General features: G+C 43.1%; 14 protein-coding genes across 28 annotated transcripts in view; 9 read left to right on the forward strand and 5 right to left on the reverse strand.

The window, feature by feature from the left end:
* The window catches only part of LOC118112073 (catenin delta-1), an 18,494-nt gene extending 10,106 nt beyond the window's left edge, over positions 1-8,388 (forward strand). For 6 of the 9 annotated variants that reach the window (XM_035161063.2, XM_035161062.2, XM_035161069.2 and 3 more), the window contains 17 exons: positions 1-45; positions 679-978; positions 1,087-1,327; positions 1,414-1,636; positions 2,062-2,254; positions 2,361-2,478; positions 2,577-2,730; positions 3,001-3,018; positions 3,356-3,424; positions 3,976-4,103; positions 4,318-4,468; positions 4,604-4,796; positions 4,938-5,134; positions 5,264-5,305; positions 5,407-5,474; positions 5,674-5,728; positions 6,716-8,388. The exon at positions 1-45 is cut by the window's left edge and continues 347 nt beyond it. In XM_035161063.2, coding sequence (XP_035016954.1) covers positions 1-45; positions 679-978; positions 1,087-1,327; positions 1,414-1,636; positions 2,062-2,254; positions 2,361-2,478; positions 2,577-2,730; positions 3,001-3,018; positions 3,356-3,424; positions 3,976-4,103; positions 4,318-4,468; positions 4,604-4,796; positions 4,938-5,134; positions 5,264-5,305; positions 5,407-5,474; positions 5,674-5,728; positions 6,716-6,774 — 2,254 coding nt within the window. In that variant the 3' untranslated portion in view covers positions 6,775-8,388. Of the gene's footprint in view, positions 46-678; positions 979-1,086; positions 1,328-1,413; positions 1,637-2,061; positions 2,255-2,360; positions 2,479-2,576; positions 2,731-3,000; positions 3,019-3,355; positions 3,425-3,975; positions 4,104-4,317; positions 4,469-4,603; positions 4,797-4,937; positions 5,135-5,263; positions 5,306-5,406; positions 5,475-5,673; positions 5,778-6,715 lie in introns of all 9 variants that reach the window. The other 3 variants (XM_035161066.2, XM_035161068.2, XM_035161065.2) reach the window with 3 other exon arrangements.
* Positions 8,389-13,501: 5,113 nt separating this feature from the next.
* LOC118112072 lies at positions 13,502-21,051 on the forward strand. 2 transcript variants are annotated; one of them, XM_035161060.2, is made up of 6 exons: positions 13,502-13,839; positions 15,318-15,478; positions 15,598-16,886; positions 17,454-18,494; positions 18,638-18,769; positions 19,368-21,051. In XM_035161060.2, exons 1-6 carry the CDS (start codon positions 13,811-13,813, stop codon positions 20,241-20,243), a joined length of 3,528 nt encoding a protein of 1,175 aa, XP_035016951.2. In that variant the 5' UTR covers positions 13,502-13,810; the 3' UTR covers positions 20,244-21,051. The 2 variants fall into 2 exon arrangements, with proteins under 2 accessions (XP_035016951.2, XP_035016952.2); XM_035161061.2 differs by lacking the exon at positions 18,638-18,769.
* A 1,427-nt stretch (positions 21,052-22,478) lies between these two features.
* On the reverse strand, positions 22,479-24,126 carry cryba1l1 (crystallin, beta A1, like 1). Its single transcript, XM_035161084.2, has 5 exons — positions 24,049-24,126; positions 23,786-23,904; positions 23,283-23,424; positions 23,053-23,195; positions 22,479-22,677 (listed from the first exon to the last, which is right to left on the reverse strand). The coding sequence occupies exons 1-5, from the start codon at positions 24,121-24,123 to the stop codon at positions 22,530-22,532; spliced, it is 627 nt and encodes a 208-aa protein (XP_035016975.1). The 5' UTR covers positions 24,124-24,126; the 3' UTR covers positions 22,479-22,529.
* Positions 24,127-26,019: 1,893 nt separating this feature from the next.
* crybb1l1 (crystallin, beta B1, like 1) lies at positions 26,020-27,818 on the forward strand. Its single transcript, XM_035161083.2, has 6 exons — positions 26,020-26,137; positions 26,339-26,436; positions 26,527-26,645; positions 26,723-26,855; positions 26,941-27,083; positions 27,175-27,818. Exons 2-6 carry the CDS (start codon positions 26,344-26,346, stop codon positions 27,344-27,346), a joined length of 660 nt encoding a protein of 219 aa, XP_035016974.1. The 5' UTR covers positions 26,020-26,137; positions 26,339-26,343; the 3' UTR covers positions 27,347-27,818.
* A 777-nt stretch (positions 27,819-28,595) lies between these two features.
* Positions 28,596-41,523, reverse strand: cabp2b (calcium binding protein 2b). 3 transcript variants are annotated; one of them, XM_035161080.2, is made up of 7 exons: positions 41,412-41,523; positions 40,323-40,601; positions 30,399-30,429; positions 30,177-30,311; positions 29,721-29,830; positions 29,060-29,207; positions 28,596-28,972 (listed from the first exon to the last, which is right to left on the reverse strand). In XM_035161080.2, the coding sequence occupies exons 1-7, from the start codon at positions 41,493-41,495 to the stop codon at positions 28,947-28,949; spliced, it is 813 nt and encodes a 270-aa protein (XP_035016971.1). In that variant the 5' UTR covers positions 41,496-41,523; the 3' UTR covers positions 28,596-28,946. The 3 variants fall into 3 exon arrangements, with proteins under 3 accessions (XP_035016971.1, XP_035016972.1, XP_035016973.1); XM_035161081.2 differs by lacking the exons at positions 40,323-40,601; positions 41,412-41,523 and adding exons at positions 32,194-32,400; positions 33,541-33,977; XM_035161082.2 differs by lacking the exons at positions 40,323-40,601; positions 41,412-41,523 and adding an exon at positions 33,541-33,977.
* Positions 41,524-44,643: 3,120 nt separating this feature from the next.
* LOC118112076 (nuclear factor 7, brain) lies at positions 44,644-52,462 on the reverse strand. The gene is made up of 6 exons (XM_035161074.2): positions 51,711-52,462; positions 50,920-51,015; positions 48,659-48,892; positions 48,471-48,493; positions 47,354-47,469; positions 44,644-46,539 (listed from the first exon to the last, which is right to left on the reverse strand). The coding sequence occupies exons 1-6, from the start codon at positions 52,227-52,229 to the stop codon at positions 45,974-45,976; spliced, it is 1,554 nt and encodes a 517-aa protein (XP_035016965.1). The 5' UTR covers positions 52,230-52,462; the 3' UTR covers positions 44,644-45,973.
* A 3,823-nt stretch (positions 52,463-56,285) lies between these two features.
* Positions 56,286-58,341, forward strand: LOC118112079 (endonuclease domain-containing 1 protein). The gene is made up of 2 exons (XM_035161078.2): positions 56,286-56,749; positions 57,715-58,341. The coding sequence occupies exons 1-2, from the start codon at positions 56,444-56,446 to the stop codon at positions 58,318-58,320; spliced, it is 912 nt and encodes a 303-aa protein (XP_035016969.2). The 5' UTR covers positions 56,286-56,443; the 3' UTR covers positions 58,321-58,341.
* A 1,986-nt stretch (positions 58,342-60,327) lies between these two features.
* LOC118112080 (endonuclease domain-containing 1 protein) lies at positions 60,328-62,762 on the forward strand. The gene is made up of 2 exons (XM_035161079.2): positions 60,328-60,730; positions 61,691-62,762. The coding sequence occupies exons 1-2, from the start codon at positions 60,425-60,427 to the stop codon at positions 62,294-62,296; spliced, it is 912 nt and encodes a 303-aa protein (XP_035016970.2). The 5' UTR covers positions 60,328-60,424; the 3' UTR covers positions 62,297-62,762.
* A 5-nt stretch (positions 62,763-62,767) lies between these two features.
* si:dkeyp-121d2.7 (zinc finger protein 696) lies at positions 62,768-68,440 on the reverse strand. The gene is made up of 5 exons (XM_035161072.2): positions 68,099-68,440; positions 67,415-67,758; positions 65,945-66,252; positions 64,443-64,554; positions 62,768-64,273 (listed from the first exon to the last, which is right to left on the reverse strand). Exons 2-5 carry the CDS (start codon positions 67,722-67,724, stop codon positions 63,228-63,230), a joined length of 1,776 nt encoding a protein of 591 aa, XP_035016963.1. The 5' UTR covers positions 67,725-67,758; positions 68,099-68,440; the 3' UTR covers positions 62,768-63,227.
* A 474-nt stretch (positions 68,441-68,914) lies between these two features.
* mif (macrophage migration inhibitory factor) lies at positions 68,915-70,666 on the forward strand. Its single transcript, XM_035161085.1, has 3 exons — positions 68,915-69,131; positions 70,105-70,277; positions 70,401-70,666. The coding sequence occupies exons 1-3, from the start codon at positions 69,024-69,026 to the stop codon at positions 70,465-70,467; spliced, it is 348 nt and encodes a 115-aa protein (XP_035016976.1). The 5' UTR covers positions 68,915-69,023; the 3' UTR covers positions 70,468-70,666.
* A 1,308-nt stretch (positions 70,667-71,974) lies between these two features.
* LOC118112077 (zinc finger protein 271) lies at positions 71,975-77,536 on the forward strand. Its single transcript, XM_035161075.2, has 5 exons — positions 71,975-72,204; positions 73,117-73,511; positions 73,968-74,092; positions 74,695-74,755; positions 75,417-77,536. The coding sequence occupies exons 2-5, from the start codon at positions 73,178-73,180 to the stop codon at positions 76,229-76,231; spliced, it is 1,335 nt and encodes a 444-aa protein (XP_035016966.1). The 5' UTR covers positions 71,975-72,204; positions 73,117-73,177; the 3' UTR covers positions 76,232-77,536.
* Positions 77,537-77,701: 165 nt separating this feature from the next.
* On the forward strand, positions 77,702-82,209 carry LOC118112075 (zinc finger protein 205). The gene is made up of 4 exons (XM_035161073.2): positions 77,702-78,693; positions 79,111-79,229; positions 79,366-79,483; positions 79,633-82,209. Exons 1-4 carry the CDS (start codon positions 78,279-78,281, stop codon positions 80,625-80,627), a joined length of 1,647 nt encoding a protein of 548 aa, XP_035016964.2. The 5' UTR covers positions 77,702-78,278; the 3' UTR covers positions 80,628-82,209.
* Positions 82,210-89,078: 6,869 nt separating this feature from the next.
* LOC118112119 (serine/threonine-protein phosphatase 2A 55 kDa regulatory subunit B gamma isoform) lies at positions 89,079-109,287 on the forward strand. Of its 4 annotated transcripts, none has more exons than XM_035161159.2 (11): positions 89,079-89,409; positions 89,796-90,138; positions 93,163-93,319; positions 99,165-99,262; positions 99,568-99,733; positions 100,489-100,601; positions 101,307-101,484; positions 102,489-102,653; positions 103,319-103,488; positions 106,434-106,525; positions 107,277-109,287. In XM_035161159.2, the coding sequence occupies exons 3-11, from the start codon at positions 93,238-93,240 to the stop codon at positions 107,569-107,571; spliced, it is 1,359 nt and encodes a 452-aa protein (XP_035017050.1). In that variant the 5' UTR covers positions 89,079-89,409; positions 89,796-90,138; positions 93,163-93,237; the 3' UTR covers positions 107,572-109,287. The 4 variants fall into 4 exon arrangements, with proteins under 4 accessions (XP_035017050.1, XP_035017052.1, XP_035017053.1 ...); XM_035161161.2 differs by having other exon boundaries at positions 89,079-89,405; XM_035161160.2 differs by lacking the exon at positions 89,079-89,409 and adding an exon at positions 92,359-92,452 and having other exon boundaries at positions 90,091-90,138.
* An 852-nt stretch (positions 109,288-110,139) lies between these two features.
* wfs1b (Wolfram syndrome 1b (wolframin)) lies at positions 110,140-119,058 on the reverse strand. The gene is made up of 10 exons (XM_035161154.2): positions 118,849-119,058; positions 117,116-117,502; positions 115,293-115,369; positions 114,971-115,115; positions 114,202-114,375; positions 113,969-114,049; positions 113,601-113,758; positions 113,172-113,408; positions 112,948-113,066; positions 110,140-112,564 (listed from the first exon to the last, which is right to left on the reverse strand). Exons 2-10 carry the CDS (start codon positions 117,498-117,500, stop codon positions 111,016-111,018), a joined length of 2,925 nt encoding a protein of 974 aa, XP_035017045.2. The 5' UTR covers positions 117,501-117,502; positions 118,849-119,058; the 3' UTR covers positions 110,140-111,015.
* Between the last annotated feature and the right edge of the window lie 2,838 nt (positions 119,059-121,896).

Genomic DNA, 121,896 nt, shown 5'->3' on the forward strand with positions numbered 1-121,896 from the left:
ATACACTAGCTTGAGCAGGGGCTCACACATGGACGATCGTTACAGGTACAAGACCCTCCTATAATGGCACTGTTGTTTCATGATTTATTTCTGGATGTAGTAATGTGTGATTTTAGTTTTTTTTTTTTTTTTATAAGTGTACATAAAAACGCCATCCTTGCACTCAAACCAGAATGTCAACTGTTGAAGCAGGTCTGGTTCTCCATCTGTAGTTACTCACAAACCACTGACGTCAGATTAAGCAACATATTTTTGCGAAAATTACATTTTTTTCTCAAGTTCTTCAAAAGTGGTCACTACAAAATACACTCGGAAGACAGACAACAGACATTGTGGTCCAAGTGGTTTAACTGTTATTTTTTCCATATATACTCTGAACTTTATAGAAATATAATGGAGGAGATTGACAAGAGCAGAATTTACATTACAGTTATACCATAATAATCAGACAGTAATTTATAGTTCATGATGAAATACATGTTAACCATTTGAGAACATCAAGGCATATCAAAACTACTTTTAACTCTGGTTAGAATCAGGTTTATAACAAGTGATGCAAGATTTAGATTTGACTTAGATTTATCCCACATCACTGTGTCCGTAAGAAGGGGAAATCACTGAGGATGGGCTGTATCAATGAAACAAGTGATTACTTCTGTTCTTCTCTTCCCTCCACAGGCCTGTTGATGGCTACAGGACTCTGGATTCTGGCTACCGGGCTCCAAGCCGTCAGCAGCTTGACCCTTACGCAGCACAGCCCCAGGTGAGCCGGGGAATGAGGGCCTTGGGCTCAGCATTGGAGATGCGTTATGGCCAAGGCCACTATGGTCTGGAGGATGACCAGCGCAGTGTGGGATATGATGACTATGGTATGGGGCCTCCACCCATGCACCCTGGAGGCTACGGGACCATGCCGCGTCTGGGGCCGGGGCCGGGGCCGGGCCTGGGGCCTGGGGGTGTGGACCGACGAAGACTCAGGTAAAACATTGTTATTGTATCTCGCACCTGTTTTTTTGGTTTAATCTGAAAATATGACTTGAGACTGATCTCATTATTCTGTTCATTATCTCCTTCGACGATATGCAGGAGCTGCGAGGACACTTTGGATGGTGACATGGGAGGAGGTGACCCTTATGCCTGGGGTGTTCCCATGACAATGGACAGAGGCAGCATGGCTTCACTGGACAGCACATTGAGGAAGGGTCCTCCCACCTCATGGAGACAGCCTGAGCTGCCCGAGGTCATCGCCATGTTGAACTACCGGCTGGACCCTGTCAAGACCAACGCTGCTGCCTTCCTCCAGCATCTCACATTCAAAAATGACAAGGTGGAACAAATGCAGAAGATAATTATGTTTCTGTGTGGTGGTTATATGAGTGATATGAGCTTGCTAATATTGCGTTTTGTCTTTAGGTTAAGTCAGATGTGCGTCGCATGAAAGGTATCCCATCCTTGGTAACAATGCTGGACCACCCCAGCAAGGACGTCCACCACTCGGCCTGTGGAGCACTGAAGAACATTTCATACGGGCGAGACCAAGAAAACAAGATCGCCATTAAGAACTGTGATGGAGTGCCCGCTCTGGTCAGGTTACTGAGGAAAACCCGTGACCAGGATCTCACTGACACTATCACAGGTAACGCTGATCATATAAAGCTAAAATGTATCATTTGTATTGTATTTAGTTTTTTTTTAAATATGTACTTAATTGTTATGCATCATAGCCTCTCATTTATTACTTGAGTGTTCAAACACGTACATCAATTTGGTCAATAGAATCAAGATAACACATGCTTGTGAACAAAAAATAAGAAACTCGCTCAATGCGGCATGGTTGAGTCTTAATATAAAATAAAAAAAAAAAAAACTAACTGTTAATGACGTATAACGCTTGTGTTATGATGTGACGGATGAGAGAAACCAAAGATCAAATCTGCAACATGATTCAATCATTATTTAAACTTTATCACTTTGATAGCAAAATAGTCAAATTATTTAAAGTGGTAGTAATAGTATTTTTATTTATTTACTTATTTACTTTGTTTTTTTATGTCGTCCCAGGCACCTTGTGGAACCTCTCATCCCACGACTCTGTGAAGATGGAGATTGTAGACCACGCCCTGCACGCCCTAGCTGATGAGGTGGTCGTTCCACACTCGGGCTGGGAGCGAGCAAGCAATGGTGCAGAGGAGAGCTGCAAACCACGCCATCTGGAGTGGGAAACCGCCTTGACCAACACTGCTGGCTGCCTTAGGTACGCAAGGGATCAAGGAATGGAAAGAAGGGAATGAGAGCGGAGGAGACTTATTTTGAGAAGAAAACATGCAATTATGTGCTCAAGTTATCCCTCTCTCCAACAGGAATGTGAGTTCAGAGCGCAGCGAGGCCCGACGAAAACTCAGAGAGTGCACGGGATTGGTGGATTCACTCATGTACGTTGTCCAATCACAGATCAACCGCAAAGATGTGGATAATAAGGTACTTGTACTCTTAAGACCATCACCGATTTTTACACTTTTATCTTTGGTCCTTCCACTCATGACACCTTGTTCCTGTTTCATCCCCTCCTCCTGTAGTTGGTGGAGAACAGCGTTTGCCTCCTGAGGAATCTGTCCTATCATGTTCACCGTGAAGTCCCCGGCTTTGAACGTTACGCAGAGTCCGCGCCCCTCAATCAGGGACCGACCACCACTAACAAAGGTGGCTGCTTTGGCTCTCGAAAGGGCAAAGGTCAGTGTCCGACAGCGACTACAGGTTCCACTTAATGTGTCTGAGAGACTTGCTGTTGAAAGATGGATAGCTGCTGTTGCTGCTGCTGCATCTGCTGCTGCTGCTGCTGCTGGTGGCTTTGAGCTTGTTGGTGGCGGAAGCGCCTGTCGCTGTTTTTCTCACTCTACCACTGTTTCCCTCCTTTTCTTCCTCTCTTTCCTCCTCTTACCTTTCTCTGGTCTTTCTTCCCATCCTCCTTCACTCCCTCCTCTCTCTCTCTGCTCTATTTAGATGAATGGTTTTCTAAAGGTAAGATTCCCCTCTTGGTGTTGTCGTACTACGTTTTTTGAAACTATTGACCGCTCTGTCATCACTCATGTTACTAATGCATCGTAACAGTTCACTACACAAATGTGAATGTTGACATCACTTGCAGTACATTGGTATGATCACTCGATGTCAAACACCACTGCATGTTCAAAGTGCTTGTTCCACTGGTTGCATGGTTGGGTTTTACGTAACGCTGTCATAAAGCCGAGGACTGAGGATAACCTGAATGCTCATCTCAGCTGGCTTCACTTGATCTGCTTCTTTTCTTCAGCTCTAACTTTCATGTTTTGTCTGCTGGGGTTTTTTCTCGCTGCAGGAAAGAAGGATGGAGATGATGGAAGTGGAGATCAGGTGGATATTCCAAAGAGGACAACACCTGCCAAAGGTATGCATGTTTTTCTCTTCACATCATGAGTTCATCAGTCTGTGACGAAGCTCTTCTATATGACCAGATAAACTTATACTTGCATCCCATTTATCCCTATGCAAATCTCAGGATTTATTCTTGACCCATAAACGTAAACAGATTTCCTGTAAAACAGCAACAATCTCATTCTGGAGTAAAGATGTTTTTCACTATGATGCAAGTGTTGTGAAATGCTTAGTCAGTTGTTTTATTTCAGGTTTCTCCTTTTTATTTAAAATCCTGCAAATTATTTACAGGTTCTTAATTTTTTGGACAAAAAACAATATGTAATAATTAGGTTTATGTTTTAAGATCATGTCTTCATCACATTCTGTATCTATTAGGCTTTTATGAGTCTTCGTTAGTCTTAGAGATGAAGATGTCTTGTTTTGAGTCTGAAGCGTCTCCCAACACCAGGCTCAGATGGCAGATGTCCGTTTTAGTTGAGACTTAACCTGCACCTTGTCCAAGATGCTGAAATGCGATAGACTCTAATCTAATCTACTTTGTTCCCTCTCTGTTGACCTCAGGTTACGAGCTGTTGTTCCAACCAGAGGTGGTTCGTGTTTACACGTCGCTGCTCAGAGAGAGCAAGAATCCCTCGGTGCTGGAGGCTGCTGCCGGTGCCATCCAGAACCTGTGTGCTGGAAGATGGACTGTTAGTACCATTTCAACACATACTTATAAAAACATATAATTAGTAAATAAAGATTATTATTAATGTTATGAACATTTTGAGTATGTAAAGGGAAGTTTACCTCTGACTAGTCGGCTGTGGAAAAAGTACTCAATACTATTGTCGGAAGTTAGTGGAGTGACACTGCTGTTGGTGTAAAACGACTCATTACTGCTTGCGTCTGCTCGTTCTTCAGTACGGTCGATACATCCGGGCCACTGTGCGTCTGGAGAAGGGTCTTCCCATGATGGCAGAACTGCTGGCTCACGGGAATGACCGTGTGGTCAGGGCGATGTCCGGAGCCTTGAGGAACCTCGCTATCGACAACCGCAACTGTGAACTACTCGGTAAGGACATCAGCTTGTTGAAAATTCTGAGATTTTATCATGGTTACGTTTATTTTGTTCAGAGTATTTGTTCTTCGTTATGCATGTGAAAGTTTTCTTGAAAGCTGAACTATATTGTGTGTTTTTCCTCTGCAGGTTTGCATGCAGTGCCTCACCTTGTGGCCAACCTGCCTGGAGGCCAAGGTCAATCTGGACGTGTTCTATCAGAGGAAACTGTGGTTTCTGTACTGAGCACGCTCGCCGAGGTGCTAGGCAACAGTCTGGAGGCTTCAAAGACTCTCCGAGCCTCGCAGGGTATTGAGAGGCTGGTTCTTATTAACAAGGATGGGTAAGTGTGTTCTGTAGAGTGAGATGTGGGAGGAAAATGGTGCTTTTAATTTATTTGTGAACACAAGCACAGATTTTATAGCCCCACTGGGAGAACAGGACATAAGGTCTGAGCCTGAACATGTCTGCCTCTGTCCCACAGCAAGCGTTCCGACCGCGAGGTGCGAGGGGCGGGCCAGGTGCTGCAGCTGGTCTGGGCCCACAAGGAGCTGCGTCGGCCTCTGGAGAAAGATGGCTGGAAGAAGACGGACTTCATGGTCAACACCAGCATCACCAATGGCCCGAGCACCCGAGCTAACGGCGCCTATGAAGACAGCACCACGCCGCTGCTGGACAGAGGTCAGAGTCAGAAGTTTTGTGTGGATTAAATTATTTAACAGTTTTTAAATCCTACGTTTCGTGAAATACTTAAAGATGGTGCATTTTCTTGTTATGTTTGACTTGTAATCATGTGTTGCTTCATTTTAGGGGAAAAGAGGGACATGATTCCACTAAACGACCTTGGCCCTGGTTAGTACATTTATCATCACTTCATTTGAAGGAGACACATTTCTAGAAAATGTTTTTTTCTCACTTTGACAACTGAGGTAATTTTTCTCTGCACATTTTAGAGGCCTACTCTACACTGGACCAGAGGGAGAGGAGACACACTCTGGATGACACCACAGACACTTTACCGGTACTTAAAAATCGTGCTTACGCACATTCACGTGCTGGATTGCTCACTTAACTTCACTAACCGCTACTCACCCGTTCCACTATGACTAATTCCACGGTTTGACCTTTTTCGTTGACGGCCTTTTTAAAACCTCACAGTTACTGACAATTTCTTTTTCTCACACTCACTTCCTCTCTCTCTTTCTCTCGTTGTCTCTCAGCGAGGGGTGTATGGGGGCAGAAAGGGCTCCCTGCCTCTGTTGGACTCCTACGATGGTTAGCCCTCCCCCCCTCCCCTCTACTCCCCTCTGCATGTAACAGCATGGTATGTCCAGCTGACCTCTTGTCCTGCATGGACTTTGAGCTCTTTTCCTTTTGTCTTATATAACTTCAAACCCTCAGTGAATCCTGGTCTCTGTCGTTAACTGTGAACTCAAACACTGGTTGAGGTGTATTGTACTGATGTGTACTTGCTGGTATAGTATGCTGCAAGGTGGTCCACACTGTCAGTGTAGAGATGACAAAGATTAAAGTCCTCAGAACAATAAAGGCTGTTTTTGCAGTAGTGATGTCACAATATCAGTACTTTAATACCAATGCTAATTTTAATATAAACTTATGTTGTAAAACACAATTAAAGAACAGAGGTAATGCAGTGTCACAAACGGTTTCACATTTTTACTTTTGTTTCCAAACTTCTCTTTAACTTTTGAGGAAGGGGTTTTACAGTTTGACCTCTATTGTCTCGAAATAGGTTGGTGTATCTCAGAGGAAGAACTGCTGGAGTGGATTTACAGTCACTTTAGGAACGTAGTGCAGTGTTTGATAACATCTCCATGTTGGGGCATATTTGTCTCCATGTCCTCAGTTGCAGCTTTTTCTTTTGATGCCTTTTGTCAGTGGTTTGCGATTTGTTTCGCAAAGTGCACTCTCTTGTGGCTCTACAGGGTATTACAACTCATGTGGTCAATTAATATCAATAGATTTATTGCATCTATCTTATGTTAATAATTCAAATGTACTATTAAATTTAGTGAATTTTTATACATAGTCACAGGGAAAACTAATGTGATTACTGTAGTATTGAACATCTGGATATTGTGACCGCACGCCTTTGCAGCTTTGTCATACTTATACCAGAGTGAGTCTTTGTTTCTCCTCCATGTTTAGTGCGTAAATTAACCAAATATATAAATTCATTATATGATATATTTTGATCTGTTTATTATTCTAATGTGTATTTTTTTGGCTCTGCTCCTCCAGAAAAACTGATCGTGTGCATCACTCAGACTGGGCCGTCCCTGCCCTACCACTGCTACTGAGGAGAGAAGATCCAAATGCACAGACTCTCTCCCTCTCCCCACCCCCTCCTCTCTTGATCTCTCTCTTTATCTCTCTCTGTCTCTCTATCACCCCGCAGATGGGATCAGGAGTTGAGGGTTGGCTTCCAAAGAAAGCGGTTTGTGTTGCAGACATGCAAGTTCGGCGCAGCACAGATACAAACCAACTTTTTACAAATTCATTCAAGTTGTAGCAACAAAACTATATTCTGTTTTTGAATTATAGTTCTTCTGTAAAGGCAATCACCTTAGTTGACAATCATTTAATTCTGGTGTTGTCATCCTGCTTTTTTTATGTTTTTTCTGTTGTCGACATGTTGCTGCCAACACCCATATCCTGATGATGAATTTGTACGTAGACTTCTATGTAGGGTATATACTGTATATAAAAAGAAAAATGGGATTGACTGCATTAGTTTTAGCTCATTAATTTAAATCATCCCTGTACTGGGATTGTTGGGAGGGTGGGACGCGGCGGCAGACCGACGACGTCCCTGTAGATTGAGAATGTTTATATAGGAGTTATTTTCCTGTCTAGAGTTATTTTCTCTCGGTTGGGACGAGCTCAGGCGTAGACAAGAGAAGGCAGGTGTGTGTATATTTGTCATACAGTAAACCTGTGGCTGTGCGTGTGTGGGGAAAAAATTAATATGGACCTTTTTGAATGAAAGTGTGTGTGTGCATGGACCTGACCCAAACGACCACGTGTTGATTGTTTCATCAGCTCGTCGTCTCTTTTTATCGTGTGCTCCTACTCCTGTGACAATGCTTTTTTCTTTTTTTTATGTACCAACTGCCTCCTTTTGTGTTTGATACTTAAATTTCCATATTTTCTTTAGCTCCCCCTGTGGAAGAATGACAGTTTCAGCTGATGTGTTTTGACTTTAAGCAGAAAAACACATCAAACCTGTTAATGAAATGCGAAGCGCGGAACATGCACCACTAAACCTCTAGAACTTTGCGACATCCTGCTTCAGAAACCATTCCATGCTATTTTATTTAAGGTTAACACTATGGACACAACATGAGTCTTCAGAAGGGTCTCTTGACTAATATTTATCTCTGACTTGTCCTCATACTGATAAAATTACTACTTGCTCTTTCTTTGCAATTTGTAGTCATTGAGACGTGCACATTTTCATTCCTGTCGTGCCGTATTTACATTTACACTTGGGAGGCTTCTTCACTCAGAGGAGACTCGAGTTTTTAACAGACTGATTTGGACTTGGATGTTTCCTTTAAAGTTGGACAAAAGCACATTTTTGTCTTGGTTCTCTTTTTTTGTACTTTTATTCTGTCTGGTTTGTATTTGATTTCGGGGTTTGTACGTGAGGGAGCGGTGGATGCAAGAATTATGCAATTAGTTCCACTTTTTAGTCCCAGTTTTACTGCTGACTTGTTTTAAAGGCAAAAGAGACCAATCATCTTTGTTTTTTTTACTCTCCACTCATATAGTATATTTGTACTGTTGCCTATCCATGTAAAACTATGATGTACCATTCATACCTGCCTTGGCTCTGAGAAGTTGCTTTTTTCAGTAAAGTATGTAACTGGTAATACTGTTGTTTTTATAAATAAAGATCTTTTCTTAGACAAGATTTGGCAACGTGTCCTTGATGTGGCGGTGTCATGTATTGTATATAAACACGTCTAATTAAAGAGAGGCAGTCTGTCTGTCGGAGTAATTTCATCCCCTCGCTCTTGTTGAGGCCAATGGCAAACACACAGACTTGACACTATGTCCCTAACATCAGTGTGCTGAGTTGGATGTTCTGATCCACTAATTATCAAGGCTTATGGTCGATGAAGTCAATGGAGTAAACAGACTTCCTTAAAACTCTCCACAACCACGTTTATCTCCCAAATTCAGACCCTGAGCTCAGGTCTTTACTTCTTTCCCTCGTGAAGCTTTTTAACTTTAAACACACGATGTGCGCATTGCACAGTTAAAGATTCTAAAGTGTTGACATTCTCAGCTTTGCTGACGACTCCGGTTACACACCGAGCCACATGCTGACAGGGAATAGCTGTCCTGTGTGTGTGTTTTTGTGTCAGGCCCCAAACATGAGTACACATGAGGGTTGTACGAGGACGTAAAAGTGTCGCTGCTTCTCCAGTATGTTACACATCTGAAATGCATGTCCAACTGTTTGAGGAGCAGCTGCTGGATCACACAGGCCTGAAGTGTGTGTCAGAGTGTGAATGTCTGATATAAGTCAGGTCATGATGTGTGTGTGTCAGACTGTGACCCCAAACTACTGGAACAAATAGAATTCAATGTAGATGTTAATAGAAATTTAGAAACGTTTCCAAGTATTGAATGAATCATTTCCCTCTCCCCTGACTATTAAGATAACAGTGTACAACACAGGTCTGTAGAGAACATTAAGGAGGTTGTATCCTGTGTAGTTTTAATTTAAACAATTAAAAATACCCTGAGTTTATAAACTGTATACATAGTTACTACTATTAAACCTACATAAACTAAACTATGGCTGGTTATGTATAGCAGTCGTATAAATGTGGTTAGTCTTTTTTCAATAAACCTATATGTAAAACATTTCTTTTAAACTCCTGATTTACATGAGAGCATTTCTAATGAAAACAAAATTAGAAATCAAAACTAAAAGTCAATGTTTTAAGATCAGAAAATGACCAATTGACGTTGAGCAACTTACATGTTCTGTTTGACTTTGTGGACCCTTTAATAGAATTTAAACGGCACCGCTTAAAAATGCATATTTGAGATATTAAAGACAAGACCGGGTAGTTTAGTTTTGTTGAACAAAAATATTTAAAGTTTTGAGTTGCTTCTTAAATTAGCTGTTTCTTCCATATACTCAATACTTTTCACATTTAAGTTTAATTTCAGTGTCTAACACACAGGAAGTTGGTTATGGTTTTGCTGAAAGATTTCCATTCAAGTGACCAAGTCTGACTCTTTGAACCTGATAACCAGCTCCAGTATTTCTCCACCAGAATTATTCTAATTATTACTATTTGAAGCAGCTATTAGACCTTAATTGAACAGTTGAAGTATTTGTAGTCACTAATATATATAAGTACTTAAATAAAAAGCTCTAACGCCACTTAGATTAATTAAAGTTGTGTCCTGAAAGTGGAACATGTTGGACAAGTCATCTGGCTGTTTCAAGTGAATGTCTAACTGACACGTGTGTGTGTGTGTGTGTCTGTCTGTGTTCGTAACTGAGTGTGTGTAATGTTTGTAACCCGTGAAGCTGGCACTCCCACACATGCACACTCACTCACTCACTCACACACACACACACTCACTCACACACGCACGCACGTACCCACCCTTAAACCTGAGACGACTGAACGCAGCAGATTCTCCCTGCCTCCCTCCCTGTGTCCTATCCTTGGGTGTCATATCTATTTAAGGCTCTGACGCTGCTCTTCATTTCCTCTCTGTCTCTTCCTAAAGCTCAACTTGAAGCAGCCAGGTTTAAACTTCAGCATACGAGAAAGCTGTCTGGAGGATAAGAACACGTGTTCAGAGGGGAATGGCTGTTGTGAGGAGTTGAAGCCGTCCACCTCTGGGACACCAGCAGGTCTGTTGCCATGCATGATAAGGTAGGGAAACCACACAACTGGGAGATCGTGTGAGGCCTGTTTCCTTCCTTATGATCCCTGTAGCTGATTGGTGGAGAAAAGTGAGTACAACCAGATCTGCTTCAGAGGGAAAAACCTGCTTTGTTTTGACTTATATCTCATGGATTCACTCGGTAGTCCATCCTCCTCCAACTCAGACGACGAGTCCCCTGATCGAACCCCAGCCCCGGATTCTTCTCGCCACACCTCCCACACAGGGAAGCAGAGTGGCCTCGGAGGCCTCGGCTACGGGCTCTGGGTTGCCTGGCACCAACTGAGGCCCTTCATCCCCTTCTTCCTCATCAGCTTCATGGTGGTGGCTCTCGTCTACCTGATGCAGGTGATCATCTACGGGGGTCCCTTCAAGGACCCAAGCTTCTTTGTCAAGTTCAACGAGCGCTGGCCCCGGCCCGCTCCACACCAACAGGACTCTCCAGCACCTACCAAGGTCTTCAGTCCGGTCCCCTCCTCGTCCCCCCAGCAAGTCCTCCTCGAGCTGTACGGAGACAACGAGACGATGCGAGATGTTTGATCATGAAAGAACTGGAGGGACCTACTTTTTTCTGTGTGGACATGAGCAACATGGACTCCTGTTGGATTACACTGAAAAGCGATTTGAATTTGTTTCTTGCCTGTCTGTGTTTAGGGCCAATTGTTTGTCCTGGTTGCAACATACAAGACAGGGCCCACCGTATATGAGAACATTTTCCATATGGCTTCAATCTATTTGTCTCTACGGTGCTTTTCTCAAGGACACAGGATTTTGTTTTTGTCTATTTGTAAGTCAATTACATCTTAAGTGGTAAAACAGATAAATCAGTTCTGTTTTAATTAGAAAATGTATCTGTCTGACATTCATAGTAAAGCACTATGGGTCTCATGTGTTTGCCTGTATTTGTGTCTGTAGCAATTGATGTCGAACCTTGATCGAAGACTTAATGATGTTTGTTTGTGTAGGGATGAGTATATAGCAACACCGCATACCATGAGGTGTATACCCTGAGCTAAGCTAATTTGCCATTCCAGTTCCTGTCTGGGTCTTGAAAACACACATGACTCAACAAGAAGAGACCTACAACAGCACAACACAAAAACTGGGTCAAGACCACGAACAATACACCGACAGCTATCGAATGAAACGCCCATAGAACTTAAAAACAAGCAGCCAGACATTCATGGCTATGTGAGTGTTGCCTCTTTAAAAGCTGTTTAATAGTAGAGATGCATGAGTCAAACCTTCTCCCTCCTGACACTGATGCCTCAGCCGTGGGCGTCTGCTGATACCAAGTAGTGATCTCATTTTCCCAGATATTAAACCTGCAAACCTCACTGCAGAGACATTTCTGGAATGATTTCATAAGGAGGCAGAGGCCGAGACTGAAAACTAAGTCATGGGCTGCTGTGACTGAATGAATGTAAATGAAAGATTGTTTAAAATAATGACAAAGATGAAGAAACTGTACATTGTACTTGTTGCTTTTCACACAGGGGGGAATACCAGATGCAGTTTAGAGGCTCATGCATTTGTTCATCACATCAGGAGTGGTCTTATCACACAACAGACTGAAAATCAAAAAACCATCAGACAGTGGATTCAACAGATCATAAAGGATCAATTTCATCATAATTCCTGGAACAGATGAACTGAGTCAACATACAGTTAATTTCAGGAACCTGTAGAAACCTGACTTGATCTCCTACTAAAACAGACTCAGATCACAAAACTGGATCTATGTCTGCAGCGCTGGATCTTATTTCCACTGCTGCTTTCACTTTGGGTTTTCCCCGACCGCAGAGTCTTGCACAAGTTTGTAGAGATATTTCGATATCGGCACTCGCATCACTACCATCATATCTGAGTGACAGACAATGTAGAGGTGGATACTAATACAAACAAACAACTTTAAGAGGCAGTGTGTCTATGTTCAGTCATGTGAATGTTTCATCTAAAATAAGACCTTAACAGCGATATATATGTCTGAGTGTGGAGAGGGACTTCTGCTGTTTGTGGTGTTTTACCTCATTCCACCAAAGATACAAATATGACTCACATAATGAAAAAGGACAATTTTATAATTGATTTATTTCTAGCACCTCACTGTTTCACAGAACTGTGCAAGATTGATAAAAAAAGAGAAACATTTTCCTAAATTGTTCCAAAGTTATTAAGTGAACAGTAAAACACATTTTGACTGAGTTTATATATTTGACTTCAGCTGAACAGCAACAAAGTGACGACAGTGGGATAATGACAACTGTTGAAATGTGTTGTAACTGCAGCACGAGAAGGCAACAGACCAGTTACACTTAATTATAAACCTATGTTTCACATCAGACTCTTTAAGTAACTGGTCCTACAGCAACAACTCTGTGTCACCTTACTCATCTAAGCAAGTGTCTTTTTTATTGCATCTAAATCAAACTTTTCATTTCTAAAATGTTTTATTTTGCCCAACAGAAGTTACACAAAGTCGGACTTTGAGTGCACCTGGCTACACAAACCTATTTATATTAAGGTTATAATGTTCAGTTCCATATCAAATGAACTTAAAGAGGTTACAGATTAACTTTAGGGTCTTTAGGAGACTCTAGTTTGTGGCGCTGTTAAATTATATTGTGTAACAGTGAGTTGTATTTGTAATATGTTGTTTAAACGCCTGTGTAATATAAGACATCTCACAAACTACAACCTCTAAAAAGATCATAAAGTTGAATCTGAAATCACAAAACATCTTTAACTGGGGAAAGTGTTTTCTACAATCCAGAACTAATGCTTTAATTTGAAAAATAACGTTCTGTACAGGGTCAGGAATTATTGTCCACTGCTTGTTAAACAACATTTGAATAAAATAGTGTCTTTTTTAACCCAAGTTATTAATGTGTCACAAATACACATATGAGGTGTATTGTCGAATACTGTTTCTGTGCCTTACTCTATAACATGATTAACAAACTTGTACTGCAGCTCGTTTTATTTCATCACCACTGCAACATGTAAATACATGTGTTTATGTATGTTCACGTGTATATAAATGTAATGTTACTCTCATTCACATCTAGTTCATGTATTTTAAATCAATCCATTACTTCCCCCTTTTGAATAATTAACATTAGTGACACTTGTTGATATAAATAAAGAAACAATAACTTTATTGATAAAGTTTGAATGGAGACTTTTGTTTTGGGCTCTGTCAGCCTGCGGTGTGCCGACACCGCTGCCCCCTGGTGGCGACAGGAGGAACAGCAGAGTAACGTCGCCGCTGCAGACCACGCTGACCCGTGGATGACCTCAGGGGAATGGACAGAAAAACCGCGTAAAAACAAAACGAGCCTCGGTCCCGTCCGCTTGGAAGAGAAGGGACATGTTCTCATAACCTGTTAGAGGGGCCTGTGCGCGCTGGGGCGGATGGATCCAGGAGTTTGGGAGGAGCAGAGGTGAGTGAGATCCACCTGTTTGTCGGAGTCGGACGCAGAAACATGTCCGGACTCTCTCACATGTGCAGGGGGAGAGGTTCACATGACGCTCGCATGTTACCTCACATGTTCACAGTCATGCCGCAGCCGCAGCCGCGCCCGCTGCGCTGTTAGCTGGCTGCTAGTAATCAGCAGGGATGCTAACGCACAGGTGTGCTCTGCCCCGCGGCCACAGGCTTTCATGTGTCCCACCGACATGAGGCGCTCATGGGCCCCACGTGCACAGGTCTGTTCACCAGATAGAAGCTACGGTGGCCGAGAGGGATCCACACATGCAAATAGAAAAGACACGTGTGAATCAAGAAAACAACTTCAACACGATCAAAAGTCAGAAAACCTCGGTTTGAGGACACGTGCACTGCAAAAAGTCTCAACACGTGCAAATACTACAGAGCCCCCCCTAGGGTCAGGTGGGAGGAAGAAGTCAACTGTGCACTGGGAAACACAATTATAGTTTAGTTATAGTCTCTCATTTGATATATATTTTTCTTCATGATGTCTCTGACTAAGGGAAAGTCTTCAAAAATGGCCTAATATATTCTTAATATAATCATATATATGTGCATATAGATACATGGACTTTTCCTTTATTTTCTCGTTATTGTGCAGTAAAGATAAATGATATTTGATGTGAGCATAGTCAGAGACATCATGAAGAGGAATCCTCTGGAAATTATTCATGACCTCTCATGAAATAGTTTTAACGAGTATCCAAATATGCTTACATCATGAATATGTTGGGCTATTTTCACAGACTTTCCCTTTAATTTTCTCTGTCAAACTACCAACCCAGGGTATAAAAGAGGGAAACTTCAACACATCTAATTTGCAGTGGTGGCAGAATAGCTGAGGTGAAAGTAGTTACATCACAGTGTAGAAACACCAGTATAAAACCTGTAAATCTTTTAAACGTTTAGTTGTGATCAAAATATTCCTAAAGTAGTCATTATGCATTTAAGCATAAATGTGCAAAAATAATATCACTAATTGTTCTGTTTATCAGTTTTTATGAATACATTTATCAATTAATAACAAATATGTATGATCGTGTATTTTTACGGGGTGCACTATGAGGTAACTACCCCAAACACGAGTTTTATTCTTTCAGGAAAAAATACATCTCACATCCATCTGTGAATGGAGCACTGCTGGTTATTCCCACATCACAGCTGGTAACTAAGGGTGACCAAGAAGAGTTTACCTACTGAGATCAGACCAGCAACATCCTTAGGGTCTTAAAATCTCTTCTTAAAATGGGTTTGAATCAGAAAGCTTTTGTGTGTTGTGTTTTATTTTCATGTGTAACTTCATATGATTCGCCTCTGTTCTGTTATTATATGTAACTGATTCTCTTTTTATTGTTTTGATTGCTGTTTGTTTCAATTCCATTTTTTCTTTCTGTGAAGCTTGTAACCATCGATATCTTTGTGCCCTGGTAGATTCCAGCAGCCTTTTGTCTCTCCTCCTCTCTGCTCCTCCTCTGAAGTGGATGAAGAAATGTGGTGCTACCAGAAACCAGGGTTTGAAGCTCTCCTCCTCGCTGAGCTGCAGAGACAGCAGCAGCGCAGCCAGTTCTGTGACACTCTGCTCAAGGCAGAAGGTGTGAATACATATTTCACTGATGACTTTAAATCGTGTTGTTTTGCTGTTGAACATGTCAATTTGACATATCTCAGACTAGTTGTGTGAAGACATTTTAACATCTGTCCCCTCCTCCAGGTGTTTCGGTGCCAGCACACAGTTGCGTTCTCTCAGCGATCAGTCCCCTTGTGTCCTCCTCCACGCCAGTGCCGCCTGCAGGACAGAGTCATCTCCTGGAGTTTCAGACTCTTGATGCCTGCACGCTGCTCCGCATGGTCAGACTGCTGTATTCCGGAGAGATGGCAGGGGAGGGGGAGAAGGAGAAGCAAGAGGCTATTTCCGCTGCAGCCAATCTGGGCATCCACGGGCTGGTGGAGGTCACGAGAAGAGATCATAAAAGCAGAGACGAGGAAGGAGGAGGCCGACATGTGGAGGTGGGCGTTCAGACAGAGCCGATGATGGTGGAGGATAACAAGAGGAAGCGGGTCAAGTGGAGGAGAGAGGTGAGGGATGGGTGCACTTTGCTGTGGAAGGAGACACAGTCATATAGTGAGAAAGACATGTGGACACAGACAGAGGAGGTGCAGGGAAGCACAGCTCCTTCTACTCACTCTGCAACCTCCATTGAAACCGTTGACATGGCTGCTCTCCAGAATGCAGAACAGACAGACTCCCAAATTCTCCCCTCTCAAATTCCCCACATTCCCATATCCCTCCTCTACCTGCCAGAAAACCAACCTTCCTCTGCATCTGCGTCCATGCAAGACTCCACAGCAGCTGAACCCACATCTGGTGCTGTTGCGGTGCCGCCGTACAGCTCCGTCCCCCTGTCTCTCCAGCCTTTCTCCACCCTGTGTGCCACTGATCTTAAGAGATGGTGCACTGCCACTCAAGTAGCAGCCAGAGATGCCACAGAGGGCGAGGAGTGGCAGGACGAGCAGTTAAAGCGTTTCCAAGGCAACATCCCAGGATTCATAAACTCCTTCCTCAACCCAGACAAAGAGGAGGGCTCCCGCAGGGGGCGAGCGGGGCGGAGGCGTGGGGCAGGGGTGGGGAGGCCAAGGAGAGCCAGGGCAGCTGAGAGACGAGCGGGGAGACCACGAGGCAGCACAGGAGGGAGATGGAGGGGACGGTTAACGCAGACAGTGGACGTGCAGCGGGTCGGGGTGAGCAAGGTGCAGAAGCTGTTCCTGCAGAGGTGGGGGAGGAGGTCAACGAGGACGGGTCAGGGTGGAGGAGCTGCAGGCAGGAAGTTGTACCTGAAGACAAGAGCGTTTCTGAGGTCGGCCGAGAGCTATCGCAGAAGTAGAAGTCGCGGCAAAGTGTTGGAGTTCAGTCAGAGTGAAGAGATGCTGCCACACAGTCAGGCAGGAGGAGGAGTTTCCACACAGCTTGGACAGAGGACCCCAATGCAAAAGTTTAAACAGGTGAGGGTCTGTTCTGCCTGTGGTTTCAGCAAAACACTGAGGGAGGTTGTCGTTGTGGTGGGGGGGTTTCTTTTCCTTTATAATTATTTTACTGTCTTATTTCATGTTTTCTATATATATCTTTTTTTAATTATTGCTTTTTTTAATTATCACTACTTGCACACCTTTGTGGATATGTGTGGATATATTCGTCCACAAGGAACAGGAAAACAGGATATTAGGTGAGTCACAATCCAGCGATGTCATAGTTAAATGTTCAAAATGTCAAAAAAAACACTTATAATAATGTACACAAATAATTATTACAACTATATATTTGAATCGTGGATTTGTGGTAGTAAAATGACAGTCTGGACTTTAACTTTGAGAACTCGGATCCTCTGTAACTGATCCACTGATTAGAAAATGTATTGTCCCCCTTGTGTGTTTGGTTGAATCAGTTTTACCTGTAGTTTTCTGACCAATCATCTCTGCTCAGTAATTTTACTGTATAATCATTACATCATAACGACACACATTTTCATTTGTTGAACATTCTGCATTTTGTTTTGTAATGCCTGGTTACAGGACGGGCTGCCTGGCAGCGGGACTCGGAGCTCGAGGGCCAAGTCAACAACATCTTTTACTCCCGTTCACTTCTGCAACATTGACACCTTATCCAGCCCCCACCTCCAGCCTTCTCCGTTTCCTGTCCTGCAGTCTCCTGCAGCCTCCTACATGCCTCCAGCTTCATCCCTCCTCCACACCACCTGCCTCCCTGCTCCGGAGCCGCCACCCCACGAAGAGCAGCCGGAGCAAATCAATTGTCTCCTGGAGGAAGTGATGATGGGACTCGACATTTTACCAAAGAGCAGCAGTGTTCGTGGTTCACGGCGTCCTCGACCAACCAGGGGCAGCAGCTGTACCTACGTCTCCTCTGGGAATAGTTTGGCCCAAAACAAACAACAGGTCTGCACCACTGGCCTCCTGGAAGCTTTTCATGGGTCTGCGCAAGTTGCCGCTGTGACAAGTGAAGCCAGCCCTTCCTCTTCTGCACAAGGTGAGGTACCTGTTCTGCAGCAGCAGGGAGAGGGAGAGATGAACGATATGCTGGAACACTTCCTTCATTCGTTTGAGGAACACGTTGAAAACTGTCGTGCCAGGGAAGAGGAAGAGACAAATGGTGAAATCTCCACTGAGCCGAGCAAGTCTTCCCCAGTCCTGAACAATCACAGAAAAACTAAGACCAAGACACAAAATCCCGTCATACGCCCTCAAACTGAATCCCATCAGGGTGAGGAAGCTGAAACACCTCCTAGTCGTTCACAGCCACACAAGGCCTCAGCTCATAGTCCCGCTCCCCTAGAAAGTGCTGAGGAAACTTCAGGGAACCACAGAACACAGAGAAAACAAGGATACAAGAAAAAACAAAAGCAATATCTCTTGTCATTAGAGAAAAGGAGGGTGAGGAGGAAGCCGGTGCCGATGAGTGATGCAGAGATTAAGATCCTTCACGACCTCAGAGACAGACAGCTCCAGCAGATTCCTGTGGTGAAACTGGAGTGGAGAGGACCGATACCAGTGAGAGTAATGCTGCAGGAAAACAGCTGTCAACGTCTGGAAGTCAAGGTGACAAAGTTTTCTAACTGCTCTCCAGTAATAGATCTGCAGATATCATATAACTGAGGTTAATGTGAGGGGGAAATTGCTTTATCGCAGCGACATAATGGGAAAGAAAATGTGTTTTTTGTCCGTGCTTATATATTTTTCAGAGTCCAGCAAAAAGAAAAATCAGTTCATCATCAGAAAAACACCTTCATGACTCATCTAAGAAGAATAAATCAGAGTTGCAGAGCAGAAAGACTTATCCCATCAGGAGTAGGTTTAGGAAAGCAGATATCATGGTGAGCATTTACCCTTTTGTACAAGATGTGTTTTGCAAACTGAAATTCACCTCATCGACTGTAGGATTAGTTATCAGGAAATTCTATTCAGACATTCATGGACTTCAGATGATGTACCTCAGGCCCTGTTCAGACCTGGTTTTAACCCCGGTCCTGAGAGATGTGATCAGAGGTGGTCAGCTCTAGGTTTGTCTGTTCACACCTGGTATCAACATGTGTCCTGAATGTGTCTCCTGTGACCACTGGTGATCCGATCCCACTTCCCAGCACTATATGTAAATATACACGTAACGTATTGTCGCTAAAGATATGAATGATTCATAATGAAACTGTAGTGGATCAGAGATGTTAAAGGAGGAGGCGGTCCTTCATATGTGACCCATGACACATTTGTGGCCGCAGGATGCATTTGGTTGATAAGACCACTATTAGGAAAGAAATCCACTTTGTCCAGTATTTTGTTTCATGGCCGTACACCTGCAAAACTAATGACTTTCCCATCAGCCTCAACTGGGAATGTACTCTTATAGTCTGTTCCGTTTCTGTCGTTGTTTTGTATTTGTCCGAACGATTTAATACAGTTCATTTGTTTTTACAGGATAGTGTGCCCTTGCTCTACAAGCCACTTGTAGACAAACCAACCTCAGCAGGTTCCAGTCGAGGCAGGTCCAAGGAAAACGGACAACATGTAAGTTTACCTCATGATGGGATTTCAAAACCTGTGGAGCCCTTTGCCACGAATGAACAACTGGAGGAAAACCAAGAGAGACATGAGGTAGAGTTGACTGTCAAGCCACAGGAAGGGGAAGAGGAACCTACAAGGAGGGGGAGGAAGAGGAGAGCTGAGCCAGGGGGGGAAACCCGCGTTGACGCCACTGTTGCCAAAAGGATTTGCTTTGAGCCAATGACACAGCCGACCTCTGAAACATGCATACACAGCTCTGGATCTGCCAACCTACACTCTGAACAAACAAACACAGGGGCAGAGGAAGTGATTGATGTGGAGAGTGTTTCGCTGACTAGTGTAGGAGGCTTTTTGGATAGGGAAGAAAAAGGAGAAATCAAAGTCAGTGAAACAGAGGAAGGTTCGATGTACGAAGTGGCAGAGAGCAGCGCTGATGAGATCATCGATGTGGATGGAGACACTGACGGTGGAACCAACCTGGAGAACGATACAGGCGGCTGCAGAGAAGAGGCGGGAATAGGCAGAACATTACCATTTCTGTCGCACTGTGTTTCACCTCCTTCACCTTCGGCACAGGAGGGCAGCACAGGGTTAACAGGAAGCCGGGAAGAGGAGGACATCGATGTGATTGGGGATTCCAGCCCCTTACCTGAGCCGGTGATCATCAGCTGGACGGAGTCTTCAGACAAGGAGGATGGAGACGAGGACATTGACGTTGTTGGAGAAAAGACAGACTACGCCTCATCAGTGGTCTTCGCTATTGTGAATAAAGGTGAGCTTGTAAGTTAGAAAACACAGTGAGGTACCCTCCCATTAGAATCTGTGACGTCCAGCCCTGTGCAAATAGACAGAGGTGTCGTTTTATTTTCTTATCGTCTGCTTCTGTTTGTTATTTCTTACATTTCTCAGAAAATATTTCTGAATTGTTTTTATGTAGCTGTGAGTAAAGAGAGTGAATAGTGATAGAGATTAAGACGAACATGGTTTCATCATAAATATTTTATTTGTAACGTCTTAAGCTTTTTCTGTTCTTCATCTGACAATCACACGAGGGATTTTTGTTTTCATAAGGAAAACTGTGAGCGACTTGTTCGTGGTTTGTTCGGATTGAAAACCAGATAAGTTTGGTAAAGACGTAAAGAGAAAGAGTTGCATCATTGTGCATACAAATGCTGAACTGATCAACCAAACCAGGACTTTATCGTTTGTGTGCAGAGATTTAGTGCGTGCTTGGATTGTTCTTTCTTTGTACTTTAGCTGTTGTTTTTATATAACAAGTTTCAAGCTTGTTGCTTCTAGGTTTGATAATTTGTTGCTGTTAAACAAATATGTTCAGAAAAGTTTGTTTTAACTGTCGAGTGTTGAAAACAACACAAACCAAACGTGTTTTATTCGTTGTAAATATAACTGTGACTGTATTCTGTTGTAAATATGATTGATAATGTTCACCTGTGTTCTGCTACAGTTTGTAAATGTTCCAGGAAAACTCTTGTCTTCCTTGTTTTACTGTTAAGTCATGTTTGACCTCGACCTTTTCAACGATTTGACCTCGAGTCTCGGACTCTGATTTCTAAAATAAAGATTTATCTTTTTTTCACTTCGTCGTATCAGGTCTATAAACATCAGTGAAAATAACGGTTCCTCGCCAGTTTGTATATTTTTAACTTCAGTTGCTCACATCATGTTTGGGAATAAAGCAGAGGACTCACCATACTTACCATATATCAATAAGCATGTTATAGCTTGATATTTTTGAATACCAACATAGGATGTATACATTTATATTTCCAATAATATAGGATTCTCACAGTTACAAAATAAAATGCAAATTTTTAATAAATATTTCAACATTTTATTATTATTTGGTGCAGCGTGATTTAATTTAAGGGGAATTTGTGGCATCGGTGGAGGTGTTGTATCAGAGTGAAGATATTTTCTTTAGTGTTTTATCTTTTCTTCTGTGTCTTCTTTGGTTGCAGTGTCGACCATCAGACTCAAGAGATTTGGTAAAGAAACTTCCTGCTTTGAGATGAATTATTGATGATGTTCCTCCCGGTTCATCTCCTAACCTGACCCAATTTTATAATCAGTTTTTAACGTCCTCTACACTGTGCTGTCTAATTTAGCACCTTAAATTAGTTTATAAAACACATACCCATCCGCTACAGGCTCGAGGAAATTAAGTTTTTAAATACCACTTAGTTTGTAGTTTCCTGCCTCACACAGATCACTGGGCGGTTTGACTTCATGTCAGTTGCAATGCAATCTAAAACTGACTGGGTTTAATTTGGGGATAAAGCATCAAAACATGAGTAGAAACTTAATTAAGCTTTTTTCCGCAAGAGACATTTTGATTATTTTAAACTTGTGGCTGTTAAAACACGTGGCAGCGGACATGAGCTCCTGCAAAACTCAACTACTCATCTCTGTGAAAAGCAAAACTCAAAACTTTACAGCCAAACTTTGTAAGGCAGGAAAGAGGACACCCCAATGTATTTATGTATTAGTGTTTTTCTAGTTTCTAGTTTAAAACTAGTGTAAAACATGCACATAATCTGATCAATAATGAAAACAACAGGACATGAGGTGAAAATGAGTTTATTAGTCATCAACCTGTGGATCAACCTCCTACACAAAACAACACAACACATCTGAGCTGCACCACAGCGCAGTCTCTGGTTCCAGCGTGCTGAGGAAACGCTCTACTGATCGCCGGGCTCAGGTGAGAGTACAGCGCAGGTGTGTGTTTGTGTGCGTGAGTGTGTAGGGACGTCTAAACCAAGTAAAAAGACACTGTCACTGAGTGTCAGTTAAGCCAGCGTGTGTGTTTGTGTATGTGTGTGCTTCCCTGTGCTTTAGCAGTGCGATATTGTCTCTTATCACACTGGCAGCGGCTGTTAATCAGTGGTGGTGTTGACTTAGGTTTGGGGCGGATGTTGTGGCTCAAGTCGAGAAGGAAGGAAAAAGGGGGTTTGAAGAGTGACAGAAAGAAAAGAGAGGAGGGGGTTATGGGTAAGCGGGGGGTCAAGGGGATGTGCTGTCCGTGAGCCGGGGTCTCAGCCTGTATTTCTCCTCTCAGTGCTGGATGCGCCTGATGGACTGGATCTGGGGGGTCTGACAGTGGGAGCCCCAGTTCCTCCAGTGCTGGTAGTCTCCACTATGTCTCTCACACTCCATGATGTACTGCTGGCCCCTGTAGCCTGGGTACTGGTAGCACACAAAGCTGCAGGAGGGACAGAGAAGGCCGCCAGGGTTAGCGGGGACTATTTTAGGAGCCACAGTGACAAGTGTGACAGAGTGGGGATTTAGTTAATGCTCAGAGCTTTGGGCTGGTATGTCTGTTACATACAACACAAGCTGATGATGGATCATGGCAATAAACAGATGTATTAACATGGGGAAAAGTTTGCGGATAGAAGTAAGTGATGCTAGATGGTCTACGTTGGGATTTTAAGTCGTTAAAGCAACAGGAACTAAAACAAGGAACATACACAAAACTTAATGTAAGAAAATCTGAGACATTTGTTCAGGTTTTTGCAGATAAGCATCCCACTGGTCACACCCCGAAATGTACACAGAGAAATTCATAAAGACTCACGCGCCGCACTGCACATGCATGGAGCCAACTTCGGGCATCATCCAGCCCATGCCCTGCAGAGAGGGGTAGTCGTCACAGATCTCAACACTGCGGCCCATGAAGTTCTCCTTCTCAAAGATGATCATGCGGCTGCTCTGGTGGGACTGCAACGGAGACAGAGACGGTTTAATTGGATTCCTGAAGCGGTCAGGGCGGCTGGACATTTAGGAGTCAGGATGTTGGGTACTCACAGCGCAGTAAATGGGGCGCAGAGACATGAGGCGCTCCACGTGGTAGGAGAGGGAACCACTGTAAGCGTCCCAGTGGGGGTACTCTCCTCTCTCCAGGATGAACTGCTGGCCCTGGAAGTCATGGTGCTCGAAACCGACCCAGCTACAGAGAGACAGAGAAAAAGAGAGGGCCCTTTTTCACACAATGACCTGCAGACATTTGTTTGTTTCTGTGATCTACCTTAAAAATGAACACTTGTATTTTCAGCCTGGATGAAGAAATTCAGCACAAAAAAATGCAGTTAAACCAACTGTGGAAAGACAAGACTGAGCCTGAGGTGCAGCTCCCTTTATATGATCCACATCTCAACTGTCTCAGGGCTTAAAGCATCCAACATCTGTGTTTGGGATGATGCATTAAAGTAAAAGAAATAAGAATAAACGTTTCCCTTGATTCAGCCCATCCGTGTGTTTCACTTCTCATATTCCTCTAGTCACCACAGATCAAGTTTCGAGAGACTTACGCTCCGCTCTCCACCCTGATGGAGCGGATGTTGTCCAGCCCGCACTCCTGGATGTTGCAGCACTCGGAGGTGAACTCCAAGCACTTGCCCTGGAAATGCTCCTGCTCGAACACGGTCACCTGAGGAGACAGAGAGAGACAGAGAGGGGGGTGCAGGGATGTTAATCAGCAACAAGGTGCAAACTTAACCTCTTTGGGATTGCTCTTTTCATTCATACATGCTTCCATCGCCATCTGGTCCAGTTTTCAATCCTAAGTGTTTACCTTGAAGAAAGGTGCCATGCCCATTCCTGAGTTGACCAGCGGCTGCATCATTGGGGACCTTGTAGTTCTGTACATCTTTACTCTTGAGGGGGCAGATGAAGACAGAGAGAAGGAGGTGAAGACAACCAGAGACATGGATCTCTTTTAAAACATCAGTCATCCACTAACACTGGTTTAAATCTGCTTTACGCACGATGGTGCCACTTGCAATTAAAACACTTGTAATGTTTTGACATAATTCATTAAGTGGGGTGTGGGCGAAAATATATACTTTTACTTAACCAGGAATATAAATAATCAAATAGAAGTAGAATGTGTTAAAAGTTAAATAACAAGTTTGATCAGTGCTGTGCAGGAGTTTCAGTAAGTGCTTCTGGTTTTCAGGTGGTGTGTGCAGCAGCTGTCAGTGAGCAGAGATGCAGCCTTACCTAGATTGGCACTTTATTAGAAGAGCTTTGGAGTGGTACGCGCCCGCCTGCCTCGCGTAGAGCTTTGGGAGAACCTGGCGCTTCAGTTTTATACCGACGGTCGGGGAGCGCGCCTGTGGGTGCGCGTCCACGCCTCTTGGTCACGCACAGGCCTTTACGCAGTCCAGTTGGGCAAAGCGGGTTGGAGAGGCGCGCTCCCGGTGCGTCTGCCTGCCCCTTCTGGCTGCTGTTGTCCCGCTGCAGCGACCAGCTCAGCAGATCCCATAGTGGCCGCTGGTTGTTCTGAGACAAAGGGCGCTCCGGTATGTTCCGACACCGGTCAGCAGTCCAGCGTGTGGCCTGGCACAAAGGGCCGGGATCGGTGTGGAGAATGTGGGGGATTAACATCGGAGCGCAGGGGCACACACAGGGTGGGGACTGGGTCGGTCTGGATGGATGGATGGATGGATGGATGGATGGAGGCAGTTAGGGACAGTAAGGTTTCTCCTCCTGGTCACAGAACACAATCTTAGTGGCACCAAACACTTTAAGCACCATCAAGGATCCACACATGGACATGTGTGTGCACACTGGTGTAGACTGTGATTTAACATGAACATTGGTTTTCATGAAGAAGTCTAGTGACCACAAGTCTTTTTCACTCCACAGACTCATTAGTAAAGTTTCCCAACGGTCACATTCCAGTTGCCCAATTCTACACTGCATAATAATAATAATAATAATCATAATAATAATAATAATATATCATTCAGGAATTTCCAATCTATCTAGTTTTGTTAAAACAATGCGGCCCTGTCATCTCATGTGTGTCCACACGAGGGCCTGCCACACTGAAAAAATACAATTGTTTAACAACAAAAATACATAAATATGTAACACATTTGAATAAAGTAAATTTTTTTTCATTTTAAAGTTATTGTGTTAATATAACATGTTGAACAAACTCAATTAATTTCTGTGGTACCAATTGAAGTAAACTCTTTAGAGTTGGTCCAACATTTATGTCTGTTTTCAGTGCAGGTGACAATCACAGAAACCTCCAAACTTAAGTAGTGAAACAATTTATTCAGGTTTGTGTACCAGACATGAATGATTCTCTGGGACATCTATCAAATAACAACTCTCAACAAATAAGACCCACAGAGGTTAAACCTGAAAACTCAGAGTTAGAACTGAGGAAGCCTCTTGGTCGAGAGTTGAAACGTCCTCAAGAAACACAAGCAAGTCCGGTTGCGTATTGAACACTCCTGAAGTTACTCTGTATGTGACTGGAAACACATTGTCACATGAAACATTCCTTTTAAATGACATAAACTGTCGCCACTTTATCTGAAACCCAACATTTGAAGCCACATTCCTAAAGCAACAATCACATCACTGTGAAATTACAGGAAAATAATCTGAAATATAACATTTTGGACAACTTTTCAAAGTTCCACTTGGTCTGTTAGTCACAGGACCGTCCTCCCCTGCCCACCCTTTCTGTCCGTCCCTCTCTGATGATGTGGGGTTTCTTTTGTCTCCCCTCTCTGACCTCAGCAGGTTTGTTTCTCTGCCCATAATCCCTCTCCTGTGGGCGCCAGCGTATAAAAGGGAGGGGCGCACTCTGAGCCGCACACACTCTGAGTGAGTCTCGTCACAGGCATCGAACAAACAGACCGGTAAGGTACACACACATGCACTGTAAACCTGCCGGTGTGTGGGGATACAGAGCAGGAGGGTTGGACTGGAAATACAGATTACTAATTATCTATCGCAGTTTTGCATCCATCCTGTATCATTCCCTTCTGTTGCATCCTTCTATTTCCATTTGCCACATTATTGTACTGTCTCTCATCATTTCTGTGTCTCTTTCCACCCAGTAAACATGTCCAGCGGAGATAAATCCAAGACTTCTTCCCAGACTGATGGGAAGGCTGCTCAGAGCAAGAAGTCTGAGATGGGAATGATGTCCTACAAGGTGAGAGGCTCTCACAAAGGCTCATATACATTCACGAAGAAATATTTAGTTTGTCACACTGACTCATCTGTGCACATCTGTCTCCCCCAGATGTACGTGTTCGACCAGGAGAACTTCCAGGGTCGCATGATCGAGATCAGCAACGAGTGCATGAATGTGTGTGAGTTGGGCATGGACCGCGTGCGCTCCCTGCGCGTTGAGTGTGGACCGTAAGTATCTCAAAGATGAAGTTTCTGTTTACTGTAGCTTTGCACGGAAACCTCATAACATGTCGTTTCATCCGCAGCTTCGTGGGCTTTGAGCAGATGAACTTCTGTGGTGAGATGTACATCCTGGAGAAGGGAGAGTATCCTCGCTGGGACTCCTGGAGCAACAGCCAGAAGAACGACTACCTGCTGTCCTTCAGGCCCGTCAGAATGGTAAAACAAAAAGTCACTCCTTCGTGTTTGTTTATTTGTCTTTTGCTTCAAGCGCTTCTCTCACCTCAGTGTTTTTCTCTTCCAGGACCCTGAGAAGCACAAGATCTGCCTGCACGAGGTGGGAGAGTTCAAGGGCCGCAAGATGGAGATCATGGACGATGACGTTCCCAGCCTGTTCTCCTATGGCTTCACCGACAGAGTTGGCAGCATCATTGTCAGCTGTGGAACGTGAGTCTCTGGTGCTGTTGAATAAATAAGGTGGTTTGCTAGAGCCCAATGACATCAAATACATCCTTAAATCGTTCCTCTTTTCCTCCAGCTGGGTGGGATACCAGTTCCCTGGATACCGTGGCAGCCAGTACCTGCTGGAGAAGGGCGACTTCAAGCACTTCAACGAGTACGGTGCCCGCAATCCTCAGTTCCAGTCCGTGAGGCGTATCCGCGACATGCAGTGGCACCAACAGGGCTGCTACACCATGGCCAGCAAGTGAGGCTCAGGGAAGGAGAGAAAGAGAAAGAGCGGAGGTGAGGGAGAGGGGCGGAGGAAGAGGGAAAGGGGGAGAGATGTCTGAGGCCTTTACCTCGGTACGATCTGACACAGTGAGGGGAAGGGTGAGGATCTAGATCTGCCCCATATCAGAGACAACACCTCAGTGGAAGGACCAGCTGGAGCATGTAACCATCCTCCTTTCCTCTCTGTCTCTACTTTTCTCTTTCTCCCCTATGGGCTGAGCTCTACTTTCCCCCCTTTTCTCCCTTTTTTTAGTCCCTCACCCCATTCCCCTCCACTGTCCTCTGAGACACCAAAGAGGGAAACCCAGCGCCTCTTGCTGTTTTACACACACATGATTCTCAGCTCAGGGTACGATGCACCATGGGAAACTGAGTCCCTTGAGCCCCCCCCCTCCTCTTCTTGCCCTTCTGCATTGCACACCCTCTCTGCTGTACAGAATCCTGGCCAAGTTTTCAATAAAAAGGAAAATCTTGATTTCAAACAAGTCGTCCTTGTTCTTTATTCATGATGAAATCACCTGAATACAAATGTTGATGAACAAAACAGGTAAATGAAAATGTGTGTAATCATTAATCAGTCACGACTATTCTGACGCTCAGCATTTTGGAGGATAATCAAACAACAAATATCATTTCATGCTCGACTTCAACCTTTTGATATTATTATTATTATTAGGATATTATAAGTAATATTTAATTCAAGTTACAGTAAAAATCTGTAACTGCAACCTATTTGAGAGTGTGGTTGATTTTACTGTTTGTGGCCTCAAACTGGGAATGTGCCTGAATATAAGAGTGTGAGTTCAGAGTACATAATAACAGTTTGTATGTAGACATATATATATTCACATACTTTTTAAGTGTGGTATCCATTCTCTGCAATAACAGAGAGATAACCACTCTTCTATTTTAAAGTAATTATTCATTGCAAACTTATTGGTTGTGTATTTATTCCATTTTAAACTTGTTTTTCAGAAGTAACACCTCTTTTTCTTTGTTCTGCTCTCTCAATGGCAATTTAACTATTGTATTCTCTTCTCTACTATTCTCTATTCTCTTTATTTACTCTCTTTACAGTGTCAATGCTTTCGCTTCATAGGCCACAAAGCTCCTCTCTTGCCTTGTGACTCCATGTTTGCTGTTATACACTCTGTATATATGGAGCCTCATCATGTGATTGTATCTTTCACAAGTTCACCTGGTTGAAATGATCTTCACAGTCATTTAATGTTCGTACTTTTCTTTAATTAGAAAAATCTTTACACTTTTACAAACAAGATTTTAACACTTTAAGGGCATAAACAGATGAGTAAAAAATACATCTAAAAGCACAAAGTCATGAACGTTGTCTATGAAGCTTCTGATATGTGTCACAGCTGCTATAATGCTTCATGTTTGTGTTGCACCTCAGACGTGGAGAGTTTTTTTTTTGTTTTTACTTTATTCCATATAAAAATATAGTTTTAGATGCAAGACTCTTAAGAGCAGATGAAGAATGTGCACTCGTCGTGTGTGTTCTCTCCTCCAGCAGTTGCATAATGTTTGTCTCTCTGTCGGACATGTGAGCAGCTGAGCCGGTCAGCGGGACATCATTCGCACAAACTCTGAAAACACAAGAAACAGGGAGGAAGATGAGGACGCAGGTTTGCATTTAATGAGGTCTCATAAAAGCAAAGAGATTTTCCTCTTACCCTCAAAGTCCACCAGACCGTCTCCGTTGAGGTCGACATCTTGGAGGATCTCGTTGATCTCTCTGTTGGTCACCTGTTCTCCCATCAGCTTCTTCATGGCCTCACGCAGCTCCATTAAACTGATCTGGCCGTCACCGTTAGAGTCGAACTGGAGACAAAGAGAAGCAGGAAACAGGATTGTACAAAATGTACTGAACTATTTTTGGGAAACGCGGTGGAGGGGTGGGGTCCAAGGAAGAACTCATTCAACTTTAGAGCGGATTCACATTTTTGGAACGTTGTGAGAAAGGACCATTTTCCAAATTTTTGTGAATTTCTCCAGAAATAATGCAGAGATCAGACGTACTTAAGGAGCTGATGAGTGTGTGCAATTGTGTGTGTGCTGTATTGCGTGCCATTCTAGTATGTTTATACTATCAAACTAAATACACCAGGGAAATGTATCTGTTTGCTTTCAGTGCTTTCAGTTGTTTCTCCTGGCATGACCTTTTGTAAAGCTGAAAAAGGTTCGCAGCCTCGCATGCAATCTTGTTTCCTCGACGTTCTCATACGAGTCAGATTCGTTACATATGTTTTGTCATAGAAGAAAAACCAGAGGAGTTGCTCCAAAGGCCTCGATGCACCGAGAGACAGTTTTATTTAACAGTATGTAAATCCTGACCTCTCTGAATGCATCTCGCAGTTCTTTGACTCCAATCATGTCTGCTGTCTCTGCCAGCATCTTAGGTCCCATCAGCTCCACAAAGTCTTCAAAGTCCACTTTACCCCCACCTACAGGACACACACACAAACACACACTAAGTAAAAACTAAGAACATTATAAACTGTACTGAAGTGCTTTAGCAGTAAATACAAGTGAGTGAATTCTGTCATAAAAATCATGCATGTAGTTTTTAATAAGTTCCATGAGTTTAATCGTTCTTGTTCTGTTTTGTTTTCCTCTCTTCTATTATTTTCTGTTCTTGCTCTGTCGTGTCTTCCACTGTTACACTCTTATCGTCTGTTTCTGATCTGCTGTCTTCTTCTCGGTTTCTGTTTCTGCTCTTTTCTCTTCTATTTTGTTCTGATTTGTTCTCGTTCCTGTTGTGTTGAGGTTTCAGGCTGCTCTTCCACTCACAGATCTGCTGGCTCAGCTCGATGAGCTCCATCTCTGTGGGCATGTATCCCATGGCCCTCATGCACTCGCCCAGGTCTTTATGACTGATGTAGCCATCTTTGTTCTTGTCAAACTCCACAAATGCCTCACGCAGCTCTGGATAGAAAAACACACAGTGATCTGTTTAGACGTGATCTGTCCCATTGAGCCACAGTGTGATGTGCTGCAGATAAATGATCTCACCATCAATCTCCTCTGGTCTCAGCTCTCGGTCCTGTCAGAGGGAGAACATCCACACATTAACCTCTCACTGTAAAAGACTCACAAACTGAAAATATTTGATTCTGCACAGAGAAGTAAACACTGTTGGATTAAACTCATCAGTGCAGCAACACTGAGCAACACAACCATCTACACACACATTCACCACGACACAAGAGCACATTGAACCGGGAAGAAATGAAACACAAACACAAGTATCAAGTGATCAAAACAACACCAGGAAATATGAAAAAATATAATTAAATTATTTAATTATCATTTATTTTCATTATTCAAGAAATATGAATAATGATTGAGAAATATTATTAAAAATATGTTTTCAGTTACGTGTGACAGAAGTCATGAAGTCAGACCCGTGTTTGGATCATGAGTTGAGAATGTATGAGATGTGATTGTTTATTATTATTCCAGTCAGGGTTTTACAATTCAATATCATTTGACATGATGAGGAGACGAGATGGTGATTTAGTGCAGTGTTATATTAAAGGTGTCCACTAAGCTGCATCAGACAAACCTGAAATAAAAAACTGTTTAAATCTAAATCTATGTGGATTAGATTGTAAAACACAATATGATATATATGGAAATTCATGTAGTATAAATCACCAGTGGTAAACAGATTATTTGAGGGTGGTTGCCAGGCAACCAACATTTAGAGATTAGGAGATCTAGGTGGTTTAGTTAAAGATACCCTCGGACACATGTCCGCTGTGCAGACACACATTTACTGTATCTCCACAGATGCACATGGCACTCGAGCTTTGCACGCAAGCCTGCCCATACACACTCACACAATGGACGTTGTGATTCAGTACAAAATTAAGATAAAAGCTTTACAGAATATATAACATATATGGGACAAATCCTCTGAGATCATTTCATTTACTGTGGTTGCTCTGATGAAAATAACCTTTTTTTCAAATGACAAACTAAAAACACCTCAAGGTCAAAGTGATTTATAAGAGGATTTTCTTATGTACATTGAAAAGAGGTGTGATTTACGAAACTGGTCAAACAAATCCCATCATGCTTATGGCGTTGCATAGATTATGTAATGTTATTATCTTCCGGATACGGATGCTGCCATCCTGCCTTTAAGGCGCGCTGCAAAGGGCCGGGTTGGAACCGAACCCGTAGCCACTACAGGAAGACTCATGCCTCCATATGTGGGATATGCATTAGTCCTCCTTCAAAGATGGAAACCATCTTCATGAAAAATTATTTAATTTAAAACCATAACATAAATGATGTCCTATCTGCTAACATGGAGGAGGCGGGATTTATGACCTGTATTGCAGCAAGCCATCGGGGGGCATCCCTTTTGGGGATCTGTCAGACTCTGTATACATCTTTATAATCAGTCTATGCTTTTCACATATTACATAGTGCAACTACAGCACACTAACTGTCAAGCAGTGAACCAAGAGGCGTCAGGGCCCCTCTGTCCCCCTGAGGGGCCACCTAATGGGTTGTAAATGCAGCCCCGTCCTCCACATCACCTTGTGCAACACGTTTTAGAGCACGACTCCACAAAGCCAGTCAATAGTTTTCCATGGAACTGATCGATCGACCTCTTTGAGCATGTGTGGTGACAAGAGATTTAATCTTCTGAGCCTGAGGGAGGGATGACACAGTTTAGGGAGGCTCAACCACGATGTGGGGATGAAAATGAATCAAAATGACCGGGGAAAGAAAAGTTGCACTGGGGTTGTGTGAGTTTCACAGTGTGCACACTTTGTGTTTTTCTTTTACATACGAGCATCCGAGAAAAGCCCTGTTTGAGGAAGATGCAGGCCGGGCCCACAATGTTGTGCAGCATGTTGCAGTTCTTCACCAGAGCACCGAAAGGATCCTTGAACGGCTTATCCTCCACGTCCTGATCCACCTCCTCCTCTCCCTCTGGCTGCAGACCCTGCTGGCCCACTGCCCCCACTTTATCCTGCTGGGACCCCTCCATTACCCCCTTCAGAGACAGACCAGGTTGTTAACCACTCTCGCTGTCAGACACACGCTGCCTCTGTGACTGTTGTCTTCACACATAAAAAAAAAACCAATCCTATCTTTTAAGGAACACGGTTAAGACCCTCTGTTTTCCCGTCGTGCAAACATTAGATAGAATGTGGCCGTAAGCCTGCGTTACATAAGCTGCTTATTATTTCAAGGCAATCCACTCACATCAGATATTATCCTCGCTGCGAAAAACCATCTTGATCTCAGCGTTCTCCTTCTTTGTCCATCCTGCTGTGGTCTCACAACAGCGACATCACTGAGTTCATTCTGCTAAGTGTCATCATACTATCACAGTAAGACGCTACACACAGGGTGTCCTTCATTACAGACTTCTGAGTGGGTGAACTTTAGTGCAACTACGAAGGAGACGATTTATACGAGAAAGTTCAAAACAAACAATTCTACCACATATGTTTGCACACAAATATATAAGATATATAACAATAATAATAATAATAATAATATCTTATCTTATAAAACAATTATTAGATAAAAGCAAGGTGACCAGTGAGATTGGGTAATTTTTCTAAATAAACAGTTTCAAAAGGTCAAGAATGAACTTTCATGCTCAAAGTTGCACAGTCTTTTAGTCAAGCACAGTAAATTATTATATTTTATATAATCTATAGGGTATATTTCTGGAGGGTATCTTGATTTAATAAGAATATGAGCAGGCATATACAGGCATTTTCTTTCTGCATGAACGTTTTCAGTAAAGTAAAGACTGTTTGTTTATAGACATTGAGTCTATATCGTGTATACTTATTTTAAAATGTATGACGATGACTGATTGATAAAAAAATCTATAAATTAAATCAAATGTTCAAATGATTTCTTTAAACATAAATTATTGATCCATAGACATATATTAGCATTTGCTTCAGTCACTACATACTGTAAAGACTGTTTAGACTTTGTTTACACTGTTGTACAATGTGTGATGATGACTTAACAAAAAACAATCAAATCAAAACTCAAAATTATTTCCCTAAATGTAAATGATCAATCCATCTATGTCTACAATGAGACACCTGAAATAGAAGCATGAAGCTCCAGTCACTCTAACACCAATGAGAAGAAGAAGAGTTCTTACCTTCTTCATTTTATCTTTCATGGATGGTTTGGTGCAGTTGCCCATCACCAACCTTCACTTAAAATCTCACCCTTGTCCTTCCTCTGTCTCTCTATCACACACTTTGTCCTCTTCTTATTTGTCACTTTTTATTTCCTCCTCCTCCTTTTTTCATCTGCTTTGTCTCTTTTGGTTTCAGAGGTCCAGCTCCGGCTCAAGCTGAGAAGTTTTTATTCGACATATCTGGGAGTTCCCATGATGCTGCTCGTCACATCTGCCGCCACAGAGAGGAAAACCAGCTCTAATCCACGCACCAGAGATCCTGACTGACTCCTCTCATCACTACAGATGATCCAACGTCAGGAGAAACGAAGGCAGCACGAGACCAAACCACCTGAAGAAGCTCCACTGAAACCAGGTCAGTCTTCACTGCTGCAGCATCACTGTCTCTTCTCCCCTCACACTGACCAACACTTATAATCCCCACCCTCTCTCTCCTCCCTCTAAAGCCCCCCCTCTCTCTCTCGCCTCTCCTCCTCTCTATCACTCACATGTTGCAGCTGGGTTCAAATGACTTCATCTACAGTGCAAAGAGTTTTAGGGAGGGAGAGTTAAGAGGACATCAACACACAGGGATTAATCCCTGCCATTTTAGATTAAAGAGGAAGATAGGGTGATAAAAAAGAAAAGCAGGAAAGGGATATAATGAGGGGCTGGAGGAGAAGAATCAAAAAGGAGGAGAGAGTGTGCTGTGGCCTGCAATTGTGTAACTGTGTTGGCTGCCAGAAAAGTCACCTCCTTTCACAACAGAAGACACAAACAGTGGGACACAGATAGAAATCTGCAAACTATTGATCTATATTCAACTTAGTGCCACCAACTACCTGTATCACATGTCATATTTTATTTCTCATATCTAGTTGTGGTGGGGAAGAATCCTCACTGTGGGAGAACATAGTGTGCGTCAGTGCTGAACGCAGCCCCAGCCTCCTCTAATCAGCCAGGCTATATAAGGCACCTGAAAGCCTCTCTCTTTCTCTCTGCTGGTTGCTGGTTATACAGGTATGTTGCTGAAATGACTCACTACCCTGCCAGGCTCCTTTACTGTGGCTTGCACACTAAATTCACTGCCTCCAGCCTGCATGTGCCCTGTTGTCCTGCCTGTGAGAGACACATGCCAATACTGGAGGTGGTGAGTAGTGGTGGCCCCCATTTTGAATGGGTTTATATACAGCATGGTCAACCTAAAAATTGTGTTTTCTTTGTCTTAGGTTCACCTGATGCTGTTTTGTTTGGTTCTGTCTTGGTAAATATTGGTTTTATTCCTTTTTGGCAGCATTTACTTTATTTAGTTTGTTTGAAGTGTTTTCTTTGTTTGAGCAATTGGGTTATACCATTATTGGTTATATTGTTTACAGATGTAATGTTTATGGTTATATTCCCGAATTTCTATATTTCCCTAGCTTGGAGGCTAGGCTCTCCGGGTGAGGTCCCCACGTAACGCATGTGAGTGAGACAACTGGGAGAAGAGCGTTGTGTGCACCTTTTGTTGCTGTGAGGCACCCAAGGTGAGTAACTGGTGGCACATCTGGGCACTCCTCTGGTTAGACTGCCTCTCCACATTTGGCCTCTGGTCACATCTTCCATTCTTTCCTTTGTTTTTTTTATAGTTTTAAGAGATTTGTTACGAAGATTTTAGAGTAACGTAGTAAACTTAAAATGTGATTCTGTTTGCAGCAAATAATAATTTTGCTTATTTGATTCTCCCTTTCAGTTCCAGATAATGTTAAGTTGTCAATAAAATATTCATTGTGATAAAGATGCACGTCTCTGCCTCTTATCAGTAAGAACCTGTGTAATTGATTGGTGTCCAGAGAATTGTCATCACAATTGTGTATGTTTCACAACAACTTGGGGGGCTCAAACAATAGTAGACATTTCATCCAAGTTTAGTGTGAAGTGAGCGGTGTTTAAAGTAGAAACAAGTCTTTGTGTCCAGATTCCTTAGTTTCTCAGATAAACGGTGTTTGCGTTTTTTTTTCCACGAAATGTTTTCACTGTTTAGATTCTTTTAAAACCTCAAATTAATGAAAAAAGAAAGGACTCATCACAGAAAGAGACGTTACGCAAGACGCTCAGACAGACTTTCTGCCACTGGTGTCAGAGTCGTCTCGGGTCACGCTCAGCAGGAGTCCGAGGTGGTCTAAGTCCTCGCCGGATAGATGAATGATAAAAAAGGAGACCATTCAAATCACACGTCGAGGTTAGGAGTGCAGTGATAAGTGATCGGCTGAGCTTGTACAAGGCATCTGTCAACAAATCCCTCCAAAAGCAGATCTGTTATTTTGCTTCCTAAAGTACACCCATATGGAGAGTACAGCTTGTGTGTATCCAATGTCCAACTGGCACACGCACTCTTGTAAGTACTGTTGGATATGAAGGTCTATAATATGATTTACAATAGAGATACACTGACAATATAAATAATAATTTCTGGGAGGGAATTTTTACTTTAAAGTGGCACGGTGGAGCAGTGGTGAACACTGTTCCCTCAGGGACAGGATGTTTGGTTGGAATCCTGGTTCATCCTGGGCCTTTCTGTGTGGAAGTTTGCATGTTCTCCCTGTTTTCGGATGGGTTCTCTCCGGGTACTCTGGCTTCTTCCCACAGTCCCAAGACTTGCAGATTGGAGTTCGGGTGGTGCAGATGATGGATTATTGGTTTACTGTGTCAGCATGAATTAATCATGTGTGAAGTGTGTGTTGTTGAAATGCTTTGTGAAGAAACGTTTGACTTCAAGTGCCAACTGCTGAAATGTATGAAACATGACTTTACATATTCTATATTAAAAATATTGTTCCTCACTTCAGACAACTGTGTGAAGTAATGCAATTGGTTTGTTTTTAATTCACTGGGGAAACATTGACTCTATCACAGTTGGAGCATAAACCTGCAGTAACTTATTTTTTTGGCCTCTTGGGGGCAGCAGAAACAAGTTGAAGACACCAAAGTGACCTATCGGCTTTTAAGTTGATACATGACCTGGGCTCTCCCTCTTTACACACACACACTATTCCATTCTTCAGAGGACATTACATTGACTTATATTGATTTCAAACAGACTTTACTAACCCCTAACCTGACCATAAAATGTCCACATACTTTAAGAGATGCAACAGAACTAAAAGAAGGGTGATAAAGATGTCAAGCAAAATTACGACCACACAGACCTGACAAAAGGTTGAATCAGAAAAGTAAAAGGAGTGTGCAGGACCTAAAGAACAATGTGATGATTTGCTAACATGACAATAAAACCCACAGCATTCTCCATAATACTGAGTAGGTCGGGACCCCTTTTGGATCCTACTGTCAAAGAATAAAGATAAAAGTGGCTTTTCTTTCAGCCTGGTGAGTCTCTTGTAATGTGCCGCAGTCACCACCAGAGGCCACTTTAGGACAGGTCTAATAACTGGGGTTTTATTCGACAGCTGCCACAGTGAGGACCTCAGACAGTAACGATTCAACCTCTATTTTTAGCAGAACTTCTGCACAGATTGAGCCTTCAGTGCCTGGCCTGCAGCTTAAGAGCAACCACTGTAAATGAAATGTTACCGGGAAAAAGTTCTTAAGTAGAAACCGGCTGTTTGAGATGAGAAACTCTTAATTGTGAGTGATCTCGCTGTAGCCTGCAGACAAGTATGAGCTCAGTCTCTTTTAAATCATCTAATCCTCAAGCAAAATATTAAGATGTCTATTACTCCCAGATTACTACCATATTCTGTTTTTTGACACCCACTATCTACTTTGTCAGTTTTCTGCTCCACAGGACAGTTCAATTCAATAATCTTGAAAATAATGTCATACTTATATAAACAAATGTACTTTTAGAAGAAATTATTTTGTATTTTGCTATTGTTTACCACAATGCTCTCTGAAACTCTTCCAGAAAACTCTAATTTTCACATCTGAATAAAGACTTTTTAATGAATTAAAATATTACATCTGAAATATGATAGGCCAGAAAAGGATTACGTCAGTGAACTTGTGTGTTTGTATTTATATAAGCACCTTTCTTCTCTTTCTAATCGACCACTCAAAGCACAAGTCCCATTCTCCCATCGCTTCTATGTGCGCTGCCTTTTCTGTCACACCTCATTCACACTTTATCAGCACAAACGTTAAGGGCAATTTAGGGTTCAGTATCATGCCCAAGGGCAGTCTGGAGGAGCTGGGGATCAAACCACCAACCCTCTGCTCAGTGGACGACCCACTTAACCTCCTGAGCTGCATAAAAAGCTCATATTTGCCTGACTTTCATTGTTAATGCTCACTGTCCTTGTGGAGTTCCTTTGTACAATGAACTGCACAGTCGAATAAAATACCCTTCTACCTTTATGATGGCTGTGTTGTTCAAAGTGTTGTTTTATGACACTTTCATGGATGTTTGAATTTAATTTAATGTTTCAGCATCAAGCTTATACTTAGCAGTAGTGCTGTATTGGATTATATGGAGATGTGTTTCTTGTATTCTACCATTCATGTATCTAGTCCACTACATACCAACTTTAAGAACTCACTAATGCATATGAATTTAGATCCTTCTGACATGGTCTACAAAATGGAACATTACAAACTTTAAGTTAAAGTAGATTTTATGGTGAAGCTTTTTAGTAGAATTGCACTAGATTGTGTTTGTGTTCCAGATGTATAGCGAAGAATTATCAGCTCCATACAAAACAACATCAACCAGATGAGCTCCACATCATCAACTTCATGTTTTCAACAAAACTGACACCAGCAATACATGAATAACTCATGACGCAACTGATACCATTAAGCCTGATTCATTACCTGCTTGATTCGGTCTTGATGTGTGTCTATGCACACAGACACACACACACACACTCACATACACGCACACACACACTGAGGCTTACGTTACTGGGTTACGGTTTTGATTGTCTCCAGGTATCAGCATTGAATGACAGTGATTGTGTGTGCATGTGTGTGTGTATGTGTGTGTATGCTTGTGCTTGTGCGTGTGTGTTTGTGTGTGTGTGTGTGTGTGTGTGTGTGTGTGTGTGTGTGCTGATCTGGTGTCACATATACATTAGGTGTGTCCAGTAACAAGAGCTGTCAATCAGAGAAAGATTAGAACAGGTCAGATAGATGGAGCATGGAAAGAAGGACGGAGAGAAGGAAGGAAGGAAGGAAAGAAGAAATTAGAGCTAATAGTATTTAAACCTTTTACTTCCTTAGTAGTACTAGTATTTCTTAATTTCCTAAATATAATGGGATTTGATTGGAGGCTCATTTCTAATGAATCACCACCAGTTCATGTAACTGAGCGTGAAGAGCGTGTGCAGAGCAGATGATGTGAGGTGGATATGCAAAACGTGAAATGTGCCCCCAGACAACACACACACACTGTAAAGCTTAACGATTAAAGTTTAAAGATTCATATTGGCCACTTTCAGAAGTTTATGTTATTAGAAACCTGTATATGATATGCCTATTTTATATATTATTAATATATATTATTTTAATCAATACAAAATATAACTATAAATCAATGACATCAAGTGATTAAAAATAATGTTTATTTGTGTTTTTTTTTTAATGAAATAATTCATGAGTCTTTAAGCCCTGTTTCAGTTTCTCTTGTGCTCGGTGTGGAGGCCGAGGGTTTGTGTTTATACCACATGTTCACAGTCTATGACTCGTCTGTTACACACAAGCTTCACACAACAACAGACCCTGAAAGACCCTCCAGTGAAACAAGACTAATCTTCTCTTCTGCCTCGTCTCTGTCGACTCCTCTCTCCCACTCACTCACTCTTATTTTGGATCACTTACATCACAGCTGACATCACGTTTATTTTCTCTTTACATTGATTTCCTGTTTCTAACTTCGCTCATCGTCGTCATCATCATCATCATCACCCCCTCCAGAGTTTGCTGACGGGATCAGGTGGATGGGAGTCTGTGTGTGTGGGTGTGGGTGGTGTGTGTGTGTGTGTGTGTGTGTGTGTGTGCGTGCGTGCGTGCGTGCGTGCGTGCGTGCGTGCGTGCGTGCGTGCGCAGTGCGTGGGTGTGTGGGCGTGTGTGTGTGTGTGTGTGTGTGGGGCGTGTGATTGTGTGAGGTTTTTACTTCTGTGTAATCTCTTTTGCTTTCATTTTCATACACACAAACACACACACCACTTTGTCACACCACATGTCTGACCCCGAGGGTGACAGATGCTGTAACAGTGTTGCCTTACCGTGCCGTATCGTGTGTCACTGCTTAACATGTGAGTTATGGGATGTGATTCGATACCGAGCTGATACAATAGCTGCACAGATAGGGTGCTGGCCGACGATGGCCGTATCTGTTACGGATTACACTTAATGTTTCCAAAAGTAAAGGAGCTTAAAACCCGCTCAAACACACGCTATCTCCATCCTTATAGCTTTATCCCTGAAGGGGTGCAGCTCCCGCCATTTCCGGTAGGAGGAGGTGGGGTTAAGGCAGAATGATTAATGTGTGTTTAGCTTTATGACAATGTGACGTGTCAGATGACACACGTCAGGGGTGAGCTGCAGCACAGCCAGGCATTTCAACAGGAGGTCTAGGGTTTCAGCTGTGGCGAGACATTCAATCAGCTGGAGAACTTGATGCAGAACACACACACACACACACACACACACACACACACACACACACACACACACACACACACACACACACACTCACATGCACTATCCAGAGATGCCCACAGACGAACCCATGAGTCCCTCACACTGCAGCAGGTGGCTCCTACCTGTCCAAACACAGAGTCCACTATGGGCAGCAGGTCGAGGGGCTCCGCCACCTCCTCTTTCTCCTTCTCTCCCCTCTGTCGACCCTCCATCATCTCCTCCAGCCTCTCCTCCAGCGACGCTCTGTCCTCTGTCGTCGTGGCGAACTGAGGGACCTGATTGGATTTCTGACGGCGGGCAGGCTGAGGAGGAGCAGCGTGATCTCCTCCACCGCCTCCTCCTCCCTGCTCGTTGGTCCGCTTCCTCTGCTTCTGCATCTTCTTCTTGATGGCGGCCTGCACCTGAGGGGGGGTCGGAGGGGTAGAGTGTGTTCAGTCTCGCATACGTCATGATACGTCCTGTTCAGCTCCGCTCCGAGTCGACCACACACACCAATTCTGGGGCTGCACCATGAACTCGCTCACGTTTAACTCATTTAACACAATTTTATATTTCATGTTATTTACTGATTTTTTACTTTTAACTTATCTCATATTTTCTTATCTTACCTTATTACATCTTATCTTATAACATCTTATCTTATGTTATGTCATCTCATCTTATAACATCACTAATGGACATACCATTTCTGTACATATGTGCACAAAGATGCAAAATGAGGTGTTGAGTGGTTCAGATGTCTTGGTATGAAAACTCTCTGTGTCTACTTGAGAATTCACTGTGACCTTTTAAAATCTCATTTACTGTCTGAAATCACCATGTTTGACAACTGACCCCAGAAGGTGTTTATCTAAATGACCTTCTCTATAAAAATGCCAAAAACACGGGAGCCTTTCATGGAAGAGGTTCTTATATCTAAATGCAGTTTAAGATAGTTTTTTTTTATCAAGACTTAAATAGACTTCCTTACTCATAAAGGAGCATTTCCAATCATTTCATTCTTCTCACAACTTTAACTCACGCAAAACTAAATTCCTGCAGATCTTTTGCGCACATTCAGTTGCATATATACACCCACACAAAACCTAAAATATATATAAAAACGCAACAGCTTGACAGGGAAAATAACACACATGAATACGTTGCACACACACACACACACACACACAAATGCACAGCAATATAATATATATGGACAGAGAAACACACACCTGTTTTGCGCTCCTCTCTTGTGGGGCGCTCATCGCTGCAGGACCGCCTCCTGTGGCGGACGACTCTCGAATGATCATGAACATCTCGGTGTCACAGGCGCAGGCAGGCAGACTCTCTCTCTCTCCCTCGCTCTCCCTCCCCCTCCCTCACCCTCACACACTCTCTTCCCTCGTCCCTGCTCCTCTCCTCGCTCTTCTGCAGAAGCTGCCTTTATTGTTTTTGCTTTATGCACAAAAATTTCCCAACATGGATCTGTCAAATTCTCTCAAAAAGGACTTTAAATGGTGCACAGTGCAGTGGCAGTCTCTCTTTTGTTCCAGGTTTAAAAAGTGGAAAAGAATGAATGAAAAATAATTATAATAATTCTTCAAATGAACAGCTCCTATGTCCTCCTGTCTGTTGCTCGCTGCTCTCAGTCCTGGTCCGTTTTCCTCAGTGATGCACGGTGCATCCGTCTATACTGTATGTCTCTCTGCTGTGGCGCAGGTGAGGAAGGTTTTTAACATCAGCTGATGTCTTGGCTATGGGATTAAATTCCTGCACTTCTGGCCCCACTGGCTATCGCCTGGTCCTTGACGTGACACTCAATACCCCCTGAACTTTACCTCACTCGCATTATCCACCTATAACACGTCGACCTCGCCCCCTCTCTTCCCTCCCTTTTCCACCTCTTTTCCACCTCTTTGCCTTCATCACAGGTGAACACTCCTCCTGTTGCCATGCAGGGTTTTGGTTTTCACTACCTTTTCTGGCGCCGGTGTATGTTTCATCCTTTATGCAAGGCACTTTTGAGTCAAACTGTTTTTCTGTCATGTCTCTTCTTCTTCACCTTCGTCCCGTTGCCTCTCTCCCACCCTCATCTCTCTCGGTATAAATCCTCTGTCATATCTGGAGCCTTTGTTGTAACACAAATTGGATTTTTGTCAGAGGTGGCCAGGTCAGGTATTTGTTTAGTGACATGGAGAGAGGGAGAGAGACATGGAGAGAGGGAGAGAGACAGAAAGAGAGGGAGTCTTTCACCATCAAACATAGTTTGATGGTGAAAGACTATTTTGTGCAGCTCCACATCACCTCTGTGTTGTCCTGCATGCATAATCTTATCCAGGAAGCATGACTGAGCACACACAGGTGTCACCACTGAGCTCTATTTTTAGACACCAATGCTCACGCAAGCATGTGAACATGTTAATGTGGTTTTCATGTCTCTAAAACGGCCCATATAGCTTTGTGGCGTTTATGTAAAAACAACTAACATCTCACTTTTCTCTGTATAACATCTCTCATCAATTTGTCTCTACTTCCAGTGGAAAATGTGGATGTTTTGAGCTGATGAAACATCTCACCTCTTCCTCTGTTCTGCTCTTTCCTGAAATATCCCTCAACTCGGCCGCTTCTACTTTCTCTCCTGTTATTTCACATCAAACATTCGTCTTCCAAACTGAAACCCTGATGGTGTCTATTCTCCACAGTTGGGAATGACGTACAGCTTGACCTCCCTCCAGCTCCCGATGAGGTCTCCATCATTCTTTTCAACGCCATCTTTCAACTGCCTCTCCATCTTTCTTCAGCCCCCTCTCCTCATCGACTATTGACCAGAGGGGAGAGACAGATTCTTTAGCGGAGGCCGAAAAGAGATCCGTTTCCGGAACCAAAAAGCAAAGCAGGGTTAAAAATAGAGTTTGTTCTATTCTGGGAACAGCTCAGTCATCTGAGGGAGGAGAGATGGAGGATGAAGAGGATGAAAAGAGAAATGAGCGATGAGGGATAGAAAAAAATTGATTTTCTAAAATAAAATGGCAAAAACTTTTGGACCTCTTTCTCCTGCGACTTGTCTTTCACCTTGACACTTCCTGAAACCGATCATGTCCGGGGGCCGAGTGAGCAGTAATATAGAAGTGGGGGCTTGAGTTACCTCCATGTTGATCAAGCCGCAATAATATCTAATTACCGATCAGGACAGTTAGAGGAGAGAAGGCCTGGACCGATTCATTAATTAAACTGGTTAATTTATGGGCAGATGACACACAGATTAAGCTTCACGGATAACAGATACAGTTATTTAGGTCAGACCAATGCTCATTACTTATTTGTTCGTAATAGTAGTCACCGATTCTGCCTCGACTGGCACGAGGGGCCTCATTAACCTGAAGCTTAACTGCACAGTGAAGGAGGAAAAGCAGCCGATGTGAGTGTATCCATGACGGGTAAACACCAAACTCAACACCCTGAGTGGAGCCACAGATAATCAACTGATTAGAAGAAACAGGTAATTACAACTGGAGAGCACGATATCATGAAATGTTCAGGTTTTGTGTGAACCTATGTTTTTCTTTAGATCTGTGTCTGATGTGTGAGTTGCTCTTGTGTTGTGTTGTGTTGTAAAAATATTTAATTTGGGGAATCGCCTGGCGTCTAAATAGTTATGTTCACAGCAGGCTGTTTGATTTTTGTGTTTTTGATGTTAGTATCATGTCAGACAAATCGCGATCCTGCACACTCGTATCAGCCTCACCTACTTCGTGACTGTGGTGCGATACATTACTTACCAAAGGTTATCCAAATAACATCTTTCAGATCTGGATAGGCCTGTTTGTCCTGCAGGAGATTCAACCACTCCTGGTCTCTCTGTCTTTTTTATGTGAGTGATTAGTGTGTTTGAGTTTTACCTTAAGTTTTAGTTGATCATCTTATCTTCTATTTTTAACTTATCAGTGCTCTACAGTGCAGTGGGAGTTTTGGAGGTTTTGTCCTCGTCTGAATTGAGGGTAAAAGGATTGTTGTATGTTGTGCAAAGCAGAAGGAGGTCGTCTTCAACCCTGTCCGTTTGTTTTTAAACAAGATTACACAAAAACTACGGATTACCATGAAACTTGTTGGCAAGATGTGTTATGGGTCAAGGAAGAACCCATTAAATTTTGCTCACTGGTTTCCAATCGAATTATTCATGGACCTTGATGAAAAAAAAAATCAGGCACATTTAGAGGACTGATATTTATGAGTGTGTGAAATTTGGTGCAGCCTGATAAAGGTTGAAAAATAATCCTGTATAACTACTTGAGATTTTTCTCCTCTCATAAAAGCTTCGGTCAGACTGTGGCAGCTGAGTTTATCCTCTGCATGGTTTATAAAAGCAGCTCTGAGTTGTATGTTATAGCGACCACTGAGCGGCAGTTACAGTTAGTTTGTGGCGCCCTCTGGTGGAATCAACTGTACTAACAACAACTTCAGCAGGACATTTAATCACTTTATTAAAATCTTGCACAGTGTTTACTCTGATCTTAACGTGGATGTGACACGTTAGAGGTGTAGTGTTGGACACAGTTGACTGGCTGAGAGGTCAGAGGTGTCATTGTAAAGGCTGTAAAGTCAGAATTTGTATAAATCTGCGATACACATCATTGCTTTAGATGTAGATGTAATAACAAGTATAACACAAGATATATAAAAAGAGCAATAAGATATGATGTTGTTATGTTATTTGAAAAAACATGCAGTAAGATATTTTAGCAAAATTCATTAATATACAATTAAAAAGCTTTCTGCCAAGACTCTATCAGTAAAGTCTTTGATTAGATTTCTTACAATTAATACATGTCCCCTATTTTCCAAATGAATTCAGGACCAACACAAAATATTAACGGAAAAATAATAAGTAGAAATAGTTACTTATTGTCAACAAGTTCCCTGAAAAGACCAAAACCAGACATGTGTGAATGTTCCCCTTAGTTCAAGTTCTGTCATGTCAGATGAGATGTTAATCTTCTTTATGCCACACCTGAGAGAGAGATAGAGCCTGGACTCTGCAGGTTGGTCATGTGTGGTGACATCTTTGGGTCCTCCCCCCCATCCGTGGTGTGTCAAGGCCCCCAGGATGTAACCTTTGATTGGCTGTCAAACCCCATTCATTTCTACTGAAGCCGATTATAAAAAAAATGCAAAAACAACAGCCACAAATATATATAGATCCATTAAAAAGAAAAAATAGTCGAATTAATTCCCTCCAACAGCTGGACACTGCAATTTTAGCAACGTTTTTTCAAAAAGGAGATAATAGCGCATTTAGGACTATTTTCATCTGTGGATTAATACACATTTGGTGCTTTAGTGAGTATTTATGGCAGCAGCAGAGTGTGAGGGGGATTTACTCAAAATAAAACAACCGTGTGTGTGTGTGTTAGTGAGATCCAGAGCAACTGTGTGGCTCACTCTGTGGGGTTAGGATTTAAATAGGTCTAATGAACAGGGGAATGAGCTACATCAGGTTTTGCTTCCACGTAGAATAAATTCATTGTTGTTTTTTCGTCATTTCATGGGAACTTGTCGACAATAAGAAACTGTTGAATATTTCCAGCCATGTCCTCATTTGTCTCATCTTTAACTAGTTCCATCTTAATCATAGTATCATAATCGCCTGCATGTTAATCATCACAACATCATTCATTCAGCTGAATATAACAAGGCAGATGTGTGAAAGCTCAAGTCCATCCGACTTCATCTGCTGCTGAATCTCTTTTTGCAGTTTCATTCTGAGTCTGTTGGGTCCTATGATGAAAAAGAGTGTTCATCCCCAGTGTGGCGTTACTATAGTGAGCGGATCCCAATTGTGTCCGTTGATAATTGGCCAGGGGTTAAAATATGGGAAAACCGGCTCGCTGAATTTGGCATCATAGAAGGTGAATAGGTGGCTCATGTCTCCCGCATCGTAAAACGCCACTTCGCCTCGACCATAGTCCAGATAGACCCCCACCCTCCTGGGGGGTTTGGAGGGGTACAACAAGCTGTCCTCTGAGTCGGTGCACGCTTCGTACTCACTGGTGCCATCACCGTTGTCCCTCAGCACGAGGGTCCAGAAACCGTCGTCGGGGCAGAGGCTGATCTCCTCCTTCCTGTTGACTGAGGCCGCGGCCACACCGAGGCCCCACGCAGTCTTGGAGCCCACCTCCACCTCCCAGTAGTGTCTGCCAGAGGAGAAGGCTTCGGAGCCCAGGACGATGTTGTAGCGGGTGAAGCGCTCCGGGTTGTTGGGCAGGTTGGGCTGGATTTGGCCCACCTGGACGTTGGTGCAACACGGGGAAACCCACAAGCAGGGGTAGGCTGTGTCCGGGTTGAGGGTCACCGCTGTGACTGCTGAGAGGGCGACAGTAAAGAAAGTGAGAAAATGAAGCTACAGAGCTTTGATTGTGGAGAATGACCTGAGAAGGACTCTTCCGACAGTGACCTTCAACAAGATATAGAAAGCCAACCTGCTCAATTACAGTAAGACGAGCCCGATAAGAGCATCAGGTACATGGATACAGATAAAATATAAATGAAATAGTGCGTCAACATAGAAAACTGCGATGTAATTCCAGAGATTCATTTAATCCGGTACGTCTGTCTCGTGTTACTGCATCAACAACACCTGAAGTGTTATTAGGTAATTAACGCTCTTTAATTGAAAGATTATACATTTACCTTCTACATGTAAGCAAATTAAATAAATGAAAGAGTTCACTCTTTTCCCCCGAGTTGCCTTGAAACATAAAACATTTAAAATGTTATGTTTAAAAAATAAAATATAAAAATAATAATAATAATAATATCCAAAACACACACACACACACACACACACAGCCTGTTAAAACAACTGTACGGCTGTTTCTGTGGCACTGGAGTCGCTTTAACGTCTGAGAAAATTACTCTTAAGCTTCCATAACAAACTAGGCGTGGTTGGAAAGTCCTGTGTGTTCACTAGACTCTGAGGTGAAACAAAAGATGCTATTTTGCAGAATGATCCAGTGTTTTCGCAGCTTAACCAACACAAAGGAATAATTGCTGCATCAACTTTGATCGTTCCATTTTTTATTTCTACCTGTCCGTGTGTGTGCCTGTGTGTGTGTGTGTGCCTGTGTGTGTGTGTGTGTGTGTGTGTGTGTGTGTGTGTGTGTGTGTGTGTATCTACCTGGCAGAAAAATGGAGCTCATCTTCCTCCAGGTCCTGTACTGCAGAGGACCCAGAAACTCTCCTGACTGCAGATCAACACCCACCTCTGGAGGGTGCTCAAACAAACTCTCAGCCCTGAGAGACAGACAAAAGAAAAAGCCAACAACCATGACAACCAGAAGCAAACACATACAATCAATACACACAAGAAGAAAATAGGGTTTTGTATTTGTCTATAGTCGTTTCACAACTGTCACAAGATTCAATATATTCAATTGAATTAAAGTCCCAAAATGATAGAAGGTGTAAACACTGTGGTTTCTTAAAAGGACCCATGTGAACAGTTTGGGGGGGATCTATGATGAAATTGAATATAATAATCATAATCATGATTTCATCAGTTGTTCATCAGTTCGTGTTTTCATCACCTAAAAACTAAGAAAGGTTGTTTTGGGGCAGCTGTGGCTCCGGGGATAGAGCGAGTCGACGGTGGTTCGATCCCAGTCTTCCTCATTCTGTATGCTCAAGTGTCATGGCCATAGATGCACTGTATGAATGACTGTGTAAGTGAGTGAATGGCAAAAACTCTAGTGTAAAGCAAGTGGTCATCAAGACTAGAAAGGTGCTATTTAAATACAGATCATTCAGCATTTTGTATCCTTCATATCTACATAGATGTGTCCTCTTCAACAGAGCCCACTTTGTTGTTGCATCACCATGTTCCTACAGTAGTAGCCCAGAAGGGCCTCTAGTGTTTTTATGTTTCAGGGTCTCTGCAGGTTCTCCCACACGCTTGGAAAGGGAGGGGTAGGGGGGGTGCAGGTTAGTTGCAGTCTGCAACCTCACCACTAGATGCCCCTAAATCCTACAAACTGGTCCTTTATTATAAATGTACAGCATATTGAGGGGGGTCTTCATTCATCAAGTTTATAAATTTGCTTTAAACAGAAAAAAAATATCTAGGGAGGTAGGGACACTTTGTAATGGTGCTCTCGTTAATGGGAGGACAAGATGAATCCCTAAACCACAATCATCTGGTTTCAATGAGACTTGAAACCGTGTCCTTGTGACTGTCATGAAGAGAAAAAACAAGAGATAACACAGAGATTAAATGATCTTGTTATGATGATACTCACCCTCCGATGAAATCTTTGATTCCCTAAAAGAGAGCAGATCACAACAGGCCTGGGATTAACAAACACTTCAGTCTCTGCAGAAATATGCAGATAAGATCTCTGACACTATAACTATATATTAGTCTTTGGTATTTTCCCCACTCTTATTCATGACAATGCTCCATTTATTCTTCTCCACCTCCTCTTACCTTGAGCTGCTCTGGGTTCTCCTCCTCCCTCAGTTTGACGCAAAGCTGATCGGCCGTACTATCCAGCTCGCTGATTTGCTCCGTCGCTTCAGTGAGCGCCTCCTCCAGCTGGTTGAGCTTCTCCTCTTTCTGCTTCTGCAGCTTCTCCTTTATGCGCTCCTCCTCCTCCAGGAGAAACTCCCTGAGGCGGCCAAACTCCACAGAGACCAGGTCCTCCAGATCTGACGCTCGCTCCTGGCACACAGGGAGGACAGTGGTCAACAAAAACTAAGTGCTTTTCAGGAAAAAAAAAAAAGTGTTTGCTGTGAACTACATTGTTTCTTATTTCTGTGAAGTGTCCTTTTTAACGACAATTTGTGTAAATGGTCAATCAACCTTTCAAGAATAACAAAGTACATGTATGTGTTTACATTTTTTGATAGTTTTGATCATCTGTACTTAATTTCTTTTATTATTTTTCTTTTATTTATTTTACTTTGTTTTGGGTACTTTTCACTTTTACTCCACTTATCAGTCAATATCTGTACCTTGTACTCCACAAATGTATTTACAATGCAGTGTGTTAGCAGCATTCTTTATTAATATGACAGAGGCTGTGCTATTATTGTATTTAACAAAAATATACAGTACAGTAGGCACAGTTAATATTGTAGTAAATGGTAAATGGTTTTGTATTTATATAGCGCTTTTCTAGTCTTGATGACCACTCAAAGTTCTTTACAGTACAGTTTTACATTCACCCATTCACACACACATTCATACAGTGCATCTATTAGCAGCACTTTGTTGTTCTATGAGTAGAGTGCTACATTAGGGAATAGACTACACTCGACATGTATTTACTTTTAAAAGTATATTTAAAAGCAAGTAATTACAAATTTTTTACTCAAGCATAGATGTTTATGTGGTACTTTTAATTTTACATTTTTCTTCCTCTATCATTGCCAAAAACATAAAAATAATTTAAAGGTGTGTTCCCGAATCACACAGGGTGAAATCTTTCAGCATGTTACACTGACTGAGTCACAGTATTAAGTATTTTACAGTGGCTGTTTGTCTCGAATGAATCATGCCACTAAATAAGTATTATATAGAGCAAATGCCATTACTCTGGATGTGGCAAACAAACAGAACTTGCACATGTCACCATCACTTAACAAACACACACAAGCAGTGTGAGAAATCTGCAGGAAAAGACAAATTGACAAACTTCCTCTCAACCTCGCTCACCCACATCCTGTCGCATACTGACAGAGACGCAGAGAAGTGAAAATGTGTGAGTGGGCAAATTAACTGGGTCAAGCGGACAGACAGTAAAATACACACACTGAGAGACAGACAGGAGAGAGAAAGAGGACACGCACAGACATGTAGTTATTTGCTGCAGCTGAAACACTCCACTTTGGGCTCATATCTCGGCTTAACAGGCACACACGCACACGCACACGCACACGCACACGCACACGCACACGCACACGCACACACACACACACTTTAAGTAAAGGCTGAAGTGCTACCAGGCCTAAGTTCTGTCTGCTGTTATCTCTCTCTATGAGGGTGTGTAACATCTACTCTTTTGTGCATGTGTATTCTTGTGTGACCTCCCCTGTCAAAAATGTGAACGTGAAAAAGGTAAACATGTAGACGTGTGTGAAGGTTTAAGAACCACCCGCTACATTTCAGAAGAAGGCCTCAAGCATTTGCAAAACTTGAGAATCTCCACGTCTGACGAACGAGTCGCTGAGTAACAACCTGTTGTGTCACCAGCGGTCATAACTAGGAGTCATCCACAGTCATTCACTGGTAGAGGTGGAGAAAAGCAGGTGAACGTTGCCAAGCTATACTGGTTCTATCACAACACACACCCACACACACAAACACACAAACGCACAAACACACACACAGTTATGTAAAGCTTAGATTGTACTCAAGATATTTTCTTTCTTTCTTTCTTTATAAGCTAATAACACACATACACACAGCCTTTGAAAACAGCTGTACAGTGAACCACAAACGTTGGACCCCATGGGGACTCCTGGTTGTGACAGGGTCAGTGTTTACGCTGGAAAAGGTCCTAAAGAGGTAACAAAATGAGTACACACACAAACACACACACATGCACATGCATGAATATATCTATGTATGTATTAATAGTATTTATGGATTATGTTCAAGATATAATCTTTCTTTCTGTCTTTCTTTCTTAGAGAATAACACACACACGCACAGACACACACATATACACACACACTTGTTGGTACCTTAATGATGAGGATCTTTTCGTTGGTCTGTTGTTGGAAGAGCGTTGCCTCCTCTGTCTGTAGCTGGACACTCTCCAGAGCCACAGACAGTTTATGCTGTTGTGAGCAGAAGAAATAGACAATCACATGTGAGACTGGGTCTAAAAGTGAGCTCAGTAAACTAGATTATACTTAAACGAGGAGTTAATTTGATCTGTGCCGCTCTGAACAACAACAACAACATCATCTTTAATGGGACTCATATGATTCTGACCCCGGCTGAATGGGAATTCACCGCCCTGTGAAACATGTCAAAGAGACAGAGAGGCCTCACACAGTGTGTGGTGATGGTCAGCTGCAGGTCTCACAGTGTGGGGAAGTTTTCAGAGTTCACACTGACCTGCTGAATTCCTCAAAAACAGAAAAATGCCCCAAGGCTGCAGTGGAAAACAGGCAGTCTGCTCTAATAAAACAACTTCCATGTCATAACATCACGGTCAGTGAAAGTAACTGCTAACACCAGAGCAGTGGTGGTTTTTCAAGTCAAGAGGAAACTGCTTCTCTGATTTGACTTTTAGGAGTGTTTGACAAACTTGAGCAACATTTTGAACAAAGAGAGGAAAGTTACATGAATGATCAATCACTGTTTTATAACATCTGCAGTCATCGCTTCCTCTGAGAAAGTGCTCTGCTGTAAGGTAATAGTGGTTCACAGACTCGGAAAGTGGCATTTCCTGTGTGAGACACCTTGGGTTTAAAATGTGAGAAGAGGAACTGTCAGAGAGAAACGTGTCCATGAGACAGAGGCCTACCTTGTAGTTTTCAAAGGCCTCAGTAATGGGGATGACATTGTGGGTCTTGTGGTCCCGGGACATGCCGCACACCAGGCAGATGGGGAGCTGGTCGTCCTCACAGTAGAGCTTCAGCTTCTCCTCATGCTCCTCGCACATATCCATGCCCAGGCGCGGCCAGTGCCCGATGGAGGAGGCCACGCTGCTCATGCTGGACCCGGGCTCCCGCTCCTCCGGCTCCTCCAGGGCGCCCTCCGGGTCCCACCCGGGGATCCCCGCGGCCGTGTCCATGACGCTGGCTCTGCGCACACTGTCCACGACGTTGCACAGGAGCGAGTTGGGCCGCAGCTTGCGTGAGCACGACTTTCTGCACTTGGGACAGCTCGACTGCTCGTCCGCCTTGGCCTCCCAGCACTGGATGATGCACACCTGGCAGAAGTGGTGTCCGCACTCGAGGATCACCGGGTCACGGAACAGCTCCAAACACACCGGGCAGGTCAGCTCCGACTGGAGTTCGTCAAGCGCGTTGGGCTCCGCCATTCTGTGCAGAGCGCATAGTCCTGAGATTAGAGAAAAAACAACAAAGTCTGATGGCAGCGGAGGACAAGTAAAGACTAGACCGCGGCTCTTCCGTTCTCACTGAGAGAGGGAGTGGTCTGAGGCTGACAGCAGAGACGGAAGAGACGGAAGAGACGGAGGACGAGGAGCCACCTGTCTGCTGAGCGAGCTGCAGCTCCGTGCCAGGACGCACGGTCTGCGCCCGGAGCCAAACCCACTCTGTGGGAAAGAGAGAAACCTCAACTCAACAGGCGGTCATGTTTGTTTGGGCGCCTGAGGCTCAGAAGGTAGGGCAGGTCGTCCTCTCCAGATGGTTGTGGGTTCAATTCCTGGTTCCTTCAACCTGAATTTGGACAAGACACTGATCCACCAAATGCTCCTGACGGCTGTGCCAACTGTGTATGAATGTTTGGGTGAATGTCACTTGTATTGGCCAAATTGAAGAGGCGCTAGATAAATATATAAAATATATATGTTATATCATCGTAATGAAGAAACACAGAGAGCCCTATAGCACTATTAACTTCCACCCTCTCTAATGAAACGACTTAATTAAAAATAAGCAGAACACCAATAAGCACAGAATGAAATGAATATGTTTGGGGGCCAAGACTGATAACAATATTAGGCAGTAAAAAAGTTCCCACATTATATATATCAGCCAAAATTTGTTTCAGAATAAACAAATTCCTAAGACGTTGATATCGAACCCTTATGTCAAAGAAATGTAATTGAGGCCTGACATTTCAACTACTGTATAAACAAAACGAAAACACAACCAACTTTATAGAACTTGTGTTGAGAAAATAAACAAATTTTGTATTAAATATGAACATATTTGCAAATTTTTCCTGTATTGTTTTTTCTGATGAATAAAAGTTTTCATATCGGCAAACACAAATGTTGACACTGATCATATCTGCCCTTTTTTTAATCAGCTCTCTTTATAAGCTTTAAAATCAGTCTGGTTACCAGGTGATGAATCATCTGTCTGAAGTAGAGCTGTTTACAGTGCTTGATTAAGCGTGATAAGCACATATCATATCAATGTCGGTAAATCAATAGAGTTCTTACTTCTTATAAGTCAACAACAAAAGTTTGTGATTCATCTGTACTGATACTGTCAATCAGCTGAGCTCATAGTGGAGACGTTCATGATCCAATTCTGCAGATGTACAGTAATTGTTTCCAAGTTGTTAATAAATAGACCAGTATATGATTCAGATCATTTACATCCTCCTTCCTGAAGGTCAGAGGTCAAAAGATCCATGTTTTACAGATACCTTATAATTGCTCAATAAAGCATCTGTGAGTAAGTCATGGTAAACGAATAACACCATTGGTCACAGTTCCTGATCAAAAGGTTGTGGGTTAATATGTTATTTCCATGGTTACATGTGTGTTGAATGTAACTTCCTCAACAGGGACAATGTTGGGTTGGAGCAACTCATTTTCTTTTCTGAATATTGATATTGAGTGAGATTAATCAAATAACAGCAGTAATTATAATGAGGCCTCGACATTATGAACTCGCTGTTTAAAAATCAAAATGTGTTTACCAAGTGGGTTCAAGCCGTCACTTAATGTGTTGCACAGAGAAAAACTAGCTCAGATGAAAACATAATTATTTTTTCTGTATTTATTTATTTAGGCCTGTTTATTATGAGGTACTCTGTCACAATCTAGTCTATATATGCTAAACAATAAATAAACTTCATCCCTTCATGGTTTTTAATGCTGCAGCTTAATAATACATTACAATCATTTTAAGATAGTATAGTTTAGAACTTAACTTTGTTATTATAAACAAACTTTTATTTACTAATTTATCCAATGATTAAATGAGAGAGCTGTCACGTTGCATAGCTCTTTATATATTTTTACATTCTGAAAAATTTGTGTTTTACCTTTATCTCTATTGTTGGGGACTATACGAATATAATTGCTTCCGCTTTATGCTTCAGAGTGAAACAGTAGTGTTCAGACTGAGTTCAGACAGGTCGTCTGGTGTTCAATAGAAATTCCAAAACACGCCCTGCAGCCTCTGAGTCAGGAACCCAGATCCAGGAAGAAGTAGGGAAACTTGCTGACACAGAGCATGTCACCAAGACTCAGCAGCTCTGCTCTGTGTGGCAACAGAAACTATGGTGAGGAAAAAAAAGATATGGTGATTTTCGACCATCCTCGTCACCAGTGACTATTATTTCAGCGTTATTACTCACAGGGCAGCCGGTTTCACCAATCTGACCTGGATTTGTACCTGAACAGTTGTTCCTCTGAGTGCACACCAGAGGGCCGTGATGTGCAGTCTTTCAGAAAAGCAGAAGGGAGAACATCCAAACATCCTTAGTTGCTGGACAGAAGTGACAAAAGTCTGAAAAACATGTTGTCCTCACAAGGTCCTGACACCAGTTGATGCTCCAACAAACTTTTTCTATTTTACCTATTACATTCTCATTTTCAGATTTTCATGATGTGCAGTCTACCACCTGCATCTCAGAGACACACTTTAAGTTTCATACAGTTTCTGCTGCTTTGTTCACTGATTAAACCCTTTTTTTCCACAAACCTCCAGAGAACCTGAATCCTGACAATAGTCCTGGCAGTCACTGATATTGAAAAGGGTTCTATTGTTTGGAAAACTAATGCCCATTCACTCATTTGTAAATTGTCTTAATTGTGTCAATACAATCACGATGCACATACACACAAAACAGCAGCAGAAGAGCAAAGACTTCTTTCAATAAAATCTGTGTTTGTAGCTCAGAGCGTGACCTTTTTCTATTTTGAATCAATCCATTGACAAATATTTGTACTCATCCAAGTTACCTCATGGCTTTTATTTGTAATGTACATGACTCTGGTTTCCCAACTTCTTTATGTCCTTTCCACAACCTCAACAATTACACAATCTCCAGTAAAATGATCATGTTTGAAAGATTTGTGTAAAATAACTGAAGCAGAGGATTTTCCCACGAACACACGAAGCACGTAACGGGAAAAATATGCCACAGACTTTGTGTGAAATTGTGAAATAACAGAAGTACTACGTACAGAATATAGAGCTTTTATGTCATTTTTTTCTAGTTCCCACAATGAGGGGAGTTTCATAGAGCGAGAGAGAACATAAGATCATACAGAAACCAGGAGGAGACAGAAAGTCTAATCTGCTCAGAGGAATCATGCGGCAATCATGCCAAAGTGGCTCATCTAATAAATGGTGAATATGGCTCAAAGAGCACAAAAATAAATTAGGCTCACCTTTAGCACCTTTGGTTGACATGCGGTATTGCTATGGCATTTGTGGCACAGATCTGGCAAACAGGTGTGGACCCCCCCATCATTCAACGCAATAAGTGGGCCGGATGACAGTGTGACAGTGTGGGCCAAATCTGGACTAAAACTAGTTTGCTATGTGGGATACTGAGCTCTGCAACATGCAAGACGCTCATGTTTTTTCACACCTGTGTCTCCCGATGGATCATCCTCTTGGAGAAAGTACGAGTGCGCAGGACACACAGACACACACACACACACACACACACACACACACACACACACACACACACACACACACACACACACGCTGAATAAAAATACAGCATCACCTGAAGGGGGCCCTGTTTCTTAATCCAGCCTTAACAACCTGATCCTGGAGGAGACATTAACAAGACAACAACTTGTACACCAAGAATCAGTTCTTTAATATTATCTCAAGGTGTTTCATTCTCTTTAACCTAAATATTTCTAAACGGTCTCATGTCTCAGCAGACCTACATGACTGGGGTGATATGAAAAGGATCGCTGGTAGAAGATATCTACATGTTTGGGGATGCAGCTTTGCAACAGTTCCCAAAATCTTAGACTCGAAACAACATTGTCTCAACCTCAGCTGACCGATTAAAAAAAGATATGCAAACCATTTCTCAGAAAGTAGCCTTTACCAGTTAACAGGGACATTTGGTTGCATGCTTGGGTTGGGGGTGTGTTAAACTGTCACCCACAGGGTTCCTGCTGCAAGTGTATAAAAGAGGAAACCTCAGCAACAGCTCACAAGGACCTGCATGTAAGACGCTGACGCTGAACATAAAGGAAATATAGGTCTTGTTTAACTTTGGAGTTTTGTCAGAGAGGAAGTCCGTGTTCGCTGACGTTTGACTCCTGCAGACTTATACATACCACCAGCCTCCTACAAGATGTCTCAAAGGAAGATGCTGCAATTCTCCGCAGGAGCTCTGCTTCTTCTCCTGCCCTGGTTTGGTGGCCTGGTCCTCGGAGAGGTCAGCAGTGACTTTTCCAAGTGCCTTGAGTTCTTCTATGACAGGTCTCCGCCACAGGGCATCAATGCAGCCGGGTACCAGCCGATATGCCAGCGCTACAAAAACCAGTATCACTTTGCCAGCCTGTACCACAGAGAGCATCGCACACCACTGTACTCTGCCTACACACTCGGCCCTGCAGACGGCAAACGTCCTAATAGCACTTGGATGTACGAACCACAGGTAAGTGGAAAAACAGTGAATGATGTCCAGGGGCAACCGCGTCCTGTAAATACTAAACGTTTTCTGCTCAGTGTTACTGTTTGAGATATGGTGTGTGAGGATAAGCTAAGAATCTTGGGGAAAACTAGTGTTCTGACATGGGCTCTCTCTTGGTAAAGACAAAGTGTTACTCCTTTGGCTCAGTGAATTTAAATTGCAGAGTTGAGTGAGTTGAAATAACTCGGAAGATCACCCACAGAAATCACACTTAAAAGTAACATGGGAGGAAGTGCAGCAGAAGTTTCTTTTTGCTATTGACTCCAAGCACAAGGATAGAAACCGTCTTTCAAACTGTAACTTCAAAAATATTTAAATCAGGAGAGAGTTCAGTTAAAAATACTGAAAAGACTAATTAACTTAACTTTTTTTTAAAAATTGGTAACACACAAATTAATTAAGTTTGTTTGAATTACAGTTAATAATTGTGTTAATATAACTTGTTAAAAGTTTGTAACTGTTGAACAAAACTTTATTTACTTGTGTGTTTCCATATGAAGTCATTTATAAGATGAATTAAAAAACCAGGCACAATAAAAGAAGAAAGTGATGTGTTATAGATGAGATCATGTTGAGCATCTGAGTGAGATAAGTGGACTGAGCAGGGAGCTGGATATGGAGACTGGAGATTGGTGAGAAACAGGGTCGCAGTGAATCACTGCAATGACGTGACACAGAGAGAGAGAGAGAGAGAAGAACAGATTGAAAGTTTGACAGTAACAACATGATTCGCTGATTGAGATCATGGCAAAATCTAATTGGATTACACCTCCAACAGACAGCTGATGGGGAGGGTCAGAGTGAATTGTGACTGAATAGAACGGAAATAGTCATCCTGATTGAACTTGCTAAGCTTCATAAAGTATCAATAAGCAACAAAACACTTTTTTTGACATGTCTCTGTGTCTCTCTCCCTGCATGTCTTTTAGTTGGCGTCTTCTCGTGCCAGCTCTGAGATGAAACCTTTTAAAACCCGTCTGGACCAGAACGTGTTCGAGAGCCAGGCGGTGCTCCAGGACTACAGACACTCCAACTTCACAAAAGGCCACCTCAATCCCAGCATGCACCAGAAAACGAAAGAGAACCGTGAGGCCACCTTCACCCTGACGAACATTGTCCCCCAGCAGGCGGGCTCCAACTCTGGCCCCTGGAGCCGTCTAGAGAAGGCAGTAATGAGACAATTCAACGCGTTCTGTGAGGGGCCGATGTATGTGATCACAGGGGCCCTGCCTTATGAGCAAGGAGCGCGCTCGATCAACAACAGAGTGTCTGTTCCTGAGTACATGTGGTCTGCCTACTGTTGCCCCACCTACAAATCTGACCTGCCTAAACATGAGCGGACATTTTTCCCCACATACGCAGCGGTGGGAAGAAATGACCCAGACAGTGGACAGGAGATTGTGCCACTTAACCTGAGGGCGAGGAGGTCGGTGCGAGGTTATGATGTGAAGCGGATGAGTTTGGCGGCTCTGGAAGACATCTTGGGACAAAGGCTGGGGATGCCCATCAGTCTGTTTGCTGGACAGTGCCACTAATAAAGAAAAATATGCTTTAAATGCAGTCACCGCATCTCCTGTGTTCCCTTCCCTTCCTGACTGTTTAATTACTGAATGAGATGGTTTGATTAACCAGGATGTGATGATTTTGATTGAAATAGTTTTTTTCAATCAAGTGTCTTTTAAGGAGTTGGCAGATATCCTGAAAACACAGCGTGGACATGCAAATCACTTTTTGATTTTTAATTTGACAGTAACAAAGGGTGACAGTGCTTTAGCATTAACTTTCCTGCTCACACTTTATGTATCAGCGCCTGAGTTTTATGGGTGTCCAGTTGTCAGGAAGTGCAGACACACGCCCCCTAGTGTCACAACCTTATTCTATCTTATAGTTGTCTCATGATGATTGGAAATGAATGTTTCTGATAAATATGTTCTTGTTATTCTTGTACCACTAAACCGGTGATTCTCAATAAATCCAAGCTGTGTGTGGCAAGAAGCCTTCTGATGAATTGAAATATTTATTTCTGAACGATATGATCAAAACACAAACATACAAAACACCGAGCTGTCAATAACATTGTCAGAGAAAAACAAGGTTAACATGAGGGATTTATGAATATAAAGATTTTCAAAAATTACCATTCATTGTTCATCATAAATAAGTAAAAGCTTTGTACACCTCCAATTAAAATGGCTGAATGTCTGAGGTTTATTTCTCCTCCTACAGAGAAACACCATATACACCTGTCGCCCTCTCAGCTCTGCCTTCTATATTTACTCAACAAAAATCATCCACACATGTTTCTGCTTCTTTAACTCAGTTTCACTTCACATCCTGTCAGAGTGTAAGAGACACGATTCCAAATCAGCAGGTAACAGTCACTTTCATCACCTGAATTTTACCACCTTCAATTGAAAGCCGTCTGTTTCTTTGCGTTTCTGCCAGAGATTTGAAGGAGAGTTTTTAAAAACACTGATGGTTTTTCAGTTGCTCCACGTCACTAAATCCTCTCGCACAGTTGGAGCACTGCAGTGCTGCCTTTTCACTGTTGTGTATGAGCTGGTGTCTCTTTAAGTACTCCACACGGCTGAAGCGTTTTCCGCACGCCTCACACCCGTACGGACGTTCACCTGTGTGGATCCGCTGGTGCCGCTCCAAATTGCCAAGGCGACTGAAGCTGCGTCCACATTGTGGGCACCGGTGCGGCCTCTCCCCCGTGTGCACCAGATGATGCCGTTCCAGCGAGCGCGAGTGTGTGAAGCGCTTCCCGCAGATCTCACAGCAGTGCGGCCGCTCGGCAGCGCAGGCACACTCATGGTTCTTTAGAGCCCAGGAGTGACTGAATGTGTTGCCACAGTGGGCACAAGGGAAAAGGCCTTCCTCTGCACTGCTGTTCTGTAAATGGGCATCTCCTAGTGGACATGGGTGCTCCTCCAGCTCAACCTCTGTGGTGAAGCCTCCTCCACACTGTGGGCAAAAGTGAAGCAGGTCTCCACCACCCTCCTCCTCCTCCCCTTCGCTCTTCCCGACTGCATATAAATACAGCATCACCTGAAGGGGGCCCTGGTTCTTAATCCAGCCTTAACAACCTGATCCTGGAGGAGACATTAACAAGACAACAACTTGTACACCAAGAATCAGTTCTTTAATATTATCTCAAGGTGTTTTATTCTCTTTAACCTAAATATTTCTAAACGGTCTCATGTCTCAGCAGACCTACATGACTGGGGTGATATGAAAAGGATCGCTGGTAGAAGATATCTACATGTTTGGGGATGCAGCTTTGCAACAGTTCCCAAAATCTTAGACTAGAAACAACATTGTCTCCACCTCAGCTGACCGATTGAAAAAAGATATGCAAACAATTTCTCAGAAAGTAGCCTTTACCAGTTAACAGGGACATTTGGTTGCATGCTTGGGTTGGGGGGGTGTTAAACTGTCACCCACAGGGTTCCTGCTGCAAGTGTATAAAAGAGGAAACCTCAGCAACAGCTCACAAGGACCCGCATGTAAGACGCTGACGCTGAACATAAAGAAAATATAGGTCTTGTTTAACTTTGGAGCTTTGTCAGAGAGGAAGTCCGTGTTCGTTGACGTTTGACTCCTGCAGACTTATACACACCGTCAGCCTCCTACAAGATGTCTCAAAGGAAGATGCTGCAATTCTCCGCAGGAGCTCTGCTTCTTCTCCTGCCCTGGTTTGGTGGCCTGGTCCTCGGAGAGGTCAGCAGAGACTTTTCCAAGTGCCTTGAGTTCTTCTATGACAGGTCTCCGCCACAGGGCATCAATGCAGCCGGGTACCAGCCGATATGCCAGCGCTACAAAAACCAGTATCACTTTGCCAGCCTGTACCACAGAGAGCATCGCACACCACTGTACTCTGCCTACACACTCGGCCCTGCAGACGGCAAACGTCCTAATAGCACTTGGATGTACGAACCACAGGTAAGTGGAAAAACAGTGAATGGTGTCCAGGGGCAACCGCGTCCTGTAAATACTAAACGTTTTCTGCTCAGTGTTACTGTTTGAGATATGGTGTGTGAGGATAAGCTAAGAATCTTGGGGAAAACTAATGTTCTGACATGGGCTCTCTCTTGGTAAAGACAAAGTGTTACTCCTTTGGCTCAGTGAATTTAAAGTGCAGAGTTGAGTGAGTTGAAATAACTCGGAAGATCACCCACAGAAATCACACTTAAAAGTAACATGGGAGGAAGTGCAGCAGAAGTAAATTTTTGCTATTGACTCCAAGCACAAGGATAGAAACCGTCTTTCAAACTGTAACTTCAAACATATTTAAATCAGGAGAGAGTTCAGTGAAAACACTGAAAAGACTAATTAACTTACCTTTTTTTTTAATTGGTAACACACAAATTAATTAAGTTTGTTTGAATTACAGTTAATAATCGTGTTAATATAACTTGTTAAAAGTTTGTAACTGTTGAACAAAACTTTATTTACTTGTGTGTTTCCATATGATGTCATTTTTAAGTTGAATTAAAAAACCAGGCACAATAAAAGAAGAAAGTGATGTGTTATAGATGAGATCATGTTGAGCATCTGAGTGAGATAAGTGGACTGAGCAGGGAGCTGGATATGGAGACTGGAGATTGGTGAGGAACAGGGTCACAGTGAATCACTGCAATGACGTGACACAGAGAGAGAGAGAAGAACAGATTGAAAGTTTGACAGTAACAACATGATTCGCTGATTGAGATCATGGCAAAATCTAATTGGATTACACCTCCAACAGACAGCTGATCAGAAGAGGTGTAGGGAGTGAATTGTGACTGAATAGAACGGAGATAGTCGTCCTGATTGAACTTGCTAAACTTCGTAAAGTATCAATACGCAACAAAACACTTTTTTTTACATGTCTCTGTGTCTCTCTCCCTGCGTGTCTTTTAGTTGGCGTCTTCTTGTGCCAGCTCTGAGATGAAACCTTTTCACACCCCTCTGGACCAGAACGTGATCGAGAGCCAGGCGGTGCTCCAGGACTACAGACACTCCAACTTCACAAAAGGCCACCTCAATCCCAGCATGCACCAGGAAACGGAAACGAACCGTGAGGCCACCTTCACCCTGACGAACATTGTCCCCCAGCAGGCGGGCTCCAACACTGGCCCCTGGAACTGTCTAGAGATGGCAGTAATGAGACAATTCAACGCGTTCTGTGAGGGGCCGATGTATGTGATCACAGGGGCCCTGCCTTATGAGCAAGGAGCGCGCTCGATCAACAACAGAGTGTCTGTTCCTGAGTACATGTGGTCTGCCTACTGTTGCCCCACCTACAAATCTGACCTGCCTAAACATGAGCGGACATTTTTCCCCACATACGCAGCGGTGGGAAGAAATGACCCAGACAGTGGACAGGAGATTGTGCCACTTAACCTGAGGGCGAGGAGGTCGGTGCGAGGTTATGATGTGAAGCAGATGAGTTTGACGGCTCTGGAAGACATCTTGGAACAAAGGCTGGGGATGCCCATCAGTCTGTTTGCTGGACAGTGCCACTAATAAAGAAAAATATGCTTTAAATGCAGTCGTCACCGCATCTCCTGTGTTCCCTTCCCTTCCTGACTGTTTAATTACTGAATGAGATGGTTTGATTAACCAGGATGTGATGATTTTGATTGAAATAGTTTTTTTCAATCAAGTGTCTTTTAAGGAGTTGGCAGATATCCTGAAAACACAGCGTGAACATGCAAATCACTTTTTGATTTTTAATTTGACAGTAACAAAGGGTGACAGTGCTTTAGCATTAACTTTCCTGCTCACACTTTATGTATCAGCGCCTGAGTTTTATGGGTGTCCAGTTGTCAGGAAGTGCAGACACACGCCCCCTAGTGTCACAACCTTATTCTAGCTTATAGTTGTCTCATGATGATTGGAAATGAATGTTTCTGATAAATATGTTCTTGTTATTCTTGTACCACTAAACCGGTGATTCTCAATAAATCCAAGCTGTGTGTGGCAAGAAGCCTTCTGATGAATTGAAATATTTATTTCTGAACGATATGATCAAAACACAAACATACAAAACACCAAGCTGTCAATAACATTGTCAGAGAAAAACAAGGTTAACATGAGGGATTTATGAATATAAAGATTTTCAAAAATTACCATTCATTGTTCATCATAAATAAGTAAAAGCTTTGTACACCTCCAATTAAAATGGCTGAATGTCTGAGGTTTATTTCTCCTCCTACAGAGAAACACCATATACACCTGTCGCCCTCTCAGCTCTGCCTTCTATATTTACTCAACAAAAATCATCCACACATGTTTCTGCTTCTTTAACTCAGTTTCACTTCACATCCTGTCAGAGTGTAAGAGACACGATTCCAAATCAGCAGGTAACAGTCACTTTCATCACCTGAATTTTACCACCTTCAATTGAAAGCCGTCTGTTTCTTTGCGTTTCTGCCAGAGATTTGAAGGAGAGTTTTTAAAAACACTGATGGTTTTTCAGTTGCTCCACGTCACTAAATCCTCTCGCACAGTTGGAGCACTGCAGTGCTGCCTTTTCACTGTTGTGTATGAGCTGGTGTCTCTTTAAGTACTCCACACGGCTGAAGCGTTTTCCGCACGCCTCACACCCGTACGGACGTTCACCTGTGTGGATCCGCTGGTGCCGCTCCAAATTGCCAAGGCGACTGAAGCTGCGTCCACATTGTGGGCACCGGTGCGGCCTCTCCCCCGTGTGCACCAGATGATGCCGTTCCAGCGAGCGCGAGTGTGTGAAGCGCTTCCCGCAGATCTCACAGCAGTGCGGCCGCTCGGCAGCGCAGGCACACTCATGGTTCTTTAGAGCCCAGGAGTGACTGAATGTGTTGCCACAGTGGGCACAAGGGAAAAGGCCTTCCTCTGCACTGCTGTTCTGTAAATGGGCATCTCCTAGTGGACATGGGTGCTCCTCCATCTCAGCCTCTGTGGTGAAGCCTCCTCCACACTGTGGGCAAAAGTGAAGCAGGTCTCCACCACCCTCCTCCTCCTCCCCTTCGCTCTCCCCGACACTCCCAGGAGCAGACAAGTGGGGTGGGTGCTCGGACTCTCCATGCTCCAACACATCCTCTCCCGTCATATCTGCCTCTTCCAGGTCGCCCTCTCTCAACTTCTTCGACCAGCCTAACCTCAGCTCCACTCCTGCACTCAAGCTGTCCTTTGCCCTGCCTTGCCCTATCTGGTCCTCTCTCTGCAGCGTGGGCGGCTGAGGCTCCAGCTCTCCATCCTGCTCCATGCCATCGAGACCTATGTACTTGGGCGGCGAGCTGAGATCGCTGCCTCGAACCACCTCTGGCTCGGGGCTGACAGGCTGGGAAGCCGTAATGGCAGCCTGCTCACGGCCTCTCTCAGCCCTCAGCGCAGACTCCAGACCCCTCAGCTCATCCACGGTCATGCCACCCTCTGACGGCTCTGATGCTGAGCCCACCTCCCAGTCCTCCTCCTCTCTCTTTCCTGGATGAAGGGACGGGGGACGATCTGACAGATCTCCTGAGTAGAGACAGAAGAGGAGGAAGAGGAGTTGGAGGAGAGATGTGAAGGAGGGAAAGATGGTGAGATAGCTGGCATGTGCAATCATTTACACTTTCAACTATTGGACTCTGAGTACTACACTGGTATAATGCTCCCTCCCTCCATTAGTGTGTCCTGGGCTCATTACCTTCGCTTTGGGCTCTGGAGCCTGTGTGGAGGTTCTGGTTGGACAGGTTTATCTTCATAGCCTCCTTTAATAGCTGTAGAGAGGCATGCTGATAACCTTCTGTTTGAGAAAACTACATAAAGGGAAACAGAGTTAAAACAACAATCAACAGTAATCTGGCAGAATATGTTATTTAGTGATAAATGTATAGGCTTTTGTTTATCATAGCCTTAAGTCATGGTTGTTATGTTTAAAAAGAACCTGAACACGATTGGTTATATTTCTTAAAGCTGTTTTAGTATTCATGAAAACACCCTGACAGACTTCACAGGGAGGCTAATAGCACGTTAGCACATTTAGCAGAAGAGTGGATCTGTTGATGCAGGTATCACTCCTACAACAATATTCAGTATATTCTTCATAGAGCAGTGAATGATCTCCAGAAAAAACACAGGTGATCAGGAGGAAGATTTGGTTGGCTAAATTGGAAAATTCCTTATTTTTTCCTATTTCACATTTATGTTAAATTAGCATATGAATTATTGAGTTATGGCCAAAAACACATTTCATGAGGCAGTTCCCTAGAGCTTTTGACCACCAAATTCTCGTCACTTCATATTTGAGTCCCGGTGGGAATTTGTGCCAGATTTAATGAAATTCCCTCCAGGCGTTACAGCGATATCGCATTCATGAGAATGGGACGGATGAAACACCCAAAAACATCGTGCCTCTGGACATGGTTTTTGTCGGCGTGGAGGAATAAAAACTGTAATTGTGCTGCTGTTGCATTATACTGTTATTAAGTGTTGCTGTTATGTTTACTGTATTTTTTGGGCTTTGTTTTTCTCATATTTGCACAGTGGTTCAATCTGTGTTTGTGTTAGGATGTTGTGGTTTTTGGCCTCAGGGAAGAGAGGAGCTGTGTACTGCTGCAGCTGTTGTACCTGTTGGTTTAGAAAGCTACAGGTTACGGTAAATTCCCCTTTTCAAAAGCCGTTTATGCTAAAAGCTGTCTCATAGTGTGAGTGTGTATGCTACAGCAGCCTAAGTGTGTCCATAAGAGCCATATAATAATCCTAGCACACTTATACATGTGGCAATAAATTGCTTTTTTTCGGGAAAAGCATGATGAGTAAAAGGGGGGCCAGAGAGAATAGCCTCCAGGCCAATAACCACCTCAATCTGCCACCGGTGTCCTGCCATTTGGTCATGCAGTGGAATAGCAAACAGCTTTTCACCTCTACCAGTAAAAGCTCACTGCACTTGAGATGTGGAGTGCCGTACTCAACGCAGCCCTCTGGAGGCTAAATATCAAATCAGTGGCCTCCCTTTATCCACTACATCTCTGCAGTGATTTGATGGCTGAAGAACACAAGCGAAACTGTCTCCGTGTCTCTGTATCACCGCTCTCTCTTCTTGTCTACGTTCTTTCTCATTCTAAATGAAGCTTCTGAGCAGTGCAGAGATGCTGTGCCACTTTCTCCTCCTACTCCTCCTCCTCTGAGAAAGACCATCTCCCTCACCTCCTCTTTGATGTTGGCCGTCTCCTCCCCCTCACCGCTGAGGCTGCCCTCCCCTGCCTCGTCCTCCGCCATCCCTCCCTCATCCTCTTCATCCCCAGGGAACTGGATGAGGTACGTTTCCCTGGCCTCCTTTCCCCCTCTTCCTCCTGCTCCTGCCACCATCCCCACAGCTCCTCCACTTCCTCCTCCTCTTCCGCCCCCGCCACTGCTACTGCTGCCACTGCCACCTCCACCTCCTTCTTCCTCCCACACACCTCCAGGCCAGCCTTTGCCATAGGCTGCTGCCGGGCCCTTCTTTGACTTGCCTCCTGTGGAGAAGAGAGGAAGATGAAGTAAGGGTGGGAGCGAGATTGAGAGAGGAAGGAGAAGTAAGGAGGGGAGGGGGCAGGAGTGAGGGAGGGAACAGGGAGACAGGAAGGAGAGAGAATGAAATATGAGAGGGAGAGAAGGATGAGTGGGAGGAGATGATTGGAAGGCCAGGAGAGATGAAGGAGAGAGGAGGGTGTAGAAGAAGGAGACAAGGAGGAGGGGATTTGCGAGGCAGAGGAGAACAGGAGCGGAGGGGAGTTCGGGGGGAGAGGAAGGGGAGCAGGGGGAGGAGAAGTGTGATGAATGAGTGAGGAGAGAGGGGGCATAGAAGGACAGACAAGAAAGCAGAAAGGAGAGAGAAACATGTGACAGAGAAGAGAAGAGAGGAGAGGGAGGAGTGGAGTTGGCAGGGTGTAGGGGAGGAGGAGAGGGAAGGGGGTGATGAAGAGGAGAGAGATAGACAGAGAGGAGAAGTGGAAGTAGAGAGGCAGTGTGTAATTATAGTGGTGGCGGAGAGGAGCGGAAGAGGAGTGGAGGGAAGGAGGTCGGGGAGGGGAGGGGAGGAAGTGGGAGAGTGAGCGTGCAACGTGATGAAGGAGAGAACAGAGCAGGAGGAGGCGGGGGCGTGTGGGGGAGAGGAGGGAGAGGGCGTGAAGGAGAGAGGAGCGGGAAGGGGAGGAGGTAAGAGTTGGAGAGCGGCAGAGAGAAGTGAAGGAGGTGGGGGAGGGAGAGGAGCAAGGCAGGAAGGGAGCGGGTGTGCAGAAGCACAGAGGAGTGGGAGGGACAGAATGCAGGGAGAGAGAGAGAGAGAAAGAGAGGAGAGGGGGAGGTGAAGGACAGAGGGAGAGATCATGAAGAGGAGGCGGAGGAGTGAGGCAGGGAGGGAGGGAGGGAGAGAGAGAGGAGGGAGGGAGAGATCAGCTCTTGCCAGATGGTTTCCAACAAAACAAGTGCGTCTTCACATAAGCCCCGAGTGCACAGCAAGAACCCAGTTTCTCACATAAAAAAAAAAACACAAGCACACTGAAACATGGAGGATGTTTGCAAGGTGTCAAATAACTGTAGCTTTATATAAACGTGTATGACACAATGTGGAAATGATGTAACCCTCCCTGATGAAGAGGAACAGGTCATCCTCAAGCCAGCCTTAGTGATACTTACGGGCCATGTCAACTTTGCGTTTCTGGCGCCCTCCGGCTCTCTTCTCCTCCTCCATCCCGGCGTTGCGGCGGTTGGCCGCCCAGCCCATCCCGTACTTGCGCTCGGTCCTCAGCTTGTTCTCGGTCAGCCTGAGCCGCAGCTTGAGCGCGTCGTTCTCCTTCCTGTTGAGGGACAGCTCCACCAGGTAGTCGTTCACCGTCTCCTGGAAGAGTTTGGTGATCTCGCACACCGACGCCCGGATCAGACTGTCCATGACAGCCGTCAGATGCGTCTCGAACGTGGTCACCGACTCCTCCATCATCGTGGTCATGGGTCCGGGATGGGGTGGATGGACGGGAGCGGACCTGATGTGGTTTCAATGACAAGTTAAATGTTATTATCACGATGCATCATCACATTTGAGCCAGTTTCTCAGCTTGGATCACGGAAGTTTCACATTGTATACGCGGTTGTTTAGCTTTAGCTTGTGAACATTCCCAATAAAGACCCATGTAATCGATGTCAGTTAGAAAAATCAACTTTATTTGTCGATAGTTGCCAGTTATGGCGACAGTGAAGCGTGAATCACACTGTAATACATTGTTATTCAATCGCTATTATCGTTCAATCACATACTGCGCGTTACCCGTGATTTAAAACGTCAAACGGTGGAGTTACGGTGTAATAAATACTAAAATACATCACCTGTGTCGGGTTAGCTTGTTGCTAAACTTGTATAATGGTTCTACATCCAGCAGCGTTGAAGCGGAGGAGCAGCAGCCTCCGTTCGGCTGTTAAAGTCAATGTGTTAGCAGCGCGGCTAATTTAGCTTCGTGTTCCCTCCGAGGAAAGCTGGCGGAGTGGAGGCGAAGCGGCGACCGACGCCGCGGGTTCCCTGCTCCCGGGGGAGCTCGGTGGTTGTTCGGTGAACGCAGCGACGAGACGCGGCGACAAAGGAAAGCACCGTCCAACTTCTGCCGCCTCTCGCTCCCTCGCTCCCTCTGCCACTGTTTTCCTTCTCGCCTCCTTCAGCACCGCTGACTGATGTCTGACCGCACTGCGCATGCGCGGTACCGTAATTACCCTACACTCCAGAACGGCCGCACCCAGGAAATAAAAACGCACCCTGCGGAATTTACTGGTCAACTGGACCAAACTGAAGATAATGGTGGGAAATCAGTCCAGTATTATATTCAATGTATATGTACAGCATATAAATGACTGTTTAAAGGACTTGTAATAACAAGTAGAGGGCAGCAATGCGCCATTGAAGCGTCTAGTCTCCCTAATCCAAAGAAGAAGAAGAAAGAACACGCACTGACATTTCTCTCATCACTTTCTGCTTAACATTTTATAAGAACTTGTGCTAAGGAACAAATAATTTACACCACAAAAATAAACTAATTTCCAGATGTTATAATAGTAGTTGTGTCCAACGTGCATTGCCACCAGAATCCTCCAGACCGAATAGAGGCGTTGTGGTCATTTCACTCACATGTTCTGCACACCCTCCACACGACCAAGAGGAGATTCAGTCTGTACTTCCGCCCGTGTGTGTGTGTGTCAGCTGATCCGCATCCTCTCTGCAGCGAGCGAAGGCGACTGCAACCACCTGCAACCAGAAGTCAAGATGCCGATGTTTGTGGTGAACACCAACGTGGCCAAAGGCGACGTGCCCGCGGCGCTGCTGTCCGAGGCCACCGAGGAGCTGGCCAAGGAAATGGGCAAACCTGCACAGGTAGGCCGGGCTCAGCTCAGTCCTGTCTGTTCACAGAAATCCTGTTTGTTTCCATCACGCAACATCTCCTCACACTGAGTTAACTCCGACCTGTGCATGAAGCCCGGCTGACATTTAGACCAAAGTTACAGTAGACATTCTATACCTTCTATTGAATGAATGATACACACGTTTATCTTGTGCAATTATGCAAACACAGTCCTGATCACAGGCTGTCTGTGGTTCTGACAAATGTTTGAAGAGCGTTAGAAGGAGTTAATGATCGATGATTTCACTGAACCCACAGGCTGACCTCAAATGTTCTATCGTGTCATACAAACTGAGGACATCTCCAAGCACGTTTGAGGATGTATAACAAATACTATGAAGATTTGATTTGTTATGGAAGCCCATGTCCAACACTTTATTGAAGAAAAAACCTTTTCAAAATAATGACATCAATTTGGAATAATGAATAATCTCAAAATAATGACTCTAATATGACATAGAATGGACAACATGAATAACACTGTTTGGCTTGTGTTGTCCTTTTTGTACAAATTATTTGACTAATTCAATCAATTTGTTTTTTCAAGTGTCACAGGGAGAGATGTTCAGATACCATGTTTTTCTTCCGATACCTAGACTTTGCAATGGTCCAATACCAGTGTATTAAAAAAATAAAACAACTCGTATGTAACAGTTGTAAGCCACTAACCCTGTAAAGAAGTGGTATCTGAAGGGTACATAGATTTGCATACTCACCAATGCCCGGCCCCACATTTTTGGCTGTATCGGGCATTTCCAATGTTTTCGTATTGGAGCATCTCTAGGCAAAGGCTACTAACACTTCATCGGCTGAAATAATTTAATATCTGAAAATAATAAGAAACGGAGAGTTTAAAAAGGCCAAGATCCTCAACAACTAACACCACTACAGATTCATCCAGTGTGGGCTGACTTCTGTTGTATATATCTGTCTTTTGTTTACCAGTATATAGCTGTGCACATCAACCCTGACCAAATGATGATGTTCGGAGGAAAGGGAGACCCCTGTGCACTCTGCTCCCTTCACAGTATTGGAAAGATCAGTGGCGCTCACAACAAGAAGTACTCTAAACTTCTGTGTGGTCTCCTCAACAAACACCTGGGCATCTCTCCTGACAGGTAGGAAATGCACGGATCTACCTGTATGTTCACTGCTGCCAGTTTGATGAGTAAAGGCTGCATGGGGACACTCGATGTGAAAGTCCAATCCTATTAACCTCTATCCCTTTGTGTCTATTTCAGGATTTATATTAACTTTTTTGACATGGATGCAGCCAACGTAGCCTGGAACAACAGTACCTTTGCCTGAGGCGGAGGTGAACACACTGACATGGAAAAACCATTCCAGTATTTTGTAACATGTACAAGCGTAGTCGACAGTGACAGAATGAAAAAGCAGACACCTGATACTGTACGCCTGTCTTATAAGCACTTAGCAGGACCCTTTAGCTTTGCACTGACCCTTTCCCAGTTTTAAATGCAATAAAGTAAACCATGTCAACAATAAATGAATCACTCCTTTCCTTGATACTCCAGCCTCATGAAGACGCACAACATTTTCCAAACTCAGTTTTTGCTGTTAGATTCTACCCTGGAAAATATCCATAGAAAAACAAAAGATGTTTTATGTTGTTATGTTAAGGAGCTTATGTTTTCATCTGCATTTGTTTGTTAGTTAGTTTGCAGGATTACCCCAAAACTACTGGAAGGATTACCACTGAACTTGGTGGAAGGATGTTGCATAGGTCAGGAAAGAATCCATTAAGTTTTGGTGCAGATCTGGATCAGGGTGGATCCAAGAATTATTTTTAACTTTCTTTCTATTGTCAGATTTTGCAACATTTTCATTGATTTCTCAGGGAATCATTCATGAATATTGATGAAAGAATATCTCTACTGAGTGCCATTCTAGTTAATATTATTTACACGTACTGTATGAGTTACCTACTGTGACATGTCAAGATGTCCTATGAAAAAAGCCCCAGATTCTCATCTGTCCTGACTTGCCACCTCTTAGAGCATCTGAATTGTTTGAGCATCTTGTTGATATAAGATAAATGTAAAAAGTGAAGAAATATCTTTCGGCGCAAAAGCTTTTGTTTGGCCTCAGGATTAAGATAGCTTAAAAGAAAACCGGTAAAACAATCAGTATTTATTGAGATGAAAAAGATTACAGAAAGAAAATTAAGATAAATTATTCTACCTCAGGACCTCGAACAAATGCAGAGTGTGAATTTATTAGACTTTGGAAAAAAGTCTGTAAAGGGAACAGCAGGACAGTGATCCGTTATTTACACCTCAAGAACCATTTAAACATTGGAGAGAGTGACTGTCAAGATAACCCCTGATCAGAATTGGGAGAAAAACCTAAACTATAATGAAAAAAAGGCAATTAAATTAGGCAATACCCCCATAAAATGCAACATCTACAACATGTACAACTGCAGCTGAATTACATTTCATGCATGGACCTTGTATAAATATAAAGAAGTTACAGTTAGATACCAGTTATCTAATTCACATAGTTTTTTTTAAATCACTGAATATGGCACTTTTGTGTCTATTTTTAATACAAATTATATTCATTTATGGAACAGGGCTGATTTCAGGGAATCATTTCAGGTTTATATTCATGTGTATAAAAATGTTATTACATTGTAACAGGGTTTATAAATTCTGTTTTACACAAGATTTTAAATTGTAACTTTAACTTTTAAATCAAATTGAAAACCCATGAAAAGAACAAAAAGAGAAGTTATTGTTATATTTTACTGAAGGAGGAGGAAGCGGAAGTGGTAGAAGATGACGTTACAACATCGAGGGCTTCCCTTGCCCGGGCTGGCAGAGTGAAAATGGCGGACCTGCATTCTAACGTGCTGTAGGTGTGCTGTCTTTAATACAAGGGGAATCAAACAGTGGATGTCGTAGTTAGTTGTCAGACACGGAGGAGCCTGTTCGCGGTTCATGCCACACATTCCCGGGCTCCAGACTAAGCTGCGGACCGAGAACCTCCACAGACGAAGCTGCTTTCTGCTTCTACCGCACGGTGAGCAACGACAACAATCTTCCGCCATGTGTAACATCAGCTTCTAACTTAATAATGATCACAACAGTGTTTCTTCAAGTTGAAAACAGCTGCACACTGCTCTCGTTCATAGTTAAACTCATTCAGTGAGCAATAGACTTAGCTAGCTAATCTAACGTTAGCTCGCGATTAAACATCTGGTGTTTCTCGGCAACCGGTGAGCCAGCATCACAGGAAAAGATCATTCAGTGTGTATCCAATACATGATGTGTTGACATGGCCTGAAATGAAAAGTTTCATGTTAGTCTCTCGATGAATATCACAATAAATGTCATTGTTTATTTTAGGTTTAAATACTGATTTCAGCTCCTGGGTGAAGGTTAAAGTTGGTGTCTTATACCCACTCACTGGATCACAATGGGTGCCTATATAGATATATAATGAACCTTATTGCTATTGATGAAAATAGTTTTTTGGCTAGGCCCTCATTGTGACTAATGTATTGATCTCTGTGTTTGCTGGTTTCTTCTCAAAAGTCATTGTCAGACCTGAACTGTTTTTACCTCTGAAAAACCCTGCGGGAGATTCTTCGTCTACACACGTTTAAAAAAACAGAAAATTGTCTGTTGTGTTCGAGCAAGGGATGAAACGGCGTTCAGGAGGCAGGACGTACTGGCAGGAGTTCAGTGCCTGACTGAAAGCAGCTTTAAGTTAAAAAGTATTGGTCCACACTTAAATGAAACACAATGAAAAAGACCACCTCTACATGCATTCTGCCAGTATGGCTCATTGCTGGTCTCCTGGTTGCTCTAAACCCTGGTCATATGGATGAGGAATGCTCAGAGTATCATTAAACCTACGCCCTGATAAGTTTAAATAACAATATGCTGTTTTGTAAATGACCCTAACCTGATCTCTTCTCTATTTGTTTAGGGGGGTAATTGATAACGAAAGGACCAGTACAACGTCACACAAAACTGTCACATCTTCAAAGATGTCTGACTATCTAGTCAGAGGGTTCAGGGCCCAGCTAAACACAGCCTTGGAGTCAGTCCTGAGGAGGGCTGTGTGTGAGATAATGATGATCTTTGAGGGCAGCTTACATGACCATCAAACGGAGCTGGCGAATAAAGGCGAGGAGGTGGCTCATCTCAAAATAAAGTTACAGACTGCAGAGATCAAGCTGAAGGAACATGAGTTTGGAGGTGACAGTGGAGCAGATATAAATAAAACTCGGACAAATGGAAGAGAAAGCAATCAAAGAGAGCCTGAGGCTGTTGTGAACCTCTGTGGACAAACTGCTGATGTTCCTGAGATTGATATTGAAGGTAACTTGACAAAACATGCTGCTGTCATGTTTAATTTTGTAATTAAGATTTTTGATGTGAACTAACAGTGAAAACACTTTTCCATAGATGTAGTACACATAACTGCACTAGTATTGTCACCATTTACAAAGGAACTCCTAATACACCAGTAGTATATAGCAAGATGCTTTTAGAAGGTGTGTAAGAACTTACAAGTTGTATAACTTTAATCGAGGCATGGTCAGTAGTTTTAGGTGAATTATAACCCTGAAGGTTCATGAAAATGTAATTGCACTAAATATTGTACAATAAACTAAAGCGTCCAATAACCAGCATAAGTTAAAATTTCACACTAGACTAGCAAAGAACAAGCATTTTTAAGTGTGTGCATGCATTTACATTTCCTGCTGCCACAAAATATAAGGCTCCCATATGCAGCTTGATAATGTTCATGCCTTTGTAAATTGGTCTGGTTAGTGCCTGACGACTGGTGTGCTCCCCTGGGCGATGAGGCCACGACCAAGCGAGATGATGCGTGTCCCAGTGTCCGACTTCGCAAGCTGTTGATTCCGCTGCACCGGATTCCAGTCATCAAGCAAGAGGTGTGTAACTGATTGTGGATGTGGTGGCATCACAATTAGGCATCATTGAGCTGCACAGAAAACTGCCGATGACAACCTGTTTATTTGTGTTGACTCTAGAGGCAGGCAGCACAATTTGTCAGCGCACCCTATCATGTAGGCATTGATGACTGCACAATATATTACAGTGGAGTACAAGTGTGGTCATCCTTGACTGGAGCCCTGGAAACATGAATGGCTCTCTGGAGATGTTAGATAGATGAGAAATGTTCTGTCATAAATAAACTATGTTTTATTTCTGTAACCTGTGACCTTTATACTCTGGCCTTAAGTTTCTAGGAAAGGCCAAAGTACTGATTTATACTTTACTGACTAGTTTTCATGACAGGTTGGGTGTATCCAACTTGTCAGGTTAGGCTGCATTGTCTTCAGCTGTAATTGGTTTTAAAGAGCCAGTGTATTCCCTCAAGCACAGTGAGGCAGAGTCATGACAGTCTCAAAACATCCAAGGAAATGATCTCATTATTGGTTGCTTACACAGACACACGTGTACACATTTTCTCTAGTGCTTTGCTTTGTGTATCATTGGAGATCAAGTCTAACCAAAAACGTCTATTTTCTAGGTGGTGATCGGCGCCACTGACTCCCACCAGCAACCCCGCGGTGTCAGGAGATCCTTGAGATGTGGGTTTCATTCTTAGCTAATTCTTTCATAAATCTTTTTTGTGCTGTAAATATTTAGTATTGGCAGAATACATATTTAAATGGCACATTTCCTTTGATTTACACTCCCAACTATTTGGGGCGAAGAATTGAGTTTATGGTGTTTATCATTAACGAAATTTTGTTTAAAAATTGCGTCAGCATCACCTTTTTTCAGAAAGTGGATAATCCACCGTAACACAGTGGGGAGTTTCTACAGGGACTATTTCTTTATTAGAAGTTTGGTCTGGTGAAAATTGTGGATTATTCAGAGTACAGGTTGCAAAATATACACCTACTTTTTACCAGTGCAAACAATGTTAAAATGGAATGTTAAAGACTAAATTGCCTGGGTACTTTGGGTGTACCTGAAGGATTAAAATGGTTTATACATGGGGTCGCCATATAATAAAAAAGATGCATATTTAAAAAACCCTATACATAGGTACAAGAAAAGTACACACAATGTTTCTTTTTGTCTTTTCAAACTGGGTGAAATGAGACATTATTGGTTTAAATGTAACCCAATACTTTTTAAATATAACTTGGCTGTTAGCTTATTAAATCAGTTTGTCATATGCATGTCATCTGTGATTTTTCATTGGGTCACAGTAACATTTTTGGCATTTTTTTTCTGTCATAGGTTCCACGATAAACAAGCAAACTCAAACACTAATATTACCAGTGTACAAACAAGAAATGCAACATAAAACAGAAAGAAGCCACGAGACGAAATTGCCCCAAGATGTCAACCAAGAAAATTATGACCAAACAGCAAGTATAGGTCTGAGAAGAGAAGAAAGACAAAAATGCACAGTGATGAGCAGCCGAGAGGAGAGAGAAAGCACAACTGAGACCACAGAACAGGAGACGGTGGAAAATGGTAAGACGATCTACACCTGCAAAGTCTGTCAGAAGGAGTTTAATAGAGAATATAGCCTACGTATACACGCACGATCACACACGAGATGCAAAGGATGCCAAAGGGATGTCCCGCCACGTGATCTCATGTCTCATAATAGACATTGCAAAAAACTGAAGAAACTGTCGGCAAGAGAAGCAGATGAAAACCTGATGTTGATGACCAAGAAAGACGGGCGCACTCAAAGGTACAGCTGTCCATACTGCACAATAACGTCTCCTTCGAGAGGCAAGTTCCTCCATCACATGCACCTTCATTTGCGCGTAAAACCATTCGCTTGTAGTGTGTGCCAGAAGAACTACTGCAATAATCAGTCACTCGAAAAGCACATGTTAATACACCAGGACAAAAGGAAGTCAGCTGAGACAAACGGAGACATGACGTGGACCATGCCTCTAGAAGACACCGAAGAGGCTTCGGTTTCTCCCAGCAAAGACTCGAGTAGCACCATCAGCAGTAACAATGTTGAGAGAGGGCCCAGTCAAGGCGATAAAGCCGAGTCGCAAATGGAAAACAATGGGTGTACAAACGACTGAGGGTTTCACCTGCTTGGAGTGTAAGAAGTTAACACAAAACAAATGCCTGTTGAACACTATCGCATCCACACAGGAGAGAGGCCCCTCATCTGTAGGGGGTGTTCTGCAATTATACTGTCACAAAAAAACGTGAATGCTATTATACGACACCAATCCAGAGCAAGAAGGTATTTCCAGAAGAGCAGGATATACAAAGCATTGTGTGAGGGATTGGCCAAATGTCTGCAAGGTTTGCGGAGACGGCTTCTTCAGTTAAGGGCGCCTCAGAAACCACATGGCGGATTGCCACAGCAAAGCCAGTTAGAACAGTCGGATTGTGGCCAATGAATAATGAGATGTTGTCACTTGTGTTACTATCCCTTTTAGCTGTTCAGTTTTGGGCATAATCGGGTGTATCTTAAGATGATTTTTATATCCACATTCGTATTCTCCATTTCTGTCATTTACTGTAAAACCTGTGATAAAACAATACTGTGCTATCATCTGTGTTTGCAACTAGCTTGTCATCAAGATATAGTTTTGATGGCAATTTAAAAAACCTTACTTTATTGAAAAGTTCACCAATGACGTTAAAACCGGTTTGTATATTGGTGGGTGTTGGACAAATCTTGAAAGCTTAAAATGTACTTGTATGTTGTGATGGAGACAAATGATTGCTGTAAATTGAAAGCATTCAGAGAACATTGTAAATGAAATGTGTGTTTTTGACAAATTTAATGAAAACCAATATTGCCTTAAAGCAGAGCTACACGTTGACTACATTATTGGCTGCAACGGTCGAGTATATTTTTAAACAGCCACCTTGGTAGAAGCTGCATGGATAATTGCCTTGTCTATGTATTTACTGTGAGTACATATTAAGTCACCTGTATGTATTTATCTACTGTTTTCTTAAAGTACAGTTTAGTTGTTTTATTTAATTTAAATAATTGTTTTGTCATTTCTACAGGTTTTAGCAGAATTAGAGAAACGACATCACTGACTGAGTCACCTCAGAGTGAGAGATGATGTCCTTGATTGGAGACTCTATGTAACTAGTTATCTTGTCTCTCCTGTTACTCAACAGATATAATATTTCACTGTTGTGGATTCAGAGTTTGGTTGTTTGACTTAAGAAACAACATGGACACAATTTCCCATAAATAGCCGTTGGTATTATTATTATTTGTTATTGTCCCAGTAGTAGTTGTTGTCTAAGGAACCTATTGTTCTATTTTACCTGAAAGGGGGGGAAGGGGGTCATTATAGTGTTGCTACATTAATGTGTTGTCAACATTACCCCAATAAAACCCATATATATATATACTCAAATATATTTTTCTTTAATTCAAGCAGTGTGCATTGTATATTAAGTCAAGGTGTGGTCCCACCACGATATTGAAAATGTAAGTTATCTTAATCTCTATCAAACTTAAATAATTTATTTTGGATCTAAAGAGTTCATGTTCTTCTGCAGTGCCTGGATCGTTTCTCTCTTATCGCGAGACTTGCACCATGATCCCGTCACAGACAACCTGCCTGCCGGAGGACGCAGAAAACTAATCTGTGATTGTGAAGCGTTTTCATGGATTCAACGTAGACCGGTGAAGACGTGCAGCCACCGACTGTCGAGCCATCACCGACTTCAGCCTGTATCCGCTGCAGTATTTCCAGTATTTAGCTGGAGTACGACCTTAAACCGGCTAGCAATAGCTCTAGCTACGCTTCATTGGGTCTCTTGTTTACACGTTAGCTTCAGCTAATGCTAGCTAGCGTGCGTCAAAACACTGACCGCGTTGCTTGTTTACAACCTGTTTTCTTTAAACTAGCTTGAAGTAGACCATGTTTGTAGTATTATACTATGCAGACTGGATTTCTACCTTGCACCACATTGAATGTTATCACTGTATACAGCAGTAGAAGCGTTAGCCTGCGAAATACAATAAATAAAGCTTTATTGATATAGAGACTATCAGGTGTGAGCCAACAGGAGATTGGATTTTAAATGAAAGACAATGGCCGAAATAAAGCGTAGATATGTCGTAGCTTCTCAGCATGGCAGCATCTGATGGCAGCTCTTAGGTGCCAGGGCAGAGGAGCATTCAGCGGCGGCCACATCGCTCCCCGGCGGCTGCCTGCGGAGGCCGAGCGCAGAGGTAAACAGCGCGGTGACTCGGTCGTTGGCATCAAAGCTCCACCGGTGAAACTGCGGGCGATGGAGTCGGTCAGGAGCGCCTTCCACGCCCAGCTGGCCACCGTCATGGACTCCCTGCTGGCCGCCGCCGTGTGCGAGATCGCCAAGATCTTCGAGGGCAGCCTGTGCGAGCAGCAGGCGGAGCTGGTGCAGAAGACCGAGGAGATCTCCATCCTCCGAGGCAAGCTGGAGAAGGTGGAGAGGAGGCAGCGGGCGAAGAGCGGGGAAGGGGAGATGCCACCGGCGGAGAGAGAGGGCAGCATGAGGCAGCAGACCCCGACAGGATCAGGTAATAATACAGATCATGGTTGTAGGTCAGAAGAGTAAAACTAAAGTTAGACTGACACACCTCAACCAAGGCCCTAGCGTCCCCTCATGAAACCACATTTATATTCACTTGATCCTCGTTTTTATCTGGATCTGCATCAAATTGCACGCATTCATAAATGTCAGTCCCCTAAACATGCCTGATTAAAAAAAAAAATCCAGATCCATGAATTCTGTTGTAAAACTTGTTATCTCGCAATTAGAAAGAAAAGGGAAAGTGCCTCTGATCCGGATGCACCATAATTTAATGGGTTCCTCCTCTCCTCTCCTCCCTGACCCATATCGTATCCTTGTAACAAGTTTTGTTGTAATTTGTGCAGTAGTTTTTGCATGATCTTACTTTACTGATAAACTGACCACCTTTACTTTTCTTGCACAGGACTTAATGTGGGGAAGGATGTGACTTCTCACCCAGACCCAGTAGAAGGGCTCAGTCAGAGCCTCAGTGGACTGAAAGAGGAGGTGACAGGCCAGGATGGAGCTTCAGTAAAACATGAGGTCAGACCCCGTCTTCAGTGATTCAAATGTTTGATGTACTGAAGTAGTTCAATCATTTTGGTTTCTGTCATGGGAACCTTGCTTTGCACTGGGTTTTTCCTGAGTTTTACAGACTTGTTTCATCTATTCCCCACAGCGTGCTGGTTCACGGCCTAACCTGGGGTCTGTCGCAGTTCAAACTGCAGAGGGAAGCCTTGCTGCTGGGGACCAGAGGCAGATAGATACTTTGTCTATCACACAAGCCAAGTCCAAATGTAACAAGTTATTAAATTCTTGACCTGCTATTAAGCATTAACCCTTTTTATGCTAGAGAAAGATTACCTCTAAAATCTCTTTGAGTATTTAATATAGACGGTAAGAAGAAAGTGTGTCAATTTTCATTTTCTCCCTAATTTGTCTGCAGTGTCTCATTGGGACCAGGGCAGTCGCAGTGCAGACCACAGACCCCTTCAGGATCAAGCCTCCACCGCGTTTCTCTCCATCTCCCAGAGTGGACGTTGTTCTCCTAGGCCTGACCCAGGCTTAGCTCAACCAGGGGATTGGTTACCAGCATTGGAGGCCGCTCGAGTTAGGATGTCCGGTCTAGAGAATCTGCAGGCAGATGGCACCAGCTGCCCTGGGCCAGCTAGCAGCAGCACTGGCACAGACGCATCCTGCTTCCGACCTGGATTTGGCTCTGACGAGACCAGCAATGAAGGTGACAATAGTTCTTTCCCTTTCCTGGACCAGGAGGCTGAGAACCAGGACTCCAGTCAGAACTCCGTGCAGGGTCAGGGTGTCGGGCAGAGGGAGGCTCAGCAGGATCAACCCCAAGCTCCCACTGGCGAATCACCATGGAGACTCAGAGATGACCGGGGTGGGAGAGGCACCATCAATCATACACGGCGAGTTACAGCATTGGGCAGCAGAGACCCTCTAAGACCACAGTCCAACTCGCAGTCGCTCACATTACGGCACACAAATGCCCTCAGCCACCCTCCGGCTCCTGGTGGAGGGAATGGACGACCTTACACATGTCCATACTGTGCCAAGTGTTTTACATACCCCTCCCACCAGCGCAGACACCTTTTGCGCCACACGGGGGTCCGACTGCATCCCTGTCAGTTTTGTGAAAAGAGCTTCCTCACTCCCTCCGAGCTGACGGTTCACACTCGCACACATACAGGGGAGCGGCCTTTTGGCTGCGCTCAGTGTGGTAAACGTTTTGCCCGCAGCGGGAACTTGAGGGCCCACCAACGGGATGTTCACATGGGGAAGAGGCCCTTCGCTTGCACAGAGTGTGGGAAGAGATTTGCTCACAGGGGGAACCTGAGGGTGCACAATCACAGAGTCCACCAAGGAGATCCCTACTACATGGAAGACCAGCAGGAGCCTGACATAGGCCAGAATCCCATCTGAGAAGATAAAAAAAAAAAGATGGTTCTGCACTTTAATTTTGTGGTCAAACCCGAGGAGCTTATTTCAGGGCTGCCGATTGAGTCCCGCCTGAATTTATCAATGAACACCTTTTTTTTTAAATATATTTTTTATTTTTTATTTGTTGTGGCGCAACTATAAAATGAAGTCCGCCATTAGGTTTTGTTATAAATGAAGTATGAGATCAAATAGATTTGATTTCTGCTTTCATTTTATCTTTAATGATGATTCAAGTCAGAGTTAAGGGTCACACTAAGAAGGAAACACTTTGTTTTTACTGTATTATTGACTGGCTATAATAAGCAACAGTATTAGCTGTTTTTGTACAAAAATAATCTCCAGGTTGACCCATTCTTCCAATGGTTTTCCTCCCTGTCAGTCACTGAAGAAATTCAATCACCATTTCATTACTCTAGATGAGAGAAGTACCCAGTTTTTAATGAAGCCAGTAAAAAAGGCTAGTTGATATTAGATTTAGACATGTAGCATGCAACATTGTGCTTATCTACTGCCCATTTCCTCAAACATATTTACACTGTGCTTAAAATACAAATGTTATTGCAAAAAGTACATAACTGTGTTGTTAAAGGACTTTGCTTTTATTTTCATCCTGTCTTTGCAAAGTGAAATTAAATAATATACTCATGTAAAAAACGGTTTGTTCTCCTCAACTTGAAACAATGCATTCAAATAATCTAATATTGTTGCACTGCTGATTGTCAGACACCAGGGGGCAGTGTGAACATGCAAACGAGTTGTAGAAATAGTTATGGATATCATTGCACATAGCTAGAAGCCCTTCACCGCATGTTTGACAGTCTGCCCTATAGTTTCCCATTTTTCACTCAACGTTTGCACTTGTGTCATCATACCCTCGCTCAATTGGATGCATGTGATTAAAATGCTAAGTCAAAGTGTGGGTATATAAGACCCTGGGCTCTTGTGTTTGCCTCTAAAATGACACACATTTCTCTCCTGCAGTTTGTATTGACGTGTGTTTGTAAAACCAACTGCAGTTTCAGCAAAATCCTTTAATAGCAGCATGATGTTTTTACATTAGTCGTTCATCCTTAAAGGAGAGGTTCACATTTGTTCAAGCCTGCCTTAAGACAATGCTCATGTGAACTCATGTACATTAAGTCATCTGTCCCGTTAATTGTTCCTCCTTGAAACATTCCTTCCTAAAGTGAGTTTATTGCAGGTTAATATCCAATGTACTAGTTCTGTGTAAAAATATCAATATATAATATCAGTACAGCAGAAGCTCATATGTGGCTTTTGCAGTCTGAGGAATAGGCGGCCCAAGTGGGCATCTAGGTTTTTAGAATGAAATTCCCTTGTGTTATTATCACTTTACTGCAGCATAATACACCGGATACACAAAGTTGGATTTTGTACTCCTGTCTGCTGGATCAACAATATATCACATTTGTTTAAAAAGAAGAGGTCCGCAAAACTTAAAAGCTCCTGTCAAAGATCCTGTTTTATTTGCCGTAGCGATGTTTCATGACTCTTCCTAAAATTGAGAAAAAAAGTAAACGATTAAAAGACTGATTTACACAAACTGATGAATCCTCAGTTGTACTTAATTTTTTACACACAGCCACACTACTGGATTTCATCCCCCATCACTTTCGATGAGATCACGTTAGGAGGGAACAGTTCTGTGTAACAACACACCTACATACAGAAAGGCCTTGAGCATGTGGGATTTGTTGAGGTTGCTGAGACATCTGTCCCTGTCTCTCACTCTCTCTTTTCACACACAGTCTCAACTGCTGAGCGAGGCCGGGACAAGCTGTGTGTGCATGTGTATGTATGTATGTATGTATTCCCTGGGCTGCTGATGCCTTGGTTTGCTCATAGAACGATTACATTCAGTGACTGCCACTACTGACCTCCCCTCCCCCAGGGGTCACCTGTGTCTGCCTCTCTCCCTGTATTATTACGCTCACAGTTTTAATCGTATATTACTCTGAATGATTCTAAGTCTTACTTACAGTTTCATGTTTATGGGTTTATAAGTCAAATAGGGGCAAAGGGTGTGTTTGTGTAACTGGACTACTGTTAATGTCGGAGGATTGACTCCCCACTGAGTAAAGCTGTCAGCTCTTAGAGACCTTTTAGGTGAACATACTGTGTAAGTGCTGTATTTATGAGCAGATGAAAGTGTCAGGTCACATAGAAATCCAAATCTTTATGCAGATTTGGGTCTCAAAATAGGTACATGTGTGTACCTACACAGCAAAGCCTGTGTGGCCCTCTTTCATAAGTGAGGGTCACACAGGCTTTGCTGTGTTTTCTGTTTATATAGTTGGATATTTGTAATCTCCTTTTTTGCTCTAAGCAGCTTTGCCCCAGGGGAGATACGCAACAAATGAACAGCTGACCAGGCTGGGGGGGCTGTATACAATACTGGTGCTTGGAATTTATGTGAGAAAAGCATCTGGGGAAAAGAAATTGTGCATAGATATTTCATCCTTTCAAAATAACATTCCAGTGTTTTTCCCGCTGGCACTGATAAAATCATGTGACCCAAGTCTAATGGCTTTATTTTCAACTCCTCTATTGCTTCGATTTAGTATAAATTCAGTTTGTTTTCACAGTCGACGTGTAATAATAACTTACAGTGTCAGGTAACCATGTTCCCAGCAGTGTTTATCACCATTATCAATCTGTTGTCTCGCAGGGATCAGGCTATAATGTGCCCCTTACCTTTTAATGTTACCATGTTTAGATGTATTTATCTTTCTCTTGCCCCTGAGGCTGTGGCTTTAATTTGCCACAAACATAAATGCAACCAGTCTCAGCCTCCTACAACCCCCTTGCCCTATAGGCCCAAGGAGTCATTCCATCACCAACCCATAATCCTCGGGGAGTGAAAGTATCCCCCTCCTCTCCTTACATGCCATACAGACGTAAAACAAGACAGAGTATTACACCCCACTGGGGAATTAGTCCGATTATTCCCCTGGATGTTGTGTGTGTTTATTTGTATGTACGGACACCTCTGTTGTTACCTTTTCCATTCTCAGGTGTGTTTCTTTGTGTGTAAATCTGCATGTTGTGGCTGTATTTACATGTGCACACTTATCAGCCTCTTTGTGTGTGTGTGTGTGTGTGTGTTGTGGCTGTAAGGGGTTTAACATTGCTCCGAGGCTTTTCATAATCTACCTAGTCCCACCACTCCACAGGGGCTGCAGTTTCATGGGGGTGGCCATTACTGTAGTGAAACCCCCCCTTTAGGGGATTACAGTGCTGTCTACCGCTCAAGGCAGCGAGTTGATCCATCGTCTGCTGACTGTATTTAAGCACTCACTTAATGTGCTAATAGCGTTAGACTGGGGAGACGCTGCAGAGCTTTTAACTTTCATCTCTTAAAGCTCTTTGTCTGCGTAAAATGTTGATTTCATGGCTGCCGGGCTTAAAGTCCACTGGTGATCCATCACAATCGTCAAATATTAAGGGAGGCTGTGGATGTACATATGATGAGATAACATGAGCTTTTTTATCAGAGACCCTGGTGGGATTGTTCCGCTGTTATTTTGGATGTACAGTATGTATGTGATGCCAACAGTTGAGTGCAAGGACAGATTTCCGCTCAGACATTGGGCTTCATGTGTACATGTTTAATTAAGTGTGTGTGTGTCAGTAGGCCACTGTCGCTGAATGAATCTCCACCAGACAGTGGCTTTGAGTGTTTCTCTTCACATTTTGGGGGTCACAGAGCGTGATGGAGGGGTGGGAGTACATTATCAACCTCCTTCAGACTTACTGGGCTTTCCAAGTGTGTGTGTGTGTCTGCACGAATGAGTGTCCATGTTCACCATAGGCTGCTCTTGGGTTGCTAAGCAACCCCATGTCTGCACATTGGAGTGGGGGTGGAAAGGGAGAGAAGCACCAGGTCAAAAGAGACAGAATCTCACGAGCATTGCTGCGTCTGATTGGACACATCAGGGCTCCTGATGAATGATGCTGATCACTATCATGTTGACTGGCTGTAGGTCTGAATAGTGTTGGGGTCTCACAGTTCACTCCCTCCCTTTAAAGAGATCATAAACTCAATTTAAACATCAGAAGCTGTGCATGAAATCCAATATCCAATATAAAATTATGGTTTTCTCTCATATATCAACTTTGATGATGGCAACAGTACTTCCCAAGGAATCAGACATGGATTGATTTCTGTCATAATTTTAGAAAAACTTAGTTCATAAAAAAACATAAATCAGGCTCCATGGGAAACTCGAGTGTTATCTTGATACAATGAATTTGACTGGACCTCTGATACCAGCTTTATAGGACTTGGTTTTGTTTATCAAATGATAGATGGAATTTAAAATCATCCCTATGTATTTGATAAGTTTGCATTCATTTTACTTTTGTATTGAGTGTGGGTTTGATGTAAATTTGATGACAGCTTCAGCTTATGAACTAAACATGAGTCACCGGTGACTCAACACATCAGCTGTAAAAGGTTGTTTTTTGTTGTTTATCACCCGGCCTCTATCAAGTTTTCAGAAAATCCAGACTCCAGCCATCAGGTTGGTTCTGCCTCTGTTCAGCAGGACAGTGTTTTCTCCTCATCTAATAATCTTGTCCATCTCCTCATGGGCAGATACAGCTTTTCTGATTAATTATAAAAGACCAGATGTCTCCGCCATCTCTGCTGAAGGAGATGATGTGAGGACGCAATATACTCCTCACACATTCACTCCGGGGAAAAATGGGTTCAAATGACATTTGGGACAGAAGGTCGTCACACTCAGCTGTCACCTAGGTAACCGAGGACCGGTCCAAGGCCAAGGCCAAGCCTTCATGGCTGAATGGCACGGTCGCTACGGGAGACAGATTGGAGGCTGCTGCCACGCAGGCCCAGGGTCATGGTGTGGCAAGTTAATAAGGACAAGCTGCACCGGTAATACTGTACCTGAACAAACCTCCCATTCAGGGGTGATGATGGTGATTATAGTCTTATGACGACTATTATGATGATGAGGATTTTACAGTGGGGCAGGGAGAGCAGTAGAGAGCCTGGCTGACAGTGTGTTTTTGTGCACTGGTTTAAATAAACATATCAAATTTTTAAGCTGAGCTTGTCTAAGGCGAGGGAGTGGAGAGTGGCCCCCCCAAGAATGTCTGGTTATATTAGTCCTCAGCAACAACAATTTTGTGCTAACCCGATTAAATTCTACGATTGGCTACAAGAAAACACCCCCCCCGGCCACTGCCTCATTGCCAAAAGCTTTGTAATTACAGAGTTTTGTATTATAATTGTTTGTGTGCACCTTGTCAATGATTTAGATACAAAAATAATCATGTGAAGATTTGAATCATGTGGTGTGGTTCAGTTTGGTTCAATAATGGGACCTCTGAAGTCACTTGAAAAGTGCCAGGGATGCAGTCTTTCTCAATTTCTTGTCCAGGTTTTTGAGACACACTTTCTGTCATAAAAGAAACAACACTCAGTTCTGTTTAATGGATCTTCTTTTGAAACCTGGTTTAGAGCATGATTCTTTTTTTCAGGCTGGCAGCTGTCAGCCACTAATACTGACAGGCAGTAACTGACAGACATGAAGAAAATGGCCGGTGAAGAAGGTTGAACATCTATGAAGCTGAAAGCAGATTTATTTGTCTTCATGGGCCAGCCAGAGCAAAAAGGTACGTGAATAACACACAACCTAAATCCATGATCCAGCCAGAGTCGTTTGCTAACATGTTAGCATAGCATGTTAGCCGCTGTTAGCCACAGCTAGCCATTGTTAGCCACAGTTAGCCGTAGCAGTGTTAAATGGCCCCAATATATCACAACTTCTCCGAGCATTTTGTATGTTTTTCTGCCCCATATTGACCTAAATTGAAGGAAGCAGGTTTATGCTCTTAGTTCTTTGTAATCTCGGTAAGTACGTGTGCTACAAACTCTCTTTCTCTGGTTATATTAATGACAGGTAAATGCCAGTCAGGGATGTCACAGCAAACCTGTACAGATGTAATGATGCTATGTTTTGTTAATGCTACTGAACAAATCAATTCATCTATTCATTTCATCCTTTTAAGGTGTTGAATTTTAGATTTTTTTTAAAGTGAATCAATAAGTGTCAGAAAAGAGAGACAATGCTGTCAGAATTTCTGAGAGCTAAGCAAAACAAAAAACCCAAAGAAGTTCAATTTAAAACCAGAAACCATGTAGAAACAAGCAAATCGTCATATTTCAGAAGGTTAAACCAGCTAATGTTTGGAATATTTGCTTAGTATATTACTTGAACTATTGATCGTGAAATAATTGATGGTTAATATTTTTCGTCACCATTACAAATCTCCTTTCTCACTTGAGTGCACTATAGATTGAAAAAAGAAAGTTGCCAAAGGAACCACTTTAGATACTTCATCACATAATCATGCCTTCAGAATTGAAAATAGGCAATATCCAAATGTGCCATTAGAGCTTTAGCCATCGCACATAAACATATCAGTGGATGTAAAATACATTCAAGAGAAAACAAAAAGCTTTGGGTTTGGCTGAAAGGTCAGATCTTACACTGATGGGGTCGTCAGTATGAGAGCTCAAAACCAAATGGGTTTATAGATTTAACCAGGGGAGGATTTTGGTGGCATATGGTTGGGGTGAACATGTGGGGACAGGTAGAACAGTAGCTGTATGTGTGAAACAGTGGGTGGGCTTAGCAGAGCTTTGTGGTGGATGTTCTGCTGGCGGGGGGCAGTTAGAAAGGGCAGATATACCGGTGGTCTGTGGAGCGTTGCCCATCGCTGGCAAGTGGTGGGTGGGGGAGGGCAATCCTGGCAGTCTTGGAGTAAGTCCGATAAACAGCTCTTCTCGTCTCCTGCTGGGTGTGTGTGTGTGTGTGTGTGTGTGTGTGTGCGGAGTGGGGGGTTTAAAGCCTGATGGCAGACAGCCAGCACCAGTGATGGCACCAACTGTCCCTGGCAGCCCGTCACTCTCCACTGCCATGCTGAATGAAGCATCTCTGTGTGTGATGGTGTGTGAATTGAAGTGTTTCTCTTTCAGTTACTGGTCAAGTGTTGTCGTATTTTCAGATATTGATATATATAAATATCACAATGAGGCAAATTTATGCAATGTAACCTTTTAACTAATCAAACTGTGCAGCAATATCGACGTATGTGGATTGATACCCTAGCGTACTGTTACTCTGTTCTATTTTGAGTATAGTGATAGTATAGTATAGTATTAATATACCTGTGAAGTAACCTGCAAGTGTTTTCATTATTGTTTCATGGAATTTTACTGATTGCAACTTCTGAAATCTGACGGTTTTCCAGTCTACGATTGTAAATGGTGAACATCGTTTTATTGTCGTTCACACAGCCTGGGCACTGTGCAATTTTAATTAACATTTTCAGTATTTTTTTGCATCCTTTTCCACTGAATGATAAATCAATAAATCAACATCAATAGCGTCCCCCTATTAAGTGCAGCTATTGTTCATTCACAAAATTCAAAATTCAAAAAATGTTGACACTTAAATCTGTCTTGTGTTGTAACATGCAAGTGATTAATTAAGAATAATGATTTTAACCTAAATATATTCAGAAGTTACCCATTAACATTCATCTCATAGATCATGATTTGTAACAATACATTGGCTTCTTTTTGAAGTAAAATTATACGTCTTAATATTGATGATTGTGTCTCTGGTTTCACTTGGTATTAGATCAATACCCTTTCCTATGGTCTTGCCTACTCCGAATTTAAAGCAGTGAAAAATGCTGCGCTTTTATTCATAACATTAGAATAAAGTCAAACTTGTGCAAAACAATTTTTTTTAAATGTCATTAGCTTTTAATTGTAGCTTGTTTGAAATTACAAATAAAATAGTTTAAAGATATCACTTCATTGTTAAGAGTTACATGAGAAGATCGATAATCATACCTCTTGTAAATTTGAAACTCTGCACAAAGACGAGAAGCTACAGCAGCAGATTCCCCCTATTTCCCCCCCTACACTAAGTTCAATGGCTGCTGGTGTTAGCTTCATATTTAACACACAAATTTGAGAGAAGTATTAATCCTTCCCCCTAACTCTCAGCAAGAAATTGAAAAAACAAAGTGAAATGTATTAAATAGAAATTCATAGAATGATAATCATGATATGATACTGCTGCAAGTATAAATCCGAAATCAAATCTGCTAGTTGTTTGCAGAATTCTTCTTTGTGTTCAAGTGTGTGTGTGTGTGTGTGTGTGTGTGTGTGTTAATTGAATAATGTCTCCAGGTGAATCCTCTAGTAGTCACTGTACTGTGGTTCATACTCAGTCAAGTGAGACAGTGCTGCTCCCCTCCTCCCTCTCCCCCATTAATCACAACCTCATAAGACACTCACACTCCTCCATCCCTCTCTGTTTCTTCATCATATTTAATCACCTGCAGTCAGTGGTCAGGCAGATCTCAGCTCTGCGATGATTGGCTGCGCCAGAGAGTGGGCAGAGCCAGCGCTGATGCATCACACACGTACCAGCGCAGCAGGACAGATCCTCTCTCTCTCTTTCTCTCTCTCTCTCTCTCTCTCTTGCACTCTCCCTCCCCCTCTCTCTACCTCTCACTCTGCCTTTCATGCATACGCCAGAGCGCAGACTGCAGCAGAACGCAGGACCAGCAGGATTTTCCTCCTCATACTGGAACAGCTGAGAAACCAGAGAGACAGTCACCTGCCGAGGAGGAGAGCTAGGTTGTTTTTGGAGGATCCTCTGAGGAGCACCTGACCAACAAGCTGCCGAGTGTGTAGGTGAGTGTGTGTTGTATATTTGCATCCATATGTGTGTGGGTTCACTGCAGAAGAAGCAGCACTGCAGATGACCAGGGGCTCTGCTCATCCCTCTCTCCCCTCCCCCCACTCTCCTCCTCTTCATCTCCTCTCCTCCTCTTCTCTCGGAGCATCTGTTAACAAGTAGGGACTTTAGTCCTTTCTGAGTGTACAGTGCTGTGTATGTTGTGTGTCTGCTTGTGAGCGACTATAATTGCTTTTGCCACAGCTGGACCCAGCAGCTGCAGGGTGGACATAAAGTGCGCCTGGGTTTTTCTTGCCTCTCGAGTGATGTGTGCTCTGGTTTGGCAAGAATCAAGCTCACTGCTAGTTTTTTAACTGTTTTTAAATAATCCTCCCTGTTGCAGGTTTGCATCTGGCTCTTAGAAGCAGTTGTGTGGACTCCTACACACACTCGCATCCCTCCTACTGGATTGGCCCATACCCCCCCTCCCAACCTGCCCCTCATCCTCATTTAAGGACAGGATGCCTGGCTCTGCGCCCCTGTGCTGAGGAGGCGTCGGCGGGCAGCAGTATGGGCGCTGCGCTGGCCAGCATCCCCACAACCCCCTCCACCACCGATCTGTCACCACCACGCTGCCCCACCGAGACGGGCGCTCCCCCCAGCCCCGCTGATGGGCGAAGACACTGACGCCGCCCCAGCACTCAACCACCGCGGCTTCCTCCCCGACCACAACTATGTGACTGAAGGTAAGAGGATGACAGGGGAAGAAGAGCATGTCACACTGTGTGTTTCAGTGTTTCCCCATGTGAGCGTGTCTATGTGTCAGACTTTCAGAGAGTGTGTGTGTGTCTGTTCGTGTGTGCAACGAATTGTGTGTATGCTTGGCTGAAAAATCAAGCATAGAACAGCTTCCTAATCTTAAACTCTGTGTCGATCAGTGTTCAGACAGAGTCCGACATGACCGAGTCAGCAAAACATCATTGACAAGTTTTCATCTCCTCTTCCTCATCCTCTCATTAAATTCTCTTCACCTTTCATTCCTGGTCTATGTTTGTTTGTGCTTTTGTAATCAGTTCTCTGCCTCATGCAACACAGCTATTTTGTTGCACTGCAGGGAAGAATTGATCTGGCCTATGTCCAAATGTGTGTCTGAGTACAGAGTCTCTTTCTGTAACGGCAGAAATTTCCAGAAAAAACAAGCCAGAAATTTCCACCACATGCTCATTTCACCGCATTTCATCACACACATGTCCTCTGTGTTCCTCTCTGTTGAATAGATCAGGTGCACTGAGTTCCTTTGGTTTGTTTTGTAAAACAGACGGATTACAACCCTGGATAACCCTCCCCCTCCTCCCTTCGGCTAATCTCAGTTACTCCTCTAATCTCACCTGCACACAAGCTTCCCTGCCTGCCGTCCTTACTGTCTGTCCCCAATCTGTTTCCTACCCTCATTATTCGCCACGCCTCTTTGACCAGAACAGTGGATTAGCATGTGGGGGGGTGGGGGGGATCATAAATGTGTTGCGTGCTCATTTGTGGTCCTCCTGTCATCGCAGAAAGGGCATTGTGCTTCCTGTGTCCGTGTCGTAACATAATTTCGCTCACGCAGAGGCACTTACTGTAGTCAGGGGAGACCTGTAGTGCTGCCTGTTGATTGTGTAAACGCTTGCGTGTTCACTCAACACAGTGGATTGCCGAGAGGATTAAAGACTATTTCTGTTTGTTTCACCGTCCGCTGTTTGTCTGCGGGTGTATGAATGAGTATGTGTTGTACACTCAGTGTGTCCATGAACAATATTTGTCTTTGTCCATTTGAGAGAAGGACTGTGATGAGTGAGTGGCAGAAAATCTGTTGTAACATCCATCGCCGACCATCCATTATTGCCATAGCAACAGCCCATGATGATAAACATGCTGCTTTTCATGCTTGGCTGATATGATTGACAGGTCGTCTCCACCCACCAATAATGGCAGTATTAATTATTCCACACATCCTGGGCAGACACAGGGTGAATTGCTGATTAGCTCCCACCAAGGTGGACACACCACTGAGCACTAATGGTGTGAGAGGGACGTGCAACACATGGAGCGCCAAAAAATAGATAAGCGGCAGAAGAATAAGCGCAAATTGTGCTTTAAAAATCAATATCATCAGAATTCCGCTAATGGCAAACAAAGACGACATCGCGGCACAAATTAACAAAATGATTCATTACCTGCCTCTTCTTCTAGATCCACTCCAACCCCCCCTCCACCTTTCCTCCCTAATCACCCCACCCCGTCCTTCTCCCCATTTCCATCCCCCACTGCACCCCACTTCCCTCCCTCTCTGTGCCCCCATCAGTCCTCTAATACAACTCACAGCATTGCCTAGTGCTGAAGTGGCGCATCTGCCAAACTATTATCCAACAGTGCTCTTAAGGCTGCTCAAACACAATGTGCCTCTGTATGTGTGTGTGTGTGTGTGTGTGTGTGTGTGTGTGTGTGTGTGTGTGTGTGTGTGTGTGTGTGTGTGTGTGTGTGTGTGTGTATGTGTGTGTGTATGTGTGTGTGTGTGGTTGTGAAGAAGAGAGGCAGAGGGTGGTAGAGACAGAGTGCATGTCATCTTATGCTTGGTGTGTTTTGTTGTCTCCCGTGTCTCCATCTTTCTTTCTGTATTTTTTTTCCTTGTGTTGTTGCATTCATATTCATGTGTGTCAGAGTGCAAACTGTGTGTCTTTCTGTTTGCTCGGGTCTGTGTATGTATATGTATATGTATGTGTGTGTCTGCAAGTGTTTTGTGTGTGAGTATATGTGTGTGTGCGCGCATACATAACGGTGTGTCTGTAGATCTTCCCGTGGGGATTCCCCCTGCCCTTTAACTCTTACAGGGGAGGGATGCTTAACCTCCCTCTCCATCCCTCCCTCCCCTCTCGTCTTTCCTCCATCTCTTGCTCCCCTCCTCTCTCTCCCTTTGACTTTCTCAGTCTCTCCCTTAAACTCACCTCCAGCTGCAGTAGCATTAAGTGAATGAGGAAATAATGACAAATTCAAAATGTTTCCATTTTCATATCTTCGTTTGTAAGTTAATGATGTCATAAATAATTCACAAATATAAGCCCCGTTATTATTGTGCACCATATAGAATATAGTGTCTACCTATGGAGGGGAAATCGTAAAACGACTCATTTCAAGGACCTAAAAGACACAACCTAGTTTTTGACAGAATCCAGTTTAGAGAGTAGCTTACACAAACTGAAAAACACAAAAATCACAGAACTACGTGTTCTGGTAACATGCATCTGGATAATGTTGCAGTGACAATGGTCATCATAAAGTCCACAAACAGGGAAATTGCAAATGCAACTTCGAACGTGAAAATAGAAAATATTTTGTGCATCACATCAGACCTGAACATTTAAAAATTGTTAATCTTCATTATATCAGTGTCACATGGGGAAAAGGGAGAGAGCAGTAAATGATGCTCACCTCCAGAACATATTTCCATATTAGGAGGAGACAAACTGAGACTCGGTCCCATCAGTCATTTATCTCTGTTCATTTCTCTTCATCCTCCAGCAAACCCTACATGTGAATATTTCGTCTTACATAGGTACCGTATGACCATGAACACACCACTAGGAGATTTTCTTTGGTGATGGAGTAACTCAGTCCCTACCCTTCACCCTTATACCCCTCCCCGCCAAATCCTTCTTACTTCCTTACCTTGCTGCCTCCCTGTTGCCCTCCTCCCTCCTTTCCCTTCCCCTCCAACCTTGCTCCTCTTGCAGGGCTGCTCCTGGCTATAGCCTGAAGAGCTCCGCCCATCCTGTCCACCCCTCTCCACCCCGGAGTCCTCCCCCAGGATGTTGAGCCCCATCCAGGTCCTGTGCTCCGACATCACTACCCTTTCCCTGGAGCCTGAGCCGTTTGCCTCTTACACTGAAGGTGTGTGCTCTCTTCTCTCCCGAAGGTCATATCTATGTTACACAGTTGCGCCACCTGACCCCAGTGTGAGATGTGAGAGTTTATGTGTGTACGCCATGTGATCGTGTGTGTGAGTGTGAGTGAATAGTTTGAATCAGGTGAATTGTCACGTGAGTCTGATTTGTCTCTGTCCGTCCGTTTCATCTTTTTTGTCCGTCTCTATTTTTGCACCTTCCTTTTTATTTTTGTCTCACTCTTGTCTGCCTCACTATGTGTGTGTGTGTGTGTGTGTGAGTCTGTGAGTCTGTGAGTTTGCATATTAGTGTGTGTCATTGGTCTCTTTAAACAGTTTGGCCAGATGACACCTAATTTCCTTGAAAGCGTAGCTATCTTGCTTCTCTTTCTCTTGGATACGGAGGTAGACACACCCATCCTTGCAAATGAAAACACACAGACCCACTTTCTACTATATAAAAAATCACCAGTTAACCAGTTATTTTTCTAAATTTTTGGCAAAAAAAAATTACTTTAGGATTAATTGATCATCAAAATCATTGCAGATAAATTTCCTGTCAATCAACTAATTGCCTAATCATTACAACTCTGAATGCATGCAGATGGAAAGATAAGAACGACAGTGCAAAAAAAGGACGAGAGTTTTCTGAGGATTACATTTCAGTATTTATTTCAGGCTTTTGCACTTAATCTGAGTTTCGACAGGGTGCAAACCAGCTAAGCTCTTAATCTTTTTTTTATGTTACAGTCTCGAAAAATGTGTTAGAGAAAAACAAATTGATTTGTATTGAAAACCGACGTTTCAGTCGGTCAGAGGATGAGTTTACAGTCAGATGAAACCGAATTACAAGCAGGTTTCACTTGTGCTGACGCTGGTGGCTTGGTTTGTCCTTGTAATTGTTTGTGTCTATAACCATTAGGCTCACACAGGCTCTGCTCCATTATAGAGATGTGTGTTTGGAGAAATGGCAGATTCCCTGCTGCGCTGGGCTTAAATCAGTCCTCTCCACACATGTGCACTTCTAACACAAACACACACACACACGCCAGTTTTTTTCCCAGATAACACCAAAACTGCAGGACAGGAATCAATTCAACGTCGTGTCCCTCCGGCAGTTTCTCCCCTCAGCTCCTTCGCTCCCTCATCTCTCCTGTCCCCCCCATTTGTTTCTCTACAGGGTAATTGGAGTACACACTTGTGCACACGTACACAGGAAATGCGGGTGCTTGAGCTTCAGCGCAAACACACACACCCTCCGACACAGACACACACTCACATCTCCCGCTGAGTGGTGGCTTGTCTTGGCTTTTAAGGAGTGTGTGTTTTTGGCTCGGCTTTAAGGCTTCATGTTTACCCAGACCCAAGATATCTATAATTGGGACTGTAGGACGCCTGCTCCCCTCCCTGTCCCTGTAGTAGCCCTTCCCTTTACGTATACCAACTAGGCACATAAACCTCTCCTCTCCTCTTCCATTTGTTATATGTATAATTCAGGTTATGGTTGAAACAGTCAATTATTCAGCTAAACAGCCAAATGGTTTATCAATTTTAATGCTTACTTTTAGCTTTTATAGAATGCCAGATAAATGTGAAAAAATGTAGATAACAATATTTTCCCAAAACCCAAAGCAACATCTTCAAATTCCTCCTTTGTACAACAAAAAAATACATAAACAGTTTACAACTGTTTAATATTAAAACAGCAGATCCTCACAGTTGAGAAACCGGAAATAAAGAATGTCTTGTATTTTTGCTTGAAATAGTTTATTAGTTTGTTTAGCGAATCAATGAACTGACCGATCAGTTCATTTCTATCAGTCAGCTGTTTAGTCCCTCTCTCTAAAAGCAGCGAAAAATGTCACACATCATAAGTGCCATTTCACATTTCAAATTTGTTTTGCTAAGATATTCAATTTATAATATTATTTTAAACAGTTAAATATTAACAATTAAGATGGTTGTTAATTTATTTTCCGTAGTCCACTTATCAGCTCTTATCATTGAGGAGCTGCTTTCTATGTAAACACCTCACAGTGCATTTGAGTTCCTGTGCTTGTATCACTTGTGCATGTTGTCCGTGCTTCTCACTGTGACTTGGTTCATTAATGTTTGGGTGTCATTGTTCTGTGTTAATATATAGTGTGTATGTGCGTGTGTGTGTGTGTATCTGTACTATGTGTGCAGCTCATGCTCTTGCGCTCGCTCACACTATGTTACCCCAGCTCCTGCAATATGATGAGTCAGACAAACTGCTGATGCTAATGGCCCGTCTATGGGAGACACACACACAGCTAGCTTGCTCTAAAGTAGCACATCTACACTATAAGACACACTGACACACACACATTGAATCACACACTGGCCAGCGGTGACTCCTGGAGGAGAGCCACAGCCGGTGTCTGCAGTGGTTGTGTGTGTTCTTCAAGGTTTTGTTTTTCTGTTGTGCCCCTCTAATAAGGAAACTGAGAGAGACAAGTTGGTGTGTGTGTGTGTGTGTGTGAGAGACAGAAAGAGAGAGACATAGAATGATAAAAAGGAGGGAAGCCGAGACACAGAGGATTAGAGAGGAGAGTGTGTGCTCCATATTTTATTCAGCTATCTTGTGTACTGCCTCTATGGTTTTGCTTAGCTTAGCTCTTTCTCTGTGTTACTTGAGTAGAGAGACAGTTCTCTGCTCTCTCTCTCTCGTTCACTCTCCCACACACAGAGTATCAAGCACACCAGTTTGCAGTCCATCCTCACATGCACTCAGAACTATGTGTTTTTAACGTTGATTGCACGTGTAGGGTGTGGGTGTTTGTATGACTGCCATCATGAATTAATAATCTGCATGTCCTCAATGTGGATCATAGCGTGCGCTGCATCTCCATCCATTAATTGACGAATATTTGTTACTGGACAGAAGTGCAGCGCCATAATTATTTCATGGCTTCTTCTTCCTGTGAAGATTGGATTGATGAATCCCACTTCCTGCTTCACCAGACTGCCATATACGGTTAACTGTTACAAGTACCGCTGCCTCTGGTTGGCTCTGCTTGTTACTATGGCAACCCCTGCTCACCGGAGGACCCCCTCCAACCGCCTCCGCCCCACCGCCTCTTCCCTCCACCTCCCTTCCCAGCCTTCCCATTCTTCTACCACAACCAGCATCATCACCACTACAGACATGCGAACACACCGTAAGGCAGAAGAGTGCCATGGGGGGAGGGATGAGAGAACGACAGGGAGCTGAATGTGGAACGACAAGCAAATGAGAGAGTGAAACGGGGCAAAAAGAATGAAACTGGAGAAGGAGATGAAAGATGACAAAAGAACACGAGGGGGGGCTGGATTTGAGATGGAGAGATTGCTAAAACAGAGGAATGAAACTGGAGCTGTGGTGAAGCAAACTGAGAGATCAAGTGAAATAATGAATGGAAAGAGAGAAAGAGGCATCCGGTATACATAGTATATCCGGTAATACATGGAGTTTGTCAGAAACAGTGTGAATAAGGCTGTGTTGGGTGAGGAGCACTCCCTGCCTCCACTCATTATAACATCTCTCTCAAGGCCACCAGGAAATAAGCAAGTCTGCAGCTTTGAATCACTCTGACTCTCAGTAAAATTGCTCTCCACGCTCTGTCTTTATTGCAGTCAATGCTTTTTGAGGAGCATGTTTAAAAAAAAAAGGACGACTTTAATGAAAACATGTTGGGATACAGCATCTGAAACTTGTATTATTTTTGAGTTTTTGGTTGTGTGGCAGCAGATCTGAGGTTATGCTGAATGAAATCTGTGAGGCAGCACAGCCCATGGATTGTGCAGCTTCTTTTTTCATTACCTTGGACAAATAACACATTGGGTTTTATGTTTTTTAGTATATATATATATATATATATATATATATATATATATATATATATATATATATATAGTATAAATGTGTAATATTAACAGACAGCCATGAAACAATCAAAAAAGGTGGCACACTTTCATTTCCTCTGTGCTTGATCATCATCTATTCTTTTAAGACATACACTATCAGTTCAAACTGATTATTTTTTGACAGTGTTGCCACTGAGCAGAGTCTCTTCTGAGGAACTGACTTTTGTGCTAACCAGTCAGCCTAGCAGTTTGCAGCAGTGATGGAAAGACTCTTTAAAGAAATAGTTTGACATTTGGGCAAATGCACTTATTAGCTGTCAGGTTGAGAATTTGATGAGAAGATCAATAACACTCTCACATCTGTAAGCTTAGTTTAAAGCATAAAGACAAGAAATAGAAGGTGAACTGCTGGCGTGGCTCTGTCTGAAGGCAACGGAAGTCTTTCTGCAGGACACCAGAACATCAAGAGCTGTTACTTTAAAATAGCTTTGTAGTAGTGGACATGCAAACTTGCAAATTCAACAAAAAACGGAAATGTATATCCTTTATATACCTCCTTTATTGGTGGTTGTGATGTGAAGTAAAAAAAAATACATATATAATATAATTCAAATTTGACAAAAGAAGCGTAAGGATCTATGTTTTTGTTTTCCGTTTCAAAGACTCCAATCAGCACTGAAGACATCGCCATGGTGATCAGCATCACAAGCGGCTTTATCTTTCACAGCTTATTTTTTACAATTTACAAAACTGTGTGAGATTAATCCAACCACAGATTCAAATTTGACAACTAAGCTGGACATTCAGTTCACTAAACAGATTGGAATAAATAAAGAATCAAGAGACCTAAATCAGAAAAGAGATAGATACAAAATATAAACATTAATATGGCTTTTTTTAAATTTTAAATTCACGATCACAGCAGCAGACTAATAACTATTATGGTACAGTATATTTACTGTGACAGAGATTTTTTTCTGCCCCCAAAGCAGCTTTGTCACTAAATAAACATCAATCTCCATCACAAATCGGAAGTGAAGGGAGGATACAGATTACATACAATGTTAGATTAGCTTCATATGTTGAACTCACATGCTCCTCTTTACACGATGTATCCGAGAGCTTGCTACTTCGGAGTCTGTGTACTGTGTGATGCAGGGTGGACCAGTGAAAGCACTGAGTCAGTAAATCCTAAGTGGTTAATGATGTGCTGACTCATCATATATACAGAGTTGTCACTGAGTCAGACTGTGTTGGCGTTTCGGGACACGGAGCCGGTGATGGGGACATTGTCGTGAATATGCTAATGAATGTACTGAAAAATAATATTTGAATGATATAAAATCACTTATGCAAATACACACTCTGAGTCGTGTCTACACATACAGACATCACACTGATAGTTCTTACTAATACGCACACGAACACACACACAAACTATGAACTCTCTGTGATCCTATGCGTCATTGTGTATGTGTCACTGTCACATTGTGTAGTGGAGAACAGATAACACCTGTGCATAATGTCAGACAGCTGTGTGTGTGTGTGTGTGTGTGTGTGTGTGTGTGTGTGTGTGTGTGTGTGTGTGTGTGTGTGTGTGTGTGTGTGTGTGTGTGTGTGTGTGTGTGTGTGTGTGTGTGTGTGTGTGTGTGTGTGTGTGTGTGTGCATCAGTGAATGTTTTGACGGGCTGATATGTGCTTTATAATGGGAATCTCCCCTGACAGCTTACACACACTTGCAGAACACTTCAAATATTGTTTTATTCTACACATCATTTGCATATTTTAAATCCACGTACATGTTAATACAATGAATCTTGTCTGATCTCTAATCTCTGTCCAATAATTTACAGTCAGATAAACAGTTTAGATAAATGAATGATGACTTGTGGTCAATTAGCTAATGGCAACTCTCTTTCTCTCCCTCTCTCTTTCTCTCCCTCTCTCTCCCTCTCCATCTTTGTCTCTATGTCTCTCTCCCGCCAGCTGATATCATCTCCACTGTTGAGTTCAACCACACAGGAGAGCTCCTGGCCACAGGGGACAAGGGGGGCCGAGTGGTCATCTTTCAGAGGGAACCAGAGGTAGGCGCACACACCGACACTTACACACACTCAAACTCATACACACAAACACACCATTTTTCATCTCAGCCGCAAGAACAGCAATGAACCTACACAGTCACCCCTCCAGCTACACTTAAGATTGATTGATAAATAGTTGATGCTCCTGCCGGGTCCGAGTGTATTATTATAGCTGTGCGGATCAAGGTGAAGGTGACTGAGTGAATCGGGCCGCAGGTGACTGTACACACGAGGAAGAGCACATTTTTCCTCCCACATGTTTTCACGTCCCTTTTCTTCCATATATCCTCCGTTTCTTTCCACAGAGCAAGACTGAGCTGTTCTCCCAAGGAGAGTACAATGTCTATAGCACCTTTCAGAGCCATGAGCCCGAGTTCGACTACCTTAAGAGTCTGGAGATCGAGGAGAAGATCAATAAGATCCGATGGCTGCCTCAGCAGAACGCTGCACACTTCCTACTCTCCACCAATGGTAAAAGACCCCACACAAACACACACACACACACACACACACGTAGAGGAACAAGGATGGTGTAGAAGTAGTGATGTGCCCGTGTGGAAAAACTCTTTGCATGAACCCTTTTTGAGTGATCGTGGTTTTAAACAGCGTTATTTGAGCTCTCATGGCTTGAGTTACTAATGTGTATTACTTAACAAGTTTGTGACAGTGTGAAGAGCTTGGTGATGGAGTTGTAAATTAGGCTGAGACGGCTTTATCTTAGGTAAGAAAGGAGGCTTTCCCCCTGTCTACAGAGAGAACAGTTGCTCGTGTTGGATCCCAATTTCTGCTGTGCATTAAGGTCCATTCATCAGTTTACATTCTCTGTTTATGGCTGTATTGGAAGATCCCTATTGAGTTTCCCTCAGACTCCTTTTATTGATTTATTTAAGTACTGGATTATTTATGATTGAGGGTATCAAATATGTAAGACCTGCTCCAGCGGATGGGTGGTGCTGCTGCTGAGACGTCTGCTTGTGTCTGTCGGTGATGGTTAAACAAAGCCCCGCTCCTGTACTCATTCTGAGGCTCAGAGTCCGAGCTACAGTTTAGTGTGGTGTATTATTTTGTAATTGTAAATATAAGTCAAGTATCTGAGTTAGCCTTGTCTTTGTAAGATAACGTCCTGTGCTCCAAGCACATTTACAAGCACCTTTGGTTCATTTTTCACACTTCTGAATTACCTTTTGTCTTATCTGATTCCTTAATGGCCTCGTTTGTTTTTCCAGATAAGACCATTAAGTTGTGGAAGGTGAGTGAAAGAGACAAACGGCCTGAGGGATACAACCTGAAGGATGAGGAGGGTCGCATCAAGGACATGTCCACCGTCACCTCCCTACAGGTATCTATCTATCTATCTATCTATCTATCTATCTATCTATCTATCTATCTATCTATCTATCTATCTATCTATCTATCTATCTATCTATCTATCTATCTATCTATCTATCTATCTATCTATCTATCTATCTATCTATCCGTCTATCCGTCTATCCGTCTATCCGTCTGTCTGTCTGTCTGTCTGTCTGAATGCACACACTAAAACATTCATAAATGCAGTGGGTTGCTCATCATAACTGGGTCAGTGGGCACAGATGTGTTTGCATGTGCAAAAGTGGGTCACTGGCACAAAGGTACATGTGTGTATGTGAGAGTGTGTGGGGGGCGGAGAAATCTGTTTCCAGCTGTAGAGAACAGCTACACAACATCTGCATGTGATCTAAATTAGTCACACTATCAGTGTTTGTGTTCTGTCGAGGTGTCTGAGGACATGTGTACGGTGGTGAGGGTCCCGCTGTGTTGTATCCAAATAAGGACACATTTAAGCAATTAATATATTGACAAAGATTCTCTATGTTAAAGCAAAATGAGATTTAAGTTATGCACCAGTTTGGCTCTTGATTTTACAATCAAGTGAGAAGGTTGGGGTTCTAGCTCTTATGTATTATTAATGTCAAAGGAAGTTATTCCTTAAATATAAATTCTGGATATAATAATATGATTTACATGTAAACTTTCATCTCTCTCTTTCTTTTTTTCTTTCTAGGTACCGGTGTTGATGCCGATGGACCTGATGGTGGAGGTGAGCCCACGGCGAGTGTTTGCCAACGCCCACACCTACCACGTTAATTCCATCTCCGTCAACTCCGATTATGAGACCTACATGTCCGCTGATGATCTGAGGATCAACCTCTGGCATCTGGACATCACCGACCGCAGCTTCAGTATCCTTTTATGGGTGATTGTGCGTGTGCGTGTGCGTGTGCGTGTGCGTGTGCGTGTGCGTGCGTGTGAGCGTGTGTGCGTGTGTGTGCGTGTGGCGTGTGCGTGTGTGTGCGTGCGTGCGTGAGCGTGTGTGTGTGTGTGTGTGTGTGCGTGTGTGCGTGTGTGTTGTGTGTGTGTGTGTGTGTGTGTGTGTGTGTGTGTGTAGTGAGGAGAAGAGACAGAGAATAACAACCACACATGCAATATATCTATAAAAGCTTGAATATATTTCCTAAAGCAGGAGGACACAGATAATTGATGCATACATTAACACATGGAGGCTTATACAGTACTCAGCAATCAATCCCTGCCTCCCTCTACACGCACACGCACACACACACACACACACACACACACACACACACACACACACACACACACACACACACACACACACACACACACACACTTACATTTATAACAAACTCCCACATTGCAAAAAAGAAAGAAGTGTTGGGGGTGGGGATTGTTATTGTTGAGGAGTGAAAATGTAGCTTAATGAATAATTCAAAAGCTGCATAAATATTTCAGCCCCTTTTTGACTTCTAATCCAGCTCAGTAGGGCACCGCACAGTCACAAAGCCATGACCCAGACAGGATTTATAATACTACAATTTATTTGAATATGGAATTACTGTCCCCCCCCCTCGAAATCACCTCAAGATATATTTGTATTGGTTTACTTTATATCCGCTATAAATCATTTACATTGTGTTGGTTATGTATACATTTACACACACTTGTTTTTATTTTGTATGTAGACAAAGGGGCCTGTGTGAGTTTCCACATCAAGTAGATATGTTTCTCAGTCAGCGATTAAAATTGATAAGGGGCTGAATCGGTAAATGTGTACACACAGTATGGTCGACTTTAGCAGGTAAATCAGTTCAAGCAAAAAGCTAAAACTGCAGATTCACAGGAGCCGACTTTCTCTGCCGTTTTCCTTAATGATGCTTTCTCTCAGACATTGTGGACATCAAACCAGCCAACATGGAGGATCTGACAGAGGTGATAACCGCTGCTGAGTTTCACCCCCACCACTGTAACCTGTTTGTCTATAGCAGCAGCAAAGGCACCCTGCGTCTCTGTGACATGAGAGAAGCAGCGCTGTGCGACAAACACTCCAAATGTGAGTAACCCGCTGAGCTGGAATGGAGACGCACACACGAGAGTCCTCAGAAGGTCTCAAAATGTCTGATACTGGGAGAGTTCAGTCTACAAGTCAGAAAAACTAAACACTGCTCCTTGATATATTTCATAGCAAACCCTAGGTTTTTACATTATTGTCCTAGATTTAGGTTTCAGACTATTTGTTTGGTTTTTATCTGACTATGTGGATCTATAAACTGGCGAAACCACGTTTGTTCAGGCTTAATTACCATCCATTGGTTTTCTCTGTAAATCTGCCGTCCATTTTCAGATTCATGCTTCCCCCAGCTTTCTTTGATATCTAAAAAAAAAAATCTTGTCCCTGTTTTTTTTTTTGTACATCACCATGGACTAGGTTTCTTTTTTGTGTTGTTATTTAGAAAAGCTATTTAATTGTTTTCTTTTGAATATACAAATGTTTATACACAGTTGCATTCAGACAGCAACATCTGTCCATAAAAACACAAACATAATCCATGTAATTTTTGAGCATCATAGACTACCCTCAACATAAAGTCCCATCTGAGGCACTTCTTGATAGATCATTAGAGATAAAGACACACATACAGTACTATCAGGTTTGTTCCTGGCATCTGACCTACTTCTGTGTCCTCCTCTCCACTCTTTCTTTCCTACCCTCTCCAGTGTTTGAGGAGCCCGAGGACCCCAGCGCCCGCTCCTTCTTCTCCGAGATCATCTCTTCTGTGTCTGACGTCAAGTTCAGCCACAGCGGCCGCTACCTGCTCACCAGGGACTACCTGACCGCCAAAGTCTGGGACCTCAACATGGAGAGCAAGCCCCTCGAGACGTACCAGGTGTGTGACTGAAAAACGAGGCACACTGAATGTTTTATCTGAGGCTCGGCTTCTCTCATTAATTTATTGCAGGGAAGGAGCAAATCTACTCAGGGAAAAATGAATTAATCAGTGGTTGAGGAAGCATTCACATATTTTCCTGCTCCCAAAGATACAGGATTATTGAAGATCACAACTGGAGTTTAAGCTGTGTTGTGTTAACTTGAATTTCCATCACTATATACTGATATACTCTCTACTACTCTAGGCAAAGCTACTACTGTGTATTGGCTATTTCATTCTTGCTTCATCATCACTGGCACATACATTAGCTGCTTGGCTCATCAGTTTACTTTAATATCTTCATGCTGATATTGTCATTGCAACACTAAAATAAAATTTGAAATAACTAATATAAAAAAAAACAGAGAAAAAACAGATGTTGCTGTACAAAACACAAGGAGCCATTGAACTGGGCTGATGGATCTGAAAATGATTGTGATGGTCAGTCAGGGAAAATCTTTCTGAGAATATTGTTGAAGTCATAGAGCGGCTGGGGTCTTTCTGCGTTGAGTGATTAGCAGGAAGGGATTGGATCCAGCTTCCTCCGCAAACCTCAGAGGATAAGCGGTATAGATAACGACTGGATGGATGAGTTTCAGAGACGTTAACAATCTACCTCAAGCTTCATTGACGCTTTTCTTGTGGATCAACACCTTAATTAGTTTTTTCCTCAAATTTGCCACACATCTGTATGTCAAAATCAGGAGAGTTTCAAGTTACTTTGGGGACCCCGGGCAATAGAGACCTTTATTCTCATAAATTTGTCTGGATTTATTACTGGACTAACGTAATCCACTGCTTTCTGGGACCCCCCCTCAGCTCGGGGGCCCCAGGTAACTGCCTGCATTGCCTACCCTGTTCACACCCCTGCTCAGAATTCTGTACATAATCCAGGTTCTGTGGAGTCTCCATTCTTCAGGCAGAATTGTTGCTTCCCAGATTCTGTAAACAGAACCTTTTTTAATCAAACTGTATAACTTTCTGTATTAAATGCACTTCACCTCATACATTTTTGTCACATGTTGTGTCCTAGAGACTTCATGGGGACTAACTGTTCCTAAGAGAGGACATCATCCTCCTGGAAAGTTTTGCACAATTGGAGATAGAAATGAATCATGGGAACAAGGCTGACTCTCAACATCACAGTACTTAGTGATGATTAGATTTTTCCAAAACCTTTTAAGGATAATTGGATTGATTACGCGCCAGATGATGCACCTCTTCTCATCAGGCCTCACCCTTGCTGAGTTTTTAAATTCAGGCTATAATCCCTGGATGCATGTGTGTGTGTATGTTGGTGTGTGAGACCAACACAAAAAGCAATTTATCATTATACCATGTATTTGGGTGGAGAATAAGTGGGACTTAAAAAGTTTCACTTAAAACACTAAGCTGATAAAAAGAGCTTTTTCTGTTTATTATTCATCTTTCACACATCCACACTCAACTTGTCACTCATAAGTGTTTACATTATAAGCCACACCCACTTGTGCTGATGCATTCGTGTGCAGCAGAAGTATTTATCAACTCTTTTTCCGGCGAGTGTTCAGTATTCCTGCCGCGGGCGTGTGGTGTGTGTCTGCCTGACGTGTGAGGGACCGCGAGGCAGCCATGAGTGGGAGGCTAAGACGCACTGGAGCTATTTATAGGTCGCCAAGTCTCCACTTATAAAGTGAAGCGGGAAGGAGGGATACCTTACACAGCTCCAGACACCTAGATCTGCAATGCAGCATGGAGAGGGAGGAAGAGGAGGGAGTGAGGGAGAACAGTGCTGAGGGTTTGGGAGGTGGTGTGAGGATGGTGTGATGAGAGGAGGAGAGAAGAATGAGGGGAGAGGTTGTAAATGAGAGGATGAGACGAGGTAGCGATTGCAGTGTGTGGGTGAATGGAGTAAACGGAGGGGGGAGAAAAATGATAACTCAACAGATTTTTGGTAAATCTACACAGATCCACGAGGGATGAGATACCGAACTCTAAATCAGGGATTACGTGGACGAGAATAAAAAAAAAAACAAGACTGTATATTAGACTCCTGCTGACAGTGTATCATTTCACCTCATGCAGAAAGAGCCACAGGGGAAAACCAAAACGTCACCGGGTTTGATGTACAACCATGAGCCGACCTCAGCTGGACCTGTTATTGATTGCGTGGCGACTGTTGGCTGCTGACTTTATGCAGAATGGGAAAGCAGGGGAGGACTTAATGCAGAGCACGGGCGGCCGGAGGAAGGTGTCGATTTCAAACCTTTGCATCACCGAGCAGACTCAGTGCTGACACAGGCCGGTGGAAGGAAAGCACGAGAGAAAAGAGTTATTAGGGAATCAGTGACTGTGTGTGTGTGTGTGTGTGTGTGTGTGTGTGTGTGTGTGTGTGTGTGTGTGTGTGTGTGTGTGTGTGTGTGTGTGTGTGTGTGTGTGTGTGTGTGTGTGTGTGTGTGTGTGTGTGTGTGTGTGTGTGTGTGTGAGAGAGTGTTATCATGCCCTTGGTGGGTTTGATAATAGAGGGCTGGATGTTAATGGATTTACTGATATGGAAAAGGAGTTTAGATTAAAATGTACTCCTGGCTCTTGTATTGCTGAGGGTTGGTGTTGTGTCTCATTAATGTGGCCTTCAGGGAGGTTTCCATTACAACTTGCCCACATTTAATGTTTTTTGTCTCTGGTGAGGTTTGTACGTGTGTGTGTGTGTGTGTGTGTGTGTGTGTGTGTGTGTGTGTGTGTGTGTGTGTGTGTGTGTGTGTGTGTGTGTCTGTGTGTGTCTGTGTCTGTGTGTGTCTGTGTCTGTGTCTTCTGCTCACTCTTCTATTTATAGTTTGAATTGAGAGTCCAGGGAGTAGAGCTGTGTGCTGGACCTCATGTTTAATCATATCTTCTTGTACATGTGTGTGTGTTTCTTCCTCCAGGTTCATGATTACCTCCGCAGCAAGTTGTGTTCCCTTTATGAAAACGACTGCATCTTTGACAAGTTCGAATGTGCCTGGAACGGCTCGGACAGGTACCGTCTCTGTCTGCTCTTGTTTTTTTTTTGCAAATGTCTCAGTTGAGCAGAGGAAGACTGCTGCTCGTTGGGCGTTTTTATGCTTTTAAATGGCGTCACCCAATTTCCTAAAAAAAACATACTTTTCTAATTCCACATGATGGTATCTTGCTGTGTTTATAGTTTCAGTTTTATGTACCGAGGGTTTGAGAAAACTCAGAGGAATATCCATCACTCAAAATACAATGGAGCCATCTTTATAACATGCAGCATTTATCGTGGATTATCTACAGTAAACACAAGAGGATGCTGATTTTAGAAAGACATGTTCCTTTTTTCTAAATTAAACTAAATCTTTAACGATATCAGTTATTGATTTAGCTTATCTATAATGGTCATGTTTGAGTTTTACATGACTATATAATTAATATAAGCAGCATTTAAATTTGACATGAGGTTGAGGTGAAGCTAAATTGAGCTACTTTACTTTACTCTTGTGGAGGTTATTGCATATTTTGAGTGGTCGATTAGATACCTAATAATAAAAAAGGGTCAAATATGTCATAGGCATAAGGATAGAAAAAGTATCTTAAAATCTTAGATACTCTTTATTACTGAGGAAACTGCGTGTTTCTAAATAAAAATGTGACTGAATTGAAGTTAACGATATAATGGAAAGTCATGACTACTTTAGTAAAAGAAAATGAGAGTGTTTGAGTGTTTCTAGTTCGTAGCTGGACCCTCACCCTTCTCCTCCTCCTCTGTGCAGTGTGATCATGACCGGAGCCTACAACAACTTCTTCCGCATGTTCGACCGCAACACCAAACGCGATGTGACCCTGGAGGCGTCGCGAGAGAGCAGCAAACCCCGAGCCGTCCTGAAGCCACGCAGGGTGTGCGCCGCCGGGGGGAAGCGGCGGAAGGACGACATCAGCGTGGACAGCCTGGACTTCACCAAGAAGATCCTCCACACGGCCTGGCACCCGAACGAGAACATCATCGCCATCGCCGCCACCAACAACCTGTACATCTTCCAGGACAAACTCAACTCTGAGATGCATTAACGAAGGGATGTCAGTGGCAGATATGAATGACCTCACGTCTGAACACACACCTATGCCAGAATGTACTCATGAACAGACATGCGCACCCGGGAATATGCCTAACTCATAGCCACACACACACACAAACAAGCAGAAAACACTCACATGTATGTCTTCTCTGCCACACTCGTTCACCTCCTGCCAGCCGACCCAGAACTGAAAGGACCTAGAAAGGGCTAGAAAGGGAAGAGGCTGGATTACACAACGGATTATGGATTGAAAAATTGGCCGAACTGTGGATTTGTTGATTGTTAACCTCTGGATTGTGCTTGATGGTGTGTTGATTGCTACAGCTCAGCCCCCCCAGACTAGAGAGATGTTTACATGTTTGTATTTTTTTTCTTTAGGCTTTATTCCTCCTCCTCCTCCTCCTCCTCCTCCTCCTCCTCCTCCTCTCTATATTTGTGTGCTTGAGAAAGGCCTATTCTTATCCCTTGCCCACAGTTTTGTGTAAAACCCTTCATGGTTGTCTACCAGCGACACTCATGAAAAATGGGGCATTTACGTAACTGCCGGTTTAGTTTGATTTCAGATCAGCGACCCCACTTCTGTTCGTGTAATTCGTGAAATGATGCTAACGATGATGACAATTTGAAGTGAGGCGCGTGATGTGCAAAGTATGAATTTCGGGGGGGGGGGGGCGCCGTCCCCTCAACCCAAGTGCACCCAGAAGCCTCGGAGCTCGACTGGACCGTGTTCAGTGAGGTCAAACCTTTACAGTCCTGCAGAGAGAAGCAGAAGTTCGCAGAGCATCACACCGCTGCCTGATGTAAGGACACACACTCATATCTGCTCCACACGGTGTGTTTCAGTCCTCAGTGTTTCCTCCGCTGAAACAGGTCGTCCAACTTCTCTGGTGGTGGATTCTGCTCCTGGTCTGGGACTGTGTTATGTGCTGTTTTGCCGTTAAGTACAGCTCAAATCAAAACAAAAAATCGAAAAAAAAATAATTTAAACAACGAAGCAAAAAAGACGCTGCATGTCAAACAGATTTTAGCCTAGGTGTTTATTAATTGACTGACTTGACTGACTTGGCTGCCTTCTTAACCATTTAGACCCAGCTGTACAAAGGCTTCAGGGGCCCGCGTGGCTCCGTGCAGCACGAGCAACCATAGATGACCGAGCTCTCCTACCTTTATTTGTGTCTTCAGACACTGACGCATGTTTACCAGTGTTCGGTTCATACACTTACATGTGCATTTTGAATGAGAATCAGACTCGACTCAAACTGAGAGCGGAGAAGAGTGAGGAATGTTTGATTACTCTAAAAAGAAAAAAATCAAAAGGGCCTAAATGGTGTGTGTATATATCAACAGTTTTTGACATGTATGAGGTTTAGTTTTTTTTAACATCTATAAACAGACTGTGGACTCGATCCTCTGTATCGATGATTGTTTCCAAAGCTACAGCAGGGAGATGATACTTTAATCTCCTCAGCCTTCCTCACTGATTTCTTTGCTGATGTGCAGAAGCTTTTATTTTTAGAGAACAGTTTATTCTTTTATTTATTCTCCTTTTGGAAACTTGTAAGTTTTACTCCACATCCTGACCAAACTAATGTCAATTCACATATTTTTATGTTCATGTTTTTTGTCGACAAAATTGTCAAATGGACAGTTATAAATAATGTTAATATGTTTTTTTTCTGATTAAAGATTTCAACAAAATTGCATCCAATGAGCGTACAGCTGTGGTTTTTTATTGCAGTTTAATTACAGAGTAATGGTCATATAACCATTATTATTTTATGGCTTTAATTTAAATGAACATTAAGAGGTCCTTATTACAGTATGTGATATTAATGAATGTGGGCTGAGGCACCATCTAGTGGCCTCAAGTTGATTACATCTATTGATAAGAGATATTCCAGGATTAAAACGCTTGTTATAAATGCCCTGTTATGAAGCATATGAACTGCAGGATTATTCCCAAATGTTTGTTTGACTTGTCGACCAACTCAGAAATAAAAGTTAATCTTTGCTAAAACTACATGAACACACAAAAACTTCATGACCTCCTGCTGCACTTAGAGCAAAATAAGCTTTTCAATAATTTGACTGATATGTGTGATAAGTAATATTTGTTTTTTTTCTTTCTCTGCCTTAAGTCTGTTCATCTTGTACTTCTGATTGTTTTGCTTCTTAATAAATCTTAAAACATTTTTTAAATTTTAATATCTTTTATACATATATTTTAGCAGTTAATAGTTTTTAAACTTTTGACTTATAGTAGTAAAAGTATACGTGTTACTTGCAACATAAAGACTTCATTGACAAAAATATAGATTTTTTTGGAACCAAATGTGAAGTTTTTTGTCATTTTGATACAGTCCCAGTTAATGGAAAAAATTATACTGGAGTATAGTTTTTGTTCATTAAAATGAATGTGAATCAGAGAATACCCCTTTAAAATGTTCAACTCTAAATATTACTTCTTCATATAAAGTCAAGGCTTCGGTTTTTGCAGAAAGCAGCAAACAGCCGCAATTTCCTCAGAAACATTTTGTAGTCCAAAAAATGGTTTCTTAAGTTTGAGAATTAAAATTTTTATACAACAAAATGAATGTTAATAAAAGCAACAATAGGCAAATACTTTCATCATATTTATGGGTCACAGTACAGAGAACAGTAGTGACATCCTACTTTAAAAACAAGTCATCACTGCACAGCAGAGATGGAGACAAACAGGTGAGGAGAACAGAGGGAAGAGAAAAACATGAATAACTGCTCTGTAATAAATACAAACACAGGTGAACGTCTTGAGATGTAGAAGCTTAAAGACGTGATTTAATCTGTTCTCTCCCAAACTACTGTTGAACTGAGACGGTTTTATGAGGCACTTAACAGTAATCTCCAGTACCAGCAAGTACCAGATTACACACTGGACCTGCACAGACACAACAAAGGAAATGATCAACATACATGAAATGAGGTGCAGCAGACACAGTGTTTGTATAGAACACAAACACCATCACAATGACTCACATGTGCAGCTTAAATGGGATGTAATGTTAATAAGAAACACACAACTGCCTCCACCTGAGGACGTCTGGATCATGGGTTTCTTATTTTAGTGTTAAGCAGTGATTTACTTCAAAAGCCCATTAGTTTCTATCCCCCCTGTGTTAATTTCACTGTCATTATAATATATATTCTCACACATTTTGGCTTAAGACCTAAAAGAAATCAAACACACTCGCTCTGTACAGATGAGATAAATATCTGAGTGTCCTTCCACTCTGCTACAGTAACTATCCAACAATATTGCGATCACATTCTGTCAGAGATGTATAATCGTCAATGTTCTTCCACTGCAGACAGTATTTTCATTGCACACATTTTATGACACGCCCCAGCATCCGTTTTATTTTTCTCCCGGAGGTCATCCTGCCAGATGTTTCTTCCTCTATCCTGTCTCCTGCGTCACAGTCTCCGTTTCGGTCTCTGTCTCCGAGGGTTGCTCGAGCTGAGCCGTGAGGAAGGGGTTGAAGAAGAAGTCAAAGCCAAACTGCAGGGCGTTCTGAGTCGTGCGCCTCCAGTCATGTTCGATCTTGTACTGCCTGCGGCGGGGCACGCTGGTGCCGCCGCAGGACAGGCAGTGGATGGCTTTTAGTTCAAACACGGGCCATTTGGAGCCTAATCGGCCCTCCAGTACGGTACTGAACCCCACCAGGCTTCCTGTGTTCAGGTGTAAAAGCACAGATTTAAACTCACTACTCGCCCTCAGAACTATGTCCTTAGTGGCGTCTTCGTCCTCTATGATCGTCCCGTTCTTCGTCTTCCTCTCCAGCGGCATGCCCATCGTGACTTCGAATTTGTAGCGATCAAAGCGTTTGATGTGGCATTCGTGCTTGGCCAGTTTTTTGAGTTTACAGAGGGGGTCTTCGGTGGGAGGAGCCGGGGCGGGCAGAGGCTGGGACTCAGGGGTCGCGTTTTTAACCTCCTCGCACAAAGGATACGGTTCACCATACAGGCACCGCATCCAGTTCCCCACAAACACAGGCAGCAGGTTGATGACTGAATGAGGACCATTCTCGATGTCGGTCACGCGGACGTATTTGAAGCGTCCGGTCCAGGTGACGTGATGTCCCTCCAGGTGAGAGCAGAGAATCTGAGTTTGGGCTATGTTGGACTCTTTCCAGGCCAGAGGGCCGCAGAGGTTGCTGTACTCAGGCCACGTCAGGGTGGAGTTATACACCTTCATGCCTTCAGACCTGTAGACGTACATCCAGCAGAAGAGCACCAGCGCGCTGAGCCACACCAGGATGAGCTTGACGATGTTGCTCCGTGACAAAGACCGAAGAACCACGATGGGTTTGAGGCTGAAGCGAGTCCAAAGCCTCAACACGACTGGCACGAAGCAGATCGTCAACGTGACCACCATCTTGGTCAGCTCCAGGGCTAAGAACCACTGCAGCAACTGGATGATGAGCATGGCGGCCAGGCCTAGTGAGAGAACAGGGAGAGCGAACAGGAAGAGGAAGTAGCCAATGCAGGTGCGGATGAGTCCTATTGCAGAGGCGTTATTGAGGAAGACCAAGCAGAGCTCGCACCAGGTGAAGCAGACCATGTATGGCACCAGGCACAGGTAGGTGCCCTTGAAGCCTCTCAGCTGGGCCATGCGGAAGAAGAGGTAGAAGAGGTGTCCGTATAGCAGGCACGGCATCCCCAGGTTTAACACCAAGATGTCCCCTAGAGGCACCGTGAAGACGGTCACCCCAAAGACCTTGAGGAACCAGAGGGAGTCCGGCAGGAAGTGAGTGAGGGAGCAGGCACCAGACAGGACTTCTGTGAGGAAGGCTTTACGAGCAAAGAGCTGAGCCGAGGCCTGGAGGCTGAGGAAGGCGGTGACCATGAAGAAGAAAGCGACGGCGGCCAGCTCTGAGCAGGGAATCCAGGATTTATCAGCAACGGGGAAGGAGAAAACCACAAAGATGACAGAGAGGAGGAAGTACCTGAGGACACAGAGAGACAGGAGGAACTCATTCTGCTGCACGAGCACTTAGCATAATATGTTTATTTGTCAATTTCATTCAATTTAATATGTTCTTGAAATCTGTTTTTTTTTTTTAGCTTAACCAAGTGAAGTGAAAAAGTTACTAATCACTTCTTAAATACAGCAACATTAAAACGATTATTAAAATTTAGCTTTAACTAAGAAAAAACTGTGAACTGTATCTTCATGACGATCGTAAAAAAAAAGTTACAGTCAAACCAGAAAAACCTGAACAAAACTATGCCTGAAATTTGCAGACAAAACCAAATAAACACTTAAAAACACTGTGCAAAGGATTGAACATGTTTGCATATGGAGGAAGGTAAACAGAGATGAACATACAGATATGGCTCCAAGTGTGTCGATCCAAAGTTGGTCTCTGCCTGCTCCAAATCAAGACCTGGTTCAAAGTGAGCCAGCAGGTCTGTAAGAGCCCGGAAGTTCTCCCAGGCTTTTGAATTCTGTAGAAAAAGACGTGTGTTTATTTATTTTAAATGAGGCTAAAATAAAAAATACTGCTTCTAACTGAGCTCGATCAAAAATAATTAGTAACCTGAGTCACCGACCTGAAACACCCGCAGGGTGCAGATGACCATGGAGAAGAAGGAGAGGTAGAAAACCAGCAGAGGGATGAGGAAGATGAAGAACTCGATCGTGAGGTTGGAGATAATGAAGAAGAAGATGAGTGCGTTGACGTGGTGGGTGGGGATCAGGGCGCTGAGCCACTGAATGCCAGCGCGGGACGCCCAGTCGATGAGGTGCTCCTTGATCTCCAGCAGAGCGTACAGAGGGAACTTCAGCAGCTGAGGGGACGCACCGGGAGATCAGGGTTAAACAGCTCATCAGTAAAACAATGACTCGATTAGTTGAAAACATTAATTGGCAACTGATCAATATCAAACAGAAAAGCCAAACGTCTTTGTCATTCCTCATCGCAAACATCCTGATTGCAAACACAGCAACAGTGGATCATTCAGATTCTGAGACAGTCTCACCTTCTGGTGCAGGGGCAACTCATCTGGATGTTTCACGACGACGCCATCGTCGTCTTCATCATCGCCTCCAGCAGTGGCCATGAATGGTGACGGTGAAATACCCTGAGCGTACTTCTTAGTCATCTCAACAAAATCATCTAGACCGACATAGGAATTGGCTACAAGGAAGAAACATGGTGGATGTTAACTCACAAGCAAAGAAAACACATTTTTTCCTTATTGTCACTTTGACTAAATCAAAAATAAAATATAAAAATAAAATAAATAAAAATAATGTATTTATTCTCTTTGAGACGCCTTAGACATGACCTCAGGGGAATAAATGACCGTAATGACTTGTGTCTGTTAAATCAGGACACCATACGTACCCTCACTGGTGACCATTGTCTCCAGGACTCTCCTCTGTTTCTTGGCAGAGCTGTTGAGTGGACCAGGGGAGACTGGTTTCCCTGTAAACGGAGAACACATCATATGAAATGGTAAATGCCTAAGACAGTAAACTCAGATTTCACCTCTGTATTCGATGGTAAGATTAAATAATAAGCTGTATGATGTCAGTGTGTTGAAATGAGCGTCTCGTATAACACGTCTCCTCTCGTACCTGGCTCTGTGTGGACGTATTCAACGTTCTCTAGCATCTCAGAAATGGCCACCACCTTCTTTTTCTCTGGATTCAACTTCCAGTACACAAGCAGAGCCGCCTTCCTGACTCCTCTCTCAAAACGTGTCTCTGTGCACAACTTCTTCATCTCCTCATAGTTCTCCAAAGTGATGCCTGAAAAGACGAGAAGGCAAACGTGCAGAATGTTGGCGGACAGATCTTTCCAGGAAAACCTTCTTTACATCAAACCAATAATTTTATGTTACATAGCTAATTATAGTTCCAGACTTCGGGTTGTCATGGAAATCTGGAAATACAAGAGGCTGGAAACACCAAAGTTATCTACGTGTATTTTAATAGGGGCTTTCTGCAGAAAGGATCAACACAGAGAGTCACAAGGATCTCAGAGTGAAGATGGAGGACACTCAAATGCAAGCATCTTATATAGGAGAACTAAGGGCTGTCTCTCTGAACCAGTTCAGACTGGTTCTGTAGACGCAGGAGAGTGAGGAATCTAAACACAAACAACTGATTTACATGTGTTTCCTAAGGAGATAAGCTGACATACATTTCGTTCTTTGGAGGGTAAATAAGTGGCAAAAGGGTCTGGCAGTTTTCAGGTCATAAACAATTCAGACCATAAAACAGCTCAGGTCATAAAAGTCTTTAGACAGGGCTGCAAAAGTTACTCTTCAACTATAAAATAGGTTTCAACCACACTTAGTTAATTTTTCCAGTACAGGGTGTTGGCGGAGGGACCTTTCTGTACCTTTCCTGGAGGCCAAGCACTGCTGCAGCAGTTTGACGGCGTCCCTGCGGCCTTGTTTAGCAGCCTGGACCAACCATGTGACCGCTGTGCAGTTGTTCAGCTCCTCGTCTCTTTCTTCTGCGAGGACCAGGAAGTAACGCCCCATCTGGACACCCACACACAATTTTAGATTCGCAAGGCAAGCATCTCTATGAATCACGTATGTGTCCTTTACGTCAATGAGTCATTCTCAAACGTTGGTTATTACTCGGCCGATCTGTTCTGAGGCCACCATATGGCCATTAACGTCAACAGTATTTGCAGTGTGCTCACTGACACTGACCTTGGTTTGTGCTTTAGCGTCTCCTGACTTTGCTCTCTCCTCCAGGTCTTCAAAACTCACCTCCTCCTCTGGCTCCTCTAAAGGAAACAGAAAACATTTCAATAAACACTGTGCAGCAGATTTCAATAACTTTTATAATGTTGTATTAGTAACATTTGATAAAATCAGTATTGTGATATATTTGTGGCTGATAATGATGATGAGTGTAAATAACTCTATACCCTGTTGTAAGTATTTAAGCGCACACACACACACACACACACACACGCACGCACACTACAATCAAAGCAAAGCATTTACACCACCCTGAATTACAGGGTTCTAAATCAGTCAAATAAAAAGACAAAAATTCACCTCTGTTGTTTGTAAAACAGTTATGATCATCAAAGCAGAATATTGCATATTTGTAAATCAATGAATAGTAGTGATGTGACAACACTGCAAAAAGAAGAATTATATTTATGATGTACAATTGATTATTTTAGTCTGAGCCGACTGTCCACTTTGCTCCAAAAAAAGAAAAACCAATGATATGAAATATTGTAAGATAAACCAATCACGAGTCCGTCTCAGCTGTAAATCTTGACATTTCAACTATTAAAATTCTTCATATTTATCTGGTAGGAAATAGGAATTCTTTTATTTTTTCTTGCCAACTGCTTCAATGTCAAGTAATGATTTCAAATATCAGGCTTTCTATGTTGATTATTATATTTACTCATAATTAGTAATGAGTAAGTTCTCTACACATGTGGTCCAGAAAACATTTAAGGTAAATGGAAACAGGTCAGTTTGGATGCGACAGTCAGTGACACGAATGATCACAGAGTGTGAGCATGAGGCAGATCCTTCCAGAAACAGCTTCTGCCCTGATGAGACTGTCCCACTGAACCTCACCACTTTAATCATCATCTTCCTTCAACTGATGACTTCTGCTACTCTCAAATCCCAGAGCCACAGTAGAGCTGAGGCGCTCACATGTCTGAGTGTCACGTTCTGTTGTTTTTGAACATCAGGAAAAAAAGATGGAGGGTTCCAACAAATGTGAAAACACTTAAAAACACCCACAGGCTGTAAATGGCACAGGAGAAGGAGGACGTGTTCTGTTTGCTCTGCTTTGAGAAGAAAAAGGAAATGGGATGAGTTGCAGCAAATTTCATCAGACGTCCGTTCCCGCTCCTGGTTCGCTGATCATACTTGAACCCCCCCACCTGAGCCCTAACATAACTGTTTGCTTGCCACAGTAAACAGCAGCTGCTCGCTGCCCTGACGTAACTCACACTTAGACAGTGATGCAACCTTTATCCCGTTTTTTCTCTCACTAGCTACGTTATGATTATCTGTTCAATTCTCGACACATGGTACATGGGGTGCGTGCTTCCAGGGGACAGGATTAGGTTCAATGGGAAAAGTGTGGTCCAAATTAAATGACTGAGGTGTTAGATGTCACACTTTCCTGTAATTCTCCGTATTAGCAAATCTTGACGTCACTGCATCGTCACACATTTAAACTAACACTTGATCTCCTACTATGTGAACTTTAACTGCTGGGTTTGTTCAGTAGAAACCCAGCTGAGTTGAAATGGTTTGTGAATATATTGGGGCGAGACAGGCTGTTCTTTCCATGTCAGCAAAATGGGAGCGGCAGCTGCACATGTTGTGGTAAATGTCGGCCGTTGTCATGGAGACACTATACTGCACGCAGCAAAGTGGGTGTGTTGGCTGCTAAGATTGTTGGAGAAGATGGAGGTGAAACCGTGTGGTGAAGATTTTGTTACAGGATTGAAAGTGTAAAAGGTCAAAGGTAAGAGTTTGATTCTCACCTGGTTCATGTGTGGGAGGAGGCTGAGGAGCCGTGGCAGCTGCTGAGGATCCTGTTCGGATATCCCCTGTAGAGGCTGCGTTGAGCTGAGATCTGCCCGCTTGAGAGAGGCTCCTGATGGGCTGGCGGAGAGGCGAGGCGGGCGGCGTGGACAGGGAGGTGGAGCGGGAAGAAAGACCAGGGGTGGTCCGAGGGGGGGCAGTGGAAGAAGTGGGCGAGGGTGTGGCTGGAGGCGTTGGCATGGTGAGTTTAGGCGTAGGCCGGTTTGAGGCCGGTGTGGCAGTGGTAGCAGAAGAGCTGGATGAGGAGGGGCCCGCCCTGAGGGTGGCGGGGGTCGAGGGGCTGAGTTTTGGGGCTGAGGAGTTGCCGGTTAGCGATGGTTCCATGGCTGAAATCAGACGACAAATCGGTCAAAAAGAAAACACAGAGAGAGAGAGATGTTTCTGGGTATTTGAAAACAGTGAAGGTAAATGTTGACATGATAGCGTGTGGATAACAGCAGAGCAGGAGGAGCTACATGTGCAAGGCAAAAGAACGGATGGAGAAAGAAGCATCATCGGTGACGGAGTAACAACTGTTGCGGAAGGAAACTTTCTCAACACACCTCCACTCACTCAGCTAAGACTACGACTTACACTCCTGAATCAATATAGATCTGTGTAATTATTCGGACAAATCGACGCAGAATATTGTATTTGTAGATCAATAAAGAGTAGTGATGTAACAAAACTACAAACAAAAAGTGTTATGTTTACATCTACTTTTTTTTCTTTATGAGTTGGCAGGATTTTGCAAAAACCACAGGACAGATTACTGCTAAACTTTGTGGAAGGGTTCAGGATGGACCAGGGAAGGTTCCATTAAATATTGATGTGGATCCAGATCAGGGGGAAGATCCAGGATTGTTTTTTACAATTTATATAATTTCCCCAGGAACTAATGCATGAATCTTGATGTAAACAATCAGGCATATTGAGGGGAACTGATATCCGCGAGTGTGTGAAATTTGCTGAGCTGACTATTTAAATTGCTGCACAAAAGAAAGATCATAATGAGAAAACATAGTGGGGAGACTATCAGGAAAATAATCCAAAAAATCCTGACCTAGTTCTCTGACAGAAAATGAACACACTGTAAATAAAATGGGATTAACTGAGACATGCATTTCTGTACATATGTTGCCTTTATACACACTCCTCCTACAGATGTTTATTCTAATAACCCAACACCCACTGACAGCTGATACATAATACACAAATGGGCTGTAGCAGCACGTGAGCCTGACTCCCTGACACACAGCTGACTCATGACATTTGCTGACCCAACAGTCCAGTTCCTTTTTTACATGGAGCTCGACATCCCTGCAGAGAAACCTCACGCAGTGTTTAAGTTTAGTTTGTCTCAGCGATGAAAACCATTTCGTTGTCAGCTTCCATGTTAGGCATTGTACTGAAGTGAGCCAAGGGGGGGGGGACGACAGCTATATTGAGAAAGGGACATCCTTGGAGCGCCCTGAGAGGAAACGTGATGAGTCCTGTTGCAGTTTAGGGAATCCCCCCCCCACCCCCTCATTTGTCCACCCTGAGGACAGACACACATGTAACCAGGGGAGAGGACACGTGGATAAAACATGATCCCACTCAATCCACCGTCCATAACCACAGTCCAGTGTTATTACAATGCTACAGTGGACAAACAACAGGTCTTGTTGCTAATGCTAACTGCTTAACTCACCTGCACCGCGGACACACTGGTTTGTTTGAAATAAGAAAAAAATGAAAAAAGAGCTTCGAGAAATATCCCGGTTTCTTTGTCAGTCGTTGTCCGGAGTCATTCTTCTCTTTCTCTTTCAGAAACTCAGCCCATCCACCGTTTTAGTGTCTGCGGTCAAACTCCAAACACCGCGAGCACCGAGCTCAGTCTGCCAGCTGTTCCGCTCCACGATCACGCCCACTTCGTGCTATGCGCGTTCTGATTGGACAGAGCAGACGACTCGGGGTTTCCAGACGCGATGTGATTGGCTGCGGAGTTTTAAAGCGCACGTAATTTCTCTCAGACCTGAGCAACCGACCGTCGAAACAGTGCGAGTTTCACAGATGTGCTTCAAATCTTCAGAGTCACGTCGAGTTGTTGCTGTTTCTGAACAACAGTTTGAAAAGGATCATTAGAAAATGGATTTATAAACTTGAGCTGGAGAGTTTTTTGAAGACCTGCTCTGTTTTTAATCAATCCTTGTTCGATTCCTTTCTTGTGTTTGCAAAGAGTCATACTAGTTTTCTACCACGAGAGGGCAGTGCATGACATGTTTTATATTTACTTGTGGATTTATAAAGTTGCAAACAAACACAATTTTTTATGACATTTAAAATGAAATATTTTAGTTTTTTGTGTCCATTTCTGTTACTATTTCCATCGTCCATACAAGCTTTGACTGTGCAGTCCGTCTCTATTGTAAAAATATACTACACTGAATTTTGGTCATTGAAGTTTAGAGTCAAATGAAATCCATGTCTCTGCAGTTTATTTTATTCTTTTTGAATAAAATATATTTACAAAAAGTGTTACTTTAAGGTTGTATATGATGGCACATGCACATTTTTTGGTGAGTAATGTATATTGTTTGAAAATGCAAGAAAAGTCAACTAACATCTATACAATTGGATTTAACTTCGGATTCACTTCGGATACAATGTTTTTCCAACAAACACAGATTCATCAGATGATCTAAATTATATGTCATGTTAAGAAAAAAATGGTAAATGCAGTTTTTGTCATTCATTCTGTTGAACAAACATGTGACCTCCCTCCAGATGTGTGTTTTGAGTGTAATATTTACTGCAACTTTAATTCTGTCAAACCAAAAATGCTGATTAAGACCAAGCTTGAATCACAGAGGGTTTGTAACTTGGAGTGTAGTTTTTTTGCTCACACACAGAACAACCTGCCATCATTAACATGGGATAACAGACAAGGAAAAGATAACATCAAAGTTCAGAAGAGGAGGTGGCAGACAAGAAAGGAAATAGACCAGACAACAAAAAGGACATGAAAAGAGAAGGAAAGAACAATTTAAAGTTAGAGTCTGGAGGGAATGAGAGCAGATAGATGCCACATTGTGGGAAAAGAAGGAAATGGGGGCAGTAATTGCTTAACTGCTGCTGCATTGAAGCAGTTATGTAAATACCTCCCGATTAGTAGATTAACTCAATCCAGTTCAGGAGATAAGCAGGGCCCTTATGCTGGTTCTGGTCTTTCACATGCACACCTTCAATCTATAAATAGGCTATCTGTCTTCTGAACTGACTTAGGCACACATGCACTCACACAGATGGAACTCTCATCTAAATTAAGCACGGCAGCTCAAGATACAGCAGATATTTCTCATAATGAGCTTGTTATGAGTCCAAATCTTCTGATTATGTTAATCCTCTTACAGATTTGTTCGGGCCACAGGATCGCTGCCCGGGACCGTCACAGTCATCACCAAGATGTATTTACCATGAGGTCATTACTTTGCTGATTGAAAATTTCAAAACAGGCTGATCTTTTTACGTTTGTGTGTTTATTTTCTGTCTCCTGGAAGTAATAACTCGAGACTCAAGTGATGGACACTTCATCTTTTCTTATTTCCTATCTGGTATAAGGCTGGTATCGAGTGGTTTGCACTGTGGCCTCAAAGCAAGAAGGTTGTGGGTTGCAGGAGTGTGCACATCTAGGTTCTTATAATCTGTCACTGTCTGTTTGTATCACTTTTGTCTGATGCTGTGTGTTTGTGTGTCTTGAATGTTTACTTGTACTTTGTGAGGACCAGTTTGAGTTATAGGCCCGGTGGAGTGAGGACATCTTGGGAAAGTGTGTGGTCCAGGTATGATTCATGTTGTGGGATTCTAAATCTGTTGACACTGACACATCATGGGGATGTGTCTACATTTATGGGACACAAAGCAAGTCCCCATAACATAAATCATTACAGTTAAAGGTGAAGACATGTTTGAGTTTGCATGTCCTCCAGGTACCACGGCTTCCTCTAGTTGTTGAATGGCGACCTATGCAGCGTGTACCCTGCCTCTCACCCATGTCAGCTCGGATTGGCTCCAGCCCCACCATGACCATTACAAGAAAAGTGGATAATGGGTATGTAGATATATCTTTGGTAAAAAAATCTGTGTAACACACTAGGACAAAGGTCATAAGTCCACAATTTACTCAGTCCCCTCTTCATCTCCTCACATCCAGGTAACGTAGAGGACATATCCCAACCCGCGGCCTCCACCGGTACATCGCCAGTGACCCTCTCTGCGGAGATATGAGCTTGTTTTCAAAATCAGTTTTCAAGATTTATGATAGTTGTATTAAACACTTTAAATATTATTACAGCTTGTCTATTTCATGATACAAAAAAAACTTTGAATGCTGCCATTCAACCAGCTACAGGAAATTCCCTCATTTCTCAGGCAAGGAAGAAATCTGACTCGTGTAAATTTGGTGACACTCACAATTCACCATAGAACATGGGCTATTTTTACTTTTAATGTGTCATTGTGAATCTCCTGTTGTGACAAAATCTTTGGCACATTCTGCACTTTTTCCACAGGGGAAAACTCAAGCTCCCTCCTGCGGGTTATGTCACTTCTTCAGCTGCCAGCCCTCTATGTATTGATCGGCTGCTATTTTGAGGCCAATGTGAAAACGAGGCAGAGAAAACCAAAATGAAGTTACACACCACGGAGAGCAGGGGTAGTTGTGCACAGATGAAAGTTTAGCCACAACTGCTTAGGTCCG

The sequence above is a fragment of the Hippoglossus stenolepis genome, chromosome 7 (genome assembly GCF_022539355.2).
Source record: "Hippoglossus stenolepis isolate QCI-W04-F060 chromosome 7, HSTE1.2, whole genome shotgun sequence".
NCBI lineage: Eukaryota > Metazoa > Chordata > Actinopteri > Pleuronectiformes > Pleuronectidae > Hippoglossus > Hippoglossus stenolepis.

Bases quoted from the DNA above. Each gene is read 5' to 3' on its own strand.
- LOC118112072 (XM_035161060.2), top strand. From the start codon at position 13,811: ATGGATCCAGGAGTTTGGGAGGAGCAGAG. The intron at 18,495-18,637 runs GTGACAAAGTTT...TATATTTTTCAG, and splicing joins GTCAACGTCTGGAAGTCAAG to AGTCCAGCAAAAAGAAAAAT. The intron at 18,770-19,367 runs GTGAGCATTTAC...TTGTTTTTACAG, and splicing joins TTAGGAAAGCAGATATCATG to GATAGTGTGCCCTTGCTCTA.
- cryba1l1 (XM_035161084.2), bottom strand. From the start codon at position 24,123: ATGTACAGAACTACAAGGTCCCCAATGATGCAGCCGCTGGTCAACTCA. The intron at 23,196-23,282 runs GTGAGTACCCAA...TCTCCGTTGCAG, and splicing joins TGCGCCCCATTTACTGCGCT to TCCCACCAGAGCAGCCGCAT. The intron at 22,678-23,052 runs GTGAGTCTTTAT...TCCCTCCTGCAG, and splicing joins ATGCATGTGCAGTGCGGCGC to CTTTGTGTGCTACCAGTACC.
- crybb1l1 (XM_035161083.2), top strand. From the start codon at position 26,344: ATGTCCAGCGGAGATAAATCCAAGACTTCTTCCCAGACTGATGGGAAG. The intron at 26,646-26,722 runs GTAAGTATCTCA...TTTCATCCGCAG, and splicing joins CTGCGCGTTGAGTGTGGACC to CTTCGTGGGCTTTGAGCAGA. The intron at 26,856-26,940 runs GTAAAACAAAAA...TTTCTCTTCCAG, and splicing joins CCTTCAGGCCCGTCAGAATG to GACCCTGAGAAGCACAAGAT.
- cabp2b (XM_035161080.2), bottom strand. From the start codon at position 41,495: ATGTTCATGATCATTCGAGAGTCGTCCGCCACAGGAGGCGGTCCTGCA. The intron at 40,602-41,411 runs GTGTGTGTTTCT...ACCCCCCCTCAG, and splicing joins AAGAGAGGAGCGCAAAACAG to GTGCAGGCCGCCATCAAGAA. The intron at 30,312-30,398 runs GTGAGATCATTT...TTTTCTATCCAG, and splicing joins GAGACCAGAGGAGATTGATG to AGCTGCGTGAGGCATTTGTG.
- LOC118112076 (XM_035161074.2), bottom strand. From the start codon at position 52,229: ATGGCGGAGCCCAACGCGCTTGACGAACTCCAGTCGGAGCTGACCTGC. The intron at 51,016-51,710 runs GTAGGCCTCTGT...TGCTCACAACAG, and splicing joins AGGCCTTTGAAAACTACAAG to CATAAACTGTCTGTGGCTCT. The intron at 48,494-48,658 runs GTAAGAGGAGGT...GCTCTCTTTTAG, and splicing joins AGAACCCAGAGCAGCTCAAG to GGAATCAAAGATTTCATCGG.
- LOC118112079 (XM_035161078.2), top strand. From the start codon at position 56,444: ATGTCTCAAAGGAAGATGCTGCAATTCTCCGCAGGAGCTCTGCTTCTT. The intron at 56,750-57,714 runs GTAAGTGGAAAA...CATGTCTTTTAG, and splicing joins CTTGGATGTACGAACCACAG to TTGGCGTCTTCTCGTGCCAG.
- LOC118112080 (XM_035161079.2), top strand. From the start codon at position 60,425: ATGTCTCAAAGGAAGATGCTGCAATTCTCCGCAGGAGCTCTGCTTCTT. The intron at 60,731-61,690 runs GTAAGTGGAAAA...CGTGTCTTTTAG, and splicing joins CTTGGATGTACGAACCACAG to TTGGCGTCTTCTTGTGCCAG.
- si:dkeyp-121d2.7 (XM_035161072.2), bottom strand. From the start codon at position 67,724: ATGACCACGATGATGGAGGAGTCGGTGACCACGTTCGAGACGCATCTG. The intron at 66,253-67,414 runs GTAAGTATCACT...TCTTCTCCACAG, and splicing joins ACGCAAAGTTGACATGGCCC to GAGGCAAGTCAAAGAAGGGC. The intron at 64,274-64,442 runs GTAATGAGCCCA...GTCTCTACTCAG, and splicing joins CTCCAGAGCCCAAAGCGAAG to GAGATCTGTCAGATCGTCCC.
- mif (XM_035161085.1), top strand. From the start codon at position 69,024: ATGCCGATGTTTGTGGTGAACACCAACGTGGCCAAAGGCGACGTGCCC. The intron at 69,132-70,104 runs GTAGGCCGGGCT...TTTGTTTACCAG, and splicing joins AAATGGGCAAACCTGCACAG to TATATAGCTGTGCACATCAA. The intron at 70,278-70,400 runs GTAGGAAATGCA...TGTCTATTTCAG, and splicing joins CTGGGCATCTCTCCTGACAG to GATTTATATTAACTTTTTTG.
- LOC118112077 (XM_035161075.2), top strand. From the start codon at position 73,178: ATGTCTGACTATCTAGTCAGAGGGTTCAGGGCCCAGCTAAACACAGCC. The intron at 73,512-73,967 runs GTAACTTGACAA...TGGTCTGGTTAG, and splicing joins TCCTGAGATTGATATTGAAG to TGCCTGACGACTGGTGTGCT. The intron at 74,756-75,416 runs GTGGGTTTCATT...TTTCTGTCATAG, and splicing joins TGTCAGGAGATCCTTGAGAT to GTTCCACGATAAACAAGCAA.
- LOC118112075 (XM_035161073.2), top strand. From the start codon at position 78,279: ATGGCAGCTCTTAGGTGCCAGGGCAGAGGAGCATTCAGCGGCGGCCAC. The intron at 78,694-79,110 runs GTAATAATACAG...TTTCTTGCACAG, and splicing joins GCAGACCCCGACAGGATCAG to GACTTAATGTGGGGAAGGAT. The intron at 79,230-79,365 runs GTCAGACCCCGT...TATTCCCCACAG, and splicing joins GAGCTTCAGTAAAACATGAG to CGTGCTGGTTCACGGCCTAA.
- LOC118112119 (XM_035161159.2), top strand. From the start codon at position 93,238: ATGTTGAGCCCCATCCAGGTCCTGTGCTCCGACATCACTACCCTTTCC. The intron at 99,263-99,567 runs GTAGGCGCACAC...TTCTTTCCACAG, and splicing joins TCTTTCAGAGGGAACCAGAG to AGCAAGACTGAGCTGTTCTC. The intron at 99,734-100,488 runs GTAAAAGACCCC...TTGTTTTTCCAG, and splicing joins CTTCCTACTCTCCACCAATG to ATAAGACCATTAAGTTGTGG.
- wfs1b (XM_035161154.2), bottom strand. From the start codon at position 117,500: ATGGAACCATCGCTAACCGGCAACTCCTCAGCCCCAAAACTCAGCCCC. The intron at 114,376-114,970 runs GTACAGAAAGGT...TCGTCTTTTCAG, and splicing joins GTGCTTGGCCTCCAGGAAAG to GCATCACTTTGGAGAACTAT. The intron at 113,067-113,171 runs GTCGGTGACTCA...CTTTTTCTACAG, and splicing joins GCACCCTGCGGGTGTTTCAG to AATTCAAAAGCCTGGGAGAA.